At 39.8% G+C, this 144,179-nt stretch overlaps 2 protein-coding genes across 3 annotated transcripts in view; both read left to right on the top strand.

The window, feature by feature from the left end:
- The first annotated feature begins 25,628 nt into the window (after nucleotides 1-25,628).
- RAB31 (RAB31, member RAS oncogene family) lies at nucleotides 25,629-138,323 on the top strand. Of its 2 annotated transcripts, none has more exons than XM_016119869.2 (7): nucleotides 25,629-25,986; nucleotides 74,984-75,063; nucleotides 82,363-82,444; nucleotides 98,026-98,097; nucleotides 99,189-99,295; nucleotides 121,872-121,981; nucleotides 134,864-138,323. In XM_016119869.2, exons 1-7 carry the CDS (start codon nucleotides 25,948-25,950, stop codon nucleotides 134,959-134,961), a joined length of 588 nt encoding a protein of 195 aa, XP_015975355.1. In that variant the 5' UTR covers nucleotides 25,629-25,947; the 3' UTR covers nucleotides 134,962-138,323. The 2 variants fall into 2 exon arrangements, with proteins under 2 accessions (XP_015975355.1, XP_036085746.1); XM_036229853.1 differs by lacking the exon at nucleotides 25,629-25,986 and adding an exon at nucleotides 36,124-36,142.
- Nucleotides 138,324-140,643: 2,320 nt separating this feature from the next.
- Nucleotides 140,644-144,179, top strand: part of TXNDC2 (thioredoxin domain containing 2) — a 13,488-nt gene continuing 9,952 nt past the window's right edge. The window contains exon 1 of the mRNA XM_036229023.1: nucleotides 140,644-140,905. Coding sequence (XP_036084916.1) covers nucleotides 140,644-140,905 — 262 coding nt within the window. The remainder of the gene's footprint in view (nucleotides 140,906-144,179) is intronic.

Raw genomic sequence — 144,179 nt, 5'->3', positions numbered from 1 at the left:
AGAAGAGCTGTAGTTGTCTATTATGAACTGTGTTCGTTTGTTTAATATAATCCACTGAAAGGGACTATATGCCCTTTCTAATATCACTTAAACACCTAGCACCAACATCTTGGTGTCTAAATACAAGTCCCTATTTTTAAAAAATCAAGGGTCCTCATAGAAATAACTGACTGCAGGTCTGAGGCAGGTAAAGCAAAAGGTGACTCTGAAACCTTTATTGTGTTAGATTACTTATTATTATCATATTATTATTATTAATTTATTTTTAAAATTTTAATTAGTTTCAAGTATCCAGTACATTGGTTAGACATCTATATAGTTCGTAAAACGGTCCCCCCAGTTGCTCCCTCCTTCCCCTGACCCTACACCTAGCCAACGTATTAATGCTAACTGCATTCCCTATGCCTTGTTCCCCATCCCAGTGACCATCTATCAGCTACTAATTATCACTTCTTTAACACTTCACCCCATTCTCCAAGGCCCCCAAATCTCCCTCCCCTCTGTCCAACACCAAATCGTCCACTAAATTTGTGAGTCTATTTTTGATTAGTTCGTTCTTTTTTATTACTTAGATTTCGCCAAAAGTGAAATCATACAGTGCTTATCTTTCTCTAACTTAAATATCTTCTAGGTTTATCAAAGCAATATCTTTTCCATCCCCTTCCTTTTCATATGTAGGGGTCTTGTTTTCTTATCCTTCCAGTCACTCTATCTTTTGGTTAGAGCACTTAATTCTTTTCCATTTAAGGTACTTATTGATAGAAATGTAGTTGTTCCCATTCTTTACTGTTTTTGATGCATGTTTTTTTTTCTTAAATAAGTCCCTCCAACATTTCATGTAATACTGGCTTGGTGGTCATAAATTCTTTTCGCTTAGTTTTGTCTGGGAAGCTCTTTATTTGTCCTTTGACTTAAATGATAGCTTTGTTGGATAAATTGTTCTTGGTTGTATATCCTGGGTCTTCATCACGTCGAATATTTTTTGCCAAGCCCTTCTGTCCTGCATACTTTCTTTTGAGAAATCAGCTGCCAGTCTTAAGGGTGTTCCTTTGTAAGTAATTATTGGTTTTTCTTTTGTTGTTTTAATATTCTTTCTTTGTATTTAAACCTCAGCATTTAATTATGATGTCTTGGTGTGGGCCTCTTTGGATCCCTGATTTTTGGAATTCTCTAAACTTCCTGGGGTTTTACATCCATTTCCTTTACCAGGTTAGGGAAGTTTTCCATGATTATTTCTTCAAACAGCTGTTCAACATCTTGATTTTCTTCTGTTACATTGATCAGACAAATATTTGGAGCCTTAATAGTGTCCCATATCCTCCTTAAATTATTTTTACAGTCTTGGCATCTTTTTTCTTGCCATTCTGATTGAGTGTCCTGATTGGCTTTCCTGTCCTCTAGATAGGGCATTTGATCCTCTTCTTTATTCACGTTGTCTATTCCTTTGTTTCTTCCATTTAATATACTTCTTATCTCATATAATGTGTTCTCCTTTTCAGACTGGTTCCCTTTTATAATTTCCATTTTCACTTTTGCTTTTTATCTCTTTGTTGGAGTTCTCTACACTTCCTAAAAGTGCATTGAGCATCTTTATAACCAGTGTTTTGAACTCTGCATACATTAGATTACTTGACTCCATTATTCCTGAATCTCTGTTCTCTTCTCTCATATAGTTTCTGCTTCTTTCTATTCCCATTTTGGCTACCTTTCTGTGTCTGTTTGTATGTACTAAGCAAAGCTCCTAAGTCTCCTGGTCTTATTAGTGTGGATTTGTGAAGTAGGTGACCAGTGACAGTCCTGAGAGGGGTTCAGTAGCAGGCCAAACTTAGCCCAAGCCTCTACTCCTCTGGGGCCACATGTTCAGATACAGCAAGCAATCCACAGATGTTGTGCTTATAGTTGTCTCAAAAGGCCACACCAGAAACCAAGGCCAGCTGCCTCCAGTGTGAGTCTAGGTGCTGCTCAGCAAGGAGCCCCTGACTCGCTGATGACACACCTGGATGTGGCTTGGGTGGGGCTGCGAGTTGGGGAAGGCGGGGTTTCAGGGAATCCTCCGGGCAGAGTGACCTCTGTTATCCAGTTTGATGATGTCATGGCTATGGCTGTGTCCTGTGCACTGGTAGATGGGAAGGCTCAACAAGGAACAATGGATTCTGCTGGCACTTCTGTACAGAGCGAGTCTCACTGGGCCCTCACTCCGACAGTATCTCCTTGTAAAAACCTGGTGTCCCCTGTGCACAGCCGAATTGACACTGGTGCTCAGAGCGAGCAGGTCTGTTACCGCGAAAGTCTGCTTGTAGACGTGGCCTCTTTAAGAGGTGTCTGCTGCTGCCGCTGCCGCAGCCTCCGCCGCAGCCTCCGTCTCACTGAGACACTAGGGACCGGACAGCTCTGTATCCTCCCCTCATCCTACCTTCTGCCTTTGCAATGGTGATTTCTTGGATTTCTCCCTAGCTGTATAGCTTGTTCATCTAGATCCCAGGTGATTTTTCCTTGCTGCTGCTGCTCCTTGTTTCCATCACAACTTTGATTTGGTCACCAGAGGGATGAACAGAGCCTCTGTCATCTATGCCATTTTTTTCTCTAGATTACTTATTAAATGCAAATGGAAGAGATACCTTTAAATAGAAAAATCTGGTGGATACACCTTGACTGAGATAGCATTACCAATAATGAGATAAATTTACATCTATGCTACCTGCTATGGTGCAGTGGGAGGAATACACACCTCACCTTTGTAGCATACTTGCAAAATGTTTAACCTGACTCTAATTAGGAGTAAACAATTAGACAAGTCCAGACTGTAGAAGATGCTCTACAAGACAACTAGATTTTCAAAAAAGTCAAAAGTCCTGAAAGATAGAAAAAGGCATATGTTAGTATCAATTAACACAGCAAATAAGTTGTTATAATAATTATCAATGGATAATTATCAATATAATAATGTTATTAATTGTTTATCAGTGTTTAATATCTTGAGAATGATAATATTGTAACTTTATAATCATAGGTCACTTAACTACAGGGATATGTTCTGAGAAATGCATTATTGGGTGATTTCATAGAGCATGAACATCAAAGAGTGTACTTGCAGAAACCTAGATGACCTAGATGGTAGAGCCTACTACTCACCTAGGCTCTATGGTATAGCCTGTTGCTCCTAGGCTACGAACATGTAAAGCATATTACTGTACTGAATACTGTAGGTTATTATAACACAATGGTAAAGATATATATATCTAAACACATTTACACATATAAAAAATAGTAAAATATGGTATGTGAAGGGAGCTTGCAGGACTGGCAGTTGCTCCGGGTAAGTCAGTGAGTGAGTGGTGAGTGAGGGTAAAGGCTAGGACACTACCATATACTGGTTCAGACTTTATAAACACTGTACTTAGGCTACACTAAGCTTATTAAAAGATTTTTCTTTCTGAACAGTAAATTAACTTTAGTTTACTGGAACTGTTTTACTTTATAACATTGGTAATATTTGTTACCTTTTCCACTTTCTAGTAAAACTTAGCCTAAAACACAAATACATTATAAAGCTGTATAAAAATATTTTCTTTCTTTATATCATTATACTATAAGCTTTTTCTGTTTAAAACATTTATTTATTGATTGATTGATTGATTGATTGATTATTTTTTACTTTTCAGATCACACACATGCATTAGCCTAGGCCTATACAGGATCAGGATCATCAATATCACTGTCTTCCTCCTCTACATCTTGTCCCGCTGAGAGGTCTTTAGGGGCAATAGCATGCATGGAGCTGCCATCTCCTTTGATAACAATGCCTTCTTCTGGAATACCTTCTGAAGGACCTGCCTGAGTAGATGTCGTTCTTTTCAGAAATATGTTCATGGTGTTTTGCTTCTTTTCTTCCTTTCTTTTGTTTTCTTGCACTGTTATTTTTTTTTAATTTTCATTTTTCAATTAGAATTGACATTCAATATTATTTTATATTAGTTTCAGGTGTACAGCATAGTGGCTAGACATTTATACAATTTACGATGTGATACCCGTTATTAGTCTACCTGGCACTATACCTAGTTATTATAATATTATTGACTATATTCTCTATCCTATATTTTACCTTCCTCTGGCTATTTCGTAACTACCAATTTGAACTTCTTAATGCGTTCAACTTTTTCACCCAGCCTCCCAACCCCACTCCCATCTGACAATTGCAAATTTTTTCTCTGTATCTATGAGTCTGTTTTCATTTTGTTTGTTCATTTATTTTGTTTTTCAGATTCCACATATTAGTGAAATCATATGGTATTATCTTTCTCTCTCTGAGTTATTTCACTTAGCATAATACCTTCTAGGTCCATCCGTGTTATTGCAAATGGTAAAATTTAATTCTCTTTTTTTTGACTGAGTAATATTCCATCGTATATGGTATAGCTATTGCTATGTATGTACCACTTTTTATTTATCCAGTCATCTATCAATGAACACTAGGTTGCTTCTTTAATTGGCTATCGTAAATAGCATTGCAGTGAACATAGGGGTGCCTATATCTTTTCACCACCTGTTGCCTGTCTTGGGCTCACAGATTCCTGAGTTTCATTCAAGAAATACTGCAGCTCACTGGGGTTGGTTGCCTATCCCCGGCATTATCTCTAGAGGCATGCGAGCAGAGGCCTGTTGATTGATGCTGAAAGAGTCACCCACTAAGAGTATGGGGTGAACCTGGATGCCTAGTCATGAATATGCCTCTGGCAACTCTTGAATTGGGTGGGACAGAGGACCAGAATAGAGTAAGCAGAGTCAACAAGCTAATGCAGCTTCAGATATGGTTGTGCGGGGTGAGAGCTCAACATAGGAATGATGGTGCCCAGGAGGAGGGCTAAATACAGAAATAATGGGGTTGTCCCTTCAGCCCTCACCCTGAAGTGACACAACCCAGCCTTTCCCGGTATGTCTCTGGTGTCCTCTGAGCTGTTCTACCTCCACTGGAACCCAGTGTGAGTATCTGTGAGCAAGTGAATCTGTGCATTGGCTCTTAAGGGGACATCTAGGTATCCAACAGCCTTCTGTCTCACCTGGATGGTCAGAATCCCCATTGACTTCTTTTACAGCCAAATTTTGTGGGGACTCCTATTCTTGACTCTGGAACTCTAAGCTGTGGAGCCCCAGTGTGGGGTTTGGGTCCCTAACTCTTTTAGGGGACCTCAGCAGCCGAAGTTTTTCTCCTGATGCTCAACGGCCACATGCAAGTGTGGGGCCAGCACATTTTGTTTCTACCCTCCTCCTACTAGTTTCAATGTGGCCTCTTCTTAGTTATGGGAGTTATGTTTAGCTAGTTTTCAGATGGCTCTTTAGGTTGATTGTTTTATAATTTAGTTGTAATTTTAATGCAGTTATGAGAGAAGACAAGCAGAGTGTTTACCTATTGTATCATCTTGACCCAAACTCACTCTCCCCTCTCTCTTTTTTTTTTTTTATCATAGATTTCCTTTTAAGTAGATAATGCATCGTGAACATTCCTCTCTGTTAATGAAAACCTTTTGTAGATGCTGATATTGCTGGTCCAGGGACCATACTTTGAAAATCACAGATTTGGAGATGCAGGAATTGAGGCTTAGTCAGACTGGAGATGTCAGACTGAATTGAGAGACTCAGGATGGCACCAGATGAGGAAGCAGCCATCCCCTAAACAGAAGTGGTAACTGTCCACTACCCACTCAAGAACATCATGGTTTACCCTAGAGATCTTCTTGGCGTCAAGTCTCCTATTTTTTTTTTTTTTACTTCCCTTTGGTTTTCCTCCTTTATTCAGCTGTCAGCATGTCTCAGGGATTTCATTCATTCATCCATTGATCTGTTCAGCAAATATTTATTGAACATCCACTCTGTGCTCTGGGGCAGCACCTGTATCTGTGTAGCTAAGTTGTAAGCATACGGTCTTGTTTTTCTGGGGGACTGGCACTGGTTTAATACACCAGGCTTTTATATTGTTTGTTTCATTTTCTGAATACAACTGTTTTCTATTCCTGATCTGAGCCACAACACTCTCTCTCGATTCCTTTGGACAGTGAGGAAACAATGACTTTTTCGTTTCACTTCTCTAGATTATGCCCTGAGTCAGGCTAGAAATTGCAGTCTAGACAAGGTTCTGGACATCCTGATGGTATGATCAATGAAACTCCCCAAAGTGGTGCCTCTCCTTTCTGGGTGCACACCCCCACACCATAGCCTTGCTCTTTTTTTCTGAACCATAATCTTCAGCTTGGACTTATCTCTGCTCCTTCACCAGCTCCTTCTCTCTAGTTTTGCCATTTTTGGGTCACTAGCTTAAATCTTATAGACCATGTCTTTTCTGCTTTGGACCTAGATCTATTATCTCCAGCTCTAATTTTTTTTTTAATCATTATTTCCCTCTCCTCACAATATTAGTATGGCCCAAACCCACATTTATATCCATGACTTCTCACATTGTGGCCACAGCCATACCAGTTTGGAAAACCTTCTATTTATTCAAAGGATCACAGTCAGAGGTAAACTCAGACTGCAGGCTTCCTGATACCGGGGTCTCCCTGTAGGAGGAGGAGGAGGGGTGAAGGTGCAGGGACTTCCCTGAACAGCCCTGCCTGGGAGTGCTGTGAGCTCCTAGCAGTGGGTGACAGGATCCGGTCATCAGGGCAGAAGACAGAGAAGTGGGATGGGACCACAGAGGACAATAGTTGATTATTACTGGCCTTGGTTGCAAAACTGAGGCTGAGCCGCAGCCCCCAACTTCCAACGCAGAGGGCCCCTCCCCCCATACCCTCCGAGACTGATCATCGCGGAGCCTCAGGCAGCAAACGCTGCCAAGACCATTGCTGACAAAGACAGGGACTGAAACTGAGGGGAGTGAGCATGATTAAATATTGACAAGAAAATTTTTTTAAAAGACATTTTTAAGGCTCTGTATGAAGCAGAGATCCAAGAGGGTTAGACACTATCTACTGGAAACCAAAGAAAAGTGCCTTCTTTGCAACAGGCTAAACAGAGAACTTTATATGATAAATCTTCATTTTGGAAAAAAATCTTGAATACATTTCTATTAATGCCCAGGCAAAGAAATAGTCCATTAAACACCATGAACAACCAAGATGACAAGGCATCTAGAAAAAAAAAGTCTTAAGAAAATAAGCTTACAGATGTAGAAATACACAACTTAAATGACAGAGACTTCAGGATAGTACTTATAAAAAAAACTAAGTGAGTTCTGAAATGAGTCATAACAACAAATTCAGGATTTTTTTTTTTTTTTTTTTTTAGGCCAGGCGACCCCTGGTTGACATCACAGATTGCAAGGACTTTGTCAGCTTAAAAACCCTTAATTTTAAATTTTTTACACCTACAGCATCTGGTCTTCATAGGTCTCCCATCAATTTTAGGAATTAAAACAACAAGTAGATGAGCAGAACAATGAGATTGAACCCTTCAAAAAGAACAGAATAGATCTTCTGGAGATAAAAAAAAAACACACACACACACTGCAAGAGGTGAAAAATAAAGTAGCAAGCTTGGAAAATAGAGTCAACAAATGGAGGAAAGGATCTGTGATACCATCAGGCAAAAAACCCCCATAAGAATAATGGGCATTAATAAAGGCGAGGAAAAGGAACGGGGACTAGAAAGCGTTTTCAGTCACATAGCGGATTAGAATTTCCCAAATCTAAGGAATGAGCTGGAGCTTGGAATTCAAGAAGTCAACAGAAAACCCAATTATCTTAACCCAAAAAGGCCTTCACCAAGACACATTGTATTAAAGTTATCAAAAATCAATGACAAAGATAGAATTCTCAAGGCAACCAAGGATAAGAAAATGGTAACTTGTAAAGGAAAACCCATTAGATTATCATCGGATCTCTTCGTACAAACTTTACAAGCCAGAAAGGAATGTAATCAAATATTTAAAATATTAAGTGAAAGGAGCTACCAGCCTAGAATAATGTATCCAGCTAAGTTCTCCTTTAGATATGAAGGAGAAATTAAGACCTTTCCAGACATATAAAAATTGAGGGAATTCCCCACTATGAGCCTGCACTACAGGAAATACTGAAAAGGGTCAGCTCACCTAAAACAAAATAACAACAACAACAAAAATACATAATTAGGAGTAAAGTGACTGTCAGGCCAATAGAAGCAGAAGATTGCAACCCTTACTAAGAACAGGGCATTATAAGCTTAAATAATAAGAAGAGAATTGTTATAACAAGATAGTAATGAATGTTCAGCATACGTAGGGACAAGTTGAGATAACAATGAAAAGGGGAGGATTCAAAGATCCAAGTTCCCAAAGAGGAATGGAGATAAGGCACATGCAGGAGAAAATGGATGACTGTATATATGTGTGTATGTATGTATGTGTATATATATATATATATATATATATATATATATATATATATATATAATTACCCTTTACATATTTGTAATGGTAACCACACGCTGAGATTCAGAACTGAAGTATGTAACATAAAATAAGAAGAACCAGAAGCAAAACCCACAAATGCCAACCAAAATAAAGAAACACAAAGACAAGGAAGCAATGGAAACATCAAACTACCAGAAAGTAAAAGATAAAATGGCTATAAGAAGACCTCATATTTCAATAATCCCCCTAATTGTAAATGGACTAAATTCACTAATAAAAAGGCACTGAGTTTCAGAATGGATCAAAAAACAAAACCTAACTATATGCTGCCTCCAAGAGATACATCTCAGTTCCAAAGACAAATATAGACTCAAAGTGAAAGAATAGAAGATGATATTTTAAGCAAATAGTATTCAGAGAAAAGCGGGAGTAGCGATACTAATATCAGACAAAATAGACTTCAAAATAAAAAAGGTAAAGAAAGATACTGAGGGACATTTCATAATGATAAAGAGAATCATGCACCAAGAAGACATAACACTTATTAATATCTATGCTCCCAATCAGGGAACCCCAAAATATGTAAAGCAATTACTAACAGAACTAAAGGGAGAAACAGACCAAAACACTATTGTAATAGGGGATCTAAATACCCCACTGTTGGATGTGGACAGATCATCCAAACAGAAAATCAATAATGAAATAACATCCTTAAATGACACAGTAGACTGGACATAATCGACATTTACAAAGCCTTCCATCCCAAAACAGCTGCTTATACATTCTTCTTTAGTACACATGGGACATTCTCAAGAATTGACCACATACTGGGACACAGAGATAACTTCAACAAATAAAAGAGGGTTGAAATCATAGCAACCATATTCTCTGATCATAATGCTCTGAAACTAGATATCAACTGCAAACAGAAAGTGGGAAGAACCACAAATACATGGAGATTTAACAACATGCTACTGAAGAATAACTGGATCAGAGAAGAAATAAAAAGAGAGATCAGGAGATTCATAGAAATGAATGATAACTATAGTACAACATATCAAAACTTTTGGGGCACAGCAAAAGCAGTCATAAAAGGATAATTCGCATCATTATAGGACTTCCTCGAAAAAACAAGAATGAGGCCAAATAAACAACCTATTTCTTCATCTAAAAAACTAGAAAAGGAAGAACAAATGAAGACTAAAGTCAGCAGAAGGAAAGAAATAATCAAAATTAAAGCAGAAATAAATGAAATTGAAAACAAAGAAAAATAGAAAAAATAAATACAACAGAGAGCTGGTTCTTTGAGAAGGTTAATAGAAATGACAAACCCCTAGCTAGACTCACTAAAGAAAACAGAGAAAGGACAGAAATATACAAAATCAGGTATCAAAGAGGGGAAATTACAACTGACCGCAGAAATACAAAGGATCATACAAGAATACTATGAGAAAGTATATAACACCAAATATAATAACCTAGAAGAAATGGACCAATATTTAGAAAAATACAATCTTCCTAGACCGAATCAAGAAGAACTGGAAAATCTAAATAGACCAATCAGTAGTATGGAAATTGAAACAATCATCAAAAATCTACCAAAAAGGAAAGGTCCAGGACCAGATGGCTTCACCAGTGAATTCTACCAAACATTCAAAGAAGATTTAATACCTATTCTCTTCAAACTCTTCCAAAAAATCAAAGAGGAGGCAATACTTCCCAACTCATTTTATGAGGCCAATATTACTGATACCAACACCTGGTAAAGATAACACAAAAAAAGTAAATTACAGACCAATATCTCTCATGAACACAGATACAAAAATCCTAAATAAGATACTAGAGAACCAAATACAACACCATATTAAAAAGATTATACATCATGATCAAGTGGGTTTCATCCCAGGGGCACAAGGATGGTTCAACATATGCAAATCAATTATGTGATACATCATATAAACAAATTAAAAAATAAGAATCATATTATCATATCAATAGATGCAGAAAAAGCCTTTGACAAGATACAGCATCTATTTATGATCAAAACACTTACAAAATCAGTATAGAAGGAAAGTACCTTAACATAATAAATGCCATATATGACAAGCCTTCAGACAACATTATACTTAATGGTGAAAAACTAAAAATCTTCCCTCTAAGATCAGGAACCAGGCAAGGCTGTCCACTTTTGCCACTGTTATTCAATATAACATTGAAGTTCCTAGTGAGTGCAATCAGACAAGAGAAAGATATAAAAGGCATCCAAATAGGAAATGAAGAAGTCACACTGTCACTATTTGCAGATGACATGATTATCTATATAGAAAACCCTAAAGACTCCACGAGAACACTACTATAAACAATAAGCAAAGACTCTACAAAGAAATGGAAAGATATTCTATGTTCCTGGATCAGAAGAATCAACATAGTCAAAATGACCATATTACCTAAAACACTATGCAGATTTAATGCAATCCCTATCAAAATCCCATAGGCATTTTGTAAAGAAATAGTACAAAAATTCATCAGATTTGTATGGAAGCACAAAAGACCCCAAATCGCCAAAGCTATCCTGAGAAAAAAGAACGAGGTTGGAGGTATCACTCTGCCCAACTTCAGATTATACTACGAAGTGACAGTAATCAAAATGGCATGGTATTGGCAGAAAAACAGATGCATGGACCAGTGGAACAGAATCAAGAGTCTAGACGTAAACCCATATTTATATGGGCAAATAATTTTTGACAAAAATACCAAAAACATACAGTAGAGAAAGGAAAGCCTCCTCAATAAATGGTGCTGGGAAAACTGGAAAGCCACCTGCAAAAGAATGAAACTAAACTGTTGTCTATCACCACACTTCAAAATTAACTCAGAATGGGTTAAGGACCCGAATATAAGACCTGAAACAATAAAATGCATAAAAGAAAACATAGGAACTAAACTCAGGGACTTTGGACTTACAGAGGATTTTATGAATTTGATTTCAAAGGCAAGGGAAGTAAAAGCAAAAATAAATAAATGGGACTACGTCAAACTGAAAACCTTCTGCTCAGCAAAAGAAACCATCAACAAGGTTAAGCAACAACCATCTGAATGGGAAAATATATTTGCAAGCAACGCATCCAATAAGGGCCTAATGTCCAATATATACAAAGAACTCATACGACTCAATAACAACAACAAAAAATGATCTAATCAAAAATGGGCAGAGGATCTGAGCAGACACTTCTCCCTAGAGGACACACAAATGGCCAACAAATATTTGAAAAGATGCTCAATACTAGCTATTAGAGAAATGCAAATCAAAATCACAATGAGATACCATCTCACACCTGTTAGAAAAGCTATAATCAACAGGACAAGTAATAACAAATGCTGGAGAAGATGCGGAGAAACAGGAACCCTTATATACTGCTGGTGGGACTGCAAATTTGTACAGCCACTATGAAAAACAGTATGCAGAGTCCTCAAAAACTATGAATTGATCTACCTTATGATCCAGCAATCCCTCTACTAGGGAATTACCCCAAAGACTTGAAAACTCATATTCTAAAGATATTTGCACACCAATGTTCGTAGCAGGACATGGAAGCAACCAAAGTATCTTAGGATAGATGATTGGCTAAAGAAACTGTGGTACATATATACAATGGAGTATTACTCAGTCATAAGAAGAGGTGAAATACTGCCATTTGTGACAACATGGATGGACCTCGAGATAATCATGCTAAGGGAAATCCAAACAGAAAAAAGTTGAAAATCACATGATATCACTTATATGTGGGATATAAACCTAAAAGCAACAAAGGAACGGGACAAACGAAGACTCAGAGACATGGAAAACGGACTAGTGGTCACCAGAGGGTAAGAGGTGAAGGAGAAGGGAAGAGGTAGATGGGGTAAAGAAGGTCAAATATAGGGGTAGGGTGAGGATGTAGTGGGTAAAGGGGATCAAATATATGGTAGCTGAAGGAAGCTGGACTTTGGGTGGTGAACACACAATAGAATATATAGATGTCAAATTATAATGTACACCTGAAAATTATATAATTATTAGCTAATTTTGCCCTAATAAACTTAATTTAAAAAAACTAGGCATCACAAGTATTAGCATCAGATTTATTGTTTAGGTAAGATCTTCAGGTAAAGACTCTAGGGCCTTAAGAATAACATAGTTGAGTGGAAAATTTTTTGTCTCATAGACACCATCACGTATGTTTTATAAATATTTATACTTTTTGAGAGAGACTCTTTGGTCCTAAAGAGAATGCCAAAAAGTTCAGGGTATGGTCCTGGGTACCTAGGAGCTTCCAGTTGATATGGAGAAATAGGATCGGTATAATTTATGCCAGCTAGCCCTGACTCTCTCCTCTTTGCAGCTAACGCCTGACTGTCTACATCTAGCTCTGATATTTTATTTCCCACTCTGCTCATCATTTACTCAAGTTAGAAATCAAGTAAAGTTAATGCATCACATGGTAGTTAAAGTGCTCATTGAATAGTTAGTGTTTGGGCTTGAATCTTGGCTGTGGCCCATAAAAACAGACCTTTCCAGAGACCACTATGCTTCAGTTTTAAAAACAATAGCACCTTCTTCTAGGCAGGAGAACAGTGATATAATTGATATAAGATACTTAGCAGGATGGTACCTGGTACCTAGCTGGCAATTAAAACTCAGTGTCAGCTTTCGTTGTTGAGAGTGATTTTTCTTATCAATGTTCCAGATTTCATATTCAAAAGAGGAGAGTATCACCAGTTATTTAGACCTAAACTTTCTAGGTTCCTTTTCTTCCTCTCTTTATCCTCTATATGCAAATGTTGTATATTTGGCAATAGCAGAGAGCTTTCAGATTCCTTACCCCTCTCCCACCAGAACCTAAAAATAAACCTGACAAAAGTATAAATTTGCTCATGCAGGGTATAAAAAGCAAACAAACAAACAAACAAACAAAATTGCATCAGAGAAAAGATGCGCGAAGGCACCCCATTACAGAATAACTGTAAGGATATTAATACATATAAAGACTATGACTTGAAAAAGGTCAAAGCACTTTACAGTCTAACCAGCCTGAGCATCTTCCATTCTACCCCACTCATAGCAGCATGGGGCTTTAGGTTTTATGATAGTTAATTTGCTAAGTGAGAAATTGTTTCTTGATGCTTTAATCTGTATTTTTATTTACTTGTGAAATTGACACTTTCTTCATATATTCGTTTCCTTCTTGTGAAATGCCTGATTATGTCTTTTTTTTTAAAAGACTTTATTTTTCTAGAACCATTTTAGACTTGGTGAAGTTGAGAGGAAGGTACAGAGATTACCTATATACCCCTATTCCCACATGTGCATAGTTTCCCCCATTATAAAAATCCCTTATCAGAGGTTACAATTGTTAAAATTGATAACCTATATTGACACATCATAATCACCCAAAATCCATAGTTTACATTAGGGTGCAATATTTATGTTGTACATCCTATGGGTTTGTACAAATATAGAGTGACATGTATCCATTGTTATAGTATCATACGAACTATTTTCACTGACCTAAAATTCCTCTGTGGTTCACCTACCCATCCATTCTCCCTGACTACTAACCCTTGGCAACCAGTGATCTTTTCACAGTCTCTATAGTTTTGTCTTTTACAGAATGTTATGTAAGTTGGAATTATACAGTAGTATGTAACCTTTTCACATTGGCTTCTCCCACTTAGTAATATGCATTTAGGGTTCCTCCATGTCTTTCATGGCTTAATAGATCATTTTTTTTTTTTTTTTTTTAGCGTGGAGTAATATTTCATTGTCTGGTTATACCACAGTTTATTTATATCTTTGGTTACTGGAGGATATCTTGTTTGCTTCCAAGTTTGGGCAGTTATGAATTAAGCTGCCATAAACATCCACATGCAAGTTTTTGTGTAAACATAAGTTTTCAACTCCTTTGGGTGAACACTAAGAAGTGTGACTTTGGATCATATGGTATGAATATGTTTAATTTTATACGAAACACCTAAATTATCTTCCAAAGTGGCTGTACCATTTTGTATTTCCACCAACAATGAATAAGAGTGTCTGTTGCTCCTCATTTGGTGTTGTCAGTGTTCTTAAATTTGGCCACTCTAATAGGTATGTAGCTGTACCATACAATCCAGAACATACTCCTTGGTATTTGTTCTTCTCCTTCAATATTGTGTTGGCTATTCTGAATTTTTTGCCTCTACATAATGACTTTAGAATTGGTTTATCAATATCCACAAAATAAACTTGCTGGGATTTTGTTTCAAATTGTGTTGAATCTATAGATCAAGTTGGGATGAACTGACATCTTGAAAATATGAAGTCTTCCTTTTCATGAACATGGAATATATCTTCATTTACTTAGTTCTTTGATTTTGTTCATCAGAGTTTTGTAGCTTTCCTCATATAGATTTTACTTGTTTTGTTAGATTTATACCTAAGTATTTTATTTTTGGAGGTGCTAATATAACTGTTTTTTTTTTTAATTTCGAATTTCACTTGTTTATTACTGATATATAGGAAAGTGATTGACTTTTGTATATTAATCTTGTATCCTACAACCTTGCTATCATTGCTTATTAGTTTCAGGTTTTATTTTTCATCAACTTTTTCAGATTTTCTACATAGACAATCACTTCACCTACCAACAAAAACAGTTTTATGTCTTCCTTCTTAAACTGTATACCTTTTTATTTTTTTCTTGTTTTATTGCATTAGTAAGGACTTGTAAGTTCATGTTGAAAAGAAGTAGAGAGAGGGAATATCCTTGCCTCATACCTGATTTTAGTTGCAGTGTCCGCTTATTTTTTTAATGGGTTCTTTGTTTCTTTTTAAATATATTAATTCTTTTGATATGAAAATTATTAACTGAATTATATTTATGCTATATATTTTCTAGATATCAGTTTTTAAAAATTGCATTTATAATATTTCCTCCATAAAGTAGGTGTTAACTTTCATGTGTTTAATCTATCAATCTCTTTGAGATTTCTGAAAGTAAATCTGCATTTTTATTTCTCCATTTAGGGGAAATAGAGCCAAAGGCCCTCTAGCATCAGCCTCTCCATAGCTACCACTGGATAATCTTGGCACACTAATTTTGAACAACTGTTGGCAGCAGAACCAAGAGAACTTCCATAGCCTGAAACTCTGGGAGCCATATGCAGTCTAAGAGAATAATTGTTTGGAGGAAGGTCGAGTTCCCAGAAATGTTTAACCAAGAAAGTATTCTACCTTAAAGTCTCTACTAGGGCTATCATGGATTCCTTTTGAGGAAAAGTTTCAGTTCAGTAGAAGAATATGACATTCAAGATGTGTGTGTGTGTGTGTGTGTGTGTGTGTGTGTGTGTGTGTGTGTGTGTGTGTTGGAGATCAGGAATATGAGAGAGAGAGAGTAGGAGGAGAGGAGAGGAGAGGAAGGGAGGGAAGGGGAGGGGAGGGGAGGGGAGGGGAAGGGAGGGGAGGGGAGGGGGGAGAGGAGGGGAGGGGAGGGGAAGGGGAGGGGAGGGGAGGGGAGGGGGAGGGGAGGGGAAGGGAGGGGAGGGGAGGGGAGGAGGGAAGGGGAGGAGAGGAGGGAAGGAGAGGAGAGGAGAGGAAGCAGATTGTGAAGCACCAAAAGCGGGAAAGAAGCCTCACCAGGGGGCTGGGAAACTAAGCAATCTTTTCTTTCCTATTTCTTTTTGAAAACCTGGTATAACATTCAGTAAAAAAGTTATTACTTAGCTGAAGTTATACTTTACATATTTAAGCCTTCCATGTGAACTAAGTGTTAAATGGTGAGAGGTGATAGGTAATTCAGATGTTAATAGCTATGTGTAAAGTATTGGCACTGTTTTCTAACTCTAGATCTTTTCACATTCATAGCTGAAAAACTGAGGAAGGAAGTGATGATGTGCAGAAGTTACTGCCTTTTCTTTCTTTTTTTTTTTTTAAGAGATAGTAACAGCTTAGAAACAGTTTTACAGGCTTAGGGAAGGGAATAGGGTGACCAACCAGTGCTGTTTACCTGTAACTGAGGGGTTTCCCAGAATGTAAAACTTTCAGTGTTAAAACCTGCACTGACCCCATGCAAACTAGAATGGTTAGTCATCTAGGTTTATTAGTGACACACACTCATAAAATCTAATTTAATCCTCTCCTCAAAATGCAACGGCCTTTTTATATCTACCTTTGACAAAGTATGAAACTGCAGGTCTAAAAGATTCAGGAACTTCCTTAAATTCACACAAATTGGGGATGAAGGAGCCTAGATTTAAACTTAGTTATCTCTAATGTCAAAGTGCTCTTGTAACCCTACCACACTTAAGATTGTCTGGTGTGCTAAGCCACTCTCTCATCCACTCACCCAGACATTTCCTGTGCTGTGCCCAGGACAATCGTAGATGATTTATAACTGGCTTTGTCATATTGGTAAATTAAGTGAGTAAATGAATAACAATGAGAATAATAGTTCAATAATAATAACCACAATAATAGAAACAAAATTTGATATAATTGGAACCTTAAGGCAACTCAGTTAACCCTTTGTTAAAAACTTGTTAAAAAGTTTTCTTATTTTTTAATTATAGTCGGCATAAAATATTATATTAGTTTAAGGTGTACAACATAGTGATCGGCCATTTAGATAATTTAAGAAGTGATCAACCCAATCAATCTAGTACTCATAGGACACCATAAGTAGTTATTTCAATATTATTGACTCTGTTCCTTAGGCTATACTTTACATACCCATGGCTGTTTTTGCGACTACCAATTTGTACTTCTTAATCTCTTCCCCCTTTTCACTTCCTCCCAACTTTCCTCCCACCTGGAAACTGTCAAATTTTTTTCTGTATCTTTCGTTTTCATTTATTTTGTTTTTTAGATTCCACATATAAGAGAAATCATATGGTATTTGACTTTTTCTGTATTACTTATTTCACATAGCATAATACCCTCTAGGCCCATCCATGCTGTTGCACATGATGAAATTTCACTCTTTTTATGGCTAATATTCCATTATAGATATGTACCACATCTTCTTTATCTACGTCTATGATGGAGACTCAGGTTGCCTCCATAACTTGGCTATTGTAAATAATGCTGCAATGAACATATGGATGCTCATGTACCTTTGAAGTAGTGTTTTGGATTTCTTTGGATAAATACCCAGAAGTGGGACTACTGGGCCCTTATTTGTCACTTGTTATAGACTTTGTTTTAAAGTCTATTTTGTCTGGAATATGTATTGCTACCCCAGCTTTTTTCTTTTCATTTCCATTTTCATAAAATATGTTTTTCTATCCCTTTACTTTCAGTTTGTGTGTGTCATTTGATCTAAAGTGAGTCTCTTGTAGGCAGCATATGTAAGAGTCTTGGGGTTTTTAGCCATTCAGCCACCCTGTGTCTTTTGATTGGAACATTTAATCCATTTACATTAAAATAATTGTAAATTACAGTTGATAGATATGTAGTTATTGCCATTTTATTATATTTTTTATCTTTTCTTCTTTAAAAAGTTCCTTTAACATTTTTTTGTAATACTGGTTTGGTGGTAAAGACCTCTGTTAATTTATTCTTGTCTGGGAAGCTCTTTAAACTGTCTTTTGATTCTGAATGATAGCTTTGCTGGGCAGGATCATCTTGGTTATAGGTACGTGCTTTTCATCACTTCGAGTATTTTATGCCAATCCCTTATGGCCTGCAAAGTTTCCATTAAGAAATTAGCTAACAGTCTTATGGGAACCCCCTTGTAAGTAACTAGCTGCCTCTCTCTTAATGCTTTTAAGATTCTCTCTTTGTCTTTAAACTTCAGCATTTTAATTACGATGTATCTCGGTGTGGGCCTCTTTGAGTCCACTTGTTTGGGACTCTGTGCTTCCTGGACTTGTATATCTAGTTCCTTTGCCAGGTTAGGAAAATTTTCCATCATTATTTCTTCAAACAGGTTTTCAATTCCTTGCTCTCTCTCTTCTCCTTCTATAGGTACCTCTATGATATGAATGTTGGTATGCTTGATATTGTCCCATAAGTCCCTTAAACTATCCTCATTTTTATGGATTCTTTTTTCTTTCTGCCCTTTTCTTCCAAATTGCTGATTAGGTCCCCTGCTTTATCTAATCTGTTAATTCCTGTTATTTAGGAATAACTGAAATTTTTTATTTCAGTTATTTTATTCTTCATTTCTGACTGGTTCTTTTTTATGTTTGCTATCTCCATTTTTATGTTTCCTATCCTTTTGTTGAAGTTCTCACTGAAATCATTGAGCTTCCTTCTAATCCATATTTTGAACTCCGCATCTGGCAGATTGCTTATCTTTATTATGTTTAGTTCTTTATCTTGAGCTTTGTTCTGTTCTTTTATTTGCGATATTTCTTTGTCTCCTTATTTTGGCTGCCTCCTTGTGTTTATTTCCATCTATTAGGTAGGGCTGCTATGCTATGTCTCCCAGTCTTAGTAGACTGGCCTTACGTTGTAGGTGTCGTATGGGCCCCAGTGGCGCAGTCTCCCGGTCACCTTAGCTGAGTGCTCTAGATGTGTCCCTCCTATTGTGGTTGAGCCTTGGTTTCTGTCTGCACATTAGTGGGAGAGATCGACCCTCAGGCTGATTGGTTGTGAGGACTGGCTCTGACTACAGAGGAGGAGCCGTTGTGCTGAGGCTGACTCTATGGAGCAGGATTTGCTTTAGTAGGGCTCTGGTGTCTGCCAACTCTGACCTTTGTGTGTGTCATTTTTGGAGGTGGTTGGGTGGTACTCTGGTGTCTCAATGGTGGTTGTTATATAGTTTAGTTGTAATTTTGATGTGGTGGTGAGAGGAAGCAGGCAAAGCATTCATGCACTCCACCATCTTGACTGGAAGCTCAACTCAGTTAACCCTAAAACTAGGTACAGCAGGTCCTTGAATAATGTTGTTTTGTTCAATGTTGTTTTGTTATAACTTTAATGAGAAAAAAATCGATTCCTGGCCAGGGCCACTGCTTATGTGGAGTTTGCACATTCTCCCTGTGTCAGCATGGGTTTTCTCCAGGTACTTAGATTTCCTCCCACATCCCAAAGATGTGTAGATTAGATGACTTAGAGTGTCTGAATTATCCTGGTCTGGGTAAATGTTGGGGTGTGGGTGTGAGTGGCCCTGTGATGGAAGGATATCCTGTCCAGGGTGGGGTCCAGCCACCCATGACTCTGAATTGGAATAAGTGGGCTGGAAAAGAATGACCTTACTTGTTTTAATTAATCCTTCTTAAATGTATGGATAGCTCACATTTATTTTACTGTTTAATATTAGAAGCGTTTTGGGTCTTTACTTAGAAGTTTGGTGATGTTTTTGTGACCAGAAATATGCTGCAGTATCCTAACTCTTGTTTCTATCAATTAGCATATAGTAAACTTGGTTTCATTATACATTATTTGCTTAAAGTCCCAGTATCAAGAACCTATTGTGGAGGTTAAGTGAGGACTTACTCGGATCTTCTGAGAGGCACTTGAAATTAGGGAATAGTTAGCATTCGGCTCTTCCTAGTCTAGAGCAGACTTGGGAATTCAGGCAGAACAAAGATCTCTCTCTCTCTTTCTGTCTTTCTCTCTCTGTCTCTGTCATTCTCTCTCTCTCTCTCTCTCTCTCACACACACACACACACACACACACACACACACACACACACACACAGTCATACTCACCTCTTAGTTGACTAGGTTCAAACTCTAGCCATTTTGATCATTTTCCCCACCTTACTTGGGGGCTAGAATTGATTGTATTCAGGGTTTGATGACTATGGAAGTTATATTTGTTTTTTTGGTTAAAAGAATATGGAAATTAAGCAATATACTAAGCCTCAGACATTTAACAACAGCATATTATAGTTGCCTGTTTCCATGTCAGTAGGTGTCCTCTATTTCATTTGGTCACATGACCAGGGTCTAGTACATAGTCAGCATTTATTATCTGCTGAATGGATGTGTAAAAATAAAAACAGAACTTCCTGAAGATATGAGAATTGTTTCCAACATCTCAAATCAGTTTTTTTGGTTAGATAACAAATAACATTAAAGTACAAAAAATGTTAACTACAACCACTTTTAAGAAAAAGACTGTCCTAAACTCCATAGCATTACTCTAAGCAATTGCAGTGAAATTTATATGATTAGCCAGGATGATCAACCTATTGATGACCTAAGAAATGAAACTGGGTTGAACTGACTTTGTTCTGCATCATTGGAATTTTATTTCACAGTTTTACCAGTAAATGATGAAACTGAATAAGACTGACAGGGTTACATATTGCTTATGACTTTTGGGAGATGGTCTCTCAGTTGAATTCATTCATTTTCATTTTGTGAGAGATGTTAACACATATCTTAATATCTTCTTTTAATTCAATTCTTTTAGCTCAACCAGGGATTGGAAAGACTGTAGAGAATGATGGGCAGGAGACATCCTCTAACTGTTAGAGGTTAGAGGTTAGATGGCACCAGTGTTGAGATTCAGGAGGGTGTATCTAGAAAATCCAAAAGTTATCATCTGACAGAGATCCCTTTAAGAGCCAACATGTGCTTCTCTTGTTTTAAGTGATGGAGATCTGCTTGTTCTTGAGCACTTTTGAATATTTCCATTCAGGTGGTGATAGAGAAAATGAGGAAGGTGGATCCCTACCCTCCTCTGCTCCCATCTATCTTGAGTGCCGACAATTCAATCACTTCTCTGGCTGCCGCTCCTGAGCTTCTAAGAGATGTCACTGTTCCTTTCACATGAAGGTGAAGACAACTGGGATGGCCAATGGAGAACAGTCATTCACAAGGGGATTTGTATCCACTTACCTCCAGCACCCTCTGCCATGCTGCCCCATTCCCAGGTGCCTGGGGACCATCTCCTCCCCACAAATAAAAACTCCTTATGTTCTCAGGAGTCTTTAGTGATAAGAGAAAAATTCCAAGATGTTCTAAATGTCATCAGGCTGGAGAGGGAAAGAAACAGAACAGTTAGCCTGTTAATAGCGATGGGCCAGCTAACAAGACTGCTCACGTTCCTGAGTGTATGTTGGAACTTTGAATTAACTTCCAGCTGGCTATTCCCTGATTATCTAACAGGGAAAATAGCCAGGCAACATCGAACCGCAGGAGCCTCCGATTCTTGTTTACGTATGAGTTTTCTGGACTGTTTCCCACACCCAACCCAAAGGAGCAGACACTTCTTCCTTACGAACTCTGCACCTATCCCCAAGCTAGCCCTGCTTCCCCTTCTCCCACTCCGTGTATCTATAGCCAGTGCAAATTCTTTCAACCAATTTACATTTTTCATCTCGCTACTTGATGTATGAACAAAGCCCATCAACCCCGGGACAGTGAACTTGTTGCTTCTCTGCCTAACACTGAGGCTGGCAGTTTAGACTTTATATCCCTGGATCTGGTCTTTTTTTTTTTTTTTTTTTTTTTTTGTTAGCAATGGCCCAATAAACCCTTTCTTTCAAAAAGATTTTCAGTTGTGCAAGTTAAGTTTATTGTTTTACACTAACACCTTGGAACCCTTCAGACTGCTTTGTCCTCCAAGTTTGTGGATGAATTGTGAGGCCCCTCTCACCTCTGGTTTCCTAAATCCCTCGGATTTCTCTCTTAGTCCACTTTGTCCCGAATTCAGCTCCTCAAAATGTATTTAAAGGTCTGAGTTATAAATAAGAGATGGCAGCACATGCTAGTTAGAAAGAGTATGGAATTTAGGGAAGAGAGGAAAGAAGGGAGAAAGGAGGTTGTTCAGAAATTGAGAAATATTAAAAGGATATTTAACTGATATTGCAGACACTAAAGTTCCACGAAAACGATGTAACTATTAAAATCAAGGTTTATAAATATTTTTATTTTTCCTTAATTGGCCCTTGAGCAAACTAGTTGAATCATCACTGTCCTGCTATAATGAACCCGCAATCCAGGGAGTTGTAACAAATTTGTATGGTTTACACTGTTTAGCATACAGACCAAATTTTGTGTCATATTATTCTTACAGAAACTTATTTACTACAAACAAACTTACCTATAAATCCACATGGTATACACATTTTATTTAATACCCAAGTAACATACATCATTGCACACCGTTGAATATACCATAAGAAACCATAGTTTGCTTAATCATGCCCCAAATAGTATGAGATTTCAGTTGTTTCACCCCTTTCATGTTGTAATTAATAAAACTATCCTCCCTTTATCTCAGAAGAGGTGATCTTTTATTTCTCTAATGTATTTCTTTGTTTCTTTGGGTACATGTTTGTGCATAAACAGGCAGGATGTATAATTGTTCATTGTTTTTGTGTTTGTTTCTATGTTATTGTCTAAGAAAGGATTTGCTGGCTATTATGGCTTCTGATAGATTTTAAAGTAAGATTGGGTTGGTTTTTCTGGGCAATTTGCAGTCACTTGGTAGACTTTCACTAAATACTTGTTGGTGAATTACTCTTTTCTTCTAAAAGAAATTCCCATACAGAACCTTTCAAGAAGAAGTCCCAGAATGAGCTGTGTGTACCAGGCTCAGTTATCCTGTTAGAGGAGTAGCCCCTGGATCCTGGGGCCATATTACGAAGATGACTCTGTGGTCTCCCAGACCCAGAGACCCACAAAACTGTAGGCTTGTTTGAAAAGCATGTGAGGCCAAAGATCCTGTTAGATAAAAGTCCTAGACTGATATAAAAAAGTATCATTTCTAGTCACTTAAAAAAAATTGTCATTTTTAAACTCTGGTGATATGAAGACAATTCTTGTTTAATCTACGGGTACTTCTCATGTAGACAGATAATTACATTTGTGTATCTATTTAGACTCTGCCTCGTGAAAAGGATTTAGTTGCTAATTACTCACGCTGAGTAAATGTTAAGAGAAGTATGAACAGAGTATGTGCAAGTTCAGGGGGAGACTTTCCTAAGGAGGTGAAATTTGAGTAGGTCTTCAAAAGATGACAGGTTTTCACCAGATGGGCAAAGAAGAAGCTACTTTGGGCAAGGCATACTGAATAGTTTGGATTTCTTCTTATATGATGCCATTGAAGACTTTAAAACAGCAGAAAAACAGAAGTTTGAATTAGTACAATGACTTTTTACTTTACAAAGTCCTCATAAGAAAAACTTGGAAGTTCAATTGTTTTATTTGCTAAGTTCTCAGTTATATAACATTGAATTTTAATTCCTGCTTAAGTTATATCAGATCCTCTTAATATTTGCAGAAAATTCCAGTGGAGTCAGGACCAGCCCTTACTACAGTTATCATAGAGGATAATAACAGTACTCACAGAGAACATTATGCCTTTAAAAGGTTGAGAGCTACCCAGCACCTGTCACTCCCAAATATGTCTCATAGCAGTCATCATCCCTCCTTTCTGGTGAGCGCCAAAGTGCCACCTTGGGTTGACCATGCGGACCCGGTTTTTCATAAGGCCAGTTTTTAAGTCCCCAAGGGTGACTTGGCTGATGAGGGGGTATAAACCCATGAAGATGGTCTTGTTGACAGACTAGCACTAACAGTTTGTAAAGCAGAGTGCTTGATCACAATGAGACACTAAGGAGGTAATTTTTAATAGGGTTGGAGGTGGAGAGGACAGATTTTGTTTGTTTGTTTGTTTGTTTGTTTTTGGAGTGGGGAGGCCTGGATAAAGAACTTCAAGAGAGCTCACGCAAGCATCCCAGACACCTAGGCTAGTGGAGAAGAGAGTAGAATGAAAAGACTCATGAAAAAGAGTAAAGAAATGGAAGGGGAATTTTGTTGGCTTATTTTTGTTTGGGGATGGTCCCACCCTCAGTGACCTGTTGCAATTTTATGAATTGCTACTCATTCCATAGTGTGTAGATAATGCAAAATGCTTCTGCTCTGGTTTGACCAGCTTTCGGGAAGTTAGAAGAAAGGCCCAAAGGAAGCTCTTCTCTATGGAGATCCAAGTCATACTGCCAGAGATGGTCCAAGTGCCAGGGAGGCTGTCGAAGGCCTTGGCCAAGGAGTTGCTTTATTGTGAGTCTCTGCAACTGTGTAGTACTTATTCTCTACTCAGCAAAGCTGAGGACAGTAAGGTATTGTGACCAGGGCTGGGCAATTCTCGGCAGGACTCTTCACTCTGCCCACATAGAAGACTGTCCTTACTTTGAACACTAAACCAAGGACAGATATTGATACGATAATCTCCATGTCGAATAGGACCTATATCTTGTCCATGGCTACTTTTTGAACAATTCAGTTCAGATTTATATGAGTTACCCTCCATAAGCCTGCACCTGGCAAGGGGCAGCCCCTGCTGCTTTGGGAAATTTAATTGCCAATTGTCTGTTTTGACTCTAGCATTCTAGGACTTTCTCTCTGGAGGTCTTGATTAGAAGGCCTCCTGGCTTCTAATCTGGCTTTAGATAATCAAGGTGGGTGGTCTGCTGGGGGGTTGGGGAGGGGAAGGAAATGCCATTGATTAAAACCGGCAAGTCAGGCAAGAGAGGCCTGAGTTTGGGATAGGGCATGAAGTTAAAACGAAACCATATTATTTCCAATTGGAAATGCCAATAAATCATTCAGGCAGGTATGTCCAAAAGGCTGACAGTTCTACAGCAGCAACAAAGTTCTGAGTGGATGCGGTACACCCACCATGTATGGAGAAAAAAAGAGGGCAGTTCTTACAAGTCTCCCTTGACTGTCTTCAGACAGACCTCTTTTTATTCTAGGTGAAGGAAGGATGCAGAAGGTCTGTGGGGAGTTACATATTTCTGCTATCGTTCTGGGGGCTGGCTGTTGTGTTGGCCCAGGCAAGTTGTAGCATTTTCTATACCGAGTAAGGCAGTACCTCTGTTGAATGCGTGCTGCTTCTTCAGTCACGGACACACCTGTTTTGGAGAAAGGACTACAATACTGTTTCTAGAACCATTTTCAACTTCATCTAGAAAAATTAACTCAGGGCTGAGAGGAAAGAGCCACATGGAGGTAAACTGAACCCCGGTATTAGGAACTGCAGAAGAAGGTGGGCTGCAAACCTAACCGCTCCTTCTCGTCCTAACGGTTGTCTCATGCATGGCTTCATTTCTACCGGGAACCTAGAGTGTCATTTAACGATGAGACGGAATCACACAGCCGCTGAAGCGCTCCCAAATAGATGACGTCAGCTGGCAGCACCCACTTTTCAGATGAGGAGTGGAATCATCAGTGACGCAGCCAGCCGTGGGGCCAGGTCGCTCCACCGCGGGTCCTGTCGTCCTGCCCCGTCGGGCATTTCAGCCCCGGGACTGGAGGGGCAGTTGCCAGACGGGGCTCTGTAGAGCCGGGTGCAGCTGCTGAGCTGGCCTGAGGCAGGGGGCACTCCGCCAGGGCCGCCCCGGGGCTGCTGACGGCGTCTGGGGGCGTTCCTGGGGGCCGAGGAGGTCAGACCCGAAGCCCCGGGAGGAGCCGGCAGGCGGCCACGTGACCGACCGCGGCGCGGCCGGCGGCCCAGAAATAGCAGCAGCGGCGGTTCCGCCCGCGGGCGCCGGGAGGGAGAGGCGGAGACTGGGGAACGCGGGCTCGGCGCGGGCGCGGCCCCGGCCCCGGAGGATGCTGAGCCCCTGCCCGGACCGGCCCGGAGCACATGATGGCGATACGGGAGCTCAAAGTGTGCCTTCTCGGGGTGAGTCCTGCGCCGCCCTCCGCCGGGGACACCCGAGCCCGCGCGCCCCTTCTCGTCCCCGCGCCGCTGGAGCCCGGCCCGGTCCCAGCCCAGCTGCGGTGCGGGTCCGAGCCGCTCGCGAGCGCTCTCCGCTCGTCCCGCCCCCGGCCGCCCGTTTCCCGGGATCCGCTCGGGCCTCGCGCGCTGGGGAAGGGCCGGGCCGGGCCCGGGACCCCGGCGACGGCACGAGCCGCGGCGGAGCCTGGCCGCCGCCGCTGCCCCTGCGGCCGCGGAGGGCTTTCGCCTTTGCTTTTGATAATTTCCTTCCGGCGGAAACTTTAAGTTACTTGGCCAAGGCGCCGAGTCCTCTTTTGCCTCCCGGGGGCAGTTGGTTTATTCACATTTTAAAAAGAAAGCCTTGATAGAGGTGGGAAAGCGCGAGGGGATGACTTGGCTGGAAGGTGAAGAAAGAAAGTACTGTGGAGTGTTGTGCCTAGAAAACTTTTGTGCCCCGGATAAAGGCGGGATGAGAAAGTCCTTCTCTATCACCACTTCCCTGCCCAAAGTGAGTCTTTGCGAGTTTGAAGAATCGTGAAAGAACCTAGAAACAAAGACAAAAGCAAGCACCCTCAGCCGCGGGTTCTGGCAGACCTGTCAGATGACACAGGGCAGCCCCTCGAAAAGCGCCCGCGGGAGTACAGGGGCTGCTAAGGGCCATTTTTTTTCCCCAGGGGTGGGGACATCAAATTCCAGAATTCCTTCTTTTGAAAGAGCTGATTTTACGCCGAGTTTTCAGCAGCCTTCAGTGTCCATGCCTCGTTGTGCTACCCTTGGCACATCTGGTCCCAAGAAAACCATTTCCTAAAAACAGCAATGTAAGAGTAGAGCCATTCTTACTTGTCTCAAAGAAATACTGACTGGTCTGTCAAGATGGGTGTACGGGAAGTGTAGAAAGAGGAAATGATTCTAGGGTAGGATTGAATCGTAGCAGACTAAGGGAGTGTTGAGGTTCCATCTAGGCTCTTCTGAAACCTTTGGCAAGACAGTGTTCTTGACTGTCTCCCATCACTGTCCTTTGCCAGAACTCTCATTTCCACTAGATGGTCTGGTTGGCCTAGAATTCCAGGGCACAGACTCCCCAGTGTTCCTGCCCCCTGGCTGGGTCCCCACAGCTGGGATCTGGAGAGGGTGTTGCTCTGGTCTTCCTCTGTGACCTTTGTCAGTGTTGTAGGAGTGAGTTTTACTGTCTTTAACATAGCCTGGACAGCAATTCCAGGAATCCCATGTTTTCCTTGTGAGGAATCATTTCAACCTCTAAGAAAGTCTTCAAAGACTTGGAAGGCATGTCATGTCCCAAAGAATCAAGTGTCAACTTTGACGTGATTTGTGTGTGTCAGAATTGGCTTTGTGAATAGATGCAATGGGGAATGTTTTGCTTCCCCCCCGCCCTCAATGTTTTCTTCCTTGTCATCCACTTAGTCGGCACAGGCCCTGCCCCATCACATGAATTATTTTCAAGTTCACTATTTGATGAGTCTCTATATCCTACAGGGAAACAGATCAGGTGGAAAGAGCCCTGTACCAGGAAGCAGCAAACCTGGTTTCTCATTATTTCTCACTCGCTAGCTTTGCAGTTTCAGAGAATTAGCTCAGTCGCCTCATCTATAAAATGGATACAATAACATCTTCCCTTTTAAGGCAGAGGATTATACCAGATGATCTTGTCAGATATGTGATACCATTTCCTGTTAACCTATGATTCCAGGGTGGCAGTTACCAAGCCTGGGAGATGAGAAGCTGGAGGAAATCCCTTTATTTCTTTTTCTCTTATCTCTGAGAATGAAACACACCCTTACTGGCTTTTGGGAGACAATACCTCACCCTTGTTTGCTAGTTCTTTGCAGTGGCTCTGTTGGTGGGAGATTGAGTTTGGAAGGGAAGAACAGTGCCAAAAAGCAGAGCAAGAAGATATTTCTGAGCAGGCAGAGGCTTTGAAGTATCAATCATATTATACTACGTCTGTGGCTGCCTTTTTTTGAGAGTGGCTCTCTAGATTTTAGTCTTACTCAGGTCAGAGGATATCTTATTTGAAAGGCCAATGACTATTATCCACACCAAGTAATATCTGTTAAGTCCTCTGGTGTGGCTGGTCCTGTGCTGGGCAAGATGTGTGTGACAGCCTATGTTCTTAGCAGCTCATCCAAATAGGGCAATTCAACGGGTGAGGCCAAAGCCATTGTATCTGCCTTGGGTTTGCTCTCTTGATTTGGGAGAGAACTCTGGGTCAGTGGCTGGATGACGGCATCAATACCAAGTCCAGAAGTCCTTTAAAAAGTTTAACAGGAGCCTGGAACTCCTTTGTTTTTCATGTTGAAAAATCTGTGAAGTCTTGTATGTGGCTAGCATTCAGCTTCCTGTTGTTTAGCCACTGCTACACCTCCTTGAAGTCTCAGCATGACCAAGACCCTAGCAGTCACAACCTCTGTTGAGATCACTTTCTCTTGGGCTCTCTTGAGAAGGTGATGGAAAATGCAGACTTCCTAACTGGATTCTTGTCTCACTGGAGAGGCTGAGGGGCTAGTCTTTTTTGTGCCTGGTGGTTTGCCCTGATTGCTCAGTAATTACTTGGGGATGTGCTTCCCCTTTAAGGTGCAACAGTGTTTTAGGCATGGCAGAGTAAGCTTTTATCCCTTTCATCTGTGATCTATTGCTCTCTCCATGGGGTTGGAGGTTCCTGAGAGGAGGGTTATTTGCAGGAAGTGGAAGTGAGAGAGAGAGAGCCAGATGGTATGCCTTCTCTACCTGTACCTGTGCCTTTCAGAGCCCTGGTGTTAGGTATGTCTGATCTTATTTCTTTTGGAGAGTATTCCCAGATGGAATTGAGAAGAGTCTGTGGAACATTCTCTGAATGCTTTGTGTTCTTGGAAAAACTAAGGACTCAAAGAGCCTTGGATTTCTTTAGGCTCCCTGTTTCTTGGCTTTCATTGTTCTTACAAGAGGACTTTCTCATGTTTATCCCAAAGCTTTTGTGAATGACCTTTCCTGGGATAAGCCAGGCTATCCGTGGGAGCTTCATGCAGGAGGGTGTGTTTGATAGGGGTCCTTGCTGGACACCTAGGACCCCATGAGTTCTTGGCAATAGAGTGTCAATTGTCCCACTTTATATCTTAACTAGCATTATGAAACATGTAGCTAAAAAATAACTCCCTTAAAAACAGCACAGTATGTTAAAAAACTAACAAAAACAATATTGAGGCAGCAACTGTTCCAGCCCCAAAGATGGAAGGCTTCCCAGTACGCATTTTTAACACACATTACCACGTGGCAAAAAGCAAGAGGAGGAGGAGAGAAAAGGAGGAGGGGGGAGGGGAGGATCTTTTATTATTTCTTCTGGGTGTGTATGTGCATACACTTAAAAACTGCTTCCGGATGGAATCCCAAAGAGATTTATATTTGGACTTTGGTTGTCTTGACAACAGTTTAGAGTTTTCTGCCACTTCCTCAACAGCCGAAGGTGTCCCTGCTTCTGGTAAGGAACTTGGTGAAGCCTCTTTTTTTGGCCTTTGTTGGAATCTGTATGGTGATTCATCACTGAGCAGTCAAATACCTGAGATTTGGTGTGACATCTGGGCAGTGGGGGCTTCAGATACATACATACAGTGCCCTCACATGAAAGGATCTTGTGGTTCCTGAGGTAACTAGGACTCAAAAGTGGAACAAATTTCTGCCCACATTAAGGCAGATTAATCAGAGCTGTGGAACCTCAAATGGATTGCTTTGAGTAATAGTGAGCTCCCTGTTACTGAAACTATTCTATAAGGTTACCTGAATTTGTTTGGGTCATTGTGGAATGAATGGATACATAATAAGGGGAGCACTGGGTTAAGCAGCCATCACATTTACTTTCCAAGTCTGAGATTCTGTTAACATACTCATTATTTTTTTCTTTCTAGAAACTAGTATTACTTTTGGGTGTGAGGGGTATGTGAGAGGCTAGCAATTTAATACAGTTTTTACCACACCTTATTTCTCTGTTAAACTGAATTCCTTGTGGAAAGTGTGGGTCAGCATTGGTGGTGCTAGGTAGAGAATAAATATAACGATGTAGTGGGCTATCTTCTCAGCAGTGCCCAGCGTATAGTAACCTGAAGTACCCAGGCCAAGGTGATAGAATATATACCAGGGTTGCTTCGTTTTCTTTTGTTCAGGATCAGCATCAGTGCACATCTCAGATTTCGGAGTTCAGTGTGTCTCTGGTGTATATATAAGAATCATTTGTGGAGCATTTTCAAAGTTCTCATGGTCCCTCCCCATCATTTTGTCTCAAGCTCTCAGACCTGTGGCCCTGCATCTGCCCCAGCCTAGTGTCACTGTTTTAGGGATTGAGTTATACCCTTCAGGTATGCTCCAAGGCCATGGCCATTGGAAAATAGAACGTTTACATTTTAAGGTGCTAGGACATAAAAAGATTTCAAGTGCATGAATTAGAAAAGGTCTTCAGAGTTAATTATGTCCAACAGGTTAAGCTAATTTTAGTGCTCACATGTCTATGCAGCTACTACACTTTCATTTGTCTTGGTTTTTATTATTTATGTGTGTGAAAATGAGACAGGCATTCATTCACTCAAGCATTCACCATTTATTGAGCACTTCTTTCATGCTGGGAGCTGTGGGTGGCTACAAGTAGACAGGACAGCTGTGATCTCTGTCATCAAAGAGTGCTCTGCCTTTCTCAGCGCTTGGACATACTAGCAATGAGCTAGACTGTGTGGCTTGTGTTTCTGTGACAGCAACAGAAGTAACAGGGTGAATATGATAACTATTGACTACCTACCATTTTATTAGACATGAGGTAAGGTGAGGAGCAGAAGGTTTTGCTCAAGGTCTGTATTGAGTACCTGCTATGTGCTAGCTTTGCAAGAGATAGAAAGTAGGGTGGGGTTATGGCCCCTGCTTAGGATGGAGAAACTCCTGGTTGGGCAGGAAGGACAGGCAAGCGCACAGGTACTAGTATCCATTGCAACTTTTATGAGTGGAATGCTGGGGTGTCACGTGGTGCAGTGAGAGGTGGTGGAGTTTTAATTAAATACACGGAGGACTGGGAAGGGAGCAATCTGGGAAGGTTTGTTGGAGTGGGAAATATTTGAACATACCTCAAAGGACAAGTAGGGCTTTGACAAGGGAGGAAAGGTAGGCATTGGCCCTAGGCACTGGGAAGAGAAGGTGGGGACTTGGACCTCAGGTATTTTTTGGAGGGCTGAGGTGGCTGGAGGGTGCGAGGAGGCAAATTTCACAGCCCTTCCACTCCCATGGTGACCCCACTGTGTCTCCAGCGTCTCGGGCATGGGGTCTTTTATTTTGTAACTCCCCTCTCCCCATGCTTTACCTTGAAATATTTCAAACTTATAAAATAGTCGAGAGTAGTACAATGAATGTCTGTAGACCTCTCACCTAGACTCAGTAGGGGTAACATTTTGCCACTCTTGCTCTTTTCTCTTTCTCTCTCTAGTGTATCTAAATAATAAGAAACTTTCTGAACTAGCTGAAAGTTAATTGCAAACGTTATGACACTTCACCCCTAAATACTTCAGCAGGTATCTTTTAGGAAAAAGGACATTCTCCTGCACAACTGTAATGGCATTATCACATAGATACTATCTCACACAGATACAATAGTATGGAGCACAGAGTCCATATTCAGATTTTCTAGTTGTCCCCAGATGCTTTTTACAGCTGTTTAAAAATCCAGGTTCCAGTCAGAGATCATGTGTTACCTTTGCTTGTCAGGCCCCTCATCTAAAACAATTCATCTCCTTTTTTCCACCACAACATCGATATTTTTGCAGAATCCAGGCCAGTTGTCTTATAAATAGTCCTAAGATCTTAATTAGTCTTCTTCCAGGTTAAGTATTTTGGCGAGAAGACAACATAGGTGATGTTGAATGGTCTTATTTTTTACGTGCTGATGGACAATGTTAAAATATTTTTTCCCATTTACTTCTATGGCACTCATTCAAAACATATCTCCTTGCTTCTACAAATGCCAGGCAATGGTGTATTTGAACAAAATGGACAAAGAGCTATGACCTTGTAAAACTTTTATTTTAGTGGGAAGCTGGGAAAAATAAATTATATGGCTTGTCAGAAGCTCATATGGAAAAAAAGAAGTGACAGAGCCAAGTGAGGGGTGCAGAAGCTCCAGGAGGTGGGGAACAGGTTGGCAGGGTGGTGGGTGATTGTATGTGTTCAGCCTCTGTCAGAAACCAGATGGGAGCATCACCTCTCATTTACCTAGGGGATGACTTGGTTCTGCAACTTAAGTCCCATGGTGCAGTTTCCGAGCTGCTGAGAGTCACATATGTCTTGAGGAGCCATAGTTGTCATTCTAATGGCCTAACTCTTTCAGCAGAAGTAAGGAAAAGGAAAGTGGGACTTAACATTGGGGTCATTGAATGAGTTTCTCACTGTGGAATCTTCCGTTTTGTTGTGTCATTTTGCTCCTGATGCCTCAGACCTGCTCTGAGTTCTCTGGAAGTCATGAAGGCGGCTTCTGCTTGCTCAGGACTTAACCCAGAAGGTAGCTAGGGCACTTTCAGTTCCCTCAGAGGTGCCTAGAAGACGGTTTATCAGGGTACATGGGCCCCGCAGGAGAGTAAGCAGAACTTTGAGGAAATCATCATCTTCCTATTTTCTTTTTGAACAAGATACCAGAGAGCTGGATGCCTTTGTATCAACAGTAGTTGTTTATCTAGAAAAGAAAGATACCTGAACTCCTCAATATTACTTATTTTGTCCAGAGAGAGGAAGAGAGGGAGAGAGGAAGGAGGGGAGAAAGACAGAGAGCTGGGGAGAGACACACACACATACAGGGTATCTCGCAAAACTTGCCCTCTGCTAGCGAGGAGAAAGAGCAAACTGTTCCTCTGTGTGTGTGTGTATTTTGTTGTTGCTGTTTTCTGTTTTACATTGATGTCAAGCTAAAATAAGAAAGTCTTCTCTTTTTTTTTAAGAACATCTCATAGCATTGTACTACAGTCTACTTCATATATATGTTTCATTTTAGGAGCTAATATATTTTCTAAACTTTTTCACAACCAACTTCTAAAAAGGTAACTTTTTATTACAAAGTAATCCATGTTCGTCTTGATTCAAATGTGAATCTAGTTTTGAGGTAGGGGAAATGATTAAGTAGTGAAATGATCCATGTTGATTTTGGTTTGAGATCACAAAGATGAGGGATACAGGATGAGGTCTTTAACATCCTCTTTATAATGACAAGTAATTGTACTAACTTGCTTATGTCTTGTTTTCCGCTACTTAGTTCGACACCCTGCAGGTGTGAAGAAATCATCTCGCCTGCCCTTTACCTGATGGCTCACCTGCTTGTAGCTCTTCTTTCCTTGTCTATTGTTATATATTCAGATGACTGCTTTTTTATTTTATGATCAACATCAAGCTTACCATCTTGCCCCATATTTCTTTTTTTTATGCCTTTATTCTTTTCTGCCCTGCAAAATCATTTTCTTCCACCATTTCAATTTGTTTTCTTATTCTCTTCACTTCTCATTGATGAGTCACTAGTCTTTCCTTCTTTAAAGAGGCATCCAGGGCTTAGCTCTGAGAGGAAAATGTTTCTAACTCTGCTTTTCACTTGCTCTCCTCTCTGAGTATGGAGCATCACCTCTCATTTACCCAGCGGTTGGCTTTGCTCCTGCAACTTCAGTGTCACAGTGTGGTCTCCACGCTGCTGAGTGCCAGGTGGTGACCTTTCTTCTTGCTGCCAGTGTAGACCAGAAAACCTGGCCAGGCTTAGCCTTTGGAGAGTAATGCAGACATTTTTCTGAGTCTTGTTGTTTTAGTTCTAAAAACAACAAAATAAGTCTGTATAAAATAAATAAAGATATAACTAATGGAGCTTGTGCTGTGAGGGATGACTAGAGATGTGTGGCTGCTATGTGGGAGGCTCACAGAATAGTTTCCCATAGAGAAGGGGACTCTGCCCTTGAAGTGTACAGCCCAGCAGTGTGCTTGGTCTGAGAGGGCTTCAGTGGGAGAGGTTAAGTACCAGTACCAGATAACTCTGTAGGATGTCATATGATGCTTCATTGCCAAATGTTCTCAAGGTGAGAGCCAGTAGAGTTTGGGAAGAGCAAGGGAGGGATTGTGGGTGCCCGCTGAGTTAGCTTGGGTACAGAGGAGGGAAATGTTTGGGAGGGCAGGAGTAGTTCTGTTTACATGATACATACGTACACAGGAAAAAGTTCCGAAAAGACTCAAATGTCAAAGTGGTTGTCCTGAGTGGTTGTCCAAGGGCTGATTTGTGCTTATAAATAACTTGTTTTTCCTCCTTCTCTATGTTGGTTTATTAAGTACACATGCATTATATAGATAATTAATTTAAAACCTACAAAAAATTACTGCAGGGCCCAAGGAGATGTTTGATGGGTAGAGGTCTATTTGGTTGTTAGTAGAAATAACTGAAAACCGATAATAAAAGTGGAAAGTAAACTTGGGTCACACTATAACAGGGCCTTGAATGTGAAAGTTTATACTCTAGGGTGGTGAAATGACAGGTGTCATCCGTGGGACATAGATTTTGACTTACCTGATAGTGCTGTGCTTTTATTTGTGTAGGTCTTTGCTTGGGCTGCCTAGCCCATTGTGAAAGGCAGCAACCTCTGTTCGGGGCGTACCCACCTCTTCAGTGGTGGGTACCATTTTCTCACCATTCTCTAGTATTTCTCAGAAAGGGGTTTAGGAAAGTTACAGGTCTGCTGTTCTGTTCTATGGGGCCTGCAGGTTTTCTGTGACTGTTCATTTTGATGCTGTTCCTTGAAAAATAAGTGAAAGTACATCTATAAGTGAAAAATAAGTGAAAGTGTAAATGATAACAAAATTGTGTGTCACAACTTGAATGCCCATTAAATCTGATTAATGAGACAAGAACTGAGGCAGAGTTAGTACAGAAGTAAGGCATGGGGGCCATGTGAAAACCAGGTGATTCCGTGGCACGTGCTGCAGATGTTTACCAGATATTGTTCTAGGGTTTGGCACACAGCAAGTGACAGACAAACCTAGAATCCCTAGCCTCATGGGGCTGACATTCTAGTAGAGGCAGTAGACAGCACATAAATACCTAATATGACATGATGACAAGCTCTATAAAAGAAAGAAGCAGGGAGCGGCCTAGGACAGGTGTTTGGGAGGGTGGTGCTTTAAGTAGAGGTTTGAGAAAGGACTCACTGAGAAGGCCTTTGAGAAAACGTTCAAGAGCTGTCTGGGCCCCGGCAGCAGAGAAGACCCCAGGGCTGGGGTGGGAGGGGCTTGCCTGGGGAGTTTGAAGACCTGCAGACAGGCCAGTGTGGCTGGAGCAGAGTGACCATTGGGAAGAGAGCAGAAGGAAGTTTTGGGTCCTGATTATGTGGGGTCTTGCAGCCAGTGTGAGAATTGTGGCATATCCTGGGAATCCAGTGTGGAAGCCATTGAAGGTTTTTGTGCAGAGCAGCAATACGATCTGACTTTTGTGAGGATCTCCCTAGCAGCTATGTGGAGGGTGGACCATGGCCACAGGGGATGCATGCAAGGGAGCTGGCCGGTGGGGGACTGTTGCTGCTGTCCTGGTGGGAGGCCAGGGCACTGTGACTTCCTCCTGAGCACTGCAGTCTAGGCAGTGAGCAGCATCCCACTTGGGCTGCTCTGAAGGTAGAAATGAAAACTTTGCCCACAGATTGTGTGTGGAGCGTGAGGGAATTAAACCGTTACTTGGCACATTGTGACAGAGCATGCCGGCCTCAGAATCTAAAATAGCTCTGAGCTGTTTCAGTTAAGCAGAGCAACATTATTGGTCATAATAGACTAATGCCGGTTTGAATGTTAGTGGATTTATAGTTTAATTAATACACTTATCTTTATTTTGTTTTACAATGGCATTAATAATTTGTGTGAACTTTTGCAATAATTAAACTCTACATTGGGGTCCATGGGATTGCTTTTCCCTTAAATAAGCCTGTAGAATCTTAAAAAGGTCTGAGGAACACTACTATAACCACTGAGGTCGGCCGTGGCTAATGGAGGCTTTTGTTCCCTGATAAAGTGCCGGTGTTGGCAGGACTCTGGGAAAAGAAGGCTGCATTCCAGTGGTCATCGGTCCCTGGGCACCACCAGGTGGAACGTGGAGGTATGTCCTGAGCTCTGCCGAGTGTCTGCTTGGAATGCTAGGCCCAGAGCAGCAGGCCTCAGCTCTACAGTTTTATTGCTTTTTCTGGCGTGACACAACTGATAGATAGCCTTGAAAACTGTAGATACTCCCAGAGACATACATCGATTCTGTTGTAACCTCAAAGTGTGTGTGACAAAAAAAGCAAATAATCCATTAAGCGTTTAAAAAATGCTTTTCTCATAGAGACATTACTTATATAAGCATGTGAATCATGAACTCAATCATTTAAAAATCTCTCAAAACAATTCAATTAATAAATATGGTATATCAAATTTTTAAAAGAAAGACCTCTGTTTAAAAGATGAGTTGTATTATTTCTAGACCTTTATCTCATAGATTAATTTTAGTAAGATAAGCTAGTATATAATATTGTACAATAAAAATGTAAACGTTTAAAAATGTTGTTAAAATTATAATTGCTATAAACTACTGATTTGCATATGTTGCTGCTGTTAATGTGAATCGCGTTGTTGCTACTGCACATTTCACTTGCAGCATCCCCACCCCCCAGCCCCCTTGGGGCTTTGGTCTGTAATCATAACCATCATGTTGCAAACGAACGGCGCATCCTTGTTCTTGCTTACGAGTGACGTAGTTACAGACGTGCTCCTTGTGTCTTCATGTTTTTGACGTCTTCCTTATTAAAAAATGCCCATGGATAAAAGAAAAACAGTAATTAAAAACTTCAAAACATTGTAATAATTCATAATTGCTCCTACCCCTACTCACAGTGACATCAGTAATAGTTGAAAGGATTGCCATATGTTCCTGGAATGGAAGCCAAAACTTACTTCATTCTTTCCCAGTCGAGAAAGGACTTCAGAATGCCTTTGATTAAAAAGGATGTCACATACGGATGAGCTTGGAAATCACTTTAGTTTATGAGTATTGCCGTAATTATAACAGTTGACATGTATCGACTGTAACTCATGTGCCAGACACTATGCTGAGTGTTTCAGTTATCCATTGCTGTGTAACGAACTGCTGCAAACTCAGTGGCTTAAAATAGCAATTATTCTTTGTCACAGTTCTTGTGGATCGACTGGGCTCAGATGGGCAGCTCTTGCCTGGGGTTTCTCTCGCAGTTTCAGTCAGATGGTGGCTGGGTCTGGAGCCATCTGAAGGCTTCCTGACTCACAGGTCTGGTGCCTGGGCTGTGGTGGCTGGATCAGATGGGACTAACCAGGCATCTCTCCCCATGTGGCCTCTCTACACAGCTTGGGCTTCTTTGTAGCATGGAGCCTCAGGGGAGTCAGCCTTGTTACATTGTATAAAGAGCCAGGAAGGGATTTCATTTTTTTTTTTTTTAATTCCAAATGCCTTGGTTGCATTAATATCATTTATTGATTAATTCATTATTATTTACTGATCTGATATGCTATTTTTTTTTGTTGTAAATGAAATCCTTACATGTATATGGGTCTGTTTCTGGACTCTATGTTGTTCTATTAAAAATTCCACTGATTTTTAAATCACTCAAATTAGGGCAAATTTAGAAATCATGTAAAGAAATCGGCTTGTAGAAGCTGAACAGTATAGGTGCTTTGAATGCCTGGGCCTCCAAATCAAAACTAGTTAACTAGTTTGCTCATTCAACAAATATTTATTGAGCTACTATTAATAGGCAAGACTTTTGCTGGGTGCTGAGTGTATAGTGAGTTTTGATTGGCGATGGCAATGCTCATCTTACCAAGAATAATCATGTGGAATATTGTTTATATTGAATTCATTCAGTCATTACTGGAAGACATTTTAATGAGTAAAAATTCTGAGGGTAGCTAAAAGGAAAGAGAGGTGTTGTAAATGACCCTTAGCCCGGGTGGTACCTGGCTTCGAAGTATAATGGCTTATGTGTTTGGATTGATGGTAGAAAAATAAGCAAGCAGAGTGATGAGTTATAGTTTCCACCATCTACAGCTCTTGGGTATTTTCCATGCTGTAAATCTTTATTTTTTCCACTTTATTTTTTCAGTATGAGTGGGATCACTTGGAGTTAGTCCAGAAATTGCTATGTCAGTGGGAATTGTGAGTCTAAAAGTTAGGGATAACTCAACCTTAACATGTAACACAACCCATTTAAAATGATTCTAGAATCTAAGTTCTTCATCTCCCCAAATAATGAGCAGTGCTGGAGTCATTCTTCATACCAGGTGAAAGCTTTCTATTGCACATGGTGAGAGTATGGACTATAGGGCATATGCTTGATGGCCCCACACTGTAATGCTGTGGTCCAACATTGTTTGCCAGTCAGACTGGGTACAGACTGCTTCCATGAAGATAGCACTTCCTGTGCCCAGAGCTGCCCCATTCTTCAGTATCAACAGTGATTCTAGAGGCACAGGCCCTCCTTTATTCTGACTAATTGCTCAGCCTACAATTCTGACTTGTACTCTCTGCTTGGAGTTCTAACCTGAACCCTAAGCCTCATCTAATTTTCCTGGGTCTTCAACCTCCAGGAGTTGGCCCAAGGTGGGTGTGAACCATGCTTCTGGGACCATAGACTGTTGCCTGCCTGCTAGCTCCCTGCCTTCGTTCCCTGCTCTATTGGTCAGATCCTCGTGCCCTTAGATTCTGGCCCATAGTCCCTCATAGTCTGAGAGAGCCTCATACCAAATTCTTCTGGTGTTCCTCTGGATAAATAAGAGCCCTGAAGTTTTAAGTGGTAGCTATTGAAAAGAAGAGACTAGTTTCTACTCCCCCCCGCCTTGGGGTGGGGGCGAGGAGATTGGTAAAGCGAAATTATTACTTTAGAATATATATAAATTATTTAAAAATAAATTTTGATTTTTGTACTATTACTGATATAAAATAGGTGAATTTTTCTGTCATGGGTCTAATTCTTCTTAAGAGGAGTGTCTAAAAATGGGGAGGGAAAGGAACGTGTTTTATTTTGTGGGAGCGGATTGCTGTGCAGCGAGGGGCCTGTGGGACCGAAGCTGGGTAAAGGAAGGAGGGATAAAACAGGGTGAAGCACTTGGGTCCCTCACACCAACGTGGAAAGTAAATAACCTTATCTATTACACCCTGTCCGTGCTGGGCACTGGCCTGACTGTCTCCCTGCATTATCTCACTCCAACCCACTGAGGCGCAACTCTTATGTCATCATTGTATAGTGGGAATGCAAGCCTCGAGAAGTTAAAAACGTGCTCGGGCCCCACAGCCCATCATCAGCGGGACCTGTGTCCACCTCCAGGCCTGTGGACTTCACTGACTGCCATAGAGCCAGCAGGCCAACTGCCTTCTGTCAAGGGGCAGGGTGGGGTGACGTGGCTAACCAGAGGGTGTGGTCAACCTTGCTGCTTGATTGTAAGTAAGCTCAAGGTAAGCCTCAAAGGTGATAATGGCCAAGGTCACCCCACTCTCAGATTTCGTTGTTGGATGCCTCATGCAGAATGGGGATGGGAAAACTGCTATTCATAAGCCATTGGTTTAAAAAAATCCTGGGCAATTGTGACCACTTTTGGGGCTGCTCTCTTGTGTGAAACGGAGCCTATTTTGGCTCTATCATGAGGGCAGCTGCAGGGCTGACATTTCAAGAATAGCTGAAGGAATTTAGAGGATGGATGACCTTCGAATTCTTTGTCATGGGAAGTGTTTAAAAGAGCTAGGTGACCACACCAGGGGCACAGATATGCTCATTAAGTATTTTCTGAAGATCAGGATAGTCTTTTGCACTGCAGATTTCAGGTTAGTACTGGAGGGAGAAGGAACACCATGGTTCTGAGCTGAGAGATGTCTGCTGGGCACCTTCTAGGAGCTGAGGAGGAGAAAGCTGCCTTGGCCCCAACCAGCCTTTTCAGCGTTAACTAGAACAGGCTTTGCTGTGCTTTTCCCACATTAACCACTTAGAGGACTTAGGCTACTGGATGTTGAGATGAGGTGTTGGAGGAATTTTGAAGCATTTTTCCTTTTGAGTACACCTAAATTGCGTGCATGTGTTCTGATTTGTGAGTTGAAGCCTGTTTGAAATTGGAAAGACAAATCAGGAAGGGTCTGACTTAAATGCCCACTTACAACAATTCCACAGCTCAGGCCTGCCACAGTTAAAGATTTGGGTTGGAGTCTTTTCCTTTAGCCTAGTATTTATTGAGATGGTAACTTTGTTTTTTTTTTTTTTTTTTTTTTTGTGCTATGGAATTCTCTTACGTAAGGTGGTGGGGAAATGGAATCATAGCTTGTGTGTCTTATTACTTAGCTCTAAAGTAGAACCTGATATTTTGCCATTCAATTTCACCATTCATGCAAGTGAATTCATGCTTGTGAATGGTGAAATTTCACACATATGAAATGTGTTCATTGCTCTTTGAATTGATAGAACTTACTTTAGTTAGAATGTTAACCCATCTGTTGCCTACAGTCCTCAAAAATCATGGGATGGAAGACTCCCTTAGCTTAGTTTCAGATCAACTGTAGAGAATGCTTCTCAGAGAACCTGAAAAGTGTCTGTGGAAGGAGTGGCTGCTCCCTTGAACGAAACTGAGTTTTGTCTGGGGTTGGGTGCAGCACCAGGTCTGAGTTGTACAAATCACAAAATTGGATGAAGGGAATGTGCTAGATGTTTGCGTCTTACTTTGCGAATTACCAAGGAAATTCCTTATAGCATTAATTTAGGAGGAAAACAGATCCTGGCTTCATGTAGAAGCTAAAAATGCAAAATTCCTCTTTGGAAGCTTGGTTCTGTGCACAGGACCTAGTCTGACAATCAAAGGCACACGCCGTGGACTTTGCCCAGGAGCTGGACCTTGAGGAACTGGGTTGCCCCACGTTGTGTGGGGTGAGCGGTGACTGCAGCAGGCGGGCCGGGACGCGTGGTGCCCGACAGGCCTATGTAGCCAGCCTGACATCTTGGTGTGATTTTGGCTGTGGCCGCTATTTTCCCAGTGCAGCTCTCCAAATTTCCTGAAAATCTTGAGTTAACCAGAGTTATGACTCTCACCATACCCCCTGTTAGTGTTCTTCAGGTATGGGAGGGTTAAATGAATCATACTCCTCAGTTCATGCCATATTATCCCAGGTCCATGTATGTCCTCTCTTACTTTTTAGTTCCAATTAATTCATTTTTATCTCTTTACTCCACTTCACACCTCTACTCAGCTCTGACCATTCTGTTGGGTATATTGTGAGTCTTTTGTTTCTATATCAATAGCTTTTCAGTAAGTTCCTTCTTGCTTAAATGCACCACTTTGACCTCCATCCCTAACTTCAAGGTGGGCTGAGGTTGTTGGGCCAGATGAAAAAGATGTGGCGATGGGTTCAAGGAAACTTGGGCAGGCAATCTACAAGAGTGGAGGGATAAATCATATTAAGTAAAGGTCATGAGCAGCAGAAAGGAGAGGCAGTGCAGGTGAGAAAGGACCACAGGAGATGTACAAAGGAGGCCCAGAGAAATCTGCATAGAGGAAGCACTTGTGAAAAACCTGACTGCATGGCACCTTGACCTGGTCTTGGCTCCCAGTCGGCTCTGTGGACCTAGCCAGTCCATGGAGAAATAAGGGAGTGCCAAGGTGAAGACCTGCAGGGCTCAGGGCCTGAAGGCCACATAGCCCTCCACAGACCTGGCTTTGGTGACCAGTGCAGAAGAGATGGTGGACATAGCCATGGGATGACAGAGTCCTTAGGTTAGAAGGGGTACTGGGATGCATTCCTTGGCTTTGGTGACTGAGACTCCCTGGGGTGGCAGCTGCTTCGAATTGTGTAGCTCTAGGATCACATCACTGTGTCCATGAGCCACCCATATAGGGAAGGACTTGCCAAGTGATCGAAAGCCTGTCTCGTTAACCTCAGTACCATGCGCCGGGTATGTTGTGTGCGATTTTATTCTCTCAAAATCTATGTCTTCTTTTTAAAAGGGGGCATTTTTCTTTACTCTTTACCATCTTGACGTATAAAGTAAATAACGTCTTTGCCATTATTACAGCATTTTATTTTGATTCTAATATCTAGATCCAAAACCTGTAACTGGTGCTCTAGCCGCATGCTAACCACTTTTATTACCAGTCTTTAATATGGGTTCTTTCTGCTGGGACCGACAAGGCTAGAGCTGACTCAGGGCCTTCCTGTAGGTGACACTCAGTGACAACAGAAGCTTTGCCCAGGGAGCCTTCTCTGTTGCTGAGGAGGGTGCTTCCTACCCTCCCCGTTCCGTCTTGTTCATTCATTGATCAGTAGAACTGAAATTTCCCAATGTATATGAATTTGTATTTGTTTATTTACAAATCTTTGCTAACTCAGTATATCAAAATAGTGGCATTCATCCTGGGTTTTTTTTTTTTTTTTTTTTTGGTAATTATTTGCTAGTTGTGTTAATACATCAGTTTTCCAAAGCTAATTCAGTAAATATTTGCTAATAATTAGATTTGCCAAAGGCAATAGAAGCCTTAAGAGGGTTATGCTTTCAATTTCTACAAAGCCTTTAGATCGTGGTGGTAATAAATTTGCTTTGAAAATGGTGTACAATTTGTGTTAGAGTACACTAAGTTATTTTTGAGAACACAGTATTCTTTTACAGTGAATTTCCAAGATTTCCAAGTTTTGGTGGCAGTGTTTTGAGATATTTTTTGCATGAGAGGCACAAGAGCTTATTATTTTTGTTCTTAAATTTATTCTCTAGTTTACTCTTTCAAATACATATTAAAATTTATTATCTATTTGTACTTATAAATGTTTTATATCCCAATGGTAAGAATGGATCAATAGATTTATATGTCTAGCAGAGGATTGGCTAATAAGTTTTGAATAGTGTCCCAAGGTGACACTCTCAGTTTTATGACTTTCCATAAATGATGGATTCTGCTCCTATGACAAGGTCAGGCACATAAAAATTCCAATCAAATGCCATAAAAAGCACAGTTCCATATGTCAGTTTAGTTCTCCAGCAGTCTTTTTGTCAGCGTAGCTGGCGACTCCATCTGTTTCAATTTAAGATTAGCCCCAGTCATGCCTCTGTAGTAGGTGATACCTCGTTCGCTCCCTCTCGTTTTCTCTCTCTCTCTCTCTCACACACGCACACACACACGCATGCGTGCGCAGAGTTGCCTTATATAGCATATGTCATATATATATATATATATATATATATAGTATACTATAAATTTATATTAGGTGCAATATAAAAGTATATTTATTCGGGTTGTAGTAGCGGCTGAGTGGGTGGTATAGTATCTGTAATTCAATATATAGTGGGTGATACTGGTTTCTCTTTATGAAACAATGTTTTCATCATACTGCTTGGTATTGGCTGGGTAAATAATGCTGTTAATTATGTGCTACTACTAATGAGCAGATAGATATATGTCATCCTGTCCTGCAGCTCTTCACCAAAAATGTGAAATTCACAGGCCAGAGTGAATTGCCTGTGTTTATTATTCTCGTTATGGGACAGCAGTAGATGTCACAGCAAATCAGTCTTGGATTGGTAACAGGTTGTTGTGAAGGCAGAAAATGGCAGGCTCGAACAAGTTAACCTATATCTGTTACATAATCTCAGGTAACGCTAACTGGTTATGCATGGAGGGGCTGACATACTACATTGCATAAGGAATCCAAGCCAGGGTCTCTAACTAGGTCAGAGGGTTCCAACAGATACCTCGCCCCCTTCTGCTTCTTTTAAAAGCTCTTGTTACTGAATGGTTATAAAAAGAGTTTTGTCTACCCTAACGCTAACCAACAAAACAGGATTACCAACAACTTGCCTGGCAGGCAGCCAGCTGCAAGCATTTAAATGATGCTCGCTGCCCTGGCAACCCCACTGGCCCTGTGTGTGGAACTAGATGCAGCTGCTGAAGGACAAGTGCAACCTGTGCTGAAGGACAAGGACAAGGGCAGTGAGCATATCCTGGTTCAAATGAGGTAATGCTGGCCAGGGCCACTGGGAAACCGTGGTGGCAGACAGACCACCTGCCTGATAGCTAGATATGGGTGGGTGGCATTTCCCAAACAGGGACATTGGGAAGAATATGGGTTTAAGGAAATGAAATGTGATGCCTGGTATAGTGTCAGACTATACAAGTAAATCTCTTGAATCTGGATTTAGAATTTGTGAGAATTCAGACACAGGGCCCAGGAGGAATTTACCTGTATACCCCCTTTGAAGTGGTGTGCTAAGCAAATAGGCTAAAGAAGCTATAAAGATAATTCTTAGCCTAGTTAGAGGACTATTCAGATTTTTAAATTTCCTAGGCATACTGTATTGATTAGGACTTAACAGGATGAAATCATTTTTTAAATTAGTCTAAATAGCTGGTTCAGGGCTGGTTTAGAGGCTTATGGGGTCAACACATTGCCTGTGCTTCTGTCTTGTTTGCCAGAACTGAGTCCCATGGCCATCTTTGTCAGCACGGGTGACCAAGTACCCAGCTAAAACTCAGGGTTCTTTTCTTCATGGATGAAGGGGAGAGTGGGTATTGTTGATCCCCATTAGTTCCTCCCATAAGCACCTTTTAAGTTCTAACAAGGTCATCACTGCAAGGCCAGCAATGCTTTGACTGGAGCTCTGAACTGATTCTTCTCTTAGACTGCGGACTCTAAGGAGAGAGAAGCAAGATAGGGTGTGGGAAGCGCATGGTGATTGCAGGAAGCCCAACCAAATGACTGAATCCTGGCTCTGTCACTTGCTTGAGTAGGCCTTAAGTTGGGTCATTGATCCAGAGACTCAGACCCCTCATTCGTAAAATGTTGATAACAAAATCTATCTCACAGAGTTATTATTAAAAAGTACAAGTGACACAAGAACATCAGGATGATGCCTGTAATATAAGTTTTCAATAAAAGTTAGTTTGTTCTTATTCTCTATGAAGAACCATAGAAGTCATCTACTTCCCTAATACTTCTAGAAAAACAAGTTGATTTTCTCAGAAATTTGATTAATTTGCATTATTGCACCAGGTTTACATCACTTTACAGTAAAGGTGTTATTATGTCTCTAAATGCAAATTTTAAAATTTTATTAATGGGCTAATTTTCATCGACCCAAAGGCAACTCATACTGTCATCACACGTCATCTTCTGGCTCCATCATATCAATGCTAGAACAAAGGGGATAAACAAAAAAGCAGGTTTCCTTGGGAAATGACGGGTGCAAGCTGCCTTCCAGGGGTCTGCAGTGGCAGTCGGTGGCCTCAAAGAGGCTTTGAGGTGGTGGTGAATGGGCAGCAACCCCTACAGTGCAGATGCGCTTCTCCTGGCCTCTGTAGCCTGCGGTGCCTGGGTATTTAACCCAGACCCTGCCGTGCAAGATACTGGACTTGGGCAAGCCACTGGCAGCTGCTGCTCTAGGCAGGTGTGACTCCTGCTGGGGCACGGTGTGCTTCAAGTATGACAGGTAGTCAGTGGCACCCCTGCAATGTGGCAAAGTCCATAGTGAAGCAGCTCCAGAATCTGGTGCCAGTACTGAGTGTGAAAGACTAAACACGAGGACTGAAGTGGTGGGGTCAGAACCGATGAGGCTTTACTGGGAATGGCTGTCATTGTCGAGGGTCTTCCTCTCCCTCCCCAGAAGCCAGCCCAGCAGGGATTCAAACCCCTTAGGGCAGGCCACCAGGAAAGTCACACTTCTTCCCAGCACTACCGTTGTGCACATGGATGTGTGCCAGTACCCCCTCCCCAGCCGGGGTTCACAGGCACACACATAGGAGGCTGTCTGGAGTGCTTTGCTGGTTTTCAAGGGGCTGTTGGAGTGGAGGCCACTGCCGCTGCGCCCCCCCCCCCACTGCCCCGCCCCCACTCCCACCTGGGTTTCCTGCAGCACCTGTGCATGCTTTATTTGTCACTCTCTGACTCACTGCATGTTGGTGATTCTTCCTGCTGCTCCAGCCTTGAGAATCAACAGGGCCTGTTAGCTCCCTCAGGTGTGATTGCTTTCCACATGAACCCTGAGATTGCCATTTGTGGGGAGAATCCATATGGAAATGCTTGCCTCATTTTTTCACAAGCTCCCATGTCTTTTATGAACTGAACCTCTTCCCTCATTCAGTGCCCACAGGTTGTTGTTTCTTCTTCTTCTTCTTCTTCTTCTTCTTTCTTCTTCTCTTCTTCTTCTTTCTTCTTCCTTCTTCTTCTTCCTTCTTCTTCTTCCTTCTTCCTTCTTCCTTCTTCCTTCTTCCTTCTTTCCTTCTTCCTTCTTCCTTCTTCCTTCTTCCTTCTTCCTTCTTCCTTCTTCTCTTCTTCTTCTTCCTTCTTCCTTCTTTCCTCTTCTTCTTCTTCTTCTTCTCTTCTTCCTCCTCCTCCTCTTCTTCCTCCTCTCTTCCTCCTCCTCTTCCTCCTCCTCTTCCTCCTCCTCTTCCTCCTCTTCTTCCTCCTCTTCTTCCTCCTCCTCTTCCTCCTCCTCTCCTCCTCCTCTTCCTCCTCCTCTTCCTCTCCTCTTCCTCCTCCTCTTCCTCCTCCTCTTCCTCCTCCTCTTCCTCCTCTCCTCCTCTTCCTCCTCCTCTTCCTCCTCCTCTTCCTCCTCCTCTTCCTCCTCCTCTTCCTCCTCCTCTTCCTCCTCCTCTTCCTCCTCCTCTTCCTCCTCCTCTTCCTCCTCCTCCTCCTCCTCCTCCTCCTCCTCCTCCTCCCCCTCCCCCTCCCTTTATTTGAAGAGAAAAGTGGTTTTTGATGTTGATTTTGAATAAAAAAAGTTATAGGTTTTAACTAGAAGCTTGCTTATTAAAATGTTTAAGAAACTTGTGAAATAATTCTGTAGTTATAAATCCTAAATCCTTCAGCATGCATAGCAAACTAAATGACACACTCATTATTTTTAGCTCTCTTGTTCTACTTAGTTACATTACATTCAATCAATATAAACCAAATATTTTTTTTCCCTCAGCTCCCACCCTCTCATCTCTCTGCTAGCTACCATACTTGTTCCCCTTTTTGTATTCCCTTTTCCTGGTAAGGGCATCACCATCTCCCACAGGTTTCTTGATGCTGCAGGGGTCCCTGAGCAGGGAAAGTGAGATAGTGGTCTCTCAAAGTGGCTTCCAGGCCTCTGGCATGCTGCCCTCTCTCCTGTCCAAAGCTGTCTCCAGACCCTACCAACAGCTTGTGAATAAGACAGTTTAGTTCACTGCTGACCACCTGGTAAAGCCTAAGTGTTGGCAGCACCTCAGTAGGGGGAGGCAAGGTCTGAAGATTGAGAATTTCAAGTTTTATTTAAAGCGGTCTTGCAAAGCAGGAACTTAGGATTGGATAAGAGTCATGACATCACAATGCAGGACTGGTAGAAACAGAAACGAGAGGATTTTGAGGGTTTCAAAGAATCTTAGGGCATAAACTCTCTGTAGATGCTTCCCATTGAAGAGCTGCATGTGTCTTCTGGGAAGTTCCTGTCGTGAACAGTCATCCCCTTTGTCCAGGCCGGAAGAGTAAAGAAATGCTAATGCACCAGAAGAACAGCCAAGTCCTGTTAAAATGAGAAGGGGAGTGTGGGGCCAGCCCTTTGCTTTGAAAGTGTACATGCTGAGGACATTCTCAGTGTTTCTTTATAGTTTTTTGTGTTCTAATAAAAGATATGTTTTTATTTATAAACGTGGATGGGACTAGAGCTGGAAGGGGAATGGTTTAGGTTGTCAGCTAAGGTGTGAAGGGGTTCTTTTTGTGGTCACGAAAATGTTCTCAAATTGATTATGGGGTGATGGTTGCACAACTCTGAATATATAGTAAAAGCCATTGAATTGTACATTTAAAAAAACACTTGGAAAAATGTTCAAAAGCAATTATAAACAGTCTGTAATGCTTACTGAGTGAAATGAGAACCAGGGACAAATGCTTTAATAATTCAGCCCCTAGTCCTACCTCCCCCTCCCCCGCCCCGTCAAACCTACTTTTGATGGCGATAGTTTTGCTCAAAATAATTTATTTTCCTTGAATTTTGTGATTTTTTTTTTTTTTTTTTAGTTTTGTGTGGTGCTTTCCTGTAGAGGCATTACTGGCATATGAGGAGGATAATTAACAGATGTAGAAATAACTTTCATATACTTGAAAGCTATAAAACAATATGTTATCAAAAATAAACAGGAGAGATATAATATCTGAATTATACTGTATATCACTTAAAAATGAAATATTCCCTTAAGCCAAATAATAAAACCTGAATGTTTATGTAATGCATATCTGAAAAATATTTGAAAGTTACTATTATTTTCTAGATTTTTAGAAGGGCTGGTTCATAGGAGGGCTGATTGGTTAGGAAGGCAGTGCCCAAACCCATCCTTTTCTGAGCTCTCAGATGGATGCCAAGTTAGACCCCGGGTGGGTTCAGGAAAACACCTGAGTCTCAACTAACTAGATCTGCTCTTTGCTCCTGGGCTCCAGGAAACCCCCATTCGTAGCCCGTATGCAAAACCGGTTCTGTTGTTCATCCATGACACACTCTGAGTCTCCATATTCCCTCTGGCAAGCAGTGAGAGATCTGGAGCTCCAGGTTTTGCTGCCTTGCAGTCCAGGTTAGTTTATTTGTCTTGTGTCTGCTGCCTGTGGGGCCCCTCTCTTTTAGGCTGTAGTCTCAGTTTGTAGAGAGATCCGGATGTTAGCCCACAGATTCTGCTACTGTGGATTCTGGGGGCATGGCAGTACCTGTGGGGCAGCAGACTTACTTCACAGTCAGTGCCCAGGGCTTTGTCCTCCTCTCCCAGGTCACCTCCCTACCTACACTGGGGCCTGATGGTACATGTGAGCCTATTAATCATTTTTCATTTTAGTTCTCATTTTTATTTAGTGGTGGAATTGCCTTGGCTAATTCTTTTTCTCATCCACACCTTTAGCTTTTTTTTTCTCTCTCTCTTTTTTTTTATGTGAAGTTGTGAGGGAATTTTGAACAAGCAGAAAAGATTACTGAGTGTCTCTGATAAAAAACTAAGTTTCATGTGGAGAACATCCTTCCAAGGTTCTAATTCTAGCCTTTTCTTGCCTTTGGTCTGGTTTACACTTCGGTAAGTTGTAGATAACTGCTAGTAAAACAAAGTAATTACTCTCTGTAGATTTGGAAAAAAAAATCTATCTGTGGTCAAAATGACCCCTGACAAGAGAAAAATTCTGAGATGTTCTAAATGCCATCAGGCTGGAGAGGGAAAGAGACAGAACAGTTAACCTGTTAATAGCGATGGGCCAGCTAACAAGACTGCTCACGTTCCTCAGTGTATGTTGGAACTTTGAATTAACTTCCAGCTGGCTATTCCCTGAATTATCTAACAGGGAAAATAGCCAGGCAACATCGAACCCCAGGAGCCTCCGATTCTTGTTTACGTATGAGTTTTCTGGACTGTTTCCCACACCCAACCCAAAGGAGCAGACACTTCTTCCTTACGAACTCTGCACCTATCCCCAAGCTAGCCCTGTTTCCCCTTCTCCCACTCCCTTTGGTATAACTGATGCAGGACAGGGCAAATATCCCCGAGAGACTGAGTGCAGGAAAGAATTCAAGCGCATGCCAGAGTTAGAGTCAAAAAGAAAGTTTTTTAGAGAAGGGGTAACACTCCACAGAGAGAGCACGGTCTTCTCTCAAAGGCAGAAGTGAGAGGAATTCAGGACAGAGACAGAGACAGAGATAATGAGGACAGAGACCAAGAGAGAGGCAGACCCTGAGTGTTTGGGGAATTCAGTTTGTATGTCATTCTTAGTTTCTGTGAATTACAGTTTAAAGACTTTGTTTACCCATTTTCCTTTGATGGTATGGGCATGCAGCGTGAAAAGTAAAAATATGTAGCGTGAAAGGTAATATGTAGTGTGAAAGGCCTGCTGGCAATTCCCAACCTTTGATCCATAGGTTCCCCAAGGTTTTAGCCATAGGAAATGAGTGATTGTGTTTATTTTGTGCAGGGCACAACTTAGACTGTTTCCCCTTCGCAGGTGTGGGTAAACAGTATGTTAGTAATCCCAGTAGAAATCTTCCTTTTGTTCTGCAGGTTTCCTTGTGATCTGGCCGGAGGGGCGGTCAGCATGTTGCAGTCTCTGAATATAGCTTGATTTAACTTTCGATTTTCTTGCCCCATTATAGCCAATGTAAATTCTTTCAAAACCACTGACATCTTTCTTCCCCACCACTTTATTATTTAAAAAGAGCCTGTCAGCCCCAGGATGGCAGACATGTTGCCTTTCCCACCTGGCTCTACTGCTGGTGGTTTAGACTTCACGTCCCAGGAGCTGACCTTTTATTTTTTTTTCTTGCCCAATAACTCCTTTCTTTTAAAAAGACTTTCAGCTGTGAAAGTTAAATTTTTTAACACTCCCACCTTCATTCGAAAAAAAGCCAGTTTATCGTTCATTTGTAAATTCATTTCAAGCTTTAATTAGATCATTCCTTTAATCATATAAATTTTGTGCTTCTCTGACTTCTCCTTTGAACTGGTATAACACCTTACTGATTTCTTTATTAAACATGAGGTCAGTAAAATCTTTACCTGTTTATTTTTATATCTATATGAGAATCATGATTTTTCCTTTGATAATTACTTTTTTTAGCTTTTATATTTGAGTTTATTCTTCATTTAATGTTTAAAACAAGACCATAGTTGAATGATAATGATTATTTAACAATATTTTATATTCCCTATTAAAAATAAAAAAGGTGCCATGCTGCTTCCTGGTTAACTAGTGCCAAGAATGGATCTTAGTAAGAGGAACCTGGATTTAAAAGGTAGAAGAACTAATTAATCCTAAGGGGTTCAAGACATTAGTTTTTCTCTGAATACTGTAAAAATGAATGTAGACTCAAGCAACCAAAGTGGAAGTTGCAATGAAATTTAGAGAATAATTTGAGATGAATGAAAATAAAAACACAACATACCAGAACTTATGGGATGCTGCAAAAGCAGTGCTGAGATGGAAGTATGTAGTGTAAATGCTTAATGATGTAGAGCAGGGGTCCCCAGTCCCTGGGCTGTGGACAGGTACTGGTCTGTAACCTGCTAGGAACTGGGCCACACAGCAGGAGGTGAGAGGCTGGTGAGTGAACTAAGCTTCATCTGTATTTGCAGCAGCTCCCCAGCGCTAGCATCACAGCCTCGGCTCCACTTCAGATAATCAGGCATTAGATTCTCATAGGAGTACAGATCGGGACCACCGATATAGAGAATAGAAGACAATAGAAAAAAACAATGAAACCTGTGGATAGAAAAAGGGATTCAATGAACGTAACCTCACAGGGTGATCTGATTATAAATTCCTAAATGGGCAGATCATGGTGGATAGTCGTGCTCCAGGCATATAACTTCTTTAGTAAGAAATTTTTAAGGAAAACTTGTCTGTTGTTCTTGTGCATCTAGGTTAACACACCTTAGAGATGTCAGAATACCACTGTAAAGCATAACCACCCTTAAGAAAGCACATAATTTTGCTAACTACCCTGTAATTTAATTCCCACCATGCTTTCTCCCACCTTCATGTAATCTTCCTTATGTTTTCTCCTTAATCTCAAATGCAAAAAAGAAGTTGCAGAACTTATTCTCCAGAGCATCTGAGATCTCGCATATGTCATCAGTTTGGCTCAAATAAACTTTTATAAAAATTCTCTACAGGTTTGGACATTTTTTACATTGACAAACCAAAATCTGGTGCTTTGAAGATCAACAAATTTGAGAAACTTTAGCTAGATGATGAGACATGAGAGAAGATGCAAATAAGTAAAATAAAAAATGAAAGTAGAGACATTACTACTGACCTTACAGAAACGAAATGGATTACAATAGAATGCTATGAGCAATTTTATGCCAAAAAATTAGATTAAATGGACAGATTCCAGAAACACACAAACTACCAAAACTGTCTCAAGAAGAAATAGAAAATCTGAACAGACCTATAACAAGTCAAGAGATTTATCAGTTTTCAAAAACTTTCCTAAGAAGAAAAGTTGAGGACCAGATATCTCTGCCACCTCCCAACTCCCCACCCCTGCCCAGTTTTACTGAGATATAATTGACATATATCACTATATAAATTTAAGATGTACAACATAATGGTTTCACTTACAAATATTGTGAAGTAGTTGCCACAGTAAATTTAGTTCGCATTCATCATCTCATAGATAAAATAGAAAGAACAAGCAAAAAAAGAAAAAAAGATTTTTTCCCTTTGACGAGAACTCAGGATTTACTCCCTTAACAGCTGTCATATGTACCATACAGCAGTGTGAACTATTGTCATCATGTTCTACATTAAACCCCAGTACTTGTCTCATCGCTGGAAGTTTGTACCTTTCGACATCATTCCTACAGTTCTCCCTCCTCCTACGCCCGCCTCTCATAATCACAATCTAATCTCTTGTTCTAAAAGTTTTGCTTTGTTTTTTAGATTCCGTATATAAGTGAGATTATATCATATTTATCTTTCCATGTTTAACTTATTTCAATTAGTATAATGCCTTCAAGGTCACAAATCCATACCATTCATGTTGTCGCAAAGGGCAAGATTTCCTCCTCTTTTTTTTTTATTGTAGTTGAATAGTATTCTACTGTATATCTCATAACTTCTTTAGTCATTTGTAGATTAATGGACACTTAGGTTGTATCCATGTCTTCATAGTGCTCCTATGAAAAGGACTAAATGGCTTTATTGGTAAATTCTACCAAACATTTGAAGAAGAATAACATTAATCTCTCTCAAACTCTTCCAAAATATACAAGAGGAAAGATAATTCCTAATTATGAGGCTAGCATTGCCCTCATACCAAAGTCAAAGATGCAAGAGAAGAAAGCCATAGACTGATTCTTAAAAAGCTGCTGAATTCCTGAACAAAGTTAGAGGACCCAGACTTCTGATTTAAAACTTGTTTAAAAGTTACAGTGGTCAGAATAGTATGGTAATGGCATAGGTATAGACATATAGACCAATGGAAAAGAATTGAGTTTCTAGAAAGAAATGCATACATCTGTGGCCAAATGATGTTTGACAAGAAAGAGTGTCAAGATCATTCATGGGAAAAAATAGTCTATTCAACAAATGGTGCTGGGACAACTGGATGTCAAAATGTTTAAATTGAACCCTTCATACCAAATACAAAAATTAACAGACAATGGATCAGTGACTTTAATATAAGAGCTGAATCTATTAAACTTCTAATGGAAAACAGAGGGCTAACTGTTCATGATCTTAGATTTGGCACTGGATTCTCAAATATTACAACAAGAGAATGAGTAACAAATGAAAAAAAATGCATAAATTGAATTTCATCAAAGTTAAAAATTTGGCAAAGGAATCGAGTAGACATTTCCCTCAAAGAGAAGATACACAAATGGCCAAAAGCATATGAAAAGATGCTAGACATCATTAGTTATTAGGGAAATGCAAATTTAAACCACAACAAAATACCCCTTCGCACTCATTAGGCTGTTAGTTTAAAAAAAAAAAAAAAAGGAAAAATACTAAGTGTTGGTAAGGATGTGGTGAGATAGCCTCGTATATGGCTAGTAGAAATATAAAATGGTGCGGCCCCCGTGGAACACAAGTTTGGCCATTCTGCAGAAAGCTAAATGTAGAATTACCATATGACCCAGCAATTTCATTCCTAGGTATATACTATAAACAAATCAAAAACAGGGACTCAAATAAATACTTGGACACAAATGTTTACAGTAGCACCATTCACAATAGGCAAAAGGTGGAACAACTCAAATGTCCATCATTGGATGACTTGATATACAAAATGTAGTATATACATACAATGAGATATTATTCAGCCTTAAAAAGGAATGAAATACTGATGCATACTACAATGTGGATAAACCTTGAAAACACTATGCTGAGTGAAAAAGCCAATTGCAAAAGGTCACATATTGTATAATTCCAATTTATATGAAATATCTGGAATAGGTAAATTCATAGAGACAAAGTAGATTTGTGATTGCCAGGGGCTGTGGGAGGGGAAGAGTGGGGAGTAATTGCTTAATGAGGGTGGAGTTATTTTGGGGTAAAGAAAACGTTTTGGAACTAAATAGAGGTGGTGGTTGCACAACATTGCGAAGGTACTAATTTCCACTGAGCTGTTCACATTAAAATGGTTAATTTTGTTATGTGAATTTTACTTCAACAAAGACAAATGAGTATAGACTGCTTATACATTTAATATATGAATGTGAATAATTATTTTCCAGGAGGAAGAGGGTTAGGTCAGCAGTTTAGTGTTTTCCTACCCAAAACTCTCAGTCCATATAACGCCTGTGGCTTCTGGCATCCACACAGGAATCACACTCCGGGAATTCCCAGAATTATCTGCAATTCCATCTTATTGGCTTTATACGTTAACTCTGATTAATACAAATTACATGTGGCATACTTCACAGAAGCAAGAATCTGTAATTTAGGTGATGGTCATTTAATATTTCGATCATGTGAAGGTGGGACGAGTGTGGGGGGAAATGTTAGTGTAAAACGTTACATTTATATAGAGAATCTTAAAGAAGAATATGAAAGTTGTACTCTTATCCCTCCAACTAGATCATATCTGTTCATTAAAAAAAATACAAGGAATACCTTGTGTAGGATTACAAAATTCAAATGATACAGAAAGGCACAGAAAAAAGAGGGAAGGCTTCTCTACTTTGGACAATCACTGTGAACAGAGGCAATCAGTTCTTACGATTTTTTTTTTTTTTAAGGAAATGTTTTAAGGAAATGAGTCATTACAGATTTGCATGTAGCTTTTTCAATCAATATATTTTGGAGCTTTTCCCGTATGTATTGGCACATGTAGATGTACTTTATTATTTTAGATGGACACATAATCATCATGATGATTAATAGCATTTATTGGACATTTGCAGTGTGCCAGTGCTGTACTAAATGCTATGGACGTATTATCTCATTTAATCTTCATTGCAATAGTAATAGTAATAGGCCCTACTATTACTCCTGTTTCACAGATGTGGGAACCGAAACATAGAGGGACCCAGAAAATTTAAATTCCACGTGTCTAACCCCAAACCCATTCTCTGAACACCTTAACACTCTGTTCCCCTATGCAGTTAGTTTGTGGGAGAATTGGGGGTTATCATTATTTACATTCTAATCCTTGACTGTTTTCCATTCCCATTTTGTTAGTGGCCCTAAGATGTGTATACTGTGTGTCTCATACTCCAGGCTGTGACCTCTTGGGGGGTCTCTGTTTTATTGGAGTTCTCTTATGTTGTACTCCTCCAATTAAAAGACATAGAGAGTAACTAAGAAGAGTAAAAACAATTGTGATTAAGGTTTGCAAAATGGTTTCCAAGAATGGGTACCAGATCTTGATCTATTAGCCCAGAAAACAGTGTATCTATAATTTTTATAGCTTGGCATGCATACAAAAAGAAATCTTTAGAGTCTCTTATTCTCTGTAGGGGAGGCAAGGCCTGATCGTTCCTCTGGGGTGCCACACCAGTGAGACACCCTGAGACTTTCTAGGCCCCACTTCACCCCCGCCACACAGCAGCTGGGTTCCAGATTAAAAGGCTGGCCTGAGGAAGCTCCTGACCCTCGGGCTAGTGGGCCCTTTGCTGTTTCTTCCTTTTCTTAACACTAGGTCATTGTATCTCCCCAAACTGAGCTCTGGATTGAAATGTAGCTGGTCGCCTAGTTTACAAACTGTATGACATGAGCAGGCCAGAGGATAGGGAGTTGGGATGCTTCGTGAATCTGTGACATCTTATCAGAGGAGGGGATGTTTTAGAGACGTGCGTGAGCAAGAACAGTTGTACACTGGGATTGTGTGTTTTGGCTTTTGTAGAGAAGGAATTAAGTGTGATGATGTCAGCCAGGCTTGTTGCTACTGTTTTGAGGGAGCATAAAGAGCGAGCTGGTTTGAGTCTAGAATCAAGATTAAATGTAATAGAAAACTCAAGCTCCAAAATTTTTTCCTTCAGTCAGCAGAATGGCAGGATGCTGCTGCCGTCTGTGTGTCCTGGCTGACCCTGTGTTCCTGGCCACCACAGATACAGTTTGCCTTTTAGATCCATTTAACAGAAGAGGATCCTGTCTCGTGGTAAAAATGTAGGCTTGGCATGCTAGGATTCTGAGAACTCTTTCTTAAATATCCTAATCCGTTTTTGGGGAGTGGAACAGGCACACAAAACAGCTGACTCTGTAGGCAGATTTACCAGCATGTTTTCATATGCATCAGACACTTGGGAAAGTATTTTGTGTCAGTTTGGGTAAAACACCAGATTTATGGGTAGGAAACCTAAGTTTGAAATTAGCTGCTAAGATTGTGTGGTCAGATCATGGTAGAGCAGAAGTTTGTGCTCTGAGTTCAGAGATCTGCAGTCTCTTTCTTGACCCCTGAAGCTGTCCAAACTACTGAGTGAAGAAACATATTTCCTTTGGTTCATCTGACCAAATTATTAGCTGTAAACCTTTTGGCTGGTCGCCTCAATCCAATTGCAGTCTTCCTGGCTGCTTGCGAGAGAATTTGCTGGGGGAGGCCAGGGCAGCATGTTGTTGCTCCCCAGAATCAAACTATCAACAGATAAAAGGGTCCAAACCAGAATGATGACTTTGCTCCTGGAGCAAGTAATTATCTTTCATAGCACATTATTTTTCCTTCATTTTTTTTTTTAAGTAAAGTCAATCACTTGTATTTTTGTAAAGCTAGAACATAGAAATAAACATTCTCTGACAAAGGAGGTTGCGCATAGCTTTCTGTAACTCAGATTCTGAGAGCATGCATAGCAATGCATGACCATGGCCCATAATGCAGATGAAATATGCTCAAGCATAAAATGTGGCTGAGTGAGTGCTCCTGACGCTGTAGCTACAGGCAGATGGACTAGATGTTGCAGAAACCAGCTTGAGCTAGTGCCTGTAAAATAATAGTGTGTGTAATGGCAAAGTGAAGAGGCCCAGTGGAGAGGGGTATGGCAAAGTATAATATGCCCAAGGGCTCATCTATAAGATCCTTAGGGATGCTTCCTCCTGGGGGGTCAAGCTGCAGTGGACATCAGAAGGTTCCAATATGGCCTGAGGCCCAATTAAAAAAAAAAAAATCAGAGTGTCCCATGGAGCCCTAAAGTGGGAATGCAGCTGGGCCTCAGGAAGACGAGGGTGTATTGGGATCAGTGGCAGCCCTGGGAGTACTGTCTTCGGGCTGCTTGACTTCATTCTCTCGGCACAGCTTCCCCCCACCCCCAGCTCCCCTTGCTCCCCGGGACTGGGGGTTACAAGATGGCTGCCTCCCGCATTGCTTCACATGTCACAGTTCTAGTTTCAGGGAGCTTCGTTGCTGTGCGTTTCCCAGCCTCTGTGTGAAAGGGCACAGTGAGAGTCCTTTCTCTCAGTTCTTGGTTGTGCTTATTATGTCTGTCTGTGACACTGGTGAGGCTTTTTGAAGAACAGTGATGTGAAATCTGGAGATAGGGAGGACAGTTGCAGCCTCTACTAGCTTTAGCACCCAGTGATTTCTGTACTTTGGTGGCACAATGTTGAGAAGATCCCAACTGACATTTTTTTGAAATTTCTATTTCTGTGTATATTTTATATGCTGTATAATATCAGTGTGGTAGTATATGCATACAACTTGTAAATAAATATGCACATATTGGAGGATGTATGCAATCATTTTTTGTAGTCAGGGATGTGCAACAAAGCAGTTTGGAGATCATTATGTTATGGAACGTTTATACTACATATAAGATGTTTATCCACAATATCGCTAGGAGTATTTAGTGATTCATACAAGGGATGGTTCCTACCTTGAGAAGAATAAACTAGACATTTTCTTTCCTGACCCTAAAATAAACTTCTTAAAGAAATTTATATCCACAGATCTCGAAGTCTCCGTAAGTGGAATTTAATGGTATCAGTGTATGAAGTTCAAACACATACTTATATCCATTATTATAATTTTGAGGAGGAAGGTGGCCAATGCTGTGGGATTATTATCAAGTTGTCTATACTTATTTGCATATAATTATTTTTAATATCAAAGTTAACAAAAGTTACTCATTTACAAGTTACAAATTGCCTATATTTTTCATTTTGAGATTTTATAGTTTTGGACTTTTTCTTTCCTAGCATTTCAAGGCCCCTCCTGGTCCCTCATGCTGAAATTCTAGAAGGTTTTTTTTGACTTTTTAAGAATCCAGGTGTAGAGTGAAGACACTTCAGTGATGGGGAAAGAAAGGACTAGGAGATGGCGGTCTGGCACGGCCACACCCCATTTCTGTGAGCAGTGTGACTGTGAGTTACACTGGGTCTCAAGTTTTCCATGTATAAAGTGGGAATAACAATGTCTCAGAGTCACTGTGAAGAGCAAGTACAATATTGAATGTGAGTGTGCTCTATAAGCCGTGAAGCCTCTGGAATGTAGGTTAAGGTAAAGAAAGGCCATCGTTTTAGTGTCTCATAAACTTTTGATGAAGGGTGTGTTCTAGCACATCATGCATAAGGGAAATTATGAGGTGCCAAGGATTATCTCTAGGCTTGAGCAATTACACTCCTGGTGGGAGGGAGATCGTCCCTGGGTGTGATGCATGGCTGCTGGTTTCTGTCATGAATTTAAGACAGAAGTCCACTTTTCGGGCCTGTTAAGGCCTTGACGTCTGGCTCCTTATCTTGTTCCTCCGTGTGTATCTTGTGCACTTATAGGTTAAGAGATACTCTGTTGAATCTCCAGTGCCTAACAGTGCCTGGGATGGCGTAGGCATGTAGGATATGTTTAGTGAGTGGAAGATAAATGCATCATTATAACTGTTTGTACCTCTGGGACTTGTCACAGAATTGGGAGCCCGGGTGGTGTTTGGGCAAGAGGCAGTAGGGTATAGGATGAAGAGCAAGAACTTGGGCTTTTGAAGCCTGGACCAGATTCTGTTGCTGAACCTCCTTGAGCCTGTTTTCCCAACTGTGAAAGGTAAGAATTGTACATCTCTCATAGAATTGGGATGAAGATGAAATGAGATCATGCAAGTTAACACAGAATCTAGCTTAACAAAATGTTAACTATCACCATCGCCATCATTAGGAATTACATGATTAGCGTTATTAGTAGCTCATTGATAATCATGATTTGGAAGGTAGGAAGCTCCATTTTTCCTTCACGTTTTTAACTGCCTTCTCTTTAATTTTCCCTTAGTCACCAGTTTTGTTGCAATTTCCACTAAACTGTCCACATGCATGTATTTTTTTTTTTTTTAGACCAGGTTCACTTCAGTGCCCTTGAGCTTAACCTCTGTCAGCAGGAACTTCTTACTGGCTGGCAAAGTTTCAGGTTGGTTTTCCATGCTGGAGGAGTGGAAGGTTATTTTTTTAGACCAGATTTGCACTTTAGCATTAATGACGTGAGGTTGGCCTTACAATTTAATATTCAGTGTGGCAGTGAAGAGCAGATCTGCAGTCACTTGCTTTCCTCTTTGACCTTCAACTGGTCTTTTGCTGGGGAGCAGTTTAGGACACTGTTTAAAAATCAGAAAGTGTATTTCCATGGCTTTACTGCTTATGTGAAGACTACACCAATTCAGGGAAAATTGTCCACAACTCAGTCTGTCTTCATCTGGATTCCTAGCAGGCACAGCCTCTTTGTCTCCTTTAAATGATGAAAGAACTAGGATGCCTCATCTTTGACCCTGGAGAGTGAGTGATGGGGGAGAGTGAGGGCTTCTGCTGACCTCCGCTCAGAGGCTGGAATGAGGGATAGAGTCTTCAGGTTGCTGTGTTGTAGGAAGCCTTGTGTTTCCTGGTCAAATTTTTAAAATTAAGTGTAATATTTTAGCATTTATTTCCAGAGAACAAAGATTGAAAGAGAGGATTATAGTTATTTTCTTTGAGTTGGAGATTCATTGATGACTTATTTGTATTTGTAAAGTCTCTTCAATACTTGGAGAATTGCTGGAAGACCATAGGAACTCTAAACCATGGGAAAGTCAGGCCAGCATAATAGTTATGGGGTGGTTTTTCTCACACTCTGTGGCCCAGCCCTCCTTCCTCTGACAGACCCCCTCTCTTGCAAGTCCCTTTCTTGACACCAGTGTGATATCAAGTATTGGCCTTGACATAGTCGACCTTTATAAGTATGAGACAATTCTTAAGATAGCATGGGTCAAAAACTATTATGATTTAACTGGAACAGTGATAGAGTTAGAAAGGTAGATAAGTTGTGAGCAGGCTGTAATATTCCTGGCTTATAAGTAACGTGAAGCTGTACTGACTGCTTGCTCTTCTATACATGGTCCACAAGAGTGTGTGTGTGTGTGTGTGTGTGTGTGTGTGTGTGTGTGTATCTTATTTGATTAAATCACATAGTTACAATCTAGTGTTTTAATTAAGGGATCATAACAGAATCTCAGCTTGGCATGAGTATTCATTCATATTAGTGAGTGGTCTGAGGATACTAACTTTTCAAGTTTGTTATGGTTAGGATGTATGAACTGTTCCTTTTGTCTGCCCTACAAGATTGGGCATAGAGTGTAAGCTGAGCTCTTGTTGTAGTCTTAGCATCAACATGATAGACTCTGGCCACCATCATCTATGAGAATGCTTGGTACATAGCCGATGCTCAATAAACATGCAACTGAAAGAGTAGCTTCTTAACTGGCCTCTGTTTCCTGTTTTGATATTCCTCTAGTCCTCTTAAAGTTCCATAACTGGGTAGATTTCATTGGTTGTCACTACCCTCAGGACAAAGTCCAGACTCCCTAAAGAGTGACTAACCACTCCCTTGGCCTTGTCAGTGGGTGTTCTAGGGCCTTTTCTGATTGATTAATGCATTCTTGCTCATGGTTAAACCATCCTGACATCGTCTTTCCAGACTTGTCTCTCTACCCATGGCACATTCATTTTCATGCCCCAGCTATTTTATTTCCAGGTTGCTTCTCCCCAGTGGGTGTATCAGCATCAGTTAGGGTTTAGTCAGGGAGGCAGAACTACTGTGTGATGGAAAAGGGATTTATTACAGTTGTCCCTCTTGAATCTAGTCTGGTGGCTGGTGAAGGGAAGGCCTAGAAAGAACTCGAAGAACAGAGGAAGCACCTCTACCCAGAGAAACTCTGAGAAGCCAATATAGCCAGAAGTGAGGGGCCTGCAGAGGGGCTGGGCTGATGTCTGCGGGCCGCCACTGCTTCTGCATAGCTGTTGCTGCTCACCGGCATCTGCAGGTAGGCCTGGAGCCCCTGCCAGCAGAAGAGGTGGACGTGTGAGTGGGCTTTGCCGGAAGCCTCGTTCTACCTGTGTGCTGAAGACCCCCAGAGTAACAGCATTCTTTTTTTTCTTTTTTTAATTAGCGAATGAATTTTTTTAATTTATATTTTTCAATTAGAGTTGATATTCAATATTATTTTGTATTAGTTTCAGTTGTACAACATAGTGGTTAGACAGAGTAATGGCTGTTCTTGACTTCCTACAGATTCCTCTTTTGGCCAATTCTAACCCAGAACCCTATGGAGAAAGGGCTCTTGGGAAATGTTGTCCCTGCTTTAGCCCGGTTGACAATAGGATAATCCAGGACAGAGCTTAGCACGCCAGTGTAGTAGTATCTGTGCAGGGTGTATGAGTGTGTCTGTGTGTGTACCTGCGTGCATGTATGTGAATGTGCATGTGTGGGCATGTGTGTGTGTGTGTGTGTGACACATGTGTACATGCATACACGTGCTTCAGATCCCCTGCAGGAATGTGTGCAGGAACATGCGCAGGAATGGCAGAAGTGGCGAGAAGGAGTCTCTTGGTTGGAAAGCCTCTTTAAGGTCAATCCCTTAGAGCAGGATCAACGGGGCAGGGCAGAGGAAGAGGCAGAAGGGGCATCTGCCAGCTCCTGGCCCATCCATCCACATGTTCATAGGGAGGCATCTTTGCCTTTTTTCACCTTTTTCTCCCCTGGCCTCTGCTTATCACATTGCTGGAAATCTCTTCCCTACTATTCTCTTCTTCCAGTCTCTAACTCTGCTTTCCTCCTCACCCAGCTAATTTGTCCTTTTGGTTTCAGATTTAATGCCCCTGCCTCTATGAAGCCTTCCTTGATCTCTCAAATGTGGATCAGATGTCCGTTTGTTTCCTCATCATAACAGTCATCATGGCATGTGATAATTCCAATTAACTTGTTTGTTCTTCACTAGACTAAGAGTTCTGTTGGGGTAGGGATGTATGAGTTTGCTGGGACTTACCGTAATAGCTATTTTCTTCCCTTCTTGATGTCATACAAGTGATAAGTGGTCTGGCCTTTCTGAGTCCAGGTTCTAAGCTGTGCATGCACATGTGTGTATGTTGATGGTTCATTCATCCCCTGCCTGCCTTCCTGTGAGGATGACTGGATGAACACTGCTGCTGGGACCTCTGCTCTAAAAGTGCAGCACAAAGGATGGGACCTTAAGACAGAGTAACTGATGATGTCTTCAGATTCACCAGATTGTAGTGGGTGGAAACAGGAATAAGAGCAGTAGGAGATTAAGCAGAATTGACAGTCTTAGAGATGAAGCAATGTGTGGATTTGAGATGGATAAGCAGTAGTAGCTTTGTCTTTTCCAGGAGTTGGACCCAATGATCACAGCCATTCAGAGATTGGGAAGGAAGCCTGAAATATGGATGCTCAGCTTCTTAAAATGGAAGGGACTTAGAGGGTGTTCGTGTTTTCAGCGCATCTTAAAAATCTTTAGGTCATAGGTGACACTGAGAATCTGATGAGGGACCATCTCACCAGAAAAGCTTGCCTACCCACAAGATTCACATATAATTTGGGGGGATATTGTGTGCCTGACGTCTGTGATTTATTTCTGACCCTCATCCTAGAGATGGGGCTAAAAAGCAGTGTGGAGACACGGAGAGGTTGGAGGGAAATGTCTCCTCGTCCTAATTCCAGAGCTTTTTCAGTCTATAGTTGTGCTTGTCACTTGAATGGAAAGGACTTTTGCCTGTTGTTGATGCAAGGACATTCAAACCTATAGAAAAAATTTTTAAAGGGTTTATTAGAGTTTATTTGAGCCAAACTGAGGACATGCCCAGAAACAAGATCTCAGTGGATTTAGAAAATGCTTTAAAAAAATAGAAAGAAAAAAAAAAAAGAAAGAAAAAGAAAAAAAATGCTCTAGAGAATGACATTTTGCAGTTCATTATATATACTTGGAATCAAAGGAGAAAATGTAAGGAAGTTACATGAAATCCATTGATGGTAGATTCAAGAGGTGTGAGAAAACAAACAGGGAGGTCTCTGGGAGTGGATAAAAAGTAAAATGGAGAGCTACATATTTCTTTTACACAGGTAGTGTTAACATTTAACATTTATAGTTAATAGAGATGGTATATGGGCAACAAGATAACAATGAGGAGTTTTGGTGCTCTGAGGGGTCTGGAAAAAAGGATTCCTCTCACATTTCAAAGATATTTGTCTAACAAACACAAGAACAATGGACAGGGTTCACTTAAGGCAAAGATTAACCTTTTACTAAATGGAGCAGGACTACCCACCGGGACCTGTCCATTTAGGAATTTATGATGAGAACATCCTGTGTAGTTAGTTACTTTTGGTCACTGAGCTTGTTAGGCTTGCTACACAGTCCTCTTTTTGTTCATACTGTTTATGGTAGTATAGAAATAACAGCAAACACCCTTAATGATCTTTGGGTGCTGTAGCTCTGATATGTTGATGCGTCAGTTTTCAGGATTGTGTCTGATCAGAATCTCCCACCCCTCACCCCGGGCTGGAGGGGGAAAGCACAGTGAGAAGGGGCGCATCAGTCCAAGGTGGTCCTGATAAACACATTTGTAGCAAGTGTGAGGGCAGGCTGTTTGCTTTGTCTTTTGTCTAAGACTTCACTATTACATATTTTCTTCACTCAGATTTTGGGTCAATTTAATGAATTATTCTTTAGAACAGTCTTCTGAGGTGGCTTAATAGGATTATCTAAAGCTGAGAGATGAGAAAAGGCTCTGGGATGTGTCCTCCATGCTTCCTTTTTCCCTCCGTCTTCCAGGTCCAGCCACCATCCATCCCGGCTGTGGTCCAACTAGTGGATGGGAGAACATTCCCGCATTTTCCCTGAAATGTCTTGTCATGGTTCCTAAGTCCCATGCTTGGTGTGTGAAGGGAGGACGTGGGACAGGAGGAACCAAAACAGCCCACCCATTGGGGTTGGATGCCCTGTTGACTCACAGTGTGAGGAAATGATACCAGATGAAGGAGAATGTTTCTAATTAGATGAAAAGGCACTTGATAAAATGGTGCAATGCTTCACAGGTAGCTGTGCAAATGGTTACTCAAAGAAACTCCGAAACGTCTATGACAAGATTTTAATGGCAAATTCTGAAATCTCCATTTCTCCATTTTCTGATCTTTGGTGCTGTAATATTTTCCCTAGAGGTTTACCCTAAGATTGAATTATTGTAGCTCTTTATCCATGACAGCTTCACTTGCTGACTTTGGGTTTATCTTCACTGCTTCAATCCTTCCAAATAGGTTTTTCAGTTAAAGCAATGTAGTATTTTTTTTTTTCTCATGACCCCAAGAATGGACTTCTGTAGGAATATTCAGAACCTCTATTCTCAGGCAGAGCCTCATAAGTCCTATACAACGTTGCCCTCACTGAGGGCCAACCTCTCACACTACTGACCTGCCCTCATCCTTAATTATCTACTCTGCCAAATGGGATAACTCTACCTCATTAAGGTAGCTGTATAGATTAAGTAAAATTGGTTCAAAGTCGGTGCTTAATAAATGTTATCTGCTACATCTGTAATACTTTATCCGTTGCTATGTAACAAGTTGCCCCCAGATTTAATGGCTTAAATCATTGTCATATACCTGAAACTAATATAATATTAAATGCCAATTATACCTGAATTAAACAAAAATTATGCTTAAAATAATAAGCACTTATTATCTCATAATTTTGTAGGTCAAAAATCTGGGCACAGCTTCGTGGGTCCTCCGGCTTAAAGTCTCTCACAAGGCTGCGATCAGGTGTCAGCTGTTGCTGCAGTCACCTTTTGATGGAACCAGGGCAAGGTCTGCTTCCAAGCTGCTTGGTTGCTGGCAAGATGCAGTTGCTGGGAGCCTGTTGTAGGTGTGCACTGAGGCCTTGCTGGCTATTGGCTGGAACTTCTCTCAGTTCCTTGACTCGTGGTCCCCCATGCACGGTGGCTTGCTTCATTAGAGCAAGCAGGTGAGAGGGGCTAAGTGAGAGTGTGAAAAAAAGGGAAGTCACGCATTTTATAACTTAACCTTGGGAGGGACATTAATCACTTTTGCCATATTCTGTTTTTCAGGAGCAAGTTGTTAGGTCCAGGCCACACACAGTATCATTGGGAACTGCAATTATAATTATTATTTATCCTTATTTGTTAGATCTGCAACTCAGGAACAGTGAATATTGAGAGTTTTGTAAAAAAAATTACAGAGTATAACAATAAAATCCAGTGTTTGGTGCTTGGTGTTTGGTGCCTCTGTGGGCCCAGTACTTCATGAATTAGTGGATTGTCCCTATAGGACGAGGGGAGCCTATAACTTTTGTCTAGTTTTGTCTAGACCTATCTTACCAAACCAAGAACCCACACATGTGTTCCTTGTGAGGAAAGAAAGGTGGCAAAAGTAGAGTTGGTTCATTTTACAGGAAGTCTGATTTAAACCAAAAAACTGTTAAAAATTTTTTAAAAGTTGTTAAGATCACACCTTCTAGGACTCATTAGATAAACTAAAATTTCTGTGTAGCTGCAAAGAGTATGCACAGTGGGACAAATTGCTCTCTGAAATGCAGGGAAGCAGTAGGGGCTGTTCTAAGAAATGAAGGAGTTATGGAACTTCCTCCTCTTCTGCATTTAAGCACTGTCTTCCTTCTTTTTCTTTTTTAAGTTATCTGAGAAACAAGGCAGGAGGAGAGACGGTGACCACGAGGATTTCTTCAAGTGCTGGGGTGAGGAGATGGTTGGAGCCTCTGGCACTCATCTTTTCTCACTCCCAATATGTCAGTGACATTGGCTCCTAGGACATTCCTTTGCCATCAGCAGGATCAAGAAGCCACCCCACCATTGGGACCAGAGCACTCCATGACTGAAGTACTCCTGAACTTCAGGATCTGTCAGATCTGCCAAATCTGGAATAATTAGAAGCAGATAATTTTAACAATAGTAAAAAAGGACAGTATTTTTTTGATATTATAAGTGTTTTCTTACTAGCATCAGTTTCTTTGGAGTGGATGATGTCTCAGAAGCAAGGCCATCCTTTTTTTCAACACTCATCTAAGAGTCAGAGAAGATCGGGGGTGGAGTCTTAGATCTTTGACACTGATGTCCTTGGACAAATTGCTTTGATATCCTCCTATAAAATGTTGCTGCTAAGACTTAATCAGACATGACCAAAGATATGAGGAGACAAGCCAATATGAGTGAAAACCTTTATAGACAATAGAAGTACACCCACAGAGGATCTAGATAATGGAATTATCAGACATGGACTTCAAAATATGTGTAATATGTTTAAGGAAATAGAAGTCATGATGTCAGAATTTGGCAAGCAGTAGAAAACTATACAATGAAAATTTTACAATAGAAGAAATACAATAATTGATATTAGGAAATTAATAAATGGGATTATTATCATGTTATATATGTCTGTAAAAAGAACTAGAAGATAGCTCAGAGGAAATTCTCCAAACTGAAACTCAGACCAAAAAAATAGAAAATGAAAAAAGAATGTAAGAGATATATATGATAAGGTGAAAAAGGTTTATACAGGCACAATTGGAGTCCCAGAAAAATAAAAGAGATATAATGGAGCAGAAGCAATCCTTGAAGAGTAATAGCTGATGCTTTGCCATATACAATGCCTAGCTATGCGCCTGCAACTTTTTATGTGCTCAGTACATATCAGCTTTTGTCATTGTTCATATTACTTTTTTACCCACTCCTGCTCCTATGAAAGATTTGTACTATTGGCAATATTACCGAAGTTCAAATCCACAAGACCATTTGTTTCCCAAAGATCTCCTTACTTTCCTGGGATGTTCTACTTGTACTAAAGGCCTGAGAGTCTGGTTCCCACTGGCTGAGATCCCCAGTTTGAAATTAGACTAAGTTTCCTCTGAAAACAGTGTCATAAATGGATATTGAGTTCTTCCTTGTAGAATGTAGTTCAGTGCAAGTTTGGGAAATAATCATTATTTATTTGTAGCATTATTCCAATGGAAAAATGCATATCTGAATTTCAAATGATTAGCCAATAAATGCACTTTTGTGACATAGTCATCAGCCCTCCAGTTGAGTATTGGTGATTACCTGTACAATGATCTCTAATCACCATCACCTTAACCTCCTTTCTGATTCCTTCATAAAGTTTAAGTCAGATGTGTAAATGTCCTGAATGCAGTATCAGGACTTTATTTTCTTATCTCTTGTCCTTGCATGTTGCTGACTGCACAAGCACTGAAAAAATGAATGAATGTGTGGATGGATGCATGCTTTATGGAGAGAGAGAGTTTGGCCAGTGAACAAAGTGCTGCTGGATGTGGTTGAAAGGGAAGTCTGAATTTTGATGATGCTTTTACTAGTTATAGGACTGCAGAGGATTCATGTAAACTTTTATACCATAGTTTCCCTATACGGGAAATGTGGACAATGCCATCTGTCCTCCCCTTTACAAAGGATGTGGTGAGGACTGAGTGAGATAAGTAAGTTAATATGTGTGTTTCTCTTTCCTTTTGAACCATCTAATCATCTTTCTTGTGGCTTTCATTCTCCTAGTTTCTGCTTATTTCTTTGTATTCTCTGCTTGGATTTTCCTGTGTCTCCTGATCATTTTTGCACCGCAAACGTGGCACGTTATTCTCTGTATGTAGACTTTAGATTATTTTGATATAGATCTAGAGGATTGTGGAATTTCCAGGCTATGTTCTCTAATGTCCATGGGGCAATAATCTAAATGCTTAAATTCATTATTGCATCTCTATGCTTATAATTAGGTCTGTAAGCTGTTTTCCCCCCATGAGGTAGAAAGAGAAAACAGAGTCTAGTGACTCTCAGATTGGGGGCAGAAACCACCTTTTCCAGCTTGAATTCATTTCCATTTTGTCATAATGTAGTTAGTTCCCCTTTGTAAATGGATTTACCACATTTGTTATAATATGCACCCTTAACATGTTTCAAAATAACCATGACAGAAGGAACTGTAACGTTGTTTCTGGGAATGCTCAGGAGCTTTTTATTTATGTCATGCTTTCTGCAAATCATTTTGTGGTATGGTTTCCTAAATACGGTAAGATGCCTAGAGTTGGATTTTCTTGAGTTTTTAGCTCACTTTTTTTTTAGAACATAGTGTGAAGGCTGAGATTTACTTTGCTTGGATAGAGGTCTACCAGAGAAAATCTGATAGAACATGTGGTAATAAAACAAGCATATTATGTACTTGAGTTTAATGATGTTCTTGCTTTTATGGCACTTTTTGGGGGGGGGGGGTAATGGTTCTTGTGACTTATAAATCTTGATCCTTTTTTTTCAGTGCTAAAGAATCTGGTAAAAAGTGCTAGGGATGTGTAGGAATTATTTTATACCAGCAAGATACTATTTAGGGCTCATGGGCCAGCCAAGAGGCCCATTACATCTATAATTCCAATACACCCTTGAATGGTATCCAGGAGCAAAGTACTTTGGTCTTCCCGTTGGAAGGGAGAATCAGGGTGATGCATCGGAGGTCTCCGGGGTGCGCAGTGGCAGCTCTGGGAGTGATATGCAGTGTCTGACCTCACATCCTCAGGTTCCTCAGAAGCAGTAACCTTTGACTTTGTGTGTGTGATCGGGGTTTTCCATAGTTGCTTTGTTATAATTTCAGTGCAGAGGAGTGGAAGGGGGTGTGTGTCCTCTCCCCCTTGTCCAAAGCTTTAAAAAAGGCTTGGTGGGTTCATGTGGAATTTGTGCTGCATTTCTGTGTGGTTTCTTTGTCACCTCTTAAGTGCTGACTGCAGAGCTTCCCAGATTGGATTCCTGAGCCTGAGAGAGGGTACTCCTTTGTGTTGACTCCTGTTCCGTTTCATGTTGTGGGTGGAACCAGGTTTCGGGCTATGGAAAGGAGGGCAGGTGGTGCCACTGAGAAGTGCTGGGTGGCTGGAACCCAGACCTCTGACACGGGGTAAGCGGAAGAAGCCCTGGGCGTGGTGCCCTCCCCATACAGGAACCGGCAGCTCTTTCCCTCATGATATCCCTCTTTAGCAGCAGCACGCCCTTCCTCCATTCTCTCCTATCTTCCTCGAAGTGGAACACATAACCAGGTGTGCACGGCGCTGCCCTGAATGGCATCTGCTTGTGGTTAGTCTCCGTATAAGGCAATTGTGTGCAAAGCGGGGGGGGGGGGGGTGGGGGGTGGGGTGGGGGTGGGGTAGGGCCGTGGGGGTGGGGTGCTGGTGGCCATATGCGGTGCCCTTGACCAGACCTTTATTCCACTGGGTCAAACTCTGCGGTGCTTTGGCTTTCCTCACCTTTGGGGTCAGAAGATCAAACCATTCACCATTCCATGGTTCTGTGTGTTTCTCTCCTTATTTTGTTTTCCTGCACAAGATCTCGCTGGCCTCTATAGTTCTCCTAAATTTCTAGTCTAACTCCTATATTATATATTAATGTGTAAGACACTTAAGACTTTTTAGTACTATGTAAGGCTTAAGGTCTAAAAAAATAATGACTGAATGAAACAAACAAATAAATGCAAAAATCCTTGCCACATGGATTCTCTATGACCCCTAGAGCAGAGACAGATCCTGGAATTATCATTTCCATAATATATGTTATGCAAAGCTTATTCTACCTCTTTGACATTTTGATAGACATGAAATGAAAGCTTAAAAGATTACTTATTATGGCATAACTTATTGAATATATAGTTATTTTTAGGCCATTTCTAATGTTTATAAATACTTCAGCAAACTTTCGTGCTCTCTTTTTTTCCTTCTTTTATCTACATTCTTAGAAATGATATTTCTGTGTCTGTGCATCTTTTTATGTTTTATAATTTTCTTTCCATAAGAAGCACATAAGACTTATATATCACAAAACTTGAAAGTCTACAATTAAACCAGGATACTTCAAATTTCAAAAAAAAAAAAAGGAGCATGTTGATTTATAATGTTATCAACAATATATAGTTCTTACTAGTTTCCCCTAAAACCTCACCACTTGTAAAGGTGTCTAACACATCTACGATGCAGCATTTAATGAGGTTGGAGTGTGTTGACTGTTAGGAAGAGTCAGTGATGGGGAGATGACAGCCATTTGTTCTGAGAACCCACCGTGATTTTGAGGTCATTTTTGTATTCAATAAAATAATGTATCCTAGATTGATTAGTGAAGTCTTCCAATAGAGCAGGATTATATTATATAGCAGTGATATGTCTGCCTAGGATTTACTGTTTTTTATCTTGAAAGGTGGGAACCCCTACCTGAAGCTTGTTGCAATAGTCTAGGAGTGACTCGAGTGATGCTTTGAGTTTTATGTGGCAGCAGCTGAAAGTTTGTGGTTTGTGATTTTATAATTACATATTTGCATATGATTAATAACTATGACAGTTCAAATAGCAGAGATTGTTATGTCAGAGTAAGTGGTCATTCTCAGAGAATTGTATTATTTGCCCAAAATAATATCATTTATGGGAGGACTTGCATGAGGGATCCAGTTTCCAATAAGTAGATGGGACCAATTGGTAGTCCTCAGCATGTATCTGACATCAACCTTACAAAGGAGAATACAGTGAAACACAGGTTATCCCCCAGAGAGAATTTTACTAACCTTTATTCCTGGTTTGTGGAATCAGGATTGGTTTTATTCAAATATTTCCTCAGTGGTTGGTAGTATGTCCCTCTCATTACAGGCAAAATCAGTCAGTTAATCAGTCAATCAATCAATCAATCAATCAATCAATCCTAGCTGCTGTATCTTAAGAACACATGATGCTATTATAGAAGGTGAAACTGGAAAGCAGTAATAAAAGTATTTGTGAGTTCTAGAAAATAGACTTTTTTCTCTTGAAGAAATTTACATTTGGCAGGGAAGTTGATTTTACTTGGTAAGAGCCTTTAAGAGGCTTTTACTGGGACTCAGAAAATTTGATTCTGAGTCTACCAGGCAGCTGTGTGACCTTGAGGAAGTCAAGCAGCTTCCTCTTTTGAAAAACTAGGAGATTAGACAAGATGGGTTATTCTTGTGAAATGGAAAAATATATGCATAGATGAGTTTCCTTCCATCAGTGTAAGTCCACTAAAAATAAAGTGGCCTTTAAGGAATGATGGGCAGCCACGATCCATCCACCTCTTTCATCCTTTCTCTTTCGTCAGACTCCTTAATTCGCCCAGTAGGTTTTTTCTCTTTTCTTGCTTTAAACCTTTTTATTTCCCTGTGTGATAGTCGTGACTCACTAGCGTTTTCCTCTTGTGTATGTGTGTCACCATCTGAAAGAGGTTCCTGCAAAAGAAGGAAATCACAAAGCTGAGTGATGCATGAAAATTGCCCAGTGTGTCTGGCTTCAGGCTCTTCTCAGCAGTCCTTGAGCAGGGTCTTCCCCTGGTGGCCAGCCGGAGAACAGCAGTCATCCTGGTAGATGGAGGCCCTGGAGGTCATTTTTTAACCCACCACAAAGCCTCTGGCCAGAGAATTTTTGAGGCAATTCTTTGTATACTGAATATTTTCTTTTCTGAGACAAACTAAAAATTTGCCTATCTTTTTGTCTTTTTTTTTTTTTACCCCCATTCAAATGTGTAAGTGAATGAAAGGGAAATGTTGAGAGTTAAATTATAAAAAGAAAAGAAACATTGAGTGTATGTAGAATAATTAATTACTAAATCTAAATTTGAACAGGTTTGCTGCTTTAACTGTTCAGAAAAGCTGGTGTTTTAGCTTGAATTATCTGTAGATGAGTAGAGATGAATGAGACGGCTTTTGAATTTTTCATCTTCAAGGTCATTTTAGGGTTGCCTTTGCAGATCTGTTGTGCTTTTTTGGAGATTTGGAGCCAGTGGTTTTGAGCAGAGCTCTTGGATAGAGTGAATGGATAGACTCCTAGAGCAGAGTCCTGGTTGTGAGGATGCTAAGTCTAGCCAAAGCCCTGTTCACCAAGGGCCACTTACAGAGAGAGTGAGTGCCTTGGCGCTTATAGGCACAAGGGCCTCTTGGGCCTGAGATGAACTAGAGGCATTTCAGAGGGGCAGTTTTCTCAGCTTAGAAGTAGAGTGAGCCCGGATGTAATCTGAAAGGATACCAAGAAAGTCCAAAAAGGAACAAAGCTTGGGAGGTAAGGATTTGTGTCCTGAGCTCTGGGCTGTGGGTTAGCTGCAGGCAGAGCTGGCCTGCCCACCTCTGTATGCTGGTATTTACCTCTGTCAGGTACCTTTCATGGCTGTGGAACTCTGGGAGGCAAGGAAGGGGGCATGTTATCTCGCATTGGCCACAGCTCTCCTACTGCTGGCATGTGGAAGGTAGCATGTGCTGATTGCTTGCTGGACCAGTGAAGAATGGACCAATGGAAGAGCCCTGAGAAAGAGAATTCCTAAACTGTGCTAGAGAGACCTGGAGAAGGACAAGTTAGGCTCTCTCATTAACCTGCCTTCTCATTATGGGAATAGCTTCAGTGGCTGCAGAGAGGGCAGAGACTAACCATTTAGCACTTCTTGTGGGATCATAAATTTGAAAGTTCTCTATGAGAGGTGGGGAGGGTATTGCAATTCATGAATGTGGTGATGTAAAAATAAAAATTGGTGAGGTCACTGTTGGGGGAGAGGTCCCCATCCTGCCCACTTGGCAGTTTGCAGAAAACAGCTCGTCTTATTCTGAAAGAGTGTGTTTTCCTTGTCTTCAAGGCAGGGCAGCACAATTCATCATCAGTTTTCAGTTTCTCTGGGGTTACATGGACCAAAGGACGGCCAAGAGCTGCTCATACAGGGGGTTTTAAAAGCAACTGAGATGAAAGAAAAAACCTGAGTCGTGGTTCTGGGGACTATGAGAACATTAGCTGGAATCCATACTGAGGATGCAGCTCAGAAATAGCAGTGGCATTGATTTGGAATCTGAGGAGATGAGGTTTTAATTCTGTCATCTCCTCTTTGAACTCTGCACATTGATCTGCACACTGCAGATAAACGGCTTTTGACGCAGTTGTTTTATTACGGCTCAGAACCGCGAAGGTAGCTCTCGCTAGGATGGAAGATCTTCTGGAGAATGGTTTTCTGATGAGTATCATGAGCTAATGCCTCTCTTGCCCCAGGTTTGCTGGACTTGTCCCCTAAGAATAGGAGTGAGAAAGAGTAAAAATAATTCAGATTGCCAGTTGGTATTTCAAGTCTTATTTCGTATTTCAGTGTCTAAAGAAAAACACGTTTCTCTGAGTTTTAACATTTTTTCTTTCATATTTAGACTTTTAGTTATACCTTTAATATAAGAGAACTATAGGACCATTTTTTTTTCTTTTTAGCTAAATATATCTTGATTTGCTTTCACTTAGAGATTTCAAAATGCTTCCATGATCCTTTGAGATAAGCACATATTGACGAGGACTTACTTGTGTCCACAGGTTGTGAACCTCTTCTGGCCTTGCCACCCCTCTCAGAAGAGTAGCTGTTACTTTTGGGACAATCTCCTGACTTAGCCTTGTAACTCTTCCTTTGAAATTTCCATTTCTGCCATCATATTTTAAATTTCTAAGAGGTCAGTCTTACTTTCGGAATGATCTTTAAAATAGTCTACGCTTTTTTTGTGTGTGGATATAAATGCCTCGTATTTCTTAGCTGAAAGTTTATCTTTTTGAAAGATTAAATTGTATACTGAAAGCTCTGTTTGCACTGAGGCTTGTCGACTGATACACACATGGCCTTCAGTTGGGAGACTCAAAGGAGGACTCAGTTGGGAGACTCAGGTTCCGCAGAGTTTTTCCTCTTACTCAGAGGGGAATCCTGCCTCTTCTGCCTGGGCTCACACAAAGCAGTGACATCTGGTGCTTCCTGAGCTGAATCTGAAGTCCCCAAGCCCAGCCTCTGTGTGATGCAGGTTTCCTGGAGAGTCACCCTCCCGTTTGCTCCTAGAATGCAGGAGGGTCTGTCCTCTGAGGTTCCAAAGGGAGGCTTGTGGGAGCCTTTCACTGACTCTTTTTTTCAGTCTTGTCTTCCAGTTTTTGATATATTTGGAATTCTGTGGCATGAATTGATTTGCCTCTCATTATCTTTCCTCCCTGCAGGCACTTAAAGCTCCAGCTCTTCTTTCTCAGTGTCCATTGGGCCAAGTGCTTTTCATTGACATCGCTCATCTAGTGTTGTCTCTTCCTCTATCTCTTTGACCTTGTATGTTTGTATATTTTATTCCTTACATCATTTTGCAAGGGTTTTGGAAGAGACTGTATAGAAATACCTGTATTTGATTTCCAGTGTGTATCTGGACCTTTATCCTAATTAGCTTTAAAGAATTATTTAACAGAGAAGGAGCTGAGGTGAGACCTTTATATAATTAAGCAAAACTGGAGATTATTATGCAACCATCAGGTTCTAATGAGAAAATGTTAGAAATACAGAAATTAGAATTCATAGGGCTCACAGGGTGATACTTAGAAAAATAGATTACATATTTTTTGAGTGCTAAGGTTCTGAACAAAATCAATTCTGTCTCTATCAGAGTGTGTTGCCATATTTCTCCTCTAGACCTCTACAAAAGTTTCCAGGCTTCTAGAAATACATGTATTGTGAACATGCCAGTTTTAGTTTAATTATTATATATATGTGGGTCACGTTTCTAAAACTTACTTGTATCATACTTTTTTTCTTTCTATGAAGCAATACAATTTCATTGTAGGAAGTACTAGTAAGAAATAGTGGAAAATCTCCCCGCCCCTCCCATCAGCCAGAAATGACCTCTCCGGTCCTCTGGTTGTGTTTATACTTGGTAGAATTGGCACCCTTGGGCTTCATGGCTGTGTTCTTCCTCTTTTCCAGGACACTGGGGTTGGGAAATCGAGCATTGTGTGCCGGTTTGTCCAGGATCACTTTGACCACAACATCAGCCCGACCATTGGGTGAGTTCCTGTATGTTCTTCCCTTTTACATTTCTTTCTTTCGAAGCTCTCAGAGAGGTTACCTTGTGCCTAAGCCTTCAAGCGGTTTTCATCCCAGCCAGTGAGAATCAATCCCAATAGTAAAGACTTTGACAGAAATTCAGGCACGTTTAAGTTGTATGTCCTCATCAATAATTTTTATTTTTTTGGGTCAGTTGTTGTCATGCAGTAGCCTAAGGCCCGTTCTTTGATCTCCAAGAGTATTATTCTGCAGATTATGCCAGCTTTCTTTCCAGAAGGAAGATGAAGCACAGGACAAATCCCCAAAGGCTCTGGTATAACTTGCCTGCTAGTAAACCTAGAAATACTGTCCACTCACACAGCAGAGCTGTCTGCACAGTCTGTGGGGCAGATTGATTTTCCTTTTCTGGATTAATCCAGTGTCAGCGTTTCCGTTCTAATGCTTGCAGCCAGAGGGGAGGATTGTTCACTCCTGAGATGCTGACCTTGGGATATTGAAGCATTTTTGTATTCCATTTCCTATGGATTCTTTTGCCAGTTGTGCTTTTGCTGTGCCATTTTGCAGGTGCATGGTTTTTCACTCTTAGAACGTGGCCTCACGTAATTTTCTCCCTGAAGATAGCATGCTCTTTGCAGAGAGCTAGGTTTCATTTTCCTCAGAAGGGAAACAATGCATGTATAAATGTCGTGAACTCTGGAGAATTGATGATAGGGGTGATTGTCTCTATCAGTAGTAGGTGGAGAAAATTCATGTCAGGGCATAAGCAGATGTTCAAGAGCGGTTGGTTGATAGGCTAGTGGTTGGAGGTGAGAAAAACTGACACATTTTGTAGTTAAAAAGTGGCTTAAAGAAACATGTTCACAAAAAACATGTGTCAAGAATTGTGAAGGGTCTGCAGGCAAACAAATTATCTGTCTCCCTGTCATAGATGCTGGCAGAAGACATAGGGATGCTGGGTCAGAAACCGGGGAGATAGCAGTAGCCAGAATATTATTTTACATTGGTTCCCTGAGCCCCAGTTTCCCACAGGATGATATGAAGAGGGTCAGGTGACACTCCACATGTGGTGGTGTGCATTATAAGAGAGGAACTCCAAGTAAGGGAACCCAAATATTTTATAATGGGCAATAAGCATGTTTGTGCTTTGCTCCAGAGGGGGACCTTATCTCTCCCTTTCAACGCTATTTGCTATGCAAACATCCTTGAAAACACAGTCTAGGAAAAAGACAGTGCCTCTCCTCACAAGAGACCCATAGAGAATTGTCTCCCAACATAGGGACTTCTTTATAGAGGAAATTCTTTTCACTCTTCTTTGTGATGTACTTTTTTCCTCCTTAATTTGCCACTTTGTGTTTCTTGATAATAAAAGTAAAACCAATAAGAGTGATTAACTCTGATGTGTGGTTCTGGAAGACGGAAGAAAGATTTCCATTGTCTATTTTTCAAGCTTAAATTTTTTTTTAATAACAAATTTGTATTCCTTTTGTAATGATTTTTAAAAAATAAAAAGGCAATGTATGGTCCTACCACAAATTATGGTAAATATATAAAAGTTTTAAACATAATTGTTATGTATAGGTATCAACATCATTATACCTATACAATAGGTATGTTGTTTTGGTCACAATCTCTTGGTCAAAGCAAATCATAATGCCAGCCTTATTCAAGGGATGGGAAATAAACTCCGCCTTCTAGTGGGAGGGGCAGCATAGGGAAGCCCCCTCACCTCTACGTGGATCATTGGTAGCCACTTTGGAGACACTGTTGACAGTGCTTTGTCTAGCAAAGGCATTGGTGGTTTTGGGCTTTAAAAATATTATGTTATATTGAAACTCTGTACTTTCTGCTCAGTTTTCCTGTAAACCTAAAACTTCTCTAAAAACAAAAAAACTATTAACTAAAGAAATTATGTATCTGTTCTTTAAATTAGAATGTTCATTTAGAAAAGTCCAGATCATACATAAATTTATAAAATAAAAAGTGAAGTAAGATTTTACTAGTTCTCCAGATCCATATTATTCAATTTATATTTCTAAGGTTTAAAGTCTAAAGTATATATTTAATATATCTGTTGTAAATAATTTTTTATGTATATGCAGGTAGACAAATATATAATGTCTAAAAACAAAAATGGTATCACACTCAACATAACATGTTGCAGAATGCATTCTCCATCCATGTAGATCTTCCTTATTTTTTTGTGTGAATGCAGATTTCTTGGAAGATGGAATAAATGGAATAGTTAAAATGCTGTCTATGCATTTTCATGACAGAGTCAAGATTAAAATCTAATTTTTCTGATTATAAGTTTTGTTCATTCTAAAAAAGCTAAAAAGCACCAAATTTATAAAAATAGAAATCTTAGTATATGTAGTTTCTTATCCTGTATTCTACAATATAGTTTGAATGTTTTCTTATCACATAATCTTCAAAATAATATATTTTTAATAATCTTCAAATAATTTTTTTTTCTGATTCTGGAAGTATTATGTACACATCATAAAAATAGAAAATGGAGAAAACCATGAAGCAAAATAGAAAAATTACCCATAATCTACCCCTAGGGTAACTACTATAAGTACTTTGTAAATTTTTTTCCAGTCTTTTTCCTGTGTATATATAAATATTTTTTCACTCATCATTATATTGTGAATTCCATTAAATGGCATTTAAAAACAGTGATTTTTAATAGTTATATTTTCTTTTTAAGGCATTTAAGTTGTTTAAAATTTTTTAAAGTATTACAAATAATGTTATGATATATATCTTTGGGCATAAATATTTGTGTGTACCTCTGAATATTTCATTTGATTAAATTCATAGAGTGATAAATGGAATAATTTAGTCAAAGAATAAGAACATTTGAAGTTCTTGATGGACATTGATAAATTGTTTTTCAGAAAAGTTGTCCTTATTTTTCTATAAACTCATTAGCTTTAGATATTATTTAGAAAATTTTTGTATATACGATTTTGAATTCTGTTCTTTTCCTGTAAACTTCAAATGTAAGTATTCTCTCACACCTTAAAATTTCCTCATAAACACAATTTTAAATGACTGTAGCATTAAGTCATGTGCCATTCTGTTTTCTATCTATGTCCTTCCTCACTTTTCGTCTGGAGTCAAGATTAAATTCAGCTCCTCCATTCTTATATGTTGTCTTTTTCTGATCTAGTTAATTTCTCTAATTTAAAAAATGCACAAAATTTATCCTCTCTTCTGGGATTTTGAGAAATATTTCCTAACAACAGTTTCAGAAAAATAAAGCTAGCAGGAACATACAGATTTCTTGGAAGATGGCATAAATGGAATAAAAAAGATTTTGCAGTATCCCTCAGCTTGTAGATTTGGTAGGTTGGCAATCTGGCTTATAGCCTGCTTTTGTTTAGCCTGTCGTAAAAATTTTAAGCCAATAATAAAGAACCAGGAGATTTTTACATAATAAACTTACATTTCTGGCTTCCCTGGAGCACCTGCTCACATAGGAGAATCCAGCGAGACCTGAGTCACAGGCACTCCTTGTGGGTGGGTGGGCTCTTTCTGCTCCATGCCACTCCCACTGTTTATTGTTACTATTATTTTTATTTTAATTACTTTTATGCCTAGCTCATATCACTCACATGTCCCGCCTGGTCCAATAGGCACTTCAGTTCATGTCCCTGGTGCAGAAGCGTTTTTCCCAGTTGCCCTGCTGGCCCCATGGGTCAGAACAGCTAGGGGACTTGTTTAGGTGCATGCAGACAGTGAGCAGTAAATTTGTGACTCAAACCAAGTGAGTCCACTCTCAGAGTCCACCTTATTCTTCCTACTGAGATCACACTATCATTGGTAAAAGGGCATAGGCTGTAAAATGGCGTTGAGAGAGTTAATTCTTATCATCTCTTGTGACTCACACTGAAAAATCTTGGCTCTGCTGTTCAAGCAGATTGTGTCGACATCTTGAATGTATATACGTGTGTGTGTGTGTGTGTGTGTGTGTGTGTGTGTCCCTATTTCAACCTTTACAAGAAAATCGAGTTACTTCTGTGCCAGATTTTGGTTCCCACAGATAATGAAATCAGTTCAGTATTGCAGATGCTCCCCCTTCCACCATTCTGGAAGGAAATCTGTAGAGAAGAAAAAGATACCTGAGGTTCTTAAAAGTGAAAGCTAGCAAAGAGGCTGAAAAAAAAAAAAACCCAAACAACCAAACTATGAATGATTGTCAGTCTTCATTTCAAATACTGATAGTCTTTCTCCTAGTGGCAAGAAATCAGGAAAAGAGAGGGGCGTGTGCATATGCGTGTGCATGTGTGTGTGTTGTATACACACACACACACATATATGTGTGATATATGTTACTGCTGTTACTAAAGCTGTTCCTCACAGGCTTACTGTGTGTCAAGGGGACATTTCCCAGGTGTCAGTTTCTCATTCAATCCTGCAGTAGCCCTCCAGATCATGTAGAGTAGATAAGCCTAGGTTCTATTTCACAGGCAAGGAAACTGAGGACTTTCTAAGTGCTCTTTCCATTCCGGCTGGCAATAAGGGCCTCTGCATTCTTTCCTGACTGTACCTGTAGATTCTTCTTTGATCAGGGTCAGTGCAGTGTTTCAGGTCTAAAATTCCACCTCCGCCTCATCTGTAAAGTGAAGGAGTTGGCCTGGATATTTTGTGTTTTATCCAGATCTGAAAGTCAATGATTCTAAGATTTTAAAGGCATGAACTTAATTTTATAAGTCTGAGAACTTTTAAAGGGTAGGATCAATGTATGTTTATCCCACTGCCTAGACTATATTGAGGAATAAATGAAAATCTGCCTTACATCGAAGTAAAACCCAAAACACAGATAAATACAAAAACAAAATATTAATATAGCTGTCTACATAAAAAGTTAGCAGGCATTTATGGAGAAAATTTCATAAATAAAGTCAAATGGCAAAGCTTAAACTGGAAAAATATTTTTTAGAGTATACTATTACAAAGGTTAATGGAAAATACTCAAAAGTGCATAACAAAAAATCAACACCCCACTGACAAGCTGGCTAAGGTCATGAAGTAAAGATTTACAAAAGAAAAATACAAGTTAAGAATAATCACTACAGCGATGTCCAAATTTTAATAAGCATAATGAAAACAGGACAGAGGTATCATTTTCTATCTGTTGCACTGGTAAAGATTTGAAAGATTCATATTTGCTGGGAGAAGATCACCTCATACACTGGCATGGGCATGTGGGTTGGTACAACCTAGTTAATGAACATAGAAAAGTGGAGCATGTCTGCCTCTAGGAACTGACTCCAAGGAAATAGTTGTACAAGAACACAAATTTAGATACAAGGATATTCATTTAATCATGGTTATAATAGTGAAAAATAGGTGACCAAAATGTCTATCATTGGGGTACTGAATAAATTTATAACATGGTATGTAATACTCATTTTAGATAATGGTGTTGGTCTGTAGTCATAGAAATGGAAAGATGTCCATAGTGTATAAAGTGGAAGAGAAGCAAAATTTATCTAGAGCATGATGAATTTTGGGGGTAAAAGTTATATAAAAACAATTGGAAGGACATGTACTAACTATACTAGGTAGTGAAGTGGACAATGGATTTTTATTTCCTTCTTTATTTTCATTTTTTAAATTTCCTTTTTAGTAAAGTACATTAATTGTTTTTGTACTGAGAAAAGTAATAAAGATATGCCGATTTTTGGAATATATTTGCCCTTATCAGTAGTCTGGGATGTATATTTTTAGCACTTTTAAAGAAAGAAAACGTCATGGGACAGATGTGGTTTTGATAATATTTGGTCATATCACTTAAGAATTACTAAAATTTCTATCTAGTACAATTGTTATGTTTATAATTAGAGCTCTCTAACCACTAACCTTTGGTGTGTGTATGTGTGTTGTGGGGATAATGAAGGAGTTACAGGGGCATCGTTTTCTCCTTGGGACTTCTGTAGTTTGTCTTAAGGAAAAGTGGTAGAAGTTGAGGAAATATTACTGGGACATGGAGCTAGACTCTGTGCTGGCCCAGGTGGGCTGGCTTGGCCATATAAAAGTGAAGGAAGACATCCTGACACTTGACCCCTAAAAACTCTAGTATATATCGCCTAAGAATAAAAACATAACAAGGACACCATTATCATACCTAGAAAAGTAATTTTGATTCAGGGATAAAATCTGATATAAAGTTAAATTTCTCCAATTGTCCTCAAAATGTCTTTTAAACTGTTTTCCTTTTAATCAAGGATCCAGTCAAGATCCATATCATGCATTTGGTTGTTTTATCGCTTTTTTCTTAATCTAGATTTTAGAACAGTCTCCTTGTCTTCTGTTTGCTTTTCACGACATCGACTTATTTGAAATATTCAGGCCAATTATGGAACGTTCTAGATTTGCATGATTGTTTTCTCGTGATTAAATTCAGATTAATTTTTTCGGCTAGAACACTACATAGGCAATATTTGTACTTCTTATTTCATCTCATCAGGAGGCTTCTCATGTCTGGTTGTCCCACCATTGGGGATACTTGCTGTTTTTTAATGAACAGGAAGCTTTATCTTACACACACAAATGTCAAGGGTATTAAACATTCCTTGTATTAGATTTTTATATCTTTCATGAGTACAAAGAAAAATTTATTAAGAGGAAATATGCAAAAAAGAATGTATCAGGTGTTTCATTATCCACTGAAAATTTCAAATTCTTCTGTGTATGTGTGTGTGTGTGTGTGTGTGTGTGTATGGAGAAAGCATAGATATTTGTTAAGCTACCAGTCTTTATCCTTGTATTTATGCAAGCAGGATGACATTAGATATAGTATTCTATTTATTGTTACTAGTGTTGGATTGATAACATAGGTAAAGTTGTAAGACAATTCCTATTTGGCCACTACAAGGCCCGAACTATAACATGCCCAAATATCAGCTATCCTTTTCATTCTTAATTATTATAATAATATGTGTTTAAAATATGAGGTTTTATTTTCTTTTCAGATTTTGGGCATTTTATCTTAGAACAATTGAAGATAAATGTTTTTGGCAACAATTGAAGAAAAATATTTCAAATGTATTCTTTGCCTTCATTTAAACCTCAAACCTCCAGCTGAACTAATAGAAAATGAAGAGTGTTTTCTTTTGGCGACAGGATTCCAGTAGACTGTGTTTCCTCTTAGTGGCCCCAAGGACAAGGACGAAGCTGGGAGCTTTTGGAGACTTGCTGAGGCATAACGTTAATTTGTTTGAAACAAAAGTATTTGTGAAGCTCGTGGAGGGTAATTGGTAATGTGGAGGTTTGATTCTCTTTTTCAGGGCATCTTTTATGACCAAAACTGTGCCTTGTGGAAATGAACTTCATAAATTCCTCATCTGGGACACTGCTGGTCAGGAACGGGTAAGGATACACTATTGTTGGCTTCTAGGAAAATACTGAGATCAGTTTCTGGTTTCTTTCTATTCAGCAAGACTCTCGTGATTGCAAGTGACAGAAATCCAGCTTGAAATGATTTAAGCAAAAAAGGAAAGTACTGTTCAACTATGAGAAAAATATAAGGTGGTGCCCATTGAAGGCAGGGCTGAGTTCAAGTCTTCCAAATATATTATCAAAGGCACCCAACTCTATTCTTTTTATTTGTTTCCTTACCTCTAGGTTAGCTTCATTTTTCAGCAGACTCTCCTTTTTCCCTTTCCTAAAGGGGGCAAGGTTGGCCGCATAAGCAACTCTAGGCTAATATTCTGTCACCTTAGCAACCCCATGATGGAAAGCGCTTCTTTCCCATGAGTTGCATCCTATGTCTCAGCACCTGTGGGTTTTCATTGGTCATTTGAGTCATGCGCTCACTCTGGAACTTGATTCTGTGCAGAGTTTGGGGTATTTGATGCTTCTACTGGTAGGGCCAGGTAATACACTTACCCAAGAGGTGGGCTGCTGTCAGCTCCACCTGAACCATATTGACTGGAAGTCAAGTGGGCTGAGTTCCCCAAGGAAAGTCTGGGTTCTCTTACTGGAAAATCGGGGAATGGATATTAGGTTACTAGAAACAGTAGATGACCTCTTTCATTCTTAATTCTTTTTATTTGAACTTGATAATGTACGGAGTTATAAAGAAGATCGTTTATTTAAAAGCTTATTATCTTTAGTTTTTAAAAAGCGAAATAATAAATACCAACAGACTGTGTGTGTAACAGGGATTTTGTGTAATAACTAGAGTGTATATAATCAGAGTTGAAAGGGGTGGTCAAGATAAATGAGTGAAGCACAGGAATAACCAATATCTTGTATTCACTGAGAGCTTTTAGCCTGATCAAAACTTTCGTCAGAGCTAATAATTATAGAAATAGGTCGAACCTTCCCTTATATGATCCAAGCACAAAGGTCACCTTTTCTACCTATCCTGTTTAAAATATTATCTTCCTCTTTTTCCTCCCTACTCCACTCAATTCATTTTTCTCCATAGCTCTTACCGGCTCCTAATATACAGCTCCTAATATGCTATTTAATTCACATATTTATTGTCTCCATCTCTCAAAGGAAGAGATTGCAGGGTTCAGGATAACCCATCATTTTCTTTAGCTACTCCTAATAAATCAAGTGTGTGTTTATACGGTTTTCATTTTATATAAATCCCCATTTAAAACTGACTTTCCAGGGTTTGTAGAGTAAGGTGTTTCAAAGATTTCCTTCCTTCCTTCCTTCCTTCCTTCCTTCCTTCCTTCCTTCCTTCCTTCCTTCCTTCCTCCCTTCCTCCCTCCCTTTCCCTTTCCCTTTCCCTTTCCCTTTCCCTTTCCCTTTCCCTTTCCCTTTCCCTTTTTCCTCCCCTCCCCCCCTCCCCTTTGTTAAATGAGGACAAGTCTTCTGGCCCACAAATGCTAACCTCATTTGAATGTCTGCTATTTTGCTTATAAACTGAAAGCACAGATTTCCATACGTGAACCCATTGCCTGTTCCTCCTCTTCAACTCTGTTAGTCAGCTGTGCATGCTGACTCCTGAAATGAGGGTGATGGACTGAAGGAAAAAAATGTCTACTTAGGGATCTCTTCTTTACATACTTTTGTGTTCTTTGTAGTTGTTCTGCTAGTTTTTTTATTTTTTATTTCTATTTTTGGTTATTTAAACATAAGCAATGGGATTTTCTTGCTCCCCTTTTACTTTTGTCTATGAAATAGTTGCTTTTGCAGCTACTATTAATGAGCATAATCAATTTGACAAATATTTCTGGCTTAGTATTAGCAGTACTACTACTTCTACTTGGTGCTAGTCTGCATGCCTTCCAAGTACTAACGCATTTAGTCCTCTCACAGCACTCTGAGGTAGGGACTATTTTTATCCCCATTTACAGCTCGAGGTCACTGAGGCACAGAGAGGTTAAGGAACTTGCTCAAGGTCACATAATCAATAAGGTGCAAAGCTGAAATTTGAATCCATCAGTCTGTGTCCTGAACTTTATGGTGTTGTTCTGATAGAAAAACCACACAAAAGCCATACAGTTGAAAGTAAAATTATCCAAAATTCCACTATCCAGGTATTTCCATTATTGACATTAGATGACCATTCTTCAGTTATCTCACTATGTGTGTGTTGATAATTTCATGTCAATGGGATCATGATTTTTTATAACCTGTTTTTTGTATTTGATAATACAATGTTCCTATGGAGAGATTTCTGTATGATCTAAGCAGAGTTTTTGACATTTAGTTACCTCTTATATACTATTCAAGGAGCTGATTGTTTTTGATGAAATTCGGTACACTAAAGTGACTGCTGTGGTTTGTAGTTTGGCCCACTTACCATCTCAAAGGAAAATTGCAATAGAAAATATTTTATATGATGTTATTTCTAATTATTGTAATTGTTTTTCCTAAAATTTGACTATTAAAGGTTTTAGGCATCTGTAACTATTTGCTATGTTTGTACTTTTAAAAAGCATAGTATTATATATAGTATTAGTATTATATATATATAATTAGTGTTATGTATTATTATAATTATTAGTATTATTTGTGTAAAGCATGACTCCATAGCAGTGCTTCAGGCAAGAGCTCTTGAGTTTTGGATGGTAATTTCAAGTGACTGCTTTTTAAAATCTAGATTTGTGGAGAGAGTGTGAGGAATATCTACACAGCCTTTGTGGTCATCCGATCACTCTAACCCTCTGAGACCTGATTTAGTTATCCTCGGGCTGTCCTTGTCTCGTGTCCCTTGGTGCAGTCTTGCATCTCTCCAGCGATGGCAATTTTTCAATCGTTTTGGCAGCTTGTTGCTGGACTTAATTGTGCTTGTAATGACGTTGCCTAGTGTTTGAGCTAAAAATAAATTCCCTGCTGTCGTTTGTGCCTATTGCTATTTGTTCTGTCTCATTAATTGTTAGAGTCCAGTGTGTTTTATTATCCCTCCTAATCTTTGTAGAAATATGCTACTATTCTCTTTAGTTTTCATAACTTTAAATAAACAAAATCTCTTTGGATTGATAATTTTACAATATAAAGATATAGATCTCTGTGCCCTCGAAGGGGCATAATGCTCGTTGCAGTGCTTTGCACATGTTACTCAATATTTGTTTATTTGTGGAATGATTGAACCAGATTCTGCCTACCACACATGACATTCCTGGTAATGCCCTACTTACTGCCCATTACTAATTGTATATTATATTTGTAGCACAAATTCATACTCTTGAAAAATTATTTTTCCCTCTGAGCACTGGAAATGTAACAAGATACCACTCCTCCTCCCTCTCTTTGCATAAGAGAGTGTTCATACATGATTTGCTGTCTCGATTTTACTTTCATTCCACCAACTATGGTGAGCATCCTGTGATTCGGTGGCAAGTGGTAATCCATAGAGTGCCTCTGTAGAAAAAAAGTTTTAAAAAATGTAATCATTTCCAATTGATTGTTGAATCTAATTTGTTACAAGCTTAACATTTTCAAGATTTGTGTGTTTAGTTTGTTGCTACTGAGAGGGAATGAGTGTGGGCTTTCATGGGCTTTTCCGTCCTGTCCTCTTCCGATGGGTTTTGTTGGTTTCTGCTTTATGCTGAGCTGTTAGGAAGAGCCACAGTAGGTCAGAAGGATACGTGCACAAATCGCAGCTCAGAGAGGTCCCCAGGGGGAAAGAAAGAAATTGATCTGTCCAGTTCTGTCCTCCTGTCTTCCATCTGTCAGGATTTCTGATAGGGTGATGAAATTTCTGTACTAATATGTCAACAAGTCATTCTTTCACACTGAGTTTTCTTTTGACGCCTTTCTTTGTGTTTCTATTCAACTGGGGACGAGAGTATCCTTATTGCTATTAAAAATGTCTCATCAACATAGGAAATGCAACCTTCATTTTCTAGATATGTGGTTCCAAATCATTCTGTTTCTGCTTTAAAACACAATTGCGATCCAGAGGATAACTCCATTAAAAATGTCAATATCTTGGAAGAATTTCAGGCTATATTCTCTTGGTCTGATCCATCAGAGCAACATTATTCTAAGAATCTCATGTGGGAAAATATTAACATCATCTTATTCTTTTGTTTTATTTGGTTAGGTTCAGTATTAATAGCTGCCTGCCTTTATGGATTGTTGCGTTTATAAAATTTAGGTTTCACATGAATCACAGTCACAAATTCCACAAAGTTGAATTGATAGTTCCATTATTAGCATAAAAACTCTTTACCAGTGGTCCCTAACCTTTTTGGCACCAGGGACTGGTCCTCCAATGAGAATCTAAATTCTGATGATCTTACCTTTAGCTCTGTGATCCATTTGTCGTTAATTTTTGTGTTATCTTATGAAAAAGGGATTCAGCTTCATTCTTTGTATGTCGGTATCACAGAAAATCAGTTGCCTCAACAGTTCGATGGAGACTGTTCTTTGAACAATTAATCATCCTGGCACCTTTGCTGAAAATCAGTTGACAACAAACATGACAGTTTAATTCTGGACTCTCAGTTTTATTTCTTTGATCTAAAATTCTGTCCTTATGCCAGTACCACATTACTCCTATTATTGTAGCTTTGTAGTAAGTTTTGGAATTGGGAAGTATGCCTCCAGTTTTGTTTTCCTTTCTCAAGATCATTTTGGCTATTTTGGGTCCTTTGCATTTCCACATGAGTTTTAGGATCAGCTTGTACATTTCTACAGAGAAATCAGTTAGGATTTTGATAGGAATTGTATTGAATCTATAGATGACTTTGTTATTTACTCATTAAACCATTAAATTATGAATGGTAAGCAAGTTGTATAATGTCTTTTGTCTCTTTGGAGATTATGCATGGATTAGAAATGCAGCCTTGACTCCAGAGTGATGCATAAAGAAATATTCTGAATAAAGTATTAAATTTTTGAAGTGTTTAAATGTATTCCCTGTAATAAATTCATATAGAACCATAAGCAAGGTTGTATTTGTAAAGTTATCACTTAAAATTTACCAAACAATTATTAGACTTGAAATTTATGATATTTGACTAAATTATGTCTTTTAAAAGGAATCTGTCTTCAAAATAGTGTTATTTGAAGCTGATTCAGTTTTTCTGAGCAATATTCTCTAACTCAGGACTAGATTACCTTAATACATACTGCTAAATAATAATATTCTGAAACCTATTGATTCAAAAGGCTTACACTTACTTTCCTAGTCAGTACACAAACTTTTTTTTTTCAATTGTGAGATATTTCAGGTATTCCAGAAAAGCACATAAAATAATGTAATAAACATCTATTTGCACAAGCAGGTTTATTATTACTTGCTCCTGTCGAAAGTTTCCTTTGAACCCTGAGTACCTGAAGAAGGAAAAGTCATGCTTATGCCCTCTAGGAACTGACAATTTAATGGATGAAGCCATGAAATCTGGGCATCGTGTACTGTTTAGCCATCCTGCTTGTTTGCTGACTTTGGCTTAATTTTGCAAGCACCTACCAGTCTCTCATACTTTGAAAGTTTAAGTGATTGGACAACCTGTGCTTAGAAGGCCAGGATGCAGGCGAGCAAAGCTGGGGTGTACATGCTAGGCCCAAATGGGTGCATGAGAAGGAGAAAAGAACCCAAGATGTCAGATATCCAAGGTCAAGGTCAGACTTTACACACATCGAAAGAAACTGTTTTTGCTCTCTTTCCTTCTTTCTTCAGGGCCCTGGAGCCTATGGTCAGGAAAGTGGATCACTATTCATGGGCCATTATGTAAGTCAGAGGAAGTTTGACCTTCAGGGAGTCCTTGAAGAATGAGCCCTCTTACATGCTCAGAATGAGCTGCTCTTTGTTTTCTCCTCCGCTTGCTCTGCAGCCGCTGGAAATACAGGCCCAGCTGTAAACACCATCAGCAAAGAGTACACACTCAGAATTTGCCTCTTAACCTGCTGTTGGATGGGGACTGCTTCATCCTGTGGCACCTTCCCCACAAACTCACTAGGGAATGATTTTCATAGGAATCTCTTTTTGGTGGGAGAGAGTAGAGTAAATACACGATTTTGCCTCCCCTTCCCACCTTCCCAAGAGAACAGTGCTTTTAATTAGTGCAAACTGAGATCCTGTAAGAGAAATAAATATTTCCTCTCTCCACTCCCAGGTCTTCCCCCATAGTAAGGAGACAGATCAGAAGCTTGTAGATAGAGTGTGCGCTATTAAAAATTTGATGAACAGCTATTGATAGGGTAATGCCATGCCATTTCCTTTTAGAAGAAGTGATACAGCTGAAGTGGAGCAGTGATGTTTGAATGCTGGTGACAGAAACTGCAGAAGGAGAGCATGGCAGTGTTATTTCAGGAGGGTCGTCTGTGGGCGGCTGTGTGGGCAGAGCCGGAGCCACCAGCGCTAGCACATGTTTCTGGAGTTGTGCTCTTTGGGGGTGTCGGTGTCGTTTAGGAAATTAGGAGCGGAGGTGTAGAGCTGGGTGTCAGAATAACACTGACAGGAGAGAAAGAAGAACGTGTCCACACATTAAGAGAAATTTATCAAGTCCTTCAGGAAACACTTGAAACATTTCTGAGCTCAGCTAGTGAGGTGGGAAAGCTGGAAGTGAAGGAAAGGGAATGGGACAGCAGGGAGGAAAATCTCAACCATGAGTTGGTCTTAAAAAGCAAAGATGAGCTTCTCCTGCCCTAAAAGAGAACCAGCTCCTTACCCCTTCTGCATTTTCTATGTCACAGTAGACCCCACTGTTTTTATGTGTTCCCCAGTGGACACCTCCTCGTCCTCTGTGTGCCTTCCTTAGGGACAAGCATGTTCTGAGAGGGAACGTGACTCCATTATATGATTCTTCACAGTTGGCCACAACATTTTACTGCTGTGCATTTTAGTCTGGGATGCCCTAAGTAGCTTCTAATTATGAGGCACTGTCTGTGCCTCTTGGATTGAGGCCAGTTTCCATTTTGCTGACTATCAGAGGATGTGTGGTGACAATTATAGCAGCCGAGCTGGAGACGGGCACTGGGGAAGCCAGGAGCTGGGGCTGCATGTGTATAGAACCTAAGAAGCACTTCACCGGGTTGTGTTTTCTTTTCTCCCCTCCTCTTCCTATTTCTCTTTTATACAGCTAATTTCCTAAATCTGGTTAAAATATAACCAAAAGGGCCTGTGAAGCCTGTGAATCTCACTCTTGACAGGAAATTAGGCACATGGACTTCATGTAATTACCAAACGAACGTGCTGCTGAGGTGCTGAAGGACATGTCTACAAAAGACCAGCTGGAGTGTCCTCGGAGAACAGATTCGCAGTTTGGAGACTCTTATATCCAGGGCGGCCCCTTTGAGGGCGGCCCCTTTGAAGGCGGCCTGACTCCACCCTTCGCTCCAAGGAAAACATTTGCTTTTTGAGGCCCGGGGTCTCGTCTGTCTTCTTCTCCTTCTCTGTTTGTTGCCTATGGCTGCTGTAACAGGGGACCACACCTTTAGTAGATTTACTCTCTCTGTGCTGATGATGAGAAGCCCAAAATGAGTCTCAGCAGGCTCATACCAGAGCACACTGTTCCTTTCTGAAGACTCCGGGAAGAATTCATTTTCTTGCCTTTTCAGAGACTGCCTGCCTCCCTTGGGCAGTGGCCCTTTCTATCTTCAAAGCCAGCAGCACAGCATTTTCAAACCTTTCTGACTCTCTTGCTTCCCTCTTCCACTTGTCAGGACCCTAACATGGACATTGGGTCCACCTGGACAATCCAGGATAATCTCAAGTTCAGTTGGTTAGCAACCTTAACTCTGTCTGCAACCTTCATTTCCCTTTGCCATGTACCATACATAACATATTCACGAATTCCAAGGATTAGGATGTGGGCATCTCTGGGAGCTTTTTTCTCCTCATTGCTTAGAATAGTACCTGTCATATACCAAGTGTTCAACAGATACTTGCTGAATGAATAAATTTAGTGTAAACATACATCTTTATTATATCAACTTAAGCAGTGTTTCATTTCAGAGAAGTAATTGAGGAGTGGACAAAGCATGGAATTTAGAGTCAGAAGAGCTGTGTTCAAGGTCTAGTTCTACCATTCAAGAGCTGCATGTCTGTGGGCAATTTATGTAACCATTCCGAGCCTGTTTTCTCATCTGTAAAATAGGAACAACCCTATTGTCTACCTTCCTTCACAGGGTTAATGATTCATCAAACGTGTTCAGTCATTAAATATTTGTTGAGTCCCTCCTATGGCCCTCATCTGGCATCGGGGAAGAGTTCTTGGAGGAGGAGACAGTTGAGAGAAGGTGTGAATGAAGTGAGAGAGGAAACCTGTGGATGTCTAGTGGAGGAGGGTCGGCGCTGGGAGAAAGCATGTGGGGAAGGCCTTGAGACCCCAGTGGCTGAGTGGAGCAGTGAGGGCAGGGCCTGGAGATGGGCGAGAGAGGGGCCCAGTGCATGAGTGAGTAGGGCCTTATGTACCATATACAGAATTTGGATTTTATTTTTAGTTAGAAGGATTTCAAATAGAAAAGTGGCACATTTTGACTTGTATTTGAAGAAAAAAAAATCCCAGTGGTTTATAGTTAATGCAATGTAATGTTAAATGTTTCCTTCAGAAGACTCCAGTGGTGGGGGCGGGGTAGGAAGTGAGGGGAGGATAGGAGTATTCCAGGGGCTGCGTGGCAGGGGTGATCTTGAGACTAGCTGATAAGAACATGGAAGTGCATTTTACTGTGATCTCTTCTTCTGTATATGTTTGAAAATTTCTGCCATAAACAGTTAAAACTAGATTTTATGCTATATGTAAGTAAATAAATATTGTTAAGTTGGCAGTTAAAAACAGGATCTCTATGGCTGCCAGTGTGGAGGCCACTGCAACATCTAAATGCTCTGATGGAAACTTCTGGATAAGTGGTCCAGGAAAGATGGTCTGGGCTTGGGCATGGAGGGCATAGACTGAGGCAGTGCTCTTTGGGCCAGGTCTGCAGGCTGCATTATGGTGCTATTGGCATTGCTCTTGAGAACAGCACAGAGGCCTGGGTGCCTGGCACACTGCGAGTGAATGAAACCACTTGCTTGTAAGTGTGTTTTGTGGGCTTTGGACCCGTTCCTAGCAGGGTGCTGTCACAAATGTGGGAGGCCCCCTTGTAGCTGCCCAGCAAGGGCAGGATTTCTTGTGGGCACCGTGGTGGCAGGGTGGAGCACACAGCTTTGGGGTGTTAGGTCAGGCCCTGCCATGGGACAGTGCTCAGGTTGAAGTCTGTTCTACCCAGACGTGACCTGGGTGATATGTGCCTGCTGTCTCATTCTACAGGGAGACTTATTTTGAAGATAGACATTTACAGGAAACGAGAGTGAGAGAGACTAAACCAACCTAGGCAGAGCAGAGAGAGGGAGAGACATGACTGATCTTCTCGCATTTCCTCCAGATGCATAAAGCAGTGGCTGTGTGTGATGAGAAGCGCCGATGACATAGAGACAGGGTGGGTCATATAGTTCTGGACTTTTAGAGAATTCCATTTGCTTCCCAACAGAGGAATTAAGAGCTGAGGTTCCCTGCAGGTGGGTATTTCATGGGTAGGAAAAATGTATTTCTACAGCATTTTAAAACCTTAACTCTGTCTTATACATTATTCCAGGGATCAGAATATACCAGTCCATTACCTTGTATTTTTTTTTTTTTTAAATATCACTAATCGATGCCTTTCCCCAACACTTTTTTATGGAAAAATGTTTGGATTTGTGTCAGATCATTTTCTCTTACAGAAAGTTTACACAGTACCTTGTCCCTAAGGAGTCAAAAGCATGCAGGTCACCTCTAAACCTACTTCCTCCTGGCTCTTTTGATTCACCCCTTTGATTCCAGAATGCTGAGGAGGCTCTTTGACATTAATTGGCACATTAAAAGAAAAGAAGGAAAAGAGATCCCCTCTTGTTGCAAAAGTAACATATCCAAAAGTAAAACTTAAAAAAATAATAGTTCAGAAATATTCTAACAGGTGGTGGTCTGCCTGTAATGGCATAATTCAGAAATAACCATTGTTAATAGTTCGGTAATAGGTCTCCCAGTCCTTTTCTGTTCAACTTCACATACTATTAGGACATCTGAGTAGGCATATGAAACAGGCACTCTGCTTTTCTGTGGAGAGAGTGGGACTGTGTAAAAGCCAGGAATGTTCATCTGAATGGCACAGAGAGAACATTCATTAATGGTTTTTCCATTCAGCCTTTGCCAGCTGAGAATGTTGAGAATGTCAGGAATTTTTCTCTACTTCTTCCCTCTTTGTTTGAATCCTAATGGACTGCTGGGTATGTTTTGACTTCTGCCCTTGACTGTTCATGGCCCCAGGGTCCTGTGAGAGGTTGAGAATTTCTCATTGCACACTGGCACCTGAGACAGACCAGCACTGGCTTCCAGGCTGCACTGAAGTGACTCACCAGGGACAGAGCGTTCTCTGAAAATCGTGATACAGAACCAATCCCTGTAAGTTCCTGGACGGGATGCCAGAACCTTCTGGCCTGGGTAATTCTCATCCAGGGAAGCCGAGCCCAGCTGGAGCCTGTCCTTGTTTGGAAACTTTGTATATTTTCCACCACTGCTCATTCTTGACGTGCTGAATTTTGCTGCTGTGGAATTTATGATGCCACAAACCTACATTTAAGGAATTTTGCCTGAAGCAGACTGGGTGGTCTAAAGGATTAGATTATTTGGAATAATACTTTCCACTGTGTGATACGTACATATGCACACACATAGGATGGTGTGGGATGGGGAGAAGGAGGGTCTATGCTGCAGCTAAGGCACTCAAAAGAATCCAGAGCTGGCAAGAGAAGGAGGTTCTATGCAGAGCCCGCCTTGCCGCGGCCATGAGTGTCTTCACAGCAGAAAGGACCTTAGCTATCGCCACCACTCCTATTCCCACTGCTGCCTCCATGTTACAAAATATGAAATGAGTATAGAGCCAGACACAGGTCTCTGGACTCCATGTAAGTCTTGGTCTCCTCATATTATGTGTGTATGGTGGGTTCCGAGCACATTGGGTCCCTAGGTGTTAATTTATACTACTTGAAAAAGTGATAAAGAAATAAATTATGAATCCTGAGTTTACATCAAAATAAATAGGTTTCTTTACTATAGACATTTTCAGAGACTTTAAGGTACTAATAATACTTTGTAAACCTCCAGGGGAGCATTTTTTATACATAGTGTTTATCAAATTTATTTGGCCAAGAAAGCTTTTTTCCAAAAAGCATCTCAAGGGCCCAGAGTTCTATAGATAGAAGACCCTTGGGAAATATAAAACTAGGCCATCTTGCCTGTGCCATTTCATATTTTTTGGAAACTTAAGTTTAACTGCTGCTCGATAGTCCTCAATATCAGGGCCCGGGGTGGTACCACTCTTTGGCCTGTTAAGAACCGGTTTGCACAGCGAGAGGTGAGTGGCAGGTAGGTGAGTCATCTGTATTTGCAGCCAGTCCCCAGTGCTAGCATCATAGCCTCAGCTCCACCTCAGGTCTCTGATTCTCAAAAGGTTGGAGACTGCTGCACTATACGGCTAAGTCAAATTTATGTTTCCAATCCCTGATGGTTAGACATTGAGGTTGGTTCCAATTTTTCAGCATTATTGATCATTCTAGAATGAATTCTGGTTATTTTGTGATCTTCTCTGATTATTCCCTTCAGAAGTGGAATTGTTGAATCAAAGCATGTGAGCTTTTTCAAGACTCTCAGAATACTTTGTCCAGTTGCTTTCCAGAAAGCTTATGTCTGCTTAGCCTTCTACCAACTGTGCAAATAGGGACAAGGTTATTAGCATCTGAGGAGTCTAAGAAGCTCGAAGGCCAATATGTTTTCCCTTATCCTATAGATAGCCAACAAGTAAAAAACAAAAATCCACATATACTGAGGACATAAATAGCCATTTTTTTTTTGAGTTGACAAATTAGCTTTTCATAATTCCCTGTGCTTCTGAGAGTTACCTGAATACTTTAATTTGACATTACAAATATTCTGTTAAATAGTTAGGGAAGGAAGGATTTTGAATTGGCATCTGTTGTGCTAATTTTCAAAAACTTTTAAGGTGAGGCTAAAAAAATTGTATCAACCTTTTATGATTGTGGACTTTGTTTCTGGAATCTTTTATATGAGTGTTTTATCAGTCTTCTTTGTTTCTTTTATGTTGAGTGTTTTATCCCCATGGAAAATGAAATATGTCATGCTGAGTATTGAGACCAATTGTGGTGCTTTTGTTTTATATTTGTATGGGGAAAAGTATACACGTTGTAGGCTAGAAGTGATTTATCCTTTTGTTCTCCACAAATATTATCCTTTGGTTGATGCATTATTGGGTTTCGGAACTGAGATGTGAACTTTTAACTCATCGAACTCTGAAATCCCTGGCAATAAAGTCATTTAAGTAGCTTTACCAAAAGATTTATTTTAAAATGATTCCATTTGGAGGAAGGAAAGAACAAGTAATGTATTATAAACAAAGTTCTATTCAATAATTCATGAGACCATTTTAGATTCAGTTCATGGTGTTATAGAAGAAAATGAACTATCTTAGAAGATGTCCACAATTTGCTCCTCCTTGTGCTTGTGTACCTTGATTTTTGAGATATAAATTTTGTACCAACTCCTTGGTATGTTTGAATGGACCATTCTTGTATGGAGGCTATTTTGAAATAATGTATATAACTGGACTAAAAGGATACCTATATGCATTTCCTACCCTTAGCAAAGCAGGAATGTTTAAAAAATACATTGCTTTTTTTTCTGTCTGGGCAGGAATTTTAATTTTGTTTTCTACATGTGAATTGCCAAAGGATGGATTAAAATAGACTTATCGATGCCTAATGTTATAAACAATACAAAGTGCTGGGCAGTCAGTGACTATGGAAAGGCATGTGTGGTAAATAGCTTACTGTTCTCCAGGGAGTCCTGGCAAGTGGCCCAAGCCCTTTAGCTAGGAACTCCTGGGTTCATTTTGAGCTCCATCTAGTCTGATCCCTTGTCTGAAAACCACAGAGGCACCAGGGCAATTTCTCTTCAAGTCGGAGACTTTCAGGAGGGCTTGGAATTGGCAAAGAGTCACCTGCTTCCTTCCACTCTTGCGAGAGCTGCACTAGCATTCTTCAATGCAATACCACCATGTGCTTCAGGTTTCCAAATAGGATCACGTCAGTTTGGCAAGTGCTTATTCCATGATCAGTATTGTGTGGGAAATAAAAACGAATGAGCGATGGTTTTGTTGTTTGCCGGAAAAGCTTAGGCTCCATCCCTCCTTCCTTCCTTCCCTCCCCGTTCCCTCCCCTGATATTACCCCAATAAAAATGACTGCTTCTTTTTAAAACTTAAAAATCATTGTAACAATTTTTGCTACTCAGACTCTCATGAGGAAAATGTCCAAATCACTAGAAATTCTACCGTTAACATTTTGAGAAACATTGTGTTATACCTATACACAGAGACACACCCACATATCATTTTATCCTAAATTATATTATGCCACATATGCTGCCTTGAGACTATTTCTTTATTTAATAGTATATCAAAGCTTATTTTCCTATAAGAAATCCTCATTATCATTTTAATTATTGTGGAATATTTCATTACATACATATAGCATTAATGAATTCTGTATGATTTATCTTTAGGTTGATTTTAAATATTTGCTTCCATATACAACATAGGGATGAGTATCTTTGTGTGTGTAATGATCACTCCAGTATATAAATGGAATTACTGGGTCAAACAGTATGCACATTTCAACTTTTGATATATATTACCAACAGTGTCTTTAAAGGAAGGTCTCTCTTTTTAAAATAAAAATTGTATACATTTAAAATGTATGACATGGTGATTGATGTACATATACTTTACTACAGTCAATGCAATTAACATATCTCCTCACGTAATCACCTTTTTAAAGAAATGATGAGAATACCTGAAATCTTTCATGGCAAATTTCCAGATTTAATATGGTATTATTAACCATATTCATCATACTGTACATTAGATCTCTAGAGTTTATTCATCTCACATAACTGCAACTTAGTCCCTTTTGACCAGCATCTCCCAACCCCCCAAGCTCTTGGTAATCACCACTGTACTCTCCACTTCTATGCGTCTGACATTTTAGATTATACATAAAGTAAGATCATGCAGTTGTTTTTTTTCTAGCTTATTTCACTTAGCATAATGTCCTTCAGGTTCATCCATGTTGTTGCAAACGGCAGGATCTCCTTTTATAAGGCTGGGTAATATTCCATTGTGTATATATCTACCATTTTCTTTATCCATTTATTTGTCTACAAATGCTTAGGTTGTTTCTGTGTCATGTCCATTGTGAATAATGCTGCAATGAACATGCGAGTACAGATACCACTCTGAGGTACCAATTGCATTTCCTTTGGGTATATACCCCAAAGGGGAATTGCTGGATCATATGGTAGTTTCTTTTTAGGTTTTTGAGGAATCTCCATACTATTTTCCATATTGGCTATACGAGTTAAAATTCACACCAACAGTGTACAAGGGTTCCCTTTTCTCTCTATCCTCACCAACACTTGTGACTTTTTTTTAAAGTAAGAGCCGTACTAACAGGTATGAGGTGATATTTCATTGTGGTTTAGATTTGCATTTCCCTGATGATTAATTAGTGATGCTGAGCATCTTTTTAAAGAAAATCCACACAGACTACATATTCATAAATCTTTCAGATATTTAATAAATTAATAAGTGCCTCACCATTGCTTTTGTTTTCATTTTTTTTATTATAGTTGAACATGTTTTAAAGTATTCATTGGCAATTTCTTTCTCTTCCTGTTTCTCTATCAATCTATCTGTCTGTCTGTCTATCTATCTATCTATCAATCAATCAATCAATCAATCTATCCATTCTTTGTCCATTTTCCTATTGAACTGAATTATCTTTTTCTTAATGACTTTCAAATATATACTCTTCAGTATATTCTACAATATATTCTTCAAAGACATTCAAATATATTCAAAGATATATTCTTCAAAATATACATAAAATCTGTATGTATCTTCAGAGTACTTATCCTGCTTAGGGATAAATGGTTCTAATGACCAACAAGACTTGCATTGCTCACGTTTTGGAATGAAGCTCATCTCTGTCACCATTTGTCATGCATACAAGGGACAAAGCCATCCAGACCCGAGGGCGGTTGCTGAGATGTCCTTGCTACACTGTTCCTCATTAATGGCTCAGCTAGGGTCTTGTGATCTGTGCCAGACTCCTTTTTCCTGCCCTTGGCAAGCATCTTTTTCTTACTGCTGTATAATTCTAATGAGATTGCCCTGGTCAGCCATATTAGATAAGTGATGATCAGTGGAGAAAAGAAATTTCATAGAATATTAATATTTAAAATAAAATTTATTTTTGGCCTTTACCCAAGAGTGAATTTCATGGTCTATAAACCGTAAGCATATGTGAGGTTGAGGAGGAAAATTTGTTAATATAAACCCTGGGAAAATTCTAAAGGAAATTCAGTGATATATAAAGATGATGTAGGATAAAGTTTTATATTTAATTTAAGATTTCATGGCTTAAAATTGTTCATTGCTCCTCAACAGTTTCACTCCCTGGCCCCCATGTATTACCGTGGATCTGCTGCGGCTGTCATAGTGTATGACATCACCAAACAGGTAAGAACGTCTCTGTTAGAATTTGGATGATTTATGGTGATTCTCTGTCTTAGAAAGAGCAAAGCAGAGACTTCACTGCGTGACTCTTGACAGTAGACTGGAATGAAATTTCATAATGTGGCGAATGGGGTTTATGAACACTATATATTGAGTTTATTTCACCTATATGTAATGAAACGTTTTAGTTTATCTGCTAAATTAAATAAACAACAATGAACAGTTGTTTTTAAAATTGACTCTGTTTGTAGAGGCAAGGTCATGCCTGTTAGGATTGTTTTCTAGAATATTAACTTTTAAGGAAAAGGAAAACTGTCTTTAAGTTTTTCATGTTTTATAATTATAGGATGCTTATTTTCTATTAGCATTTCAATCATACTATTTAAAATGCCAAGGAAAATCTTTATGTACGTATACATTTAAAATAAATATATTTTTAGCGATCACATTGAAGATCTAGGATATCCATCAACAAACAGCTGCAATGGTATGCTGACATTTTTTTTTATCACTCCTGGAATGCTGACTCAGTGCACAGGGACCAATAGTTTAATGATTCTTCACAGTTGCATCCTGGAGTTCCTGACCACTTTTACCTAAATGTGTCCACCTTGGCTTGTTTCCTGGAGGACAGTTGTGAGTTAAAGGCAGAAAGGAAAACAGGACTCTAAAGTGTGTGTGTGTGTTTCTTTTCTTTTCTGAAATAAGTATGAACATTATCTTAGTTTTATGCGTAGGTCCTTTTTCATCTTAAGTCATGGCTATACTTTTAAATTAATGCTATTTATAGAAGAAAATTACTGATAGGACTTTATTCACTTTATTAAGTTTCAGTTTTAGGAAAGTGGAACTTTTACATGCTATTGAAGTATAATTTAGCTAACTATTATAAGACAGGGTTAGTATGTTTATCTACATGAATGTCCTGAAAATATTTTTTCCATTAAATTGTGTTGGGTTTGTATTTCTACTTGGTTGAAATATATAGGGTTATATATGAAATACACAGGGTTATGTACATAGGGTTATGTTAGGACCCACATAACTCTATTATGTTGGGTCTTTTCAGTGATTGATTTACACTTTGGGTTTAGGACTCATTCCACACCTTGAAGAAATGGGTGAAAGAGCTGAAAGAACATGGTCCAGAAAACATTGTAATGGCTATTGCGGGGAACAAATGTGATCTCTCAGATATTAGGTAAGATGCATTACATTTTTTTAATGTGGTTAATATCTTACATCCCTGAATGTCTATGTGCAGAAAGCTGTCATGCCTTGTTGTTCTCAATGTAATAATTTATTGAGAGTCATTCACTGTAGTGATCAAGGTGGTATTTTTCAAACAGAGTAAAATTAAGGGGAAATAGTAGAGAAATGCAAATTTGATGGACTACACAGTAACGAATATTAAAATCAGACCTCCTATACATAGCACAGTTACATCCCTGACTCTAGATGTCTTTGGGCTACATGGTTTTATTATTTTTGTTACTTTTCTGTGACTATTATCATTATTACTACTATCATCATTTTAGTAACACTTTCATATGGTAAGGAGAGTTAGATTCTTAACATTTTCATAGCATTTCTGTTTGTTTTTCTTCTAGACTTTAACTTAAGGATGTAGTCAAGTCTATATAATCTCACTATTTTGTTCTAAGATCTGAATATGATGGATCATATCTGAAAACCTTGGCTTGTTCCAGAGATACTGGATTATTGAATTCCTTTACCTGGAGAGATGTTCGTAGAAACCCAGTCCACATGGATTGGAGATTTGATGATAGCTCTATCTAGTCTGATAAGCTAGTTATTTTTACTAAATAAAACTGTTATGAAAAAAGGAAATAGTGAATTTACATTGTCTCCATTCTCCTGGCTAATTTAATACTCAGCAATTCTAGTAGTTGATTTTCATAAAGACAACATCAAGTTTCAGGCGTCTGCTAATCCAAATATGATTAAAACAAAGTTAAATAACAATGAAAATAACATCTTTCAAAAGCTCTTAACATGGACTTTGACAAATTAATTACTCGTTTCTTTGCGATTTCAGAAGCTTTATATCACATTGCATCAGGTTGGTTTATAATAACAGCCATTAACACCACTTAATCATTTGTTCTCTGGAGGATGGACAAATCTTTGACCTCCTCAGACTTAGTTCAGTTCCCTACCTTCTTTAGCTCGTTTGTCTAGTATTCCCAGAAGAATTGCTTTAACTTTTATCATTGTAAGGGGGTGAGGTGGGTGGTAAAGGGAGCTTTTGCTTAGAGAAGGCACTGTCATCTGATACCATTGAACTGTGGTAAATGGCTTGACTTAAAGTGAACTAAGCCTTGTGTATTGTGTGAGAGCTAATGAACTAGAATTTAACCAGAAAATAATTTAAACTTGAATGGAATTATTAGAACTCTTGGTTACATGGAACTGAAACCCAATAGAAATTAATTTCAGGAAAGAGGAATTTATTGAAAGGTCCTGGTATCCACATGGTTAAGAAGAGGGCTGTGTTAGCTCTGGTATGCAATATGTTCCATCTTTAGTCTCTGGAAAGGTATTGGCCTAGCATTCTCTCTGTTTCCAGTCTAAATTGCCATGGATGGATTTCCCACATCGTGACAAGGCATTGTGGCCAAGGGAGGGGGGATTTTGGGTAGTCCAAGAGGATTATCTCACCACAACCATGAGAATGAGAGGGTGGCTGGTTTAGGAGTGGGGCAGTTGCTAGAAAAATACAGCCTTGGCACATGAAAGATGTCTGTGACGTGTCGGCTTCACTACTGGCACCTAAAGGCACATCATTTCTCAGGGAGGAATTCACCTTTTATGCACTGGTATAGCATTCTCCTCAGCAGGCATTCTGCTTTGTGCTGATCAAGTCCTATATATACAATTTCCAGAATGTCCTGATAGCATAGTCCATCCATCTCACTTCCAACCATAAGTTCACTCACAGCTCCACCACCCCCACTGGGACACAATCCAAGACTACATCTAGCTACTGCATCTAGTGGTGACCTCATGGGGCCACTTTTCTATGGGCCCAGGTTTTTTGGGTAAAACTCTTTCTCTTGTAGTTGGCCTCGAAATCTAAGTGTGGCTTCTCAAGATCCTGCAGTTATGGTTTAAAGTGTGAAATGTGTATCTTTTGTTATACTCAACATTATTTTAAATGCTACCGATTATTGGATCATGCAGGAAGAAATGACTCCCTTTGCAATTCTCCTTCAAACCTCTACTTAAGTCAATGAAAAATATTAGTTTGATGCTTGTAAAATTTTAATTTTTAAACACTTATTAATATATAACTTAAAATTTTAATTTTTATTGAGATAATTTATAAACCATAAAATCTACTTGTTTTAATACACTTTAGTACATTTATAGAGTTGTACAGTCATCATCACATCTAATTTTAGAACATTTCCATCTCCCTACAAAGAAATATCATGCCCAGTTACAGTTACCTCCAATTTCATATCATTTTCTCTTGTGCTTGATTTAGTCTCGTGTTGTTTTGTACAGTAACATGCTGGACAGGCTTGTAGCCTCGGAGCAATAGGCTGTACCATGTAGGCTAGGTGTGCAGTAGGCTGTACCGTCTAGGTTTGTATAAGTGCCCTCTATGATGTTTACGCAACAATAAAATTGTTTAGCAATGCATGTCTCAGAACATATTCTCGTCATTAAGCAGCACGTAACTGTAGTGGTCTGTAGAAGGTCCTCCACCTTAGGTTTGCTTCCTCTCTCTCTCTCTAAGGGAGAACAGCAAGTATAAAAATAAGGGTTAGAAATTTATTAGCCTCAAGTTCACATGGAACATTCTCCAGGATAGACCATATACTAAGCCAGTCAATAAACTTTGATAAATTTAAAATAATTAAAATCATACAAAGTATATATTTAGATTACAGTGAAATTAAATTATAAACCATCAACAAACACATGAGGATGGAGAAAAACTGGATCACTCACACATTGTGGTGTGAATATAAAATGTTACAGCCACTCTGGAAAATAGTGTGGCAATTTCTTTTGAAACTATATATACAATTACCATATGGCCCAGAAATCGCACTTTTGGACATCTGTCCCACAGAAATGAAAACTTATATTAACACAAAACCCCAGACATGAATATTTATAGAAGCCTTTATTTGCAATAGCCCCAGACTGGAATCAGCCCAAATATCATTCCAAAGTTAAATGGCCAAACTGGTGCAGTCATACTGTGGAATACTACTCAGCAACAAAAAGGAACAAACTACTGATACGTGCAACTGGGGCGAACCTCCAGGGGAATTATGTGAGTGAATAAGGCCAGTCCCGCAGGTTTCATAGTGTCTGATTCCATTTGTATAATGTTTTGAAATGAAAATATTTTGGAAATAGAGGACAGATTAGTGGTTGCCAGAAGCTATGGTTAGGGTGATGTGGGTGAGGAGGGAGAGGAAAGCAAGCATGGTTATAAAAGGGCAAGGTGAGGGATCCTTGTCCTGTCCGAACTGTTCAGTATCTTTTCTGTGGTGGTAGACACCTGAAACTACACAGGTGATGAAATGGCATAGAACTTTACATGTGCACATGCACACATGCACACACACACGTAGACCAGTAGAACTGAGGAAATATGAATAAGAAAGAGTAACTCGATGTTCGTGATATTATATTATAGTTTTACACAATGTTGCCATTTGGGGAACCTGGGCAAAGTGTACAATGAGTCTCTTGATATTGTCTTATAACTAACAGCAAGTGAATCTATAATTACCTCTATAAGATGTTCAATTAACAAAAATTTGATTGAGACAAAGTAATAGCTAAATATTAAAATAGTGTTATATATTTTATGCATATTATATGTATTACATATAATTAAATAAAGTTTGGTAAGCACACTGGGGCAAATGATGAATTTATTTCCAGAACAAACAATGTACAAAAGAAGAATCAGATAACTATATTAAAAATTTCCACTTAGGAAAGCAGAAAAGGGGAAGCCTGATGTACTTACTGGTCTGTATCCAAAGTATAAACTTTCTTCCACTAGGTAGGAACAGTCCGATAAATGATTGGGCCTGCGACCCTAATGGGCATCTGCTTGTTGACAGCTTTCCATGGCATTGGAATCAGGTTCTTGGTCATCCAGTCTGGCTGCTCCAGATTTCTGCCTGCTGGTATGATTTTTCTGGGGAGCTAGCCAAATCTCTACACCCGAGACCTTATGTAGAGCTTGACCTTCTTTTGCTCTAATCCTAAAACACTTTGCTCTCCTGTAATTGTCAGAAGACTATTTGATTTTTCATTGGAGAGGGAAAGTATATAGAAGTGTGTGTGTGTATGTGTGTGTGTGTGTGTGTGTGTGTGTGAGAGAGAGAGAGAGAGAGAGAGTGTGTGTGTGTAGGTGGAACTGGTCTCATTTAACAGACTTTGGTTGTGTAAGCTTATAAATTCTTAAGAGGAGCTAAGTTTGCCTGGTGTATTTTGAGAGGGTACTGGAATTTAAATGGAATTAACTTTCTGAACTTGACTCAGCCCACTTGAGGCATTTTTGTGCAGAAGTGCTTCATAGAGGAGATGCTCAATCATTGGGTCAGTATGTTTCATATCCATGCATGTTCCAGAAGATGGTACAAAGGTCTGAGTATACTTACTACTCAGAGTGAAAGGCATTCAGAAGTATCTGGTCCAGTGAATTCAGGACTTCTAGTTTAGTTAGTTTTTTTTTAAAGACTCCTGATCTTTGTGAGAAACTTTCCTGAATATCTTGGACAACTCTAGACAAAAATCTCCTTGTGCCCAAATTATTGTGACATTGGAGTAATGTGTAGTGTCTATGAATCTAAGGTGATGAAGCAAACTGGAATTGGTGTGCTGTATATAAGAAGGCTGTCTGAAGCTTGCACACAGTAGGTGCTCAGTGGATGTCACTTCCCTCCTTTCCTGCCACTCATCTTCCTCCCCTGTGAGGATCTGCCTTGGAGAGAAGCTCTGCTAACAACTCCTGGGGAGGAGAGTGTGCTGTTCCTGATGAGGCCTGGCAAACGGGGCTGCCCTCTTCTCCCTGCCATCTGCTGATGCTGAGGTAGGGATTGCAAACTTGGGGACATTTTAGGGACATATGGGGTTGAAACAAAATAAGAGAACCTCAACTGAAAGGATTGTGCAGGAGTAGGATAACAGCTGACTTGAAGAGCAAGGACAGCTCAGAGCAGAGAGAGTACGTGGAGCGATTTGCCTAACTCAGATGGCAGGAAAAGCTGACGTGAGTCAGTGGCAGATCACTGAGTTTTTGAACCAATAATGTGTTGTATGGGGCTGATTCCAGTGGTTATAAGGAAGGCAGATTTGGTCTGAGGCGTAGATAGAAAAGCAACCTTTTCAGAAAATCTGAGGAGCCCAGAGAGTGACCGCACAGCACAGCCTCATCTTGGGCCTGGTGGAAGAATTGGGGCAAAGAAGTCTTGAAAAGAAAAAAATGAAATAGATCACCTTGCTTCAGTAATTTAAAAAGTTCCATGAACATAAAAATCATGTAGGACACTTGTTAAAAATTCAGTTTCCAGGGTCAAGCTCCAGAGATTCCGATTTAATAGGCAGCAGCAGGCTGGGCACATATGCATTTTAAAAAGTGCTTCTTTTGTAAATAGATGGTCCATGACCATACTTGGAAAAGCATTGCCTTAGGTGGTAGGAGCTTATGGTAGGGAAGAAGAAGGGACTTTTGGAACCTAGCTGGGTGTCTGTGTAATCTCTGCAGGTCTCTGACTGAGAGGCCACACCTGCCTGGGCTTCCCTCTTACCTTTCAGGTCTCAGGAAAATGGAAACAGGAGCTTATCATCACTCAGGATCCAGAAGCAGCAATTTGATCTCTCGTAATTAGGAACTCTTCCTGACTTGCTCAATCATTTGGACATTGGCCTTACTCAAATGGATTCTAACTTGACCTGCTCAGGGGTCTCCTGTTGCCTTTTCCTTGGGATTCCACCCCTTGTTGGCATCTTTCGGGCTGTGAATCAGTCAGGGTGAGGGAGGAACATGTAAAAGTGCTGAGGAAAGAAAAGCTCTCAGGCCTAATTTATTTCATCTTGCAAATGGTAGCAGTGGGAAGTTACCCAGCAGAGTGATAGTGGAAATTAGGGGCTTGAGGATGAGGAGCCTTCTACTCAGAAGTGGTGGGCGATGACCTGGGGGTGGCTCTTCTATCACGGGCCCTCTCTGCCCATGGTCCCCCCGCCCCCGCCATCTCCCCTTAAATACAGCCAAAGAGATCATCAGGGATGATGTTCTCCAGCCTCTTCTAAGAATGGACTTAAGGGCTTTAAGAGCTCTTATTAACACTTCTGCTCTCTCTAAAGAAACAATGAGAGAGGTTGGTGGGACTGCTGCTGGTGAGTCAAGACTTTTTCCCTAGAGTAGAGCTCGAACTCCAGGAAAGGAGCATTTGGGGGTAGAAGTGAAACTCGGGTAGAATGGAAGGAAGGAAATTTGTCCTATCAGTTTTCAGTCATTCAATTAGCAAACAATTTTTGGCAGTTCTTGTGTGTGCAGAAAGTCCTATGGGAAGTACAAAAAATATTTTCCTTTCAGCTATTCTGTTTGGGGAGCCAAGAGTAGTACTCATGGGAAGAAAATATCTAGTGAGCAATGTAAGACTATATTTAATAGAATTCCAAAATTCATGGTGCAAAAAGGACAAAGGAATTCAGGAAAGGGGAAATATGTAGTCATCTAGAGTAATTTGGAAAGGCTCATGGATGAAATGTGTGAGGAGCAGGGTGTTCAGGATGCATCCAGTAGGAGGGAATTCCAGGAAGGGAAGATAATGAACAAAAGACATGAAAGTGGGAAGGAGTTTGACATGTGTTGTGGGGGAGGGACATCAAGAGTACTTGCCTGATGGCTTGGCCTGGAGAATGCGGGAAAGATAGCTGGATAGTGAGGGGATAGTTTTTGATTCGCTTTAAAGTGTGCAGAGTGGTTTGGGCTTCATATGGTGGGCCAGGATGGCCAATACCTGGTGCTCCTGCCTCCTGCTTCCCCCCTTTCATACCCATGGCACTGTCTTCTGAGTCTTTTGTGACCCCAGGCTTCTTAACATAGTGCTCCATGTTCTCACTACCGATTAAAGAAATGACACCTATTTGCCAACGTCAAAGTAGGCTGTGGGAGTGTTTCTGGATTCTTGAGCAAGTAAGGATTCATGCAATTTCCTGTGCAGTCTAGAGCTAGAACCTGGGGTGGGAGCTGGATTTTGCAGCCTAAGTGCCTCTTCTGCAGCTTCCTGAAATACACATTAGTGGAGTGAGAAGTCATCAGGCATTTGTTGTTTGAATAAAGTTCAGGTCTTTAGCAGATTAAAAATATAGTTAAAAATACATTTTTTTTTTTTTTTTTTACTAAGAATGCATACATTGCTTTTATTTCTTACATGTGTGACTGCAAAACTCATTCCAATCTCAATAGTGGGCCAAAAATGGATATGGAGTTTCTTTAAAAATATAAATCAAATAAGAGAACTTGAGATACTGGATAATAGAAATTCAACTTATTCCAAATACACAAAAGCCAATGAGCACCAAAAGCCACCAGAAGGTCTAGAAATATGGCCATGTTAAAATGCACACAACATTTTCTTCCCATGAGCTGAGGAGGCAGAGTAGAGGCTGTGCTATCAAAATTGTGTTTGCACTGTGAGATGCGCCTTCCTGTGTTTTGGCCTTCTTCTGATGCTTTGCGATGGCTGAGCCTGCATCTGCTCACTGTTGTCAGGTGGGAAGCCAGGAAGACCCTGTACAACATTTATGTATATTTTAAAGAATAACATGAATTTAAAAAAATAAAATGACCAGCTATGAAACTGAGTGAGCCTTACTCCCCAGTCATATTCCTCTTTCTCCACCCAGAGTAACTACTATTTTGACTTTTGTGGTACTCATTTTGTTTTCTTTATTCTTTACTACTCATGTTTGCATTTCTAAATAATAGATTTAGGTTTGCCTGTTTATGAACTTTATATAAATGCAATAACCCTATACATATTATATGACAACTTGTCTCTTGCATGCAACATGCCTAGGAGATTAATCCCAATGAATGTTAGCTGTAGTTTGTACATTTTCATGGATGTATACTGTTCTGTTTTATGAGTGTAACAGTTTATCCATCTTACTATTGATGGATATTTGAGTTATTTCTGGTTTGGTGTTACTATTGCTTCTTGACAAATGTTCCTTCTTGAACATTTTTTTATATCTCCCAGTGCCACATGTAAGTATTTCTCTAGATTTGGGCATCTAAGAGTTTAACTGCTTAATCATAGGGTGTGCGCATGCTCAGTTTTACTAGGCAATGTCAGTGTTTTCGAAAGCTGAAACCAGTGCTGCATGAGGCTTCCTGTTTCGCCAAATCTTGGTGCTGTAAGTTGTTAGAGTGTGGAGTGACATCAGATAATAATTTCAGTTTGTATTTTCCCAGTTACCAATGAAGTTGACACCTTTTTATACATTTTTTGGCCATTCAATCAATTTTTCTCTTATGCGAAGAGCCTGTTCAAGTCTATCACTTTTTATATTGGGTTCTTTACCTTAATCTTGCTTATTCATAAGATTTTAAAATATTTATGTTTGATGCTATTCCTTTGTCATATGTATGTGCTGAAATATCTTCTTTAAATTTATGTCTCGTTTTTTTTTTCATTTTATGTTGTCTTTTCATTGCCAGAAGTCCTTACTTTCTGTGTAATAGAATTTATCAGTATTTTGTCTTTATCTAGTTTTTTTGAGGGGGAGAAGAGGGAGGAAGCATGAGTCTTATAAGAAATCTTTCCATACCCCCAAGATAATGAATATATTTCCCTATTTTGATGATCCTTTAAAAACTTTACAGTTTTGTTTTCTGATTTGTCTTTGATTCACTTGGAATTGATTTTTACACATGCTGCTGATTTTTCCAAATAGATATCCAGTTGTCTCAGCATTGTTGGCTATCAAGTCCATTCTTTCTCCACTGATAGGCAGTCTACCTCTGCCATGTATTCTGTGCACCATCTGCACAGGCCTGTTTCTAGGGCCTTGTTCTGTCCCAGTGGCCTACTTATCCATTCTCAGTACCAATACTACACTAAATTATCATTTTGGCTTCATCGTAAGTCTTGATAAATGGCCTGGACTTATGATATGGTCTGGAACCTCTTTAACCAATATTTGTTGGCCCCAGAGAAGATTTTATGAGAGCGTGTGGTGTGGGTGTGGATGTGGGTGCTGCGCTGTGGTCTGGTGGGGATTAGGGAAGCGTCAGACCCATATCTGCATGTGATGAAGGTGTGTGTGTTGGGGGTGTTTATTTTTATGGCTGATTTTAAAAATTTTTAAGTAAACTTATTTTAGGATAGTTTTATATTTACAGAAAAGTTGCAGTTAGTACTGAGAGTTCCTGTATACCTCACACCCAGCTTCCCCTATCATTAACATTCCATTACTATGGTAACTTTGTCACATTAAGGAACCAATATTGATACTTTATTATTAACTAAAGCTCACATTTTACACAGATTTCATTAGTTTTCTCTTAATATCTTTTTTTTTTAATTTGTTTTTTTTCTAGGATTCCATCCAGAATATCATATTATATTTAGTTGTCATGTCTCTTTAGGCTCCTCTGGGCCATGATAGTTCCTCAGACTTCCTCTGTTTTTGACATTTTAAGGAGTACTAGTCAGGTACTTTTGAGAGTGTCTCTTAATTAAGGTTTGTCTCATGTGTTTCTCATGATTAGACTGGGTGTGTTTTTGAGAGGAAGACCACAGAGGTGAAGTGCTATTTTTATTTATCATATCATATTTAAACATATCAAGGGTTCATGTTATTAACTTGACTTACCACTGAGGATATTGACTTCGATCACCGGGTTGAGGTAGTGGTTGTCAGGTTTCTTCACTATAAAGTTCCCCCCTCCTTTTCTCTACCTCAAGGGGTCCCCAACCCCTCTGCTGCAGATCGATACTGGTCCGTGGCCTACTAGGAACTGGGCCACACAGCAGGAGGTGAGTGGCTGGCAAGTGAGTAAAGCTTCATCTGTATCTGCAGCCGCTCCCCAGTGCTAGCATCGCCACCTCAGCTCCAGCTCAGATCATCAGGTATTAGACTCTCATAGGAGCACCGGTCGGTCCTTGGTGCCAGAAAGGTTGGGGACTGCTGCCTTACTGTACTCCTTGGAGGGAAGACTGCATGCACAGCTCCACCTCCTCGGGAGGAGGGTATCTACATAAATTTTTTGGAATTTTGCAGGTGAAATTTGTCTCTTTTCTCCTCTTAATTAATTTATTCAGTCATTTATTTTTATCAGTATAAACACATAAATATTTATTTTATACTTTGGGTTATAATGCAGTACTGTGTTATTTAATTTGTTGCTCAAAATGTTCCAGCTTTGGCCACTGGCAGCTTTTTCTGTTGGCTCCTGTGTCCCTTCAACATATGCCTATTTTTTGGTTTTTGAGCATTTCCTTACTTTTCGGGACAACAAGATGTTTCAAGCCCATCTTATATATTTTAGGCTACTGTCCTAGAATCAGCCATGTCTCCAAGTAGCCCTAGTTCCTTTCATTGGAGAATGATATTTAGAAACTAAGATCTGGGCTGGGTGTGCTTGTTGCTACTGGGGTTTCATTGGGTCTATGTCCTTTCAGTGAACAGAAGTAGATAATATATGTATGTGTACTAACTCGAGTGTACATATATATCTGTAATTATTTATATATGTAACCATTTGTATCTAGATTAGGATAAACATAAGTTCATATTGATGACTCTAATCCAGAACCACATGGCTCATTCTAACCCTCTTTGACTGTAGGGGAGAGAATATTTTAAAAAATCATCAACTGATGTATGACTAAGCTTAATGATGAGCTTTGTTCCTGGGGATTTTCTTATAAGATACAATAATCTTTTCCCTTTCACTTTACATGCTGTCCAAAGTTTCATAAGTTCAAAATGTTAACTTCTGTTAAGAGTTATGGCTATCTCAGTGATTACTTTCAAACAACACATTATTTACTTATATTTATAGACTGTTCACTTAGGTAGTGGACTGAAAGCAAGTTAATCATCATTATCATCATCATTATCATTGCTAGCCTGAACTGAATGCTCACTATGTGCCAGATACTATTATAAGTATCACAATCCTATGAAAGAGTTACAGTCATTCTCCTATCTCATGGATGAGGCACAGAGATTAAGGAGCTTGTCCCAGGTCCTGTAGCTAAGAGAGTGTGGGGCCCAGCTTTAAATCCAGGTCTGTGCCAGAGCTGATGTTCTTGACTATCATGTATCTTATATTGCATCTCATAAGAAGGATCCATGAAGGAGGATAATTTCCTAACTACAAAGAGAAAATAGAAGCTGATTCAATTCCAGAGGATCTGGAGCTAATGATTCTTTCCAGCGATTCTCTCTGGCATCTTTAGGACTAGCCTAAATTTCTGTCAGGAGAAGGGGTATTAAGAGGCAAAGGAATGGCCAGGTCCCTCTAGAGAACTCATGTTTTCTGTTCAGTCCTCATTTGATTCAAATTCTGAGATTTTTAATGGGAAACAATCCATTTAAGTCTGTGGTGAGAACATGACACCACTCGTTAGAACTTGACACCAGGAATTTGGCCACAGGTGAATAGCAGTTACGGACACACATTAATAAGGAAGCAAGGCCCCATGGGAACAGAAATTCTTCCCAGGGTACACATGTCAAATGCTTTAACTGTAAGTGCTTAGATCACTGTAAAGTGGTGTTATCCAATCAGTATTAAATACAAAGGTGGTTATTATTCTTTTTTAAAAAAGCTCATTTTAGTTTTAGTTTTACCTCACAGGCAAATCAATCTGAGTATCTAAAAGAACAGATTTTGCTGCTTTAATTATTGCTAAAATGGTTGCCTCATCTGTGTAGTACCCAAATATCTTGGGTATTTAGGGAAAATATGAGCTAACGAGAGCACAACAAGCCCCGATTATTCATTTTAGTGGCTGCCTGAGGGAGTGGGGAAGACTGAGACTGCTTCATGGCACTCCTCAGCCTCTGCAGACAGCCTGCAGCCTTCCTCTGCTGGAGTTTGATGGAATGTTGTGAATAATTTCCATTGCTTTTGGCTAGAATACCTTAAACATGTGGGATGATTTTGACAAAAAAAGAATTCTCCCAGACATCTAACAGCCCTCTCTTGCTCACTGTTGTCTTACTGCTTACCCATGGCCCACTTACTTGATTGTTTAAGCCTGACCTTGGAAGGGAGGCTATGGCTGGATCAGAGAGTAAAAATATAGGGCAAACATTTTTAAATGAAATGTTAACTGCTGTATTCTAGGAGTTTGGGAGAACATAAAGAATGCTTGCTTGCTTGTTGCTGTTATGATGTTTTGGAAATTTAATATGCATGCTAGAACCAGAAGATTTCTTTTGTGAAGAGCTCATGAGGCTACTATTATTTAATTTTATCACTTGTAAAATGGTGCCTGAGAAATGTACAAACACACATTGCTTAAGGAAGGGGTGTGTTCTGAGGAATGTGTCGTTAGACAATTTCATCCTTGTGTGCAAATCACAGAGTGCACTTACACAAACCTAGTTTAGCCTAGTACGCACTTAGGCTGTATGGTATAGCCAGTGCTCCTAGGCTCAAGCCTGCAGTATGATACTACTGTCCTGAGTACTGTAGGTAATTATAACACAATGGTAAGTATTTGTGCATCTAATACATAAAAAAGTACCATAAAAATGTAATATACCTGTAGGGCACTTATCATGAATGGAACTTGCAGGACTAGAAGTTGCTCTCAGTGAGTCAGTGAGTGAGTGGTGAGTGACTGAAGGGCTGTAGACTTTATAAACACTATACAGTTAGGTTACACTTAATTTATAAAAAACATTTTTCTTCAGTAATAAATTAATTTAGTTTACTGTAACAATTTTTACTTTATAAACTTAAATTAAAAAAAGATTTTTGACTCTTTTGTAATAACACTTAGCTTAAAACATATTGTATAGATGTGTACTTTCTGTATATCCTTATTCTATAAACATTTTTCTATTTTTAAAATTATTTATTTATTTGTTTGTTTATTTGTTTATTTTTACTTTTTAAGCTTTTTTGTTAAAAACAAAGACAAACACACACAATGGCTTAAGCCTACATAGGATCAGGATCATTAATATCGCTGTCTTCCACTTCCATGTCTTGTCCCACTGGAAGGTCTTTAGGGTTAGTAACTTGCTTGGAACTGTTATCTTCTATGATAACAATGCCTTCTTCTGGAATACCTCCTGAAGGACCAGCCTGAGGAGATGCCACTCATTTCAGAAGAATATCTATGGTGATTTGCTTGGCTTGTTTCTTCTTTTCATCATGGATTTGCTTCTAAGCAGATAATGGTACCATGAACATTCCTCTGTATTAATGAAAACCTTTCAGTGTTGAGGTCCATGTTTTCAAACTTTTAAGGAGCTTGTTGAGGTCTGCGACAGCTTCTGCTAAACCCTTCACTGTGAATTTTATTGGGAGTTTTATTCTTTTCTCTTGTTCTTTTTTTTTTTTATCTCGTCTTCACCTAGACATTCCTTTTTGAGTTCTAATAATTATTGATCAGTTCCTCAAGAACCATTACCTCTAGGAACTCCTCAGTGTCATCCTCATCCACACCAGGTTCAAGTTGTTTGCCACCTCAACCACAGCCTTGTTGGTTTTTGTACCCTTTGTGCTATGATGTTACAAAGGCTATGACATCACTAGGTGATAGGAATTTTTCAGTTCCATAATAATATGGAAACACCATTGTATGTGTGGTCTGTTGTTGACTGAACTGTTGTTATATAGAGCATGACTATATATTAAATTATGTCTTAGGTATAGTCATTTTAATATATATATCAAAACTCTGGACTTCATAGTGAAAGATTATGAATAGACTGCAAAAATACAAAGCTCAACATTTTACAGACCACTGCCTAAAAGTGTTTTTCTCAAGCTTTAGAGTACATAAGAAGCTGTTGGAAAGTTGCTAAAATCCATATAGATATTCTGGTTCAATAGGTCTGGGGCAAGGGACCTCCATTTCTAACAGGTCCCAAATAATCACTGGGATAGGTATCTGTAGAACACGCCTGAGAATGATATCCTAAAAATTTTATGCGATGTTTTCCGAAGATGTCTAGAGAAGGCTTAGTTATGATTGTTATGTGACAGAGAGGACTGCAGGACTCTTGGATGCTTATCCTCATTTTGTCTCCTTGTTTTTAGCATTAAAGTTTTTTTTTTTTAACTTATGTATTTAATTTATGGAAAAATGAGGACTTTTGTGCATCTGCTCTAAGATGCCTGAAAACTTTCTAGATGTGGTTGTTCTACAGTTAACCATGACCTCTTTGAAATCACATGGTTATTGTGTGAGCATTCCTCCCTTTCCATGCTTCAACACTGCAGATATTGAACTTTTTCATCTGGGCCAATCTGAGACACGGAAAATGTGCTCCTCATTTTCCTGTGAATTTCTTTAATTGCAAGCAGGATAGGAAAACCATGATTTTTTACTGAATAATTATTGTTTGCCTCTATACAAATAATAAATAATTTAAAAATCAAGTAGATGTTAAAACTCTCTTTATAATAACAGTACAAATATAAATATCTAGTACTCAACAGTTTTTGGTGTATATATCATTTAAAATTTTTTGAAGTATTTTAAATCCAAGAAATGAATTCGGCAAGAACTGAACAAGACCTGTATAGATAAAACTTTACAACTCTATGGTAAGACATGAAAGAAGACTTAAATAAATTAAAATATGTACTTATTCCTTCGATAGGAAAACTTAGTACTGTAAAAATGTCAGTTTGCTCTAAAGTAAACCATGAATTCACTGAGATTCCAGTCAGATTACCAAAATAACATTTTAAAAGATTTTACAGAATGATCCTAAAATTCTTTAGAAAAATAAAACAGGCAAAAATAATATTGGAGGGACTAATCCCAGCAGATGAAGAAATGTATTTTAATGATTTAGTGATAAAACAATGTAGTATTGTTACAGAACTAGACAGAAAATCAGTGAACAAAGTAGAGAATCAAGAAAATAGGATAAAATACATGAGAAGATTTATTATATGATAAAAATGATATTTTAAATAGTATAAAAAAGGATAATTCAATAAATTATTTAAGAGTAATTAGCTAGTTATAAGGGAAAGTGGATTCAAAATGGAACAAGGATTTACATGTAAAATAACAAATCCATAAAAGTTAGAGAAAGTAGGTGAATTTTAAAAGTAATCTCAGAATTATAATGAGCTGTTTAATCATGATATAAAACTTAGAGGCTGAAGAAGAAAATGATCACTAAATCTGACTGGGCCATGGGTTGAGTCAGATAAACTTAAGAAAGGCCTTCAAACTCTGAAGTAGGTTGGGCCTCCTATTTACTCATTTCCTCCATTTGCATTATTTCTTCAATCTTTCTAAGCATTCTTTAAGAAAATTGTGCCTTACCATTATCTTTTCTGACATAGCTTTGTAAAGATTTGTTAAAGAGACACTTATATAGCACTTAGTGTGTGCCAGGTATTGTTTTGAGTACATTATAATGCCAACTTACTTAACATTTAAATTGTAAAGCAGTCACACCATCTGGTAGAATGAAGAACATAAAACCTTAGAGAAGTGGACATTAGGGGCTACTGAAGGAGAAAATAATTTTACTTCTGTGAGCAGCATGCTTTAACTGCCTTTTTCACATCAGCTACATGCTAGGCCATTCATGAAACATTCTGAACTAAAACTCATGGCCAGAACATGCCCTTTAGCACAGATCAGTGCATCATTCATCTCCACTGAGTTTCAGAAGGAAACCCTGGAAGTGAACTTCCCTGTGAACCCCTAGGGGGCTAGAGTATCATTCTACCTTAGCCTGCTGGTTTGATCTTTCACCCTCACAGGTAGGGCTTTAGGAACTCCTCTTGGTGTACCTGTCCTCCTCTCCTTATCATCTGCGGAGAATTAAATAGCCCTGGAATTAGAATGAATCAGCTGCCATGTTCCGCCTATGAACAACAAATCAAGGACTGTTGTTGGGCAGCACAGCCTTCAGAAGTCTGGGTCCCACAAGGAGGCTGGTTTCCGATCTCCCTCCCCTGCTAATAGCCTCACTGCTATGGGCAGTTCAAACTGTGAGTCCAAGACTCAGGACAGGCTTAAGTGTGGACCATGCTGAAATGTAAGCTGATTAACATCAAAGCCTGTTTCTAGCAGGAGACTCCTTTCATGTTGCTTATACCCCTAAGCCACCCTTCTGGCTCATTTGGAAGGGTGGGTGAGCCTCTGCCTCTGTGACCTTTTCAGTTGACATTCTCAGCACTCCCTACACTTCCCCTTAAGTTCAAATGGCATCTCCTTTACCTAAATCCTCCACTCTGCCAAAGGCATTCTGTCATTCAACAGATATTCATTGATTGCCTCCTTGGTGCCAGGCACTGTTACGATCCTGACACACTAAAATAAAAACCATGGTCCTGATATTAAGAAATCACAGCCTATTTTGGGAGCCACTCAGCTTCATAAAGATGATAGTATAGGCTACAATATGCTTAGGTGTTATGGGTAATGGGGAAGAGCATCTGCTCTGGAGGGAGGAGATGCTGGATTGAGCTCTCCAGCGGCCATGGGTGGAATATTGCCAAGTGAACGGGGAGAGGTGGACAGAGAGAAGAGCAGGCACATGACCCAGAAATAGATATGAACATAGAAAGTTCCCAGAATGGCCACCCATTTGTAATGGCTGTAGCTTCGGGTGTGAATGAGGGAGGAATGAGACATGAAGTCTCGTCCTGATTAGGTGTTGGATTTTATCCTGAGGCAATTGGAAGACATCAATGAATTCTGTTCACGTGAATATTTGATAGATTTGCAGTAGGCGTGTCGATTACTATTGTCGGAGGCTGGAGGACCAGTTAGAGGCATATTTAGTTTTCGTTTTAGGGAGGCAGAATTAGTCATGCTCAGAAACTGAGTTGTCTTTGCCAGCAATTTATTTAGCACAGGTTCGCTGTGGGAATTATAATTTAATGAGCCAACCGCATACAGGACATCTCTTAATAAGGCAAATAAGGAAATAACATGCGCCAAACAAATGCCAGATTAATCATAGTATTGTTCTAGGCAAGGAGATATGAAATAATAGAGTCCAAATTCAATATGAAGTGTATTTTTTATGAGGAGGCACTTGGGAGAGTCCGTGACCAACTGACGACGTTCTAGATTTCCAGTGCAAAAACAACTGCTCTGTTGCTAGAGCATGATGCTGGGGAATGAAGCCACCTGTGTTGGCTGGTGGGCTAACCTCTTTCTCGGGGCTCTTGTGCCATCCCACTGTCTATGAGGAGTGCCTTGCCAAGACAGGAGTGAATGCTCCACACCAAATAGTGCTCACAGACTCTTAATGCTCACAGACTCTCAGTGCTCACAGCCTAGATGTCCGCTTGCCGCAGTTGCTTCTCTGGGTGTTCTTATTGATAAGCAGAGGCTCCTCAGCAGCTGGTTGTTAACTGCGTATCAGCAGCAACAGATATAGAATGATGACGTCTTGACAAGACTTACTTCATTCTTCATCAAAGAAACTTTTTTTTTGTCATAAACAGTGGATTAAAACAACTTCACTTAAGTCATAAACAAGTACATTCGAAATAATATTAAACCAAAATACAACAAGGCAACTGCAGAAAGCCATGTAATGGAGAGGAACTGAATTCAGGCTCAGGTAGGGCTGGCTGCCAGGGAGGTCAGGCTGCATTACTGGGCACAGAGGGGTAAGAGAGGGGGAGCACTTAGGCGCCTCCATGGTTTCTGGCTTGGGAAGTAGCAGGTTTATGGGAAGAGTGGCCGATCTGTGGTGAAGGCAGTTATAAGGCTGTGACAAGTTACATTTGTGAGGTCCATATGCTGTTCAGTAGTGATGACCAGCAATCAGCTAGCTCAATGGGGAGAAGGTTTAGATATAGACGTGAAAGGGCCCACTGAGCCTGTAACACATGTCGTGCACAGGTGAGTCCATAAAATGCTCTACTGTGCAGTGTTCACCATTGGGGGTGGTCACCCCTCCGTAGTCCTGACTGGTACTACTTTCGCTCCCCAAGCCTCAGCTCTTGACTCTGACCCTGACTCTTGTCTCTTCTTCTTGTCCCTTGAAGTCAGTGTCTCCCTGCTAAGGATTGTAGCCTCTCCTGTGGTCTCCAGCTTTCCCACTTCTCATGCCCTTTGTGTCTCCTGTTGGCTCCAGAGGGAATCCAGCCCTGGCCCTGAGTTCCACCTTCCATCCTGACCACTCTTCCTCCCTGTAGTTGGCTAGTCCCTGCTGCACCGAGGGGGCTGGGACTTCAGATAGTCAAGTAAGGACCCGTTAGTAGTGCGGACATTTAAGGTCAGGCAGAATATGATCAGCTCCTGAAAGTGGAGGAAGGAACAGCAGTGGGAGGAGATGGGGTTTCGTTGGTGAGGGGAGTTGGGTGGGTGGGGGCAAGAAACCCAAATCTGTACTTTCCGGCTAGTTTGCGGTAACACTTCTGGGTGATTTCTGCGAGTCCTGACTTTCTGTACATAGTTTAGTCTAGAAAGTCTAAATATAATCTTTCCCATCAAAGTCGACTGTGTTTATCCGTTGGCAAGTTTCAGTTTACCTGTTTCAATGTCTAATATATTGTCCAGCATATGGCAGACACTTGATAAGCAGTTGTTGAAAATAGTGAACAAAAGTCACTGGATGCCATAGTGTCGTGTAGTCATAATTGCGGAGGCCAGTGATGGCAGCCTTCCAGCCCTGAGGTTCTTCTGTGCAGCGAGCCTCTCCTGAAATGCAGCTGGAGTTCCCAGGTTGCTATTTTACATGTCTGCAAGAAGCTCCGAGGAAGTACGTCCTCACCTTTCTGACACTTCTTTCAGACCATAATTGCTCTGTTTGTTCTAACAACACTTTTCTGATACCAGCTGGGTATTCTGCAATTCAATTAAATTCTGATTCTAGCTACTGTGAATTAGTGTAGACCTCATAAATTAAGGACTTAGTCCCATAAGACTGCTCCCCCCACTTCAGATGCCAGCCACAAGTCTTGGGTATCCCCAAATTACTCTTACTTCTGCCTGAAAGACTGAAAATTTGGGGGGGTTCCCATAACCCTTCGCCTCCTCTGGTTTGATAATTCACTAGAATGGATTTATAGAACTCAGGAAAACATTAGACTTATGATTATAGTTTTTCTGTCAAGGTGTAACTCAGAGCCAGCCAGATGGAAGATCTCTGCATATAGCAAGGTTTGTGGGCAGGGGCATGGAACTTTTATGCCCTCTGTGGACATGCTGCTTTCCCAGCACCTCCAGGTGTTCAGCAACCCAAGGCTCTCCAAACCTGTATTGAAGAGTATTTCTAGAGGCTGCATTACTTACTTAGTCATGTCCATTAAATCTCCAGCCCCACTCCTTCCCCAAAGGTGGGGGGATGGGCTGAAAGTTCTAACCCTGTAGTCCTGTGGTTTGTTCCTCAGGTGACCAGCCCCATCCTGAAACTATGTAGAGGCCCCTCCCTATCAGAAACTCGGGTGTGTGTCTAATGGGGCTCATGATGAATAACAGAAGACACACCTATCAGGCAGGAAACTCCATGGGTTTTAGGAGCTCTGTGCCAAGAACCAGGGACCAAGACCGAATGCATATTTCTTATTATACCATGGTAATGGAAATGTATTTTGGCAGACACATGTTGTTGTGGCATGTTCAAATCTAAGACCCACGGAACCAATTGAGATTAATTATGAGCCTTTATTAGCTGGCCAGCGACTGATTCGCCCCACTAGAGAATCAGCCCCGAGCTTCCAGAGGGGATAGCTTAAAAAGCCCCCAAATCCCCTCCAGCAAGCAAGCAGGTTTACAGAAGCAGATGTTGGTGGTTAGTTTTGTTATCTATACTCTGGCAGAAGTATTGTTTTATTGTTCTTGGGAGCCTTGGAAGCTATTTTCTCCTAGGCAGCTGGTGCCTGGAGATATCACTCTCTGCCCTGTCCTTGGGGCTGACTTACTGAGGAATTGATACCAATAACCATTAACAACATATTTTTCAAAGTAGTCACGGCCAGAATAAAGAGGGGAGATGTGAACAAGGAAGATGTTATTGAAATGCACTTTTACACTGTTATAATGTGGTTGGTCTTTCTAATCTCACCCAGTTCATATTAGAGGGACTTTCACTGGCCTTCTAGACTCTTAAGAGTAGGAACCTGTTCTTCAGGAGGATAGGATACACCCTTCCTCTGCCTCCACTCCCAACTCCAGCGTATTACAGTTTGAGGATATTTTGAATCCATATATTCTTTGTCTATAAAGATGGAAAGAATGGCCTCTGGAGTGTGAGTGCCAGCTCAGTGGCTGTGTTGTCAAGGCCTGATGGGAGCAAACTGGGCAGAGCCAGAGGTCTTGGGTTTGACCCTGCCTTCACCCCAATCACTCTCTCATCTTGGGCAAATCATTTATCAAGCAGTACTTGTTTCTAAACTTTGGAGGAGTCTGAGCACACACTTTTCTTATCCCTCCATTTCAAGGTCCAGCATTGTAGACTATGAGATAATTAGCCTATCCTGGTTTACTGTTGTCCTCAGCATGGATATTTTGGATTGCGTTGTGACTTTGTTCTTACCTTAATCCTTCCAAAACCTGTTCTCCTCTTTGTTCCACAATGGGACTGATGAGAGAGGAACTAAGAAAGTGTTTAAGTGTGTGTGTAACCTTCTCTCACCTGAGGGGTCTCTGAAGCTTCTTTGATGGCCAGATGCACCTCCACCCCCAGGTAGAGATGAGTAGGCCATAGCCTGTTTTGTTTGTCCTACATTTAGGCAGAGTTGAGCCCCACCCTTCTATTTGTGGTTTGACAAAGACTGCTAAGAAGAAATTTTAAAATGGGGTAACATGCCAGACAGAACATAGAAAACCCCTTTTCTGGAATATTTTAAATGTAAAATTTACTGCCACCAAAAATCTTAAATTTTTTAAATATCTGCAAGAGGCCTATGGCTTATCTGTTAGGAACAACAAGGAGGGTAGTTGCAGGAGCATAATTTTTGCCAGTATCTCTTTGGTAAGAAAGACTCTGGAAGTACAGATTCAAGCTGACACGGCTCAGGAGACCTCTCTCCTCGGGCGTGGGATCCTGGGACCACTGGCTTTAATACGATAGGCTCTAGTTAGGCCCTTTTCCAACTAGTACCCGAAAGTCCTCTCATATGATGGGGGATACATAAAGAATTTAAATGCCAAGGTAGAATTTTCCCCATATCTTTATAAACTAGTTGTAGCCATTTATGAGGAATTTGGGGTGGGTCAAAGAAAGGGAAGGAGATGGGGAAGTGGAGGGAGTCTTCGCTCCCCGCTCCCAGTTTTGATTTTCTGTTTTCCTTCCTTTTCCTGTAGCCCTCCTAGTTTTTCATTGTGTTCTCTGCCATCTACAGCATTAGAGGAGCTTTCAAATTCTCCTCTCTGCCCTCCTCTAGTCCATTTTGTGCACTATGATTTCCTAGAATGTAGAGCTTACCTTGTCATTGTTTTTCATTGGCCACTGGGTGCTTTCCTGCCCATCTGGCACGATTCCTGCTGAACCCTCTCTCTGACACCATATCATCTACCATTACACTCAAGACCATGTTGGGTACAGAATCAGCTTTTAAAACCCTCCGAGGATGAGGGTGCTTCCCTACCATGGGCTTTGTCAGGCTGTCATATCATAGTTCTCATCTGTGTTCTCTCTACCTGGCATGGCTACACTTTAGGTGACCTCCTCCAAGGCATCTTCTTGGCTTCCACTGATCAAAATGCATCACTTTCTACCCTCTACTCCTAAAGCACTTTACTGATACCTTTATTATCCACATATTGCAGATGTTACAATGTCATGAATTAGAGTGACTATGGACGCTTTTGCCTTTGCTTTCAAATTTAGATTCAAGATGGTGGGGACTAGGAGACTGGCATACAATAGCTGTTAAATGGATATTTGTTGACTAAATGAATAAACTTTTAGAGAATAGGAACTGTGACTTTCTAATCTTTGGGTCTACCATAATATCTTTACATTAAAAGTAAATCAATAAATGCCTTTTAAAATGTTCATTTAAATACAACTCATGTCCTAAAACTTTTTCAGAAACAGCCTTTTAGAGAACACAGTCTAAATATATCATACCGTATTGTAGCTATTATAGCTCTATCCATGTTCATTTCCAAGCTTTCAAATCATGTCACATAGTTCATCTGATTTGTCAAAGATGATATATGGAAAGTCTTATAGAAACATGTGCACAAACATGCATGTGCAGACACACATAATTTTTTAAAAATAATTTTCTTCATTATTTTGGGGAAAATATTTGAAATCAACCCTAACTCAAAGCTGAAAGGTATACTGCCATACTCATAATGATTTTTCTTACTGCTCTGGGATTCTTTCCTTGTGTGGAACCAGGACAGTAGTTTATTGATGCACATCTTGTCTCTGTGATGCCAGAGACCAGGTTTAAACTTTAAAATTCTCATCCATACTAGGTTTTCAATAATTGCTGAACAATGGAATTGATGTCCTACAGGAAAATAAAGGAGCTGTTTCCACATGAGCTTTTGTTTGTTCTGTTGGGGTTATTTATATTTTACAAATGAGTACTCATTTCTGTCTGGGTTTGACCTCTTTTCCAGGGAGGTTCCCTTGAAGGATGCAAAGGAATATGCTGAATCCATAGGTGCCATCGTGGTTGAAACAAGTGCAAAAAATGCTATTAATATCGAAGAGCTCTTTCAAGGAATCAGTAAGTACCTGAAAGTGTGTCTTTAGCTTTGCTTACATTGTTATGCCTCTGACAGTCAAAGGATGAAATCATTAAGCTCTAAAGTAGAGCTTAATGTGTGAATTTGATGTGATGCATCTGAAGCCTACGAGCGTGTGGTTGTCAATACTGGCCTCTATTGTGTCTCCCAATTCTAGATTTTCATAATTTTGCACTAGCCTGGCAGTTCTGTGTTTTGTGATTCAAAATGAAGTAATTTGCAAAATAAAATTATTTTAATTAGAAAATTATGTATTCTATACATAATTCATGGTTATTCCCTATGAATAACCTTTGTCCAAGAGCATTTTATGTGCAGGGGTGGAAAAATTAATTTTCCTTCTACCCTTCTAAAGTCTTCTGCCTAGACTAATAATCAAATTGACATGAGACAGATTAACGTGAAAAAATGACCAGATTTGTTATGTATGCACGTACGGGGCTCCATAAGAATATGGGACCCAGAGGCAGATCTGGCAACTGAGGCTTATATGCCATCTTGAGCTAAGGAGAAGGGGAAGTTGTAGTTTGGAACTACAAAGGGCAGGAGGGCAATTCACATGGAAATGGAAAAGCAAATGTTTGGTAGATAAATGTTTGCTGGGCCATCTTTAACAATGGGACACAGAATGGACTTTAATCAAGCAGGCCTTGTTAGGTTCCCCTCTGTCTATTACACACTAGTTCATATTAAACTATAGTTATCTATGATGATAGCTCCCTTCCTGGAGCAGGTCTCGATCTAAATTCTTTTAGGCACTTTGGGGGAAGGTCAAAGGTTCTTCCTGAGTCTTTTCTTAATCAATTAATATCCCAAAAGGCATGTTTTGGAGTGGCAAATTCTGCTTTCCCTCGTATGTTAGTATGTTGAAGGGAAGAGAAATAAAATAGAAGTTATAGAAAACTGAAGCCACCCATTAAACCGAATGACTCTAGGCAAATGAAATAAGAGAACCTTTTAGTGCTTTCTTTTGGCCAACGATTGCCAACAAAAGTAGTGTCTCCATTCCATGTAATCTGAAATTGGGAATTGGGTGGAGAGTCAACTCGTAAAGATTTCCCTCTTTTCTGATCGGCTAGTTAATGGAAGGTGATGGCTCCCTTTTTCATCTCCAGTTCTGGGCAATAGTACACTTCTCTTTCTTTATGCTGCTTCCCCATGAATAACCTTTATCCAAGGCTGTTTCCCAGCTGATGGCCAAATCTTGCCTTCATAACCTTTCTGGTAATTATGTTCTGTTCCGGGTGCCTTCAGAGAGTGACCTGCTGACAGCTGTCTTGGGAAACTGTGTCCTGAGACACCTTTGGAGAGTAATTGGGGACTTTGCAAGAGGTATGTGTTTAGTGAGGTGCTAGGACTCACAGTCCTGGGGTAGTTACCTTAGGAAAAGTTGAACTCCTGAACAGTTGTCAGTTCTCATCAAACATCTTGGCTCCAGACAGTTCCAGGAGGGAATTCCAGAAGGGAAACTGATAGTGTGATCTCTCTGAGGTCATTCTTGGCGATGCTTTTAAAGTCAGAGGGGCCATCACTTCCCAGAACAGATTTGATTTCCTTTTAACTGGTATTGGTTCGTTACTTCAGACTCTGAGAACCCGCAGCAGGGAATGTTCTGTTTGTTTCTTTTGGCTTGACGGGGAATTCACTGGAGATGGGGAACTCTGACGGTTACTTGCGCGATACAGAAATACGCAGAAGAATGCAGCTAAGCCCGGCACAGCCCGGGCCCCCTTGTTCACTGGGTCTACACCACCTTTCCTTTCTGCCTCCTTCAGAAGGATTCACTTTCTTGTCATTTCACAGTCTCAACAGAATAGTATTCTTCAAGCCTATTGACCAGAGTGGTTGAACTCTAGAGTGCTAGGCTGTGATTTTATGTTGGAAACCCCTTATTCCCAGATGCCAGTTCCCTCCTAAAAATGGCTGTGGGTGCAGCGCTCTGCTGTGAAGAAACTGCTCAGCTATGCTCCATAGCCATATAACTCTGGGTGACATCTGAACTTTAACTCATTCCATTAACCTCATATTTCCTCAGATCAAACTCATTCTTTTCTGTCGGCAGTTGGCTTTCCTGGTAGGTTAGGCTAATTATACAGGTATTAAATATTTTGTTTCCACTAATGATTTAAATAAGTAAAGTTAGATAGCTCCTGAGGACTGTGACAGTCCCACCTTTCCGTTCTGCAGCACCTTGTATTTTCTAGAGCTCTCTCCCCCACATAAGCGCCTGAAAGGCTGACAGTGCAGATTGCAGGGCTCAGCAAAGGAAACACAGTGCTCTATATACCTGAAATTCAACTTGAGGTTTCTGCATGAGCTATGAGACTTTCTGAGGTTTATGTAATTCATTATTAAAATAAAAAATTAAATAAGGACCTCAAAGAAGAAAACAACATAAGCAGGAAGAATTCATATCTCAACTTGAAAGATACTTCTTTATATGGTCCAGCCAGTATAAATTCTTTCAGGCATACATGAGGTCTTTGTGGCTCAAAGGGATGAGGACTTTAAATAAGGAATTCCTGAGATTCTAGTGGCCTGTTCATTTAAGAGAAAACAAGTGTTTTGCTTAAAGCACTGGGTAGGTATGGCTTCAAATAATTTCTATAAAAGCCATAGTATACGTGTATCACTTTGTCTTCCATGTCAAATAAACAACTGTTTGTTTCTGTTTTATATACTTTGGTTGTAAGTTCCTTAGCAAAGAAGCCTGTAAATATCCAGCTTGGGGCAGGATCTCTCTCCACATATATACTGTAAGCACTGGTGCCTTCCCAGCCTCTTTACGCCTTCAGATGAATTTCTTCAGAATGGGGTGTTGTAGCCTAACCACAGAATAAAAGCCCTTTTAAAAAGGTGTGCTTAAGTAAAATTAATTCATACTGACTTGGATGAAGAGACAAATGTTTCTCTTACATTCTCAGAGTGTTCATAAACCAGAAATGAGTCAACTGTGTTTTCTGAACATGAGTTAATATGCTTTCTAACTGGAAATTGTTTACCAAAATGTTATCTATTTTCAAAGACTGACGTTACCCTGGAAATGATGTAGGCTCTGGCCTGCTTGGGATGGTTCGTGCACAGGTCCCATGTAGTGCAGTGTCCTCTAGGCACCTTTTGTAAATCACATTTTTGGTCCTACTTTACCCCACTGCCTGGAGCTAATTCTCTGCCATGTATTTCTACCCAGCATTGTTCATTTTTTTTCTTGGATTTTTATACCTTTGAACATTAAAAGTTTCCTCTTTGAGTTGTAATATAAGAAGAATTCTTGGCCAAGAAAATTGTTACACATTTGAGTTTTTAAACTGGCGCAAGAAAACACAATGACTATTCTGCTGCTGTTTACTTATAACAGTGTTAGAAATCAAAACCCAAAATCCTGTTATTCTTCCTTATGAAACTACTCTCTCAGCCTGTCTCTGTAATTGTACTTGAAAGGCAGGATACAGAGCCCAAATGTCAGCCTTTGCTCCTCCACAGGCTTTGCCGTTATTCTCTCCTTCGTCCATTTGCCTTCTATGTGTGATGCTCCTTCCTTCCTCCCTGCAAACCTTAATTCCTTCATGGTCCAGTCCAAATCTCTCTGTTCGTGAAGTCTTTATCTGCCCCGGCTCTCACTGGTGGTGCTGGCCTTTAATTTGAGGTCTCTTGCATCTGAATATGACATTTGAACATATTCTCCATTTAAATGATTCTCCAAATGTTTCAGGCATACATCTATTCTTCTGGCGAGACTGTAAGTTCTCTGGGAGCAGATCTTATTTCATCATATTCCCCATAAAGCTGAGACTAGTAAATAGGATAGTGCCAAATTCAGCATTTTGAATTTGGACCTTCAACCTCATTTCATGGGGTTCCAGGAGATACTATTTCAGTGGGTTCACTAGATCAAGTGAAATGTACTCACTTTTCTATAGGGACATGAGTTTGCTTAGCACCAGTCACCTGGACAGGCCTATTATTCAACCAATGTATCCTGTGCCCTTTTGTGGGCCAGGTGTTATGCTAGACACCAGGGACATCATGGTGAACAACACAAACTGACAGTTGAGTGGGGAGAGACAGGCTGTGGGCATAGGGTCAAATATGTGTATAATTACTCATTGTATAAATGCTATGAATCAAAGGAACAAGGACTTTGGGGACAGTGATGGGTGGGGGTTTTATATTGAGTGGAAAGATCTCCCCAAGGAAATGATTTTAAGCTGGAAAAATGAGAAGAGGACAATTGGGCAAAGAGCTCAGGAAGGGCTTGTCAGGCTAAGTGAACACCATGAGCTGAGTTCCTGAGGCAGGAAATGGTGTGGTACATCTAAGGAAGAAAAGGAAGCTGGAAGGCTGCAGGGTGGGGCCTCAGGACAGTGGTGGGAGGTGAGCTTAGAGACTGAGCCACATCCTTGCTTGACCTTGTAATGGGAAGGAGGGGGTGATACTCCCGAGTGCAGCTAGAAGCTCTTCAGGTGGTTTAATCATGAATGTGGCTTATCCAGTGTACACTGACCAAAAGATTACCTTTTGAGACTGTATTGGGAGGAGAAATGCTTGGAAAAGGCTTACTCAATTAGGATGCTGTTTTAGTAATCTAAGAGAGCGATCGGTGGTGGCTTGGACTAGGGTAGAGAGAATTTGTTGCGAATTTCAGAAATGTTGAAAGAACCAGTAACACTGGGTAGTGGGTGGGAAATGGGGAAGGAGAGAGAGTGATACCAAGACACACTCCCAGGGTTCCCCTTCCTGCAGTGAAGAAGACTGGGGCTAAATTGGTTATGAGTCTGGCAGGCTCCATTCTGGAGTGTGAGGAACACAAATTTTGGTTTGTGGATTTTAATTATACAACTCACTTTTTTTTTTTTTTTTTTTTAATTCTCCCTGAGGGCTAAAAGAGATGGGCTGCAGGCTCACCAGAAAAATGTCTGGATTGGGGTGGGACCTCAGCCAGACAGCTGTGCTTTTGCTCCAGTGGATTTGAATGTCGACTGTTGAGAAGAGCACACCAGGCTTTCTCCCGAAAATCATACCTAGAGACATTGTAGACGTTGAATTAGGTTTTTGTTTGTTTCTTGTTTGTTTGAGAACAAGGTGAGAAATGTTTGTTTTTTAAAAGGAACATTTGGAAAAAGTAGAATAAGACGTTAATAAGAAGGAGAGGAAGTTAAGACTCATGGGGAGTAATCATGTCTTGTTCTGTAATCATTTCTTTCACAGAGTGTTAGCCATTTTCAGTCCACTGTATTTTTCTAATTTTTTAGATCATTACATTTGGTTTGGAGCAGGTTAAAGAAACTTAAAAAGATTAAAAAAAAAGTTTGCAAATTTTATTATAGTATAGCAAGCTGTCAAATGAAGGCAAGTTTAGCTTTTAAAAGACAAGGAAAGAACAAAGACAAAGCCTATCCACTTTCTTATCACCAAAAAAGTTAATTTAGCAAGTGCAATACATAAAAGGAGATGCCTGGGAAATAATGTCATTTCAAATATGTGCAAATTGGATATCAAAAGCCCTGAACATGCATATCTCTTATCCCAGAAATTATAAAGAAGAAATTGATTAGGTGTGAAAAATGTGACAATGTTTAAGATATAGCAAACTCTTTTTCTGTGCCATTGTTGCTGTTGCTTAAATATATTTTAACTCATTAATGCATCATTTATCCTATGAAACAGGCACTGCTGTCATTCCTAGTTTACCTGTGAGCAAATTGGGGCATGGAGAGGTAACTTGCTCTAGAGCACATAGCTAATTAAGTGAGAAGGGCCAGTTTCAGAAAGTAGGCAGTCAGGCTCCTGAGTCCTTCCTTGCTCTCAACGCCTAATCCATATCACTTCTTATTGCAAATGGCAGCTTAAACGGGAACATTATTTATGATAGTGAAAAACAGGAATGACTTAACTGTCTGAAAGTTAGGAAATAGTTTCTTAAAAATTCTGATACACAAATATAAACCAGTGATTAAAAACGATATTATAAATCTGCATTTACTGACATAAAAAGATAAATTATCAAGTGTGAAGCAAAAGTTAGAGTGGTTTGTATTATATGCTGATTTCATAAATTATGAACCATATAATAATAGTAAACAATATATTCTTCTGGGTAAAGATTCAAAAGATACATGATATTAAAATGTTGACAATGGTGTTTTCAGGGTGGTGACATCCCAGGGAACTTAAAAAAAAAAAAGACTTTATTCTGGAAAATTTTAAATATATATATACCAGTAAACCAAGTAATACAGTAAACCATCATGAACTTACAGCCAAGCTGGTTTCATCTCTATCTCACACTCCCCCACACTCCTTGCCTGTATTATTTTGAAGAAAACCCCAGACATTTCATCTGTAAATATTTTCAGGTGTAACTTTTTGACATAACAATTACACTGTCATTAATAATCATAATGCTGTTATATTAATATCAAATATTCAGTGTTCACATTTTTTTCAAATAGTTCATAATTGTCATTAATAGTTTTTTTGCTTGCATTTTATACTGTAATCCAATTTTTGGAATCAGTATGCAGATAAGGTAAAACATAGTGATTAGTTGATAGGTCTTTTAAGCCTCTCTTAAGCAGTAGGTTCCCTCTCCATCTTTCTTTCTTTATTTCCCTCAAACAATTTCTTTATTCAAGAAATTAGATCAGTTGTCCCACAGAGTTTAGCATATAGATTTTGCTGAGTTTCTTTTTATCACTGAGTGATATTCCATTGCATGCATAAACCACAATTGGTTAATCCATTCACCTAACAGTTGGGTCGTTTTTAGTTTTTGGCAATTACAAGTAAGATTGCTATGAGCATTCACATAGAAGTTTTGTGTGGGTGGAATGCCTGGCCTACCTGGTAGGTAACGTTTAACGTTTTAACAGGCTGCTAAACTGATTTCCGAAGTGGTTTTAACATTTTACATTCCCACCACCAATGTAGGAGAGCTCCAGTTGCTCCACATCTTTGCCAACACTTGGTATGGTCAGTTGATAAAATTGTAACCGTTCTAATAGGAATGTGGCAATATCTCCTTGTGATTTTAATGTACCTCTTCTTAATAACTAAAAATGTTCACTGTCTTTTGTTTGCTTATTTGCAATCCTTGTGTCTTTGGTGAAGTGTCTGTTCAAATTTAGGCCATTTTGTATCGAGTTGTCTGTCTTCTTATTGGTGAGTTCTAAAGATTATTTCTATATTTGGATACATACTCTTTATCAGGTATTTGTTTTTCAAATGTTTTTCCCCAGGCTCTGGCTTGTCTTTTCATTTGTTTAAAGTGTCTTTGGAAGAGCAGAAATTTTTAATTTTGATGAAGTCTAGTCTGTTAGTTTTTTTCGTAGCTTATGTTTTTTGTGTTTTATGATTTTTAAATATTAAAATAAAAAATTAAAGGCATATACCCATACAAGGTGAAATATTACTCAGTGATGAAAAACAAATGAGCTATCAGATCACAAAAAGACATGGAAGAACCTTAAATGCATATTACTAAGTGAAAGAAGCCAATTCGAAAAGATTGTTCAATGTGTGATTCCTTCTATATGACGTTCCAGAAAAGGCAACGCTATGGAGAGAGTAAGGAGGCCAGTGGTTGCCAAAGACATGGATAGGGAGGGAGGGATTAATAGGTGGAGCATAAAAGAGTTTTAGGGCAGTGAAACTATTCTGTGTGGTACCGTAATGGTGGATACATGTTATTGTACATTTATCAAAATCCATAGACTGTACACACTGAGTTAACCCTTAAGTAAACCATGAACTTTAATTAATGATAATCATCACTAATGGCTCATCGATTGTAATAAATGTTCTATACGAATGCATGATGTTAAGAAAAGGGAAATTGGAGATGAGGGGGAGGAGTATATAGGAATTCTCTGTACTTTATGTTCAGTTTTTTTTTTCTGTAAACCTAAAACTACTCCAAAATATATATATAGTGTTTTAATTTGAAAATTATAAAAGGAGGCGGGCAAGATGCGTTTGAATGGTAAGGAAGCGGAATGATTTTAGAAGTCACTCAAGCCCCGCATGTTGTAGACATTTGCCATTTTGCACTGACAGCCAGTGGTGACCTTCCCCCTTAGTTTTCTCTCTGTTGGCACATCACCTTCCTTCAGCCCCCTAGACTTTTAATTTTTTTAAATTCCTCTCTTCGCCTTTCTATATCTAATCAATTGTCACATCTACCAGGTGTCTTCCTATAATTTTCTTTCCATCTTCGGTTTCTGCTTCCCTCAACCCAAATTAAGGCCCTCATTATCTCTGACCTGGACTTTCTGCAAGCCTTCTGACTAAATTCGCTTCTTGCCTCTTAAGCCATTCTGGTCCTATATAGAATGTTATCTCATTTCTCATGTCCAGACTCTGTATTCTAATATCCAAGGTCATCTAGTAATTCTAATTTTGTCCTCTTACAAGGAGTTAGAGGAAGTGACCTCAAGTCATGGGTGTCTCCCCCTGCCCCCATTCTGTATTCTTAGGGCAATGTTCTATGATTGTAAGCCACTACAATGTTCTGTAGAGACCCACCCTCTAAATGAAGAGGGTCGAAGGTCATTATCAAGAGTAAAAAGTGTCAAATCCTAACAAACTTGGTCAATTTTCTGAATGATTCAGAAAATCAGGATCAAGAAATGGAAGTTAAATAGCGACTACCAGCATCACTAACACTCAACAAAAGATAGGGAGCCAAGTAAATTCTGGAAGTGGAGTGAAAGGGGAGTATATAAACAGCGAAAAGGTCAGGGAGGACTATAAGCTCACGCAGGAAATGGCGGGTCTACCACACAAGGAAAACGAATAGCTGCAGCGAAGCATGCTGGATTATTTTTGTTGTGTGTAAAAGCATTACAGCCCCCAGAGCCATGATAAAATTTATAGGCTTGGACTTTTTTCCCCACATACTGCATTCCTGAGGAATCATTTTTAAAACCTGCTTTTTCTCTCAGCTGTCAACTTTCAGAAAAACTGAATTTCAGAAAAGAGCCTTAACTTTTTCCCAACAGAATCTTACATAATCTAAACCTTATTAAAATAAACACCCCGGCCTAAGATTTATACTCAAGAATGACTTGTTATGGAGATTGCATACTCAGGACATTTTGTAAGAGTGGAAACATGCCAACTATGCTTGGAGCCTTTTCATTTGTTTGTGTATACATTTTTATCCTATTCTATGCCTCATGTAATTAATACTGATTCGACAGTGCTCCAAGGTGATCACTTCGATACAAAACACTGTGGCTGTTTTCCGGAACTATCCTTTTGTCTAAATACATTTAACTTTTTAGTAAGTTGCAAATAACTCAGACCGCAAGATCCTGAGTGCTTATGTTTTCACAGTGCTATTTGTTTCCTTCTCTCTCTCTCTCTCTCTCTCTCTCTCTCTCTCTCTCTTTCTCTCTCTCTCAATCTCTCTCTCTTTACAGTTTTTATTGTTTATTGGAGTAACATTGGTTAATACAATTATATAATTTTCAGATGTACATTATAATTTGACATCTGTATATTCTATTGTGTGTTTACCACCCAAAGTCCAGTTTCCTTCAGCTACCATATATTTCATCTCCTTTACCCACTTCACCCTCCCCCTGCCCCCTGTTTCCTTCTCTTTTTAAGGTACTTGCCTCATTGTTATAACACTGCTTTCCTCTCTTTCTGCCTTAAAGTGAAAGTACTTCCTTTCTTCTCACTGTTTGAAGTTGGAATGGGTGAGACACCTCCCAAGTCACGTGTTCTGTAGAGGAGCAGGGGCTTCAGTCCTGGTAACTGAACCCTGAGTATCCACCATGGTGAGCCAGGAGGCAGGGGCTTCTCCCCTTGCAAACTTTACCTGAGCAGTGCCCCGAACCGTGACTCTTTATTGTCACTAGTTCTTTCCACAGTAGTAATAGCCATATATCTATTTTGTAAAGTAGTCATCAAGTTACTTTCTCATCTTTTTATAGGTGAGGAAAGGAAACCTTGGAAATATTCAATAACTTGACCAAGTTCATGTAACTGGAATACTGACTCTCAGATTTCAAAATTCTTTCTGTCAGATAAGCAAAATGAAGTCTTAGGAAACTGCAGTAATTCTGATTTTTGAGAAATATTTTGTTCTAATAAGTGAAATTTTGAATATGCTGAAGATAAACAGAACCTGGTGTCTCTAAGAAGCCAGATTCAACAACTGATTCAAAAACATTGATAACAGTTTAAAGTGAATAAGAGGGGAGTCTCCTTGAGGCATGACTCAGGTCTTAATCTTGCATCCCAAACATTGTCTTATTGCCTTGCTTATTGTCTGCTTAGAGAAGTGAGGGGCGGGAAAGAGGAAGGGAAAAGAGGAGGGCAAGGAGGGATGCTGGTGGGCTGCCCTAGCATCCCCTTTTGTTTTTGTATGCTCCTTGTTTTCAGATTTTCACTCGCTTTTGTCATTTTAATAAATATCTTATGTATAAAGTTTTTCTATATTTGGGATACTTTTTATAGGAAAAAACTTAAGACATGAGATATGTAGACTAAGTCATGTATAGGAGAGCTAAAAGCCTAATGTTTGACTAACTTTAAAATTAACAACATAAGAATAGCATGAAGTCGATGTTGGTATGGGTAGTGATTTTGATATTGCCAAAAATACTGATCTGTGCTTGTTTTAGTTAACTAGGGCAATAGCTTGCACCAAGCAGAATTATAATTTTGTCCAAAAATATTTCAGATGCAAAAGCAAAAGTCCCTGTTGCAGTACCTAACACACTTGAGAGGCACCTAAAATATTATTAATTTAAGTAAATTAAATATTGATAAAACTTGAAACTATCATCCCTCCAAAATGCATCACTGTCTTTCAAGGAGTAATACTTGACTGGTGAGATCTGACCTAGATAAGTCAGAATATGGGTAGTCATTGGGAACCTTCCCTGTCTCTATCACTTAAATTGGCCAACTAGGAGCATTTTGTTTACTTCCTTTTAATTCTGACTAATAAAAGAATACAGCCTAGTCCAGAGAGGAAAACACATATGTATGCTCTCATTTGCTTTGGGATTAGGAGTGAACATTTTCGAGAATGGCCAGCAAAAGCTTTGTATAGTTTTGTTGGCCATATGAAATGGCAGAAGCAATAGCTGCAGAAATTATTACAATGTTCCCATCTGCTCCGTAATCAGACGAAGAGTCATTAATTTTGAATTTTGGATAATTGCCAATGACCTTAATTTTATGCTTGAGCTTTGGTGAATGGCCACATCACCGAGTCTACGCAATGCATTCATATCTTTGAAATGAACTGTTTCTGCCTCTTGTGGAAATGCACCTCTCTCAGGGCATTTTGACTCTTTATGGTCCTTAGGTAACATCCACTTGCACTGAAGGACTTTGTCTTTGGAACTATTTCCCTTCCATTTCCAATTGCTGGTTACTTACTAAACTGATATGCTAATTAGCTGATTAAAAAATCCCTATTTTAGAGCTACATTGCATGCTTTTTTTCTTGAAGGATAGAAAGGTAGCATAGAGAGCTAATGTGGTAGAGTGAAAAGAACACAAGCTTTGGAATCCATCAGAAAAATCAAGATGTAGGTTACAAAGAACCACCTGTGCTACTAATTATCGATGTGACCTTCAGCACCTAACCTAAGTTCTCTGAGGCCTAGTACAATAGTGATGAAAACAGCCATCCACTAACTTCACGGGGTTAAATGTGGGTAGTACCTATGAAAAGATTGGAAAATTGTGAGATTATAAACAAATATTTTTGATTTATAGATTCCATTGCCTTTTTAAAAAGGCAACATAACTTTATTGAGATAAAATTCACATATCTGATATTGATAACAATCCTGTATTATAAACTTCAAAGTTAATAAGTGACTAGATCTTAATTGTCCCTATAACAAAAAAGAAATGATAATTATGTGACATCATAGAGGCGTTAACTAATGCTATGGTAGTAATCATATTGAAATATATAAATGTATCAAATCAACAGGTTGTATACACTTTAAACTTATACAATGGTATATGTCAATTGTATACCAATAACAATTAATTTTAAAAAACTCAAATACCATACATTTCATGCATTACGAGTATACAATTCAATGGTTTTTCATATAGTCACAGATATATACAACCATCAGCCATTATTAGCATAGTCAGCTTTAGAATCTCTGTCACCTAAAAATGAAATCTCCACATCCTTTAGCTACCACCTCTCTGTCTCCCTCCACTGCATTTTAAATTCTTATTTAGCGTTTATTTATGGAGACTCTAGGATAATTTTTAAAATTAAATCAAGTAAAAATAAGATTACTTGTGGAAGACATTAAAATAGTTTCCTGTGAAGAGTATCTCTCAGGACTTTTGTTAATGCTCTAAGTGCATTGACAAGATGAGGTATGCGGAGCTAAGTGTTAATAAGTGATATTACGAGGACAATTACAATTCCCAATCCAGTTCAATTTTAAGAAGCAGAAAAGACGAGTCCGCACTGTTATTACTGAAGGTTGGTGCTGCGGAGCAGCTCATTCCAGTGGGACAGATCTGCGGAAGGGCTGGAGAGGAACTGTGGGCTGGTTCTTGTGCCAAGAAGGTAGATGAGAACTTTCCCCTCTACTCAGAAGCAAGAGGTTCCAAATCCAAGGAAATCTGTATTATCAGGAAGCTTATTTTTCTCTCCCTTAACTTTCCAAACAAGGGTTTGACTTTATTCAGCAGAGCGACAAAGGAAGGAAGTAGAAAGGTGGGAGGGAGGGAGAGTTACTCCTGAAGCCACTCCACTTTCCGTACAGCACAACCATTCGTGGAGCTGTTGAGGCTCGGTCTTAATCTGTGTGTGGTGTTCACTGGTAAAAAGGAACTCAGCTTTGGCCTCCTTTTTGTTCCAGGTCGCAAGATCCCACCCTTGGACCCCCATGAAAATGGAAACAATGGAGCAATGAAGCTTGGGAAGCAAACCACGCAAACCAGCCGGCGGTGCTGCTGACCAGGGGGCATGGCCCACTGTACTTGAAGAAGCCAGAGTCCCTCCCCATGCTCTGCTGAAGGACCCCCCAATCTTAGTGGCCTGGTACCACACTTAGAGAGAAGTGAGCACACTGGCTTGGCATCATGGAAGACCCATAGGGAACAGGGCAGGAAAAGTCCCTGGAAAAGGATTTGGGAAAACTCTGGAAAAATTCACCACATCGCCTTTTGTGCATGAAGTGCACATGGGAGGGAATGGATGTTAGGTAATAACTATAGTTGAGTTTTTGTTAAAAATCTTAGCATATTCTCAATTTGTACAAAAATCTTACTGGCTTATTATGTGTGTGAGATTATTAAGTGCTGTTCCACTCTGATTTCCTGTGTTCCCTAGCCAAATTCCAGTAACTTCTTCAGTGCCATTGCCTCTGTTGACTAACCAGCCTTCACTGAAAGGTTAATTTAATTTAATTTTATTTAGTTTGCCTTTCACTGGAGCATAATTGGACCATCACTCAAGCTGTAGAGTTGAGCTGTTATAAAAGTGGAGAAAGATGTATTAGAAACTATTGTCAACATCTTTGACTCTTACTTGATGAACATATTTCCAAGTTTTGATCATTTATAAATGAACAAGCCCAATCTGGCTAAAAATATTGCATTTAATTTTGGGAGTGGGAAGCTTAGTTTGGAAGAGTCATTTAAAGTCACTGTATAAGCAGTGACAGATGTAGGACATAAATTTTATTCCAGAGACCACTTGGCATGCATCACCTCCACAGCAATAAATTCCTACTCTCTTAGAGAGGTTTAATGCATAGTGGTATTTTACAAAAAATTTGTGGTAGTGTCATGTCTAAGGGGGAAATTAACTGGAGGACATTTGAGTCTGTATCATAGGGCAAACTTCTAATAGCAATTAATAACAGGTTACAGGAAAGCCAGCCAAGGGAAGTCCCAGCACCTTAAGATTCTAGACCCCTAACAGCAAAATCAGAGAAAACACATGAGGAGATGCCAAGCCTGGGGAGGCAGGTCTTAGTGCTAATGAGGACTCCAACTCTGGGATGCCAGTTAACTGGGACTAGGCTGTGATAAAGCCTTCCTTTTCAGGTACCCTGTCTGCTCAATTAATTAAAGATGTCTGACTGCAAAGACAGTAAAGGGAGAAAAGGCATGAAGACGAAGAAAAACTATTTCTATTCCAAATTCAAATCCTATTACCGTTATAACTTTCATAAAAACCTGGGAATCAAGAAGCAGTGTCTGTGTTGGGGGGTCCTATTAGGTCTTATACTGGGAAGTGATTCTTAAGATTTGGAATGATCCCTTTTGTCGGGGTTAAGGAATTGTGACAGAACGGCCTCGGAAATGGTTAATCTTGCCGCATGGTCCAGCCGTGACCTTCTTTGCCATAAACGTTCAAGGGCTGAGAAACGTTTATTGAAAATCTACAGTGTAAAAGCCAGGAGAGAGATCATGAGCTGATTAAAGGCCCCAAACTTTGAGTAACTCATGTGAGCTGGTGCTTCAGGTCTTGCCACGATTGTGCCCTCTTTGCTCTTCGTGTATAGCGACTCTCAAGAAAGAGTTCTTGAGAGACCAGGGCCAAGTTTACACTTCTCTACGTGGACAGTAATCAAGAAAGTAGATGGAAATCACAGATTAAGGTGTCGTTTTTTTTTTTAAACTAAAGAATACGGTGTCAATTTGATTTTCTTACTGCTTTGCTCAGCTTGCAAGAGTAGTTTGACAACCTTAAAATTTGAAGGCTGGAAACACTTATATTTGGTTCAAGAGTGCCTCTGAGCTCTCCCAGACAAGTACCTCAAAAAATATTAGCAAGTGGCGTTTGGATGTCTTGGTAGAGCTTTTATAGGGGTTTTTAGGGTTATCTCTGCTTTGTCAACATTACTTGCTAACATGATTCTGCTTGCAGGCCAAGCAATTATCATGCCTCTTTACAAAGCTCAAAAATTTGGGATGAAAATTGAAATGACATTTTCCAGGTGGCATGCAGGCTTATTTTGGAAGCTTTCCTCATCAAGCCGTCCTTGAGAACCTGGATTTCTTTCTAGACAACCTCTCAGGTTTCCTAGATAAAGTGGTATGTGTCCAAGTGGAGTTAGATCTCTAGTGGTTCTGTCCTGTATAAAATGGCTGGTCTTATAAACATGTAGAGAACTACCCACGAATGAGCCCATGGTTTTATTTTAGAAGCACATGAAGGTGTGAGACCACTCTTTTACCTTTCTGTGTTGCTTTATTCAAGCCAGTCAGATGACAATGTATATAATTATTACTACTTGGAGCAACTGGTAAAGAGAGTGGATGGAACTTGGGCACACAAGTCTTCACATAAACATGGGATCTTCTCTGAAGACAGATGCTTTAGCCTTGTCCAGGCTTTCTTATCTTTCTTTATTCTGCCTTGAGATTACTTTCTTTTTGTTCTAATAATTGAACTATAACCAAGTAATATTATGTAATGGCCTGGGTATTACTTTTGCTCCAAAATGTCAAGTTGTTTCGTGTGATGTAGCATCCTTCACATAATTTCACCAAATTTGCTCCTTTCCCTCTGTATTTTTTCCCTTTCATGTGCAGTATATGTATATGTGTAAATATGATTTCATATTTGTTATGCCAACATATAATCCATTTCACTGGCTGAGTTTGGCTCATGACTGTGTGTTATATAATATGGACATGGGTTCTTATTGGGATTATTTCCCAGTAGAAAGCCCTAAGATGGCAGTGGAGTCAGACATTTTATGTAGGTACATAATTGACTTGCCATTTTATAATTGAAAATGGTACACTAGTGTGCTGAATGTGATGTTACCTTGTAGCCTATAGAAAATTGAAGACTAACCTTTTAGCCAACAAAGGGCTGTGCCCCAAGGAAATTTGAATTAATTTTCTGAAGGAGGTTTGGATGACTGAAATATTTCCTCTTAAGATCAAGGAATATGGCATGCGATGGCTGCATTGAGCTCCTTTTAGGGGACTCCACTTCTCATTGCTCTGCAATGCTGTAGCGAGTTGAATAATGAGCTGGCTTATGAAAGGAAGGGCTCTGAGCTATATCAGACCTGTTAGGTATCGAGTGTACTCTTTTAATCATTATTGTTGGAATCAGACCCAGTGATCCAATGTCAGGGCTTTGTTGTGTAAACTGCTCCTTTCTCTCGTGTTTTTATAAAGGGCTTCTGTCTGGGCTGGACCCAGTTCTCACATATAGAAGATGCCACTGCAGACAGGACCTTTCTACATTGTATTCTGTAGTAAAGCATTGCCATAACATCGCCTAATTGTATCTGTTATTTTTGGTTTAACACACATTGATTCCTACTAATAAATATTTTAAGTTTTACCAAATTTGTCTTTTTCTTATTATAATGTTTGGTAGAATAATTTTTTTTAATTAGTCACCTTGGCATAAAGAATGGTGATTCCCCAGAGAAACTTGGGTACCTATATGTAAGAAGACACAGACAAAGATGTTCACCGGCACTGTGCAATAGCAGAACATTGTCTTCCCCTAAGGAAACCAATAAATAAAATGTAGAATGGCCACATGATGAAAACAATAGAGTAATTAAAATGAATGCAAGTTCTATCATGCATCAGTATGTATCTCAAAACTGAAAGTGGAATGCAGGGCTACCATACTGCACAGCCCCCAGGGGGCCTCTCTCACAGTGGTCTATGAATGGAGCCCTCAGGAACTGTGCAGTCCACAGCCTGAGCAACAGAGCTGCGGCCCTGGCTGAGTGAATAAAACAAGTTGAAGACGCGCAAAAGCATACAAACTTATACAAAACAATAACGTAAGTTGTTTATCAGTGTGAAAATAAAGGAAGAATTAAAAGGAAAAACATCAGCTTCGTGATGGTGCTTACTTCTTGGGAAGGAGGGAAGTAAACAGGGCCAAGGAGGAGAACAGGCCATTTAACTATGAGTAATTTTTATTTATTTCATGATGTAAAAATCCAAAGCCAATATGAAATGATAGCATTTGGAAATTCCAAAGTTTCATTAGTTTATATTTTATGAGTTTTACGTATTCCCATCCCTTCATCATCTCAGCTCCCCACCTGCTCACCAACACACACATCCTTTCTCATATGCACTTGTGGATCTTATGCTTTCTGTGAGAGCTTTGTTCAATGCATAGATGAACGAGGGGAAAGGGATATGATGAAGGAAGAAAGCAGTGCCTTATGTTCTTAGCAATTGCGTCATGCCCAGGGCACATGCTAGGAAACTGTTGTCCATATATAAGCAAAAATTACAAAAAAAAAAAACAAAAACAAAACACAAAACCTCACCATCACCAAGAGACCCGGTGTTCTGATTGTGTAATAAAACAAGCCTTTGTTTTGCATTTACTAAGGAGTGGTTACCTATGTATGGCAACTTGGGGAACACTTCCTGTTTAGTTAAGGATCTAAGCACAAGGCCTGCTGATTGGGAGAGGAGGGAGACCTCATCCTAATCCCATGAGCATCTGTCTCCAGGAGTGTCTTCTCTAAAGTTTTGAGACACACTGCAGCAACGTGTAGTTCAACACAGGCTGCTTGTACAGATAAACTATCTTCTCCCCATTCCAGTGTTTATCAAAAAACCAAACAGATAATGCCAAGCATATGCAGGTATTCTGAAAATGGTCACTCTCATACATTCTGGTCAGAGTATAAATTGGTACAAGCTTTCTTGAAAGTGATTTGACAATTGAATATTTAAAACATTTGAAAAGATTGTATCCTATGACCCACCAATCCTATTTTTCTATTTCTAGGAATTAATTTAAGTATATGTGCATGTGTGTATATATATTATACATATATATGTATATGTATTTATTATATATAATGTACACATCTATTGTTGCATAACACATTCATCCAAAATTCAGTGGCCTAAAACAATAAATACCTATTATCTTATGGTTTCTATGGGCAGGAATTTGGGAAAGCCTTAGCTGGATGGTTCTGACTTGGGGTCTCTAATAGGCTGAATGGAGATGTCAGCTGGGGCTGCACCATCTCCCTTGACTGACTCCCTTACATGGCTGTCGGCAGGAGGCCTCATTTCCCTGCCAGGTGGACCTCTCCATAGGTTGCTCAAGTGACCTCATGACATGCTAGCTAGCTAGCAGAGGTTTAATTAATTAGTGATATGCACATACTAAGGTCTTTGTCCTTTATAGTAATGAAAAGTTAGAATAATCCAAGCATCCTGTGATAGGAAATTAGTTAAATAAATTACAGTAGAAAATAGTATAAAATAGAAAACTATAATCATTAAAAATTACAGTATTTGAAATAAGTGTTACTGGCCACAAAAGTCAGAAGTACAAAAACGTACTTCTTTCTATTTTCTGTAACAACTTAATTTCTACCTTGAGCCCCAATTCTGTCTAACGTGGAAAGCTGAATTTAGTCATACCTAATTTTACCTAGTCAACTCGGCTTCTATCATTTTAGGCTTAAACTTATTATCAGTATTATCTAAGGGTGCGTGAAGGAGTGGAAAGGATGCATTTAAGCTGGAGGGCTTATGTAGTGTTTCTGGATCTGGTCTGGTCACTAAGCAGCCACCGCCCCGCCCCTCCCCCCCTACTCCATCTTGCATAGCTGGTTCCCTCAAGTCTGCTTCCCACTTAAGGGCTCTGGGAAGAATTTTGGATAGAAGCATGAGCCTCTCTGAGGTCCTCAGAGGTTTGTGGGGCAGCAGCCTGATGTTCGGTGTGGAGCTGTCTCAGGTGGGCTACTCCAGCATCCCTATTCTATTGCCGCCCCATGATGACAGTCTGGGGTGGGTCCCAGGGCTCAGCCCCCTTCCCAGAGAGTGGTGGGAAGTTGGTGCTGGGCCCACCTTACTCCGACTGTGTCTGCACGCCAGCTGTCTCACATTATCCAGCACTCCCTTCCCAGGAGGTGTAGCAGCGGGAAGAGGTAGGCCATAACTTTATGCTAGCTTTGTCAGGGCCTGCCCTTATGAGTTCCCAAATCTCCTGCTTGTATGCAGACTTTATCTAACTCAGAGCGCTTCTGAGCATGAAAGGGATACTGTTAACACCAAGCTTGGCCAAAAGGAATAAATCAATTCCAGGCAAACTAGGACACATGGTTATTCTGGTCTAGCCTCTTATCCATCTAGCAAGGTGGGAGGTGGTATTGGGGAGGTAGGGCAGAAAACTCAGGAGTTCTTGGTTAAGTACCTTATCACAGTTCTCTTGGTAAAGTCATCCATCCATCCATCCATTCACCCATCCAACGAGTATTTGTTGAGGGCCACTATAAGTCAATGCTGAACTCTGTCCTCTCTGCTCTGTCAGACGTGTATAATTTCCAAGCCTACAGAGGAAATTAAGGGGAAAGACAAGAGAACCAAGAATGGCAGGAAGGAGAAGGAGAAGTTTCTTCAAGGGCAAAAAGGGGGAGATATCATGACTACAAGAGCAGGAATGGGGGCTTGGGAACCAGCCCACCCCTTATCATAAAGTCTTAACCAGGTTACTTGGTTTCTCTGAGACTCAATTTCCTTCTGTAAAACAGGGGTAGTACCCACATCACAGGGTTGAAGTCAAGATTAAGTGAAATCATGTGTAAGGCACTAACATGGAGAACCAAGTGGCTTTTATTATGCCATAGGCTTTAACCTTTGCCTTGAACTTGGGAAGAGTTTTTTTCCTACATTCTTAGTTGCCACTTTCTTAGTTTTGTTCTTTTCTTGGGAAGCAATGCGGTATAGAGATTCAGATGAAGAAATCTAGTGTCAGACTACCTGAGTCTGACTCCTAACTCTGTAACTCTCTGGTGGTGGGATGTTTGGCAGATTCATCTCTCTCTAACCCTTAGTTTCCTCCTATATAAATGCAGAAAATAATTCACATGCACATTTATCTACAATTCTGTAATCCAAAAAACTTCATAAATGGAGAGATTTTTTTCAAAGTTTGAGATGAACTCATTTGGCTTGAACTGATCTAATGTTACTTATAGTCATTATTTTCCAACCAAGGGTGACTCTGCTGGACATTCTGTAATAGATGCACTATATTGCTTTAATAAAAGCCAAACAAAATTCTGAATTCTGAAAACATCTGCCTCCAGTTGTCACGTAGATATTGTGGGCCCATAGTATCTACCCCCAGGTGTGTCATGAGGATTAAATGGAAAGTGGGAATAGGCATGTGAAGAGGCCTTCCTGCCAGGGGACTCCAGGCAACTCAGGGGGTACCATTTACATGGAAGTCGACACTCGCTGTTCTTCATGAGTGGACTGTAGGGATATCACTCTACAGAAGCACTTACGATCCTGGAGCCCAGCACGTGCTCAAAAACAATAATAGCTAACATGAATACAGCAGCCTGCTCCATGCCAGGTACTGTCCTAGGTGTTTTACATTATATCACCTCTTTATTTTCACAACCCCCTTAATGAGGTAGATATAATTATTATTATCTCCGCTCTACAGATGAGAAAACAGAGGCACAGGAAGTTAGGTAAATTGCCCAAGGCCATGGACTAGTAGGAAAGACAGAAGTAAATTTTAGATACTATTATTTTATTTCTTTTTTTAATTAAAAATTTTTAAAATTTTTATTGAAGTATAATAGACATACTGGTTTCAGGTTTACAACATAATGATTTGATATTTGTATTTATTGCAAAGTGATCACCACAATAAGTTTAGTTAACATGCATCACCACATACAGCTACATTTTTTTTCTTGTGATGAGAACTTCTAAGATTTACTTAGTGATTTTCAAATATACAAGACAGTGTTAACTATAGCCACCATGCTGTATATCAGATCCCTGAGACTTATTTTATAAATTTTATAAGTAGAAATTTGTACTTTTTGATCTCCTTTACCTATTTCATTCCCTCCAATCTGTTCTGGCTGTTTTCAACCAATATATTTTGGAGCTGTTTCCATACATATCAATATCTACAGATATACTTGATTATTTTAAATGGCTACATAATCATAATGATAATTAACATTTATTGAACATTTGCAATTTTCCAGCACTGTTTAAGTGCTTCCATTTTCTCTTTACTCTCATTATAAGTACTGTAAATATGAAGGAATGAAAAAAAGAACATCTTCATTCACTGAATACTTCCCGTGAACTAAATAATGTGAAATTGTATCTCATTTTATCCACAAAACTATCTGAGAAAGATGCACTATTGTTCTCATTTGTACAGAGGGAGCATAGAGAACTTAACTGACTTTCTCTATTTTATCCTATTAGTAAGCAGGGTAAACCCATTGATATTGAGGCCCATACTAACTAGTGTTCTTATATCTTAGGAGGAGTGTTGGCTGGGAGCTAAAGTTTAACCCATGCCAGCTGGAAGAGCTGAATCACTCCATTAACTAGATTTGCTGATTTCACTGAACATATTATCTGATCCCAAACTGCTGGAGTAACTCTCTTGGACCTGCTTGATTTACCTTTTCCATATTCCCGATCTCAATGCTGACACTATTATTTAGCCCTGACAGAAGTTCTTAACTGGCTTTTTGAAATGACTTCTGCATCAGAGTCTGGCAATTTTGACATCATAGTGCCTGAGGCCCTAAATTCACTTCTGGGAACCGAGTGCCAAAACTGATGTCCCAAAGTGGGCCTGGATGACCCCAGGGTGGCCAGCTTTCTCTGTTCTCCTTCACCTCCTGTTTTCTCTGGATTTTTACCTATTCTCTCCTTTTCTAGTCTTTTGGAAAAGGATCCCAACTCACTTCTTAAGCATGTCCCAACCTTTTTGTTTTGCTCTCTCATCTTAAAATTCCCCCTGCACTGCTTACCCCCTGTGGTAGTCAACTTACACAGGTGCATAAATCTTCTCTAGTTTTGATCAACTGCCATCCACCTCCTTTTCCCTATCAAGCTACTCTCTCTGTCCTTCGCACTAATGAAATTCTTAAAAGAGAATCATAATCTACTTCTTTAATCTTCTATTCACTCATTTCATTCTGTGCTTTCAAAGATCACCTTACCTAATCACCCCACTACTGACCTCTCTCATCCCACTTTCCCTACTTTCCTGTGAGCATTTGAGGCTGTTGCCCTCTCCTTCCTGATGCCCCTTTGGGCCTGGACTCCATGGTTCCGCTTGCTTCTGTCACTGCACCTTCAGACTTCTCATGTGCTTCAATGCAGATACTCCCTACAAATTCATTCTCCTGATCCTGCTCAATTTCTAACCCT

Source organism: Rousettus aegyptiacus, unplaced genomic scaffold, assembly GCF_014176215.1.
Source record: "Rousettus aegyptiacus isolate mRouAeg1 unplaced genomic scaffold, mRouAeg1.p scaffold_m13_p_12, whole genome shotgun sequence".
NCBI classification, from domain to species: domain Eukaryota; kingdom Metazoa; phylum Chordata; class Mammalia; order Chiroptera; family Pteropodidae; genus Rousettus; species Rousettus aegyptiacus.
The sequence above is the reverse complement of the archived record's forward strand: the minus strand, read 5'-3'. Positions and strand labels throughout refer to the sequence as shown.

Bases quoted from the DNA above. Each gene is read 5' to 3' on its own strand.
- RAB31 (XM_016119869.2), top strand. From the start codon at position 25,948: ATGATGGCGATACGGGAGCTCAAAGTGTGCCTTCTCGGG. The intron at 98,098-99,188 runs GTAAGAACGTCT...CTTTGGGTTTAG, and splicing joins TGTATGACATCACCAAACAG to GACTCATTCCACACCTTGAA. The intron at 99,296-121,871 runs GTAAGATGCATT...CCTCTTTTCCAG, and splicing joins TGTGATCTCTCAGATATTAG to GGAGGTTCCCTTGAAGGATG.